The 144,179-nt window shown below is 38.1% G+C and overlaps 13 protein-coding genes, 3 long non-coding RNA genes and 4 pseudogenes across 19 annotated transcripts in view; 6 read left to right on the top strand and 14 right to left on the bottom strand.

The window, feature by feature from the left end:
• LOC121752727 (transcription factor bHLH36-like) overlaps window positions 1-485 on the bottom strand; it is a 1,178-nt gene extending 693 nt beyond the window's left edge. Inside the window, exon 1 of the mRNA XM_042147825.1 lies at window positions 165-485. Coding sequence (XP_042003759.1) covers window positions 165-485 — 321 coding nt within the window. The remainder of the gene's footprint in view (window positions 1-164) is intronic.
• Window positions 486-10,442: 9,957 nt separating this feature from the next.
• On the top strand, window positions 10,443-11,892 carry LOC121751135 (transcription factor bHLH36-like). Its single transcript, XM_042145853.1, has 3 exons — window positions 10,443-10,841; window positions 10,969-11,280; window positions 11,559-11,892. The coding sequence occupies exons 1-3, from the start codon at window positions 10,539-10,541 to the stop codon at window positions 11,640-11,642; spliced, it is 699 nt and encodes a 232-aa protein (XP_042001787.1). The 5' UTR covers window positions 10,443-10,538; the 3' UTR covers window positions 11,643-11,892.
• Window positions 11,893-15,160: 3,268 nt separating this feature from the next.
• LOC121752728 (ethylene-responsive transcription factor ERN1-like) lies at window positions 15,161-16,006 on the bottom strand. The gene has a single exon (XM_042147827.1). The coding sequence runs from the start codon at window positions 16,004-16,006 to the stop codon at window positions 15,161-15,163; it is 846 nt and encodes a 281-aa protein (XP_042003761.1).
• Window positions 16,007-21,472: 5,466 nt separating this feature from the next.
• Window positions 21,473-23,170, top strand: LOC121751424 (PTI1-like tyrosine-protein kinase At3g15890). Of its 2 annotated transcripts, none has more exons than XM_042146161.1 (4): window positions 21,473-21,660; window positions 21,746-21,893; window positions 21,984-22,246; window positions 22,546-23,170. In XM_042146161.1, the coding sequence occupies exons 1-4, from the start codon at window positions 21,599-21,601 to the stop codon at window positions 23,129-23,131; spliced, it is 1,059 nt and encodes a 352-aa protein (XP_042002095.1). In that variant the 5' UTR covers window positions 21,473-21,598; the 3' UTR covers window positions 23,132-23,170. The 2 variants fall into 2 exon arrangements, with proteins under 2 accessions (XP_042002095.1, XP_042002096.1); XM_042146162.1 differs by having other exon boundaries at window positions 21,749-21,893.
• Window positions 23,171-24,979: 1,809 nt separating this feature from the next.
• On the top strand, window positions 24,980-26,003 carry LOC121752729 (annotated as a pseudogene).
• A 2,545-nt stretch (window positions 26,004-28,548) lies between these two features.
• Window positions 28,549-34,309, top strand: LOC121750486. Its single transcript, XM_042145022.1, has 10 exons — window positions 28,549-28,854; window positions 29,807-32,340; window positions 32,434-32,618; window positions 32,695-32,763; window positions 32,844-32,996; window positions 33,115-33,278; window positions 33,357-33,504; window positions 33,608-33,730; window positions 33,813-33,900; window positions 33,968-34,309. Exons 2-10 carry the CDS (start codon window positions 29,844-29,846, stop codon window positions 34,162-34,164), a joined length of 3,624 nt encoding a protein of 1,207 aa, XP_042000956.1. The 5' UTR covers window positions 28,549-28,854; window positions 29,807-29,843; the 3' UTR covers window positions 34,165-34,309.
• A 3,212-nt stretch (window positions 34,310-37,521) lies between these two features.
• LOC121751470 (MADS-box protein SOC1-like) lies at window positions 37,522-42,658 on the bottom strand. The gene is made up of 7 exons (XM_042146219.1): window positions 41,918-42,658; window positions 40,373-40,451; window positions 38,766-38,827; window positions 38,582-38,681; window positions 38,443-38,484; window positions 38,316-38,357; window positions 37,522-37,931 (listed from the first exon to the last, which is right to left on the bottom strand). Exons 1-7 carry the CDS (start codon window positions 42,097-42,099, stop codon window positions 37,794-37,796), a joined length of 645 nt encoding a protein of 214 aa, XP_042002153.1. The 5' UTR covers window positions 42,100-42,658; the 3' UTR covers window positions 37,522-37,793.
• An 8,817-nt stretch (window positions 42,659-51,475) lies between these two features.
• On the bottom strand, window positions 51,476-53,710 carry LOC121750717. The gene is made up of 3 exons (XR_006039929.1): window positions 53,455-53,710; window positions 52,198-52,261; window positions 51,476-51,698 (listed from the first exon to the last, which is right to left on the bottom strand). It is a non-coding gene; the product is annotated as an uncharacterized LOC121750717 (long non-coding RNA).
• Window positions 52,675-53,958, top strand: LOC121750718. The gene is made up of 2 exons (XR_006039930.1): window positions 52,675-53,365; window positions 53,704-53,958. It is a non-coding gene; the product is annotated as an uncharacterized LOC121750718 (long non-coding RNA).
• A 1,465-nt stretch (window positions 53,959-55,423) lies between these two features.
• LOC121750494 (zinc finger MYM-type protein 1-like) lies at window positions 55,424-57,480 on the bottom strand. The gene is made up of 2 exons (XM_042145030.1): window positions 57,397-57,480; window positions 55,424-57,029 (listed from the first exon to the last, which is right to left on the bottom strand). The coding sequence occupies exon 2, from the start codon at window positions 56,837-56,839 to the stop codon at window positions 56,303-56,305; it is 537 nt and encodes a 178-aa protein (XP_042000964.1). The 5' UTR covers window positions 56,840-57,029; window positions 57,397-57,480; the 3' UTR covers window positions 55,424-56,302.
• A 488-nt stretch (window positions 57,481-57,968) lies between these two features.
• LOC121750492 lies at window positions 57,969-59,337 on the bottom strand. The gene has a single exon (XM_042145029.1). It carries the CDS (start codon window positions 59,064-59,066, stop codon window positions 58,182-58,184), a length of 885 nt encoding a protein of 294 aa, XP_042000963.1. The 5' UTR covers window positions 59,067-59,337; the 3' UTR covers window positions 57,969-58,181.
• Window positions 59,338-86,676: 27,339 nt separating this feature from the next.
• On the bottom strand, window positions 86,677-89,790 carry LOC121753260 (urease accessory protein F-like). 2 transcript variants are annotated; one of them, XM_042148485.1, is made up of 2 exons: window positions 89,599-89,790; window positions 86,677-87,573 (listed from the first exon to the last, which is right to left on the bottom strand). In XM_042148485.1, the coding sequence occupies exon 2, from the start codon at window positions 87,558-87,560 to the stop codon at window positions 86,829-86,831; it is 732 nt and encodes a 243-aa protein (XP_042004419.1). In that variant the 5' UTR covers window positions 87,561-87,573; window positions 89,599-89,790; the 3' UTR covers window positions 86,677-86,828. The 2 variants fall into 2 exon arrangements, with proteins under 2 accessions (XP_042004419.1, XP_042004418.1); XM_042148484.1 differs by having other exon boundaries at window positions 86,677-87,583; window positions 89,599-89,788.
• A 725-nt stretch (window positions 89,791-90,515) lies between these two features.
• On the bottom strand, window positions 90,516-92,549 carry LOC121753144 (molybdenum cofactor sulfurase-like). The gene has a single exon (XM_042148337.1). The coding sequence runs from the start codon at window positions 92,356-92,358 to the stop codon at window positions 90,625-90,627; it is 1,734 nt and encodes a 577-aa protein (XP_042004271.1). The 5' UTR covers window positions 92,359-92,549; the 3' UTR covers window positions 90,516-90,624.
• Window positions 92,550-95,310: 2,761 nt separating this feature from the next.
• Window positions 95,311-97,629, bottom strand: LOC121752730 (annotated as a pseudogene).
• A 2,250-nt stretch (window positions 97,630-99,879) lies between these two features.
• LOC121752731 lies at window positions 99,880-102,317 on the bottom strand (annotated as a pseudogene).
• Window positions 102,318-104,045: 1,728 nt separating this feature from the next.
• Window positions 104,046-104,453, bottom strand: LOC121752732 (cytochrome b561 and DOMON domain-containing protein At4g12980-like). The gene has a single exon (XM_042147828.1). The coding sequence runs from the start codon at window positions 104,451-104,453 to the stop codon at window positions 104,046-104,048; it is 408 nt and encodes a 135-aa protein (XP_042003762.1).
• Window positions 104,454-105,577: 1,124 nt separating this feature from the next.
• LOC121752376 (sorbitol dehydrogenase) lies at window positions 105,578-108,120 on the top strand. 2 transcript variants are annotated; one of them, XM_042147408.1, is made up of 7 exons: window positions 105,578-105,649; window positions 105,797-105,944; window positions 106,020-106,087; window positions 106,381-106,617; window positions 106,827-107,117; window positions 107,511-107,698; window positions 107,776-108,120. In XM_042147408.1, the coding sequence occupies exons 2-7, from the start codon at window positions 105,854-105,856 to the stop codon at window positions 107,966-107,968; spliced, it is 1,068 nt and encodes a 355-aa protein (XP_042003342.1). In that variant the 5' UTR covers window positions 105,578-105,649; window positions 105,797-105,853; the 3' UTR covers window positions 107,969-108,120. The 2 variants fall into 2 exon arrangements, with proteins under 2 accessions (XP_042003342.1, XP_042003343.1); XM_042147409.1 differs by lacking the exon at window positions 105,578-105,649 and adding an exon at window positions 106,207-106,317 and having other exon boundaries at window positions 105,871-105,944.
• Window positions 108,121-108,333: 213 nt separating this feature from the next.
• Window positions 108,334-113,220, bottom strand: LOC121752377 (annotated as a pseudogene).
• A 17,430-nt stretch (window positions 113,221-130,650) lies between these two features.
• Window positions 130,651-131,494, bottom strand: LOC121751385 (ethylene-responsive transcription factor ERF025-like). Its single transcript, XM_042146122.1, has one exon. The coding sequence runs from the start codon at window positions 131,303-131,305 to the stop codon at window positions 130,739-130,741; it is 567 nt and encodes a 188-aa protein (XP_042002056.1). The 5' UTR covers window positions 131,306-131,494; the 3' UTR covers window positions 130,651-130,738.
• Window positions 131,495-143,467: 11,973 nt separating this feature from the next.
• Window positions 143,468-144,179, bottom strand: part of LOC121751604 — a 1,640-nt gene continuing 928 nt past the window's right edge. The window contains exons 2-3 of the long non-coding RNA XR_006040129.1: window positions 143,998-144,062; window positions 143,468-143,526 (exon numbers count right to left, since the gene is read on the bottom strand). This is a non-coding gene — a long non-coding RNA (uncharacterized LOC121751604). The remainder of the gene's footprint in view (window positions 143,527-143,997; window positions 144,063-144,179) is intronic.

A 144,179-nucleotide genomic window follows, 5' to 3' on the forward strand; every position in this document is an offset into this window, starting at 1 on the left:
TAGATCAGTGGCTCAAGTCACCAGATGAGAAATCGGAATTAATTATAATCGATCCTTCTTAAAATAAATAAAAAAACGTATTTTCCCTAAGGGTTTGAGCTTTGATCTAGAGATTTTGCTTGGAATGGCATGATTCGATCTAAAAAACAAAAAAATGAATTGACCTTAAGCAGATGATGAGGAAGATGGGAGCGGAGAGAAGCATAAAGTTGTGACATTTCTTGCCTCCTCTTCCTCTCCACCTCGCGATGCATAACCTTCTTGCTATTGCATCCATGGTTGCTCCTCTCTTTTCGCCTTTTTTCGCACAACTCCAGATCTGTTCTCTTACTCACTTCTCCATCATTGCTTCCCACAGAGAAATTGATTAAATTAGGTTCCAAGAAATGATAATCCATATTCATATCATCCTGGATTTGGCATGATTGAGAAGTTGTTGGGATTCCAAAACCTAACTCATCGTGGCTTGGTTGGAAGGGAAACATCTTCAGTTATTTGAGGATCTTCAAAATCATATAATCAATGGGATTTTTGTCGGAGAAGAGGATTTGGTTGGTTCAGTGCGTTGAGATCTCTATAACTCATGAAAATCTGAACTTCAAAGAAAAGACAAGGACATGGATGATATGACCCTACGTTGAATATTTTAATCTAATCTTGTGTTAATGTGTAGAGTGACTGATTAAAGAGAAATAGATTAAAGAAAGCAAGCCACCTAAAATAGAGTTCACAAGTTCAAATAAACGCATAATTATCATTGTCGTGAGGCGCCGGAAATTTGGGAAAGCTTTAAGATTGGGGTTTTGTAGGAGTATATTTTTTTCTCACTAAAATGCATTCACATCTAAATGAAAGGACTTTTATTAAATGTATTGATTCTATTCTTCATTTCACTATCTAAAGGATAATTTGTTTTAGTTGGTACGTCTCCTGATTTAATCTTAATTAGCAATTTCTCAAGTTTCTTCAATATGACTGTTAATGAGTACAGAATACAAAGATAAAAAGGGGTGATACGGTCGATAATGTCGATGATATATCGGACTACAAACTTTCCAAAAATATTTTTAAAAAAGAAATCTATACTAATATAAAAGGGGAGTTTTGGGACGTTTTGCATAGTCATTTTAAGCCAGGGATGTAAATGCAATTTAAAATATTAAACTACCTTCCTCTTTGAATCCATTTAATTTCGATAACTGTCATGTTTAAATATTAAATTACTTATAATTAGCATCTAAATTACCTTCATGAAACGTAAAAAATAAATTGTGTGCCATTAATTAAATAAATACTAATGGGATTACTAAAAGTTACGAAGAATAGCAAAAGGTTTCAAATCTACTATAAATTCCAATGTGATTGTGCTCGCTACCATAATCGGTGAGCTTGCGTAGATGAGCAATATACATTGTTTGATTACTCTCTACCGAATTTTGACTGATTTGAGGTCCGCCGCATCAGGAACCTCTGCAGAGCATTCTTAGTTTTCCATCTCACCAGGACCCACATGGCTGAGGACTGACGAGGAAGGCGTCGGCGCCACCACGGGAGCCTTTGCCGCCTCCGCAGCATGCACAGCGAGGATATGGCAGTCGAGAATGGAGATAATGGGCAGCGCTGGGAATATATTAAGTAGGAAGAGAGTGGAAGGAAGATGAGGGAGGAAGAGAGATTTGGGGAAGAAGTAGCCGCTAATCTATCATTTCTTCAAACCCTAGAATAAAATTGTATTTCATCTATATTATTGAGTTGTATTCATTATTATATAGGATTGAACAAATAGTGATTTTATATTATATTTTATTGTTTAATAATTTATATTTTGTATGTAAAATTGTTTATTGCCTTTAGTTAAGATTAATGAGATTTGTTAAAATCGTATGATTACGTTGTATCTCTATTTAATCTTTCATTTCCAAAATTGAGACAATTTTGTGTGTATATATATATATAGAGTTGTATTATTCCATGGTTCTATGAATTTAATGGATTTAACTCACATTGTTTGCTATGTCAATTGTTTTATTCGAAATTTCATTTTTTTGGGGGGTTACATTGTTACGAATGCATTTTATTTTCTGAAATTGTATTCGAATGTCAATATTTTGTTTTATTTTATAAATATAAAAAGTGTTTATCATTTATCTCAGGAAACAATATAGATTAAGAACGGAAGGCTAGAGGAAGGGGAAGAAAAAGAAACCGATACAGAAGAACGACAGAAGCACTTCCAAAGGATTTGATGGTGAATATTCTGCTAGCAAAATAAAGAGGAGGCAACGGTATAACATAGAGAGAAGAGAGAGAACTGCATAAACAGAAGAGGCAGGGTTGCAAGCTTAGCAATGATTATTTTATTTCATTGAGTATCATAATTTAAGGATTTAATTAGGGTAAGATAATTTAAAATAACTAATGAATTTAGGATATAAACATTTGTATGCAAAATTGTAGTACTAATATGGAAAACGGTAGGGATATTTTCCATGTGAAATATAATTGTTCGGTATAATATCTATATATCATATTACTTTTATATTTTGAATTATATTTACATGTATTATAGATCTAAATTATTTGCAATCTATCACTATAATTATGCATCTATCCCTAAAATTATGGAATTAAATTAGTGTTAGGTTTTGAATTTTCCAACAAAATTCTATTCATTTAAAGTTTAGTTATATATTACAAAATTGTACTCCCTTCGTCCCAAGTTACTTGAGTCGTATTCCTTTTGGGGTTGTCCCAAGTTACTTGAGTCATTTCTATTTTTGGCTAAAAACAAAACATCTAATCTCACCTACTTTACTCTTTTTTTTACTTTACTCTCTCTTCTTTCTCTTACTTTATTCTCTCATCTACTTTATTTAACTCACTAAACACAACTTTCTTAAATCCCGTGCCGAAAAGAAACGCCTCAAGTAACGTGGGGCGGAGGGAGTATTTGTGAATTCTGTTAAGATTTGAAAATTAATTCTACAATAATTACTTGAACTAATTTGTTTTTGAATATAATATTGACGTTAATTGACTATGTATTATTTTAATTTCTTTATTTTGCTATTCTTATTATTTTACTTTTGGGGTTGTTTACAATACCTTTTTTGATAACTTACGAATTAGTATTATTTTATTTACTAATGTTATGTTTTATTAATATTTATTTTAAAGTTAAGGGTTTAGGATTTAGGTTTCAAGGTTTGGGTTTTTTACTGTATAGGGTCACTATATTGCAATGAAATGAAGCTCGACTAGGAAGTGCAATCTTAAATTATAGTTTAAGATAAACAATATCTTAGAACTCATTCGGAGAAGTGGTAATTATACATTCTTTAGGTTTTTTTATTTTGTGTGATGTAAATTTGCTTTATTTTTTAGTCTCACGATCAGAGTCATTTTTTCATTTTATAAAAATAATATACAGTATTATTTTCCACGTATTTATTAACTTCCTTCGTTTGTTTTTACTAAGTGGGCCATATTAAAACTTAAACTAAAAACAAACGTTTTTCTGAAAAAAAATGGAGTAATATATAGAGAGTTTAAATGATTCATTTTTCAATTTTAAATGCAAAAGGTTAATTATGCATTTATGTATCCTTCATAAATTTTGGGCAAAATTTCTAATATTTATAATTTTTGGGCAATAGTAAATGACATCAATTTTAGTGAAAAAAAACTACCGCATCAATTTTTCTTTATAGACATATAAATGTAATCATGAGACCGTTAAAATCAAGTTAATTAGTAGTATATAATTACCAATAATTATGATGCTATTTATTATAGAAATTGAATATTTTGACTCTCGATTTAATTTTTTGTCCGTTTTTCAATGATTACATTACAATTTACATTGGTGATGGAGTTAATGCTCATCACTCATAGTTAATTAGTATATATAATTATCAATTATTATTAGCACTAAAGCAATATGATGCCACTAATTATAGAAATTGAATATTTTAATTATCAAATTATTATTGACTTTTTATGTACGTTTTTTTTAAGTTACAGGATATTGGGGGAATGATTTATGTGTAAAGCCTTCCACTAATATTTAAAGTGAAAATTATAGGTTTTGAATTTGGGAAGTTCAAAAGGTTTTTTTCTTATAAAATGAAAAGTTTTGGAAGAGGCTTCCATTTTTTCACTATAAATATATGACATTTCGTAGTCTACAATTCACATGTGCCTACCTTTTTTCCACTATATTCTTCGCTACACTTTCTGCAGAAATCTAATTCGATTTTAGGTAATGTTCTAATTTTACATCAATATTGTTTTAACATGAAATTAATTTTCTACATGGTTTTTTTGTTTCATTTGTGTATTAATAATGTTTGATTTGAACTCTCAATTCATTCTCTAAATTATTTTGTGATTGGGGAATTTTTTCCAGTGATCTATTTATATGATTTTTTGCTATTCTAAATTCACAATATCACCTCTAATTTTTCTTGCCTATGTATTATTTATTTTTATTGTTATATTAATGTATCTGTTGTTGTTGATTGTTTTAATCCTTTTTTGAATTTTGATGTCTTTAGCAATATATATTTATATACTATTATTTTTAATATAGCCAATGTTCCTTCCTTCCATTTTTCTTATTAATTGCACAATTATTATGATTTGAATGATCTTTAAATTTTACACACTTTTCTATTTCAGGAACAAAAATAATAACTTCACCCCCCGGTCCATTAAAAAAGCAAGAAAGAGCGAAAATATATCCAAAGAAAGCAAGATGAATGATTCACTAAGTTACCCTTTTTTTATGATAGATTCATTTTTAAGATAATATCAGTATTCTATAAGATAGATTTTTTTCATTTATGTACTAATAGTGAGCTTTCACCCTCAATTCATTCTCTCGATTATTTTGTGATCAGGAATTGTTTTGTTTCAATAATCTATTACTAATATTTATTTTCTCTACACATATATTTATTTTTGTTTTGCGTGTAGATATTACTTTATTTTAATAAATATTTATTAATATTAACTAAATTAAAATGTGTGCATCACACATGTATTTAATAGCACATTAAATTGTTTTGTGATTTTTAACCTTTTGATAAAAGAGTTACATTTGACTTTATAAGTAATTAATTCAAAATATGAATTTACTATAATGAAATTAAATTGATCCGTGCATCGCACGGGGGTGACACTTTATTGCTAATTTTAAATACTCATTCCGCTCTGAAAATTTGTTGCTTATTTCCATTTTCATTCGTCTCTAAAAATTTGTCATATTTCACTTTTACCATTTTTAATAATGGAACCTATATTCCACTAACTCATTCACACTCACATTTTACTATAAAACTATGATATAAAAATAGGACTAACATGTCACTCACTTTTTCAACCCACTTTAGTATTTCTTAAAACCTGTGTCGGGTCAAATTGTAACAAATTAATTATGAGGGACGGAGGGAGTAATTGTTAAAGTACGAATATTTATTATAGTTTATTATATTTAATATTTAGTATAATTTTATTCTGAATATACTTATTAAGTACTATATATTACTAACTCAGTCTACCAATAATCGTTCTATTTTTTAAATTTCGTTCATTAATCAATAAATGCCTCATTTGTTTTTTACTGCTTTTATTTTACTCACATTTCACTATAAAACCAATACTATCTCAGTTCATAAAAAATAGACTAACTACCGTTCTGGGTTGTCCACCAAAATTAGATCAATTCTAAATATTTATTGGCAAATAACCCCAGTTTTAAATAAATACTAACCCAGTACATCATTCTAAATATAAACTCCACAATCTACTAACACTACTCCCGCCACCTTTTCCCTCCCTCTATCTTACTTTACCAATTACGCAATAAAAGCTTATGTCAATTACAACTTTGTCTAATTTTTTGTGGACAAAGGTATCACAACTATAAAATAACAATTTTCATCTACTTTCTACTACATCTTTAAAAACACGTATATCCAGTTAAATTTGACCTTGTAATTGTGGACAAATGGAGTAGTAATTATATTACTGAATTTTGATAGTGCTTATGTATAATAGTGAATAGTGATGGATGCATCATTCTTGAAATTGTACAAAAGTTTTTGCTAATCTCCTCGATGGAAATTTAGAAAGGGGATTGATATAATGCAATCTCACCATCTGATAAAGAAATCAGATTGCGATCACAATACTTAAAAAGAAATCAAATCAGATAGCGATCATGATATTGAATTCAGATACATTTATCTTGGACTGTTTTTATTCCTACCCCAGCTGTCTGCTTTTGGTGGTAATTGTGAAATTAATCATATTGCAACCCTAGCTTAAGCTAGAATACGTGATGGAGAATGATAGAAATCCATGAATTCCATTCTAACCATGAGACTTATATAGTGGATTAAGCTCTTTGTATACACCGATGTGAGATATTATTATATTCATTTTTATGATTTTCACCGATGTAGGATATTATTATATTCATTTTTATGATTTTAAATATGACCCACAGTCGGCGACCCGCTCTGATACCATAATAGAAATCCATGGATTCCATCCTAAAACCAATTGGTGATAAGAGGAGAGGCACATGAGGCTTATATAGTGGATTAAGTTATTTGTGTACACCGATGTGGAATATTATTATATTCATTTTTATGTTCAACTGCCAACAATATCATCTAAGATTTCATCCTCATTGATCATCTAGGGTTGTAAAGGAAAAAGAATATACGTGCATATAATTAAATATATGTATGAGGATGTTAATATCTAATTTTCAATTTGACATCTTTAAGCTTGCAATGGATATATGCAGATATAGTGTTGGTGGGGATGCTGACTGAGTTCCGCATTGCCCTTGTAATAATAATAATGTAAAGAAGATAGTCACTTTATGCTTTTTCTACTTTAAAAAGAATAGTTCCAATAAATATTTTTTTGATTAAATCTCGCTTTCTTTTAATAGTCTACTGATTTTTCGATACTTTTTTACTTAATTGTTAAACAAATTCAATGAGCTTTTAGTGAAACAGAGAATAAAAAAGTAGCAAACAATGGTGTAGGTAGCTCCACGTGAGGGATCGGTCCTTGTTAAGGGGAACTATTTTGCTTGACATTCTCGATTTGTTTTGTAAAGTTTTACTACAGTAATATTCTTGTACTACAAAAGTACTCTTCATAATATAAATATACTCATTTACTTCAAATCGATATTTGTTTTAAATAGTACTCCCTCCGATCCATATTAATAGAGTCATACTATTTCTTTTTTGAACGTTCCAACATAATAAAGTCATTTTTATATTTGGCAAGAGGCACTAAACTCTCTCTTTCTTTGTCATATTTTATCATCTCTGTTACTTTATTCTCTTTTCATCTCTCTTAATTTATTATCTCTTACTTTATTCTCTTCACTTCACATATTAAATATCTACTTAATCTCCATGCCGAAAATAAATGTGTCTATTAACATGGAACGAAGGAAGTAAGAGTATTGCATGTTTTTATGCTAAGATATGAATTTTTGGGAAATTGTCATAAAATTCACTAAGTTTAGTTAAATTATAGTCCACCTCCGATCTTTAAAAAGAATATGAACTTTGGGTTCGACACGGATTATAATGTAAAATTGGGAAAGTAAGAGAGAGGTAGAGAGAAAAAGTAATTAAAGTATTGTCAGTGGAGAATGAGTCTCACCTCATTAGAGTGAAAAACTTTCCAAAATTAGAAATTGCATATTCTTATGAGACGGACTAATAAGAAAAGAGTGAATATTCTTGTGAGACAGAAGGAGTAATTTTTAAAATTTCAGGATTGACTAGAATCGATCAAACTTAATGATTTTTTATATTAAACATTTCTGGAAAAAAAATTAATAGTAATATTTTATTACATTTTTACAAAAGGTGAAATGAAGAGGCTTTTTCTCATGTACAACTATATCCCAAAATTTTAGGCACTTCAGACAATGATATTTCACCTTGATGGTGGTGTGCAAAAACAAGACTGAAGAGACGACTTCTGCAATAAATCATAACTGGGCTAGGTTTGGAATTGGGTCATTGTGATTCGGCCCATGGCAGTTGGGCCATTCATGCCACTTCTAGGCCGGGTATATGGGCGCATTTTAAAGCTGAGCTTCATGGGCAGCTGGTCTGTCGCCGAGGGTGAGTCCTACTCACGTTTGGCTCCTCTTCTGGAGGCTCGCCCCACGGTGAAGTCTCCTGAACAGTCTAGGGCTCACTTTCTTCGGGCAACTCCTCTTTTTCCATTATATCTTTCTTTTCTACTAACGTTTCGCCATTTTCGGGTTCAGTGGCAGATCCAATATTTTTGATTCGGGGGTACAATGAATAATTATAGCGAGTTGTATTTTTTTTAATTTCGACCAATCTATTTTTTTTGTTACGTTGTCATAATCATAATCTATATCATTTTTATAATCAAGAAATTTTATTAAGGATAAATCTGAGTTACTTTTTAGTATCATTACTCGGACAGATTTCACGTTTATAATGGATCTTCTTAAATCTAGTAATGCTACTAAAAAGTAGTAACTCATTTTTATCTTTAAAGTATTAGAAATAGAAATGATATACTAACTTTTTAAATAAATTAGGAACTAAAATTTTTTTAATACATTAAATGTGAAATACTTTATAAAGAACACTGAGAAATGATAAAAAAAAAAGTTTAAATGTATTAGAAGAAAATTAGAAAACGTAATACAAGAAAAATCTAAATGTATTGGAAGTAGAAAAGCTAAAAAAGTTAGATACTATTGTCATTATAATGCTTTATAGAAAAATAAATGCTAAAAATAGTTATACAATATCAATGTAATATTAGAATAAATAAATGCTGAAAATAGTTACTACAGAGCATAATCCATTAGAGAATAAATAAATGCTCAAATCCATGGTCAAAACATAAATGGTAAATATGCACCTCTAAAAAATCTAACCTGGTTCTCAACATTTACTAGTTGAAATTTTTACCACTACACCACTAATTAGTTTATATTTTGGAGCTACAATTGTACCCATTTATACTGAATTGGATCTGCCACTATCCGGGCTCCCTGTTCTCCGTTATCCTTATACCCCTATAATTAGGGGTTTCAGTATGCTTTAAATTACTAGAATAATCAAAATTTTACTTGCAAAAATGACTAGCCATGCAACTATTATCATACTACATCCGTCCATAAAAATAGACTAATTTTACTATTTTGAGTTTTCCACCAAATTCAAACACTTAATAATGTGGACGGAGGGAGTATTGGGAAAATTCAATGTCCGAGTATAGCATCTCAGCAGCTATATGTATAAATAGGGGTTTGATCAATTGCTAATTTTCTTAAGTTGCTAACTTGTTAACTCATCAACGCAGTGTATGAAAAATGTCAACACGATGACATTAAAATGTCAAAACATAATTTTGTTGAACTTCAATATAATGTGTTGATATTATATGTTGACATTTTTAATACGTTGCATTAATGAGTTAGTAGAGTTAGCAACTTAAATAGTTAGCATTATAACGCACCCATAAATAAATATATATACTCCTATTAAATACTAGTAAAAGTTAAATTACCTATAAACGTCATGATTTTTAGTGAAATTTTAGTTTGTTTCATAACTTCAAAATCGATTGTAAAACCATAAATTTTAACATCTTCTTAATTTTCTATGAAGTTTAAATGAAATGAAATTGTATTTAAGGTAATATCCCAAAAAATCTACAAGTTTGAGACACTCAGACAAATAATTCAATCATGCCATTAATGTGAACCACCAAATCAAAAACATTTTCAGTAATAGAAAAAATGTGTATAATTAGGGTGTTTATGATCGAATTTTAAAATTGTACTTCTAGGCCCAGATCATAATTTGATCAAAATTTATAATTTTCGCTACTATTATTAGAATATAAATTCCAAAAACTTGAATTTGTGGTAGAGAATAAATTCCCAAACACAAACGATTACTCCCTCCCTCCATAAAGATGGTCTCAATTTGACCAAACACGCGTTTTAAGAAATGTAATGAAAAGGGAGTTGAAAAAGTTAGTGTAATGTAGGTCTTACTTTTATATATTAGTTTTATAATAAAATGTGAGTAGGAATGAGTTAGTAGAATATGAGGTCCACTACAAAAAAATGATAAAAAATGAAATGAGACAAATTTTATGGGATGGACGGAAATGGAAAAATGAGACAATCTTTGTGGGACGGGGGGAGTATTATTTATTAGTGATTCAGCTGTCCCACAACAGCCGATGGATAAGAAAACCTGTCGGGAATCGCAAAATCCTATCTCCATACACACGCTGTCAAAGTCGCAAAATCAACAGTGACACCAATATACTTGATTATTTAATTATATTAATAGATTTCCAATGATCCCAAGTCAGTCGAATAATACCTACTAAAGATATCAATCATGCAATGTACAAATCATGACACATATATTTCTCTCTACATTTCTCTTGTAATTCTATAGTTGAAAGAATTAAATACTCCCAAAAACAACATGGAAAGAGATTGTAGCAATCCATTCATCCCTTCACAAGAACATGAAATTCCCATTAGTACTCCAGATCCAGATTTCTCGATATGGGGAGTCAATTTTGATCAAATTTTATTTCACAACGATCCAACCAATCTTGGAGGGAAAAAAATGGGTGAGGGTGATTTACAAGTGATTGAAGATTCAAGAATCAATGAGGAGGTGGAGAAAAAAAAAGTGCACAAAGAAATTGAGAGGCAAAGAAGACAAGAAATGGCCGCCCTTTATGATTCTCTCCGTTCAGTCCTCCCTTCCAAGTCCATCAAGGTAAAACACAAGTTATATTTATTTTATTTTCATGTTTATTAAATAAGTACTGTATACAACAATGTGATTAATCTTGATAAAATTGGGGGAAAAAAAAAGATGATCTCCATGATTTTTTTTAAATAAGGGCTTGCGATCGGCATCAGATCAAATTGCTGGGGCTACAAAGTATATAAGATATATGCAGAATAAAGTTAGGCAACTAAAAGTGAAGAGGGATAAGATGATGAAATCGGCAGAAAATAGCAAGGGTTTGCCTATCAGTGTAAGGGTTAAGCGATGCACGGGTAGCGCTGGGGTGCTGATCTTCGCGACAGCGGAAGGGCGAAGCCTTCGCCTATCGAGAGTCCTGCAGGTGTTGGTCGAGGAAGGGCTGGACGTCGTGGACTGTAACTGCACCAAATTTGATGGGAGGTTACATTGCACCATCCAATGTGAGGTATTGATGTGTGTGAGTGTTTTAAATTTCACTAGACTCAAAAATTAAGACGCAGTTACTTGCATTGGAAAACTTTAAAAAATACTAGTAACAACAATTTGTGAAGTAAAAGAGAGCGTTCTTAAATAAATGACAAAAAGCTTAATTTTCTGCTTTTTAAGATGTGTTCTCTAGTATTAGTTGGAAATCTTACAATCTAACACCCTTAATTGCATTAAAAAATGTCCTTTTAATGGTTTTGTAGTGAAATTGACTTACATATATTGTATCATTTGTAGGACGGAGGTCTGAATATCGATGTACAAACTCTGCAAGTAAAGCTTACAAGTAACATCGAAAACTTTGGTGATGAATCTGGATAGAACAAACACAATGCTTTTGTGCATCATTTTTCTGAGTCATTCCACTAAGTTTGTTTAAAATGTAGCATTACTTTGGCATTGTTTTTGTTTGTTTGTTTTTTCCGGGGTGGTGTTTAAGCAGTTTTCGGTCCGTTGCTGAGCTGATGATATTGGTTTGACCATTAACAAATCTTATCAGTATTTCCTACATTAGGATTGCTTCCTTTTGTATATATGAGATTAATGGATCCTCCTATTACCTCAAACTTGATCTCAAAACTTAGGGTTCAGCCTCCAGAATTTAATTTGCAATTATTATTATTATTATTATTATTATTATTATTATTATTATTATTATTATTATATTATTATTATTATTATTATTATTATTATTATTATTATTATTATTATTATTATTATTATTATTATTATTATTATTATTATTATTAGTATTATTAGATTATTATTATTATTATTATTATTATTATTATTATTATTATTATTATTATTATTATTATTATTATTATTATTATTATTATTATTATTATTATTATTATTATTATTATTATTATTATATTATTATTATTATTATTATTATTATTATTATTATTATTATTATTATTATTATTATTATTATATCTCGGCTTAGGCGTTGGATTCAATCTAGCCTGTATGCAACGTTATTGGTGATAATTACTATTATTAAAGAGTATTATGGTTAGGGATGTCAATTTAGCCCGTAACCCGTGGGCTGGCCCGAATAGCCCGCCAAATCTATAGGGTTATGGTTGAAAATTTTCAGCCCGATAAAATTACATCCCGATTAGCCCGCACCCGATTAATCCTCAACCCGTTAGGGCCAGACCCGAAAACCCGATGGGCTGGCCCGGAAACCCGATAAAATTTCTATTGTTCTATTTGTTTGACTCTAATTCGACACTTTATTGATTATTTTATAATATAGATTACTGAAAAAATAACTTTCCATTTTATATATTAAATATATAAATTATATATATTAAGTTTTATTAATATAACAATAGATAAATGGATTAGAAACTTCAAATTCACTAAAAAATATATTTAAATTTCTAAACATGCTTTAAAATTTCTTAATGTTTATGTTTTATTTTGCATAAATCTCAAATATTAGTATTTGATCATGTTTATGTTTGAGTTTAAACATATATCTCAAATTTATCATAATTAAATATTTTACATTTTATAAATATAACTAATTTTAATCATTATTTATTAGATTGATCGCTTGTTAATTTTATCGGTAGCAACCCGATTAACCCGATGGGCTAGCCCGAAACCCGAGCTTTTAGGGTTGAACTTTTATAACCCGGAAAAATCACAGCCCGACTAGCCCGCACCCGATTGACCCGCAACCCGAATAGGGTTGGCCCGAAACCCGGTGGGCTGACCCGATTGACATCCCTAATTATGGTACTCTTTCCGTCCAACATTAGTATTTCTATTTAAGTTCAATATGAGTAGTTTTAAGAAACAAAAATGAAAGTGGATGGAAAAAAATATACTCCATCCGTCCCATAGTAGATGTCATACTTGGGAGATGGCACGAGATTTTAAGAGATGTTATTTTGTGCGTTAAGTGGTGAGAAAAAATATAATTTTATAATTGATGTGAGAGAAAACTTTTTCCAAAAGAAGAAATGTGATATCTTTAGTGGGATAAACTAAAAAGGAAAGTATGACATTTACTATGGGACGAAGGGAGTATAATGGAATGCGTGACACATTTTTATATATTAGTTTAATAATGTAATGTGAATTAAATAAGTGGCTCAACTTATTTTAATACAAGTAATACCCACAAGTGTATGAGGCTAGTATAGCAATTAGTAGCAAAAGGATCGTATCTCACATAGATAAATTTGTACCAACTTAAGTACCACAAACCAATGTTGACTACTGTCTAGACAACCAAAAAGGAAATAGTGATACTTCTATGGGATGTATGGAGTACTATATAAAGAGACATATAGAATTGTGTAATGCCCTACTTTTTCTATCTTTTCAATTGTATTCGAAAGGACATCATTTGTTTAAGATGAATTTTGTGTTTGTTTCTCTTTTCGAATGAAGGAAAAAAAAACATTCTCCCACAATAAAAGTCATATTTTGTCATTTTTGTCCGTATCACAATAATAGTCATATTTCACTTTACCATAAATGGTAAGTAGGCCTCACATTCTATTAGCTTATTCCACTCACATTTTATTATGAAACTAATATACTCCCTCCGTTCCACAGTAATAGAGTCATTTTGCTATTTTAGTACGTTCCATAGTAATAGAGTCATTTCCCTTTTTAGTAAAAGTCAACACATTTCTCCACACCTACTTTACTCTCTATTACTTTATTCTTTCTTCATCTTTCTACCTTTTTCATTTTCCACTTTATCCTCCCTTTACTTAACTCACCTAACACAATTTTTCTTAATCTCCGTGCCAAAAAAACGCCTCCATTACTATGGAACGGATGGAGTATATAAGTAGCACCCACATTCCACAAACTTATTCAACCCATTTTTCTTTACATTTCTTAAAACTCGTGCCCAAACTAAATAGGACTCCTACTATGGGACGAAGGGATCCTACTTTTTTTCACGATCAAGAGGATTTTAATTTATGTGGGTATTTGAAATAACACCAAAATACAACGAGCAAATAATAGTTTGTGGTTACGAACCAAATAGTTTACTAATAATTTGAAGGAAAAGCCCAAACAAATAAAATGAAAGTCCAATTATTTAACTATTTAAAATAAGTGGGCCTAAATAAGCAAATATAATGTGAATAGAATACAATTGGGCCTAAGGGATTAATTAAACTACAACCTTTTTAGGGGCAATTAAATTAGAAGCTGAAAATCAATCAAATAATTAAAGCCCAAGTGGATGATTTGTTTTGAGCCCAAATACTTATTTTCTCCCATTCAAATGGAAAGGCATATCCGCATATGTACACCAATCGTCATAGTCATAGCAACTGAACGCCTGTCTCCCTCAATATCAAACTTCACAATTCACAATTCTAAGTGAGGAGCAGCTCCATTTCCAAAACAAAGAGGTAATCTGCATTCTCACAAGCATCAAATTCTTATTCTAATTTAATTCATGAAAAACTTTTCGTGGTAGAGAAGAGAAGAAGAATCTTCCAATCCATCCAAACTCTCATTTCACAAGAGGATCATTGCATTCAATCCCATCCACTTTGATATGTATGGATCTTTTCAAAAAATATCATTTCAATAAGTGATGCATCTTAACAAAAAATCACTGCATTCACTACCATACATTATCTCCCTCCTTTCCCCAGTAGCTTGTTGGAACATAACATATTAATACTCAAGCAATTCACCATCCTCATCATCACAATATATCATTAATTTCTGTTTTTTTTTCTTTTCTGCTTTTCAGTGGTACAATAAAATTAATTACAAATACAATTCTGCTATGCATAACATTAACACCCTAATTCAATCTAGTTATCACTTATCACCATGCTTTATTAACTTAGTACAGAAGGTACAACATAACTAAGCTCAGATTCCCACCCAATATTACCTGAAACCAAATTATTACTATCTTGATACACATATCTGCCTTCTAAAGGTGGAAGTGGATCCCAATTACTAACTTGCACATCCTTCCTTCCTTTAGTGTTAAATGCTAACACTTCACTAAGAGGATTACAATTGTACCCCAAATCCATGAATGGATTCTCATCAACTTGGCACATCATATGTGGTTCCCAACCTAATTGAGGTTCTCCGAGCCACCCCAGGCTCGAATCCGGGCCCACCGAGCTAGTCTCCTCGTTCATAACAACATTGTTTTTATTGACAACCATATCACTGACATGTAATTTATCGAGAATACAATGATTGGCCGCAGTTTTCATTGTTTGACTAGGTGGGGCCCGTTGATCTCCTTTCAAGGCAAAGGACGGGTGGCCCTGGATTAGCACGCGGGAGCTTTTCTTATTGAATAATTTCGCAATCAGGGCACTGGCGAGACTGTCAGTCTCGCCAGTGCTACACATGGCATCAAAGGAGAATGGCTCTACATTCTCTGGGAATGCGGAGCCAGGGCCTGACTTGGGCAGCTCGAAGTTGGTGTGGGCATTTGCTCCTCTCAATTGTCGAGCTGCTTTGTCATAAGCTCTGGCTGCATCCTCGGCAGTGTCAAATGTCCCGAGCCATAGCCTAACCTTTTGCAAGGAGTCTTTGATCTCAGCGACCCACCGCCCCGAGGGACGTTGGCGGACTCCAACAAACTTGTGGTGGCCCCGCGATGACGTTTTCCGTCGGATTTGGATGCCCTGGTCGCCTCTTGCGGATGTATTTTGCTTCATCTATTAGCATAGTTTGCTAGTGTACTAAAATTTTAAGGAATAATTTTACTTATAGTAGTGACCATGAAGGGAGGAATTATTGGCTACGTTTGTGGACTTATGCTAAATGACAATACTATATATATATCAACCAAGAAGGAAATGAATTATATTGGCTATACATTTGTGACATATGCTAAATGACAATACTAGGAGCAATGATATATTTTGATAAGTATACTTAATAGGGATGTGGATGTCACAGCAGGTTGCAGGCCTTGATTTTGTCATTGAATAATCCAAAAAATGACAGAGCTGATTGTTACAAGAAAACATTTTCATAAGAGTTATATTCAAGATTTGAATATTTATCGATGTTTTATTGAAATGGTCAGAAACGAAGGTTATTGGTTTAATGTTGGTCCACATGATGGAAGCTAAGAGATCCCCATCCGTGCTCTTGCCAAAGAGCATGGATGTAGGCCCGAACCCACTTTTATTACTTTTTTACTCCATGCTTTTAGGCAAGAGCACAACACTCACATCCATGCTCTTCCGCAAGGACATGCTCAAGGGTCCCACCATTCTATTATTAAATTTAAATAAAAACATTTCCACAATATTAGAATGCATTATACTATTACAAATTACTAAAAAAATTAAAAATTACATAATTCAAATCCTAAAAATTAAAAATTACATAATTAAAATCCTAAAAATTTAAAATTGCATAATTAAATTCATAAAATTAAAAAACCCACTACTCGTGGCCGAAATTCGCCCAAATGTGTTTGATTAGGTCTTCTTATAGCTCAGAGTGGTTCGGGTATCGCGCATTGTGTGTCTTGTTTCGATCCTCTCGCCCACCGTCGTATGCACACCTCGGCATGGGGGAGACCTCGCGGTTGAGCTTCCAGCTTCATCCTCGTCGTAAAAGTTGGCCGCCCTCGGTCCTTCTTCAGCTATAATCATGTTGTGCAAGATAATACACGTGTACATGATGTCGGCAATATTGTTAACGTACCACAGCCGAGACGGGGCCTTCACAATGTTGAATCGGCCTTGAAGAACCCCAAAAGCTCTTTCGACGTCTTTTCGAGCAGACTCTTGACGCTGCGCAAAAAGAACCCATCTCGGGTCTTGCGGATTGCTGAACGTCTTCACGAAAGTCGACCACCTTGGGTAGATACCATCGGCGAGATAGTAACCCATGTGGTATGCATTTCCGTTGACGGTGAAGTCGATCGCCGGTGCTACACCATTCAAAACATCATTGAAGAGTGGTGAAGAATAGAGCACGTTCAAGTCATTGGATCCTGCAACACCGATGCCAAATCCATAGGTGGTAGTCGGCGACCGCTTCAAGGATAAGCGTTGGGCCGCCGCCTTTGTGGCCGCTTAAGTATTGCCCCCTCCAATCAGTCGGGCAATTCTTCCACTTCCAATGCATGCAGTCAATGCTGTCAAGCATACCGGGAAAACCATGGACTGTTTCGTGAATATTAAGCAACCGTTGACAATCATCGATGGTGGGTGCCCGAAGGAATTCCTCACCGAAAGCAGAACGAACGCCATCGCGAAAATTTTGAAGGCATAGGATTCCAGTTGACTCACCTACATGCAAATACTCGTCGAAGAGGTCAGCCGTTTGCCTAATAGTAAGTTGTTAGATGGCACAAGTACACTTCTGCAACGCCGAGAGACTTTGCCGACCGGTTGCATCTCTACTTGATTGAAAGTATTCAACACGGGCGGACAATGTGTTAACAATAAGCATAAACAACCGTTTTGACATGCGAAAACGGTGCCGGAAGTAATCCTCCGAAAACCGCAGCTGGTTGGAAAAATAGTTGGCAACGAGCCTTTCGTTGGCCCCTTCCCGGTCACGAGGGATGTAGCGGCGAATTGATCTAATTGGTCGAGGAGGAGGGGCGGGGGTAGTGGCGGCGACATAGGCTTCATATGCGGCACGATATTGTTCATAGTATTCTTGTTCTTCGCGCTCTGCTTCCGCCATGATATCGGTGAAATCCATTTTTAGAGAGGGTTTGAGTGGGAGAGGAAGATGTAGATGAGTTGTATGAAAAATATGAATGAGAGATGAATGGGAGATGATTTGATGTGAAAAATGGATGATGAATGTGTGTATTTATAGATGATTTTGGGAATAAAAAATTATAAAAAAATCAAAAAAATTTCAAAAAAACGGTAATAAAACGACCATATTTTTGGGAATCTGAAAATATATTTTTTAAAATTTTTGGTATTATTTTCAATTTTTTTTTAAAAAGAAAAAACGAAATTGTCAACGGCATTGCCGTTGGCCAATCAGGAAACGCCACGTCAGCTGCTCACTGGCACGGAAGTGCTCGATGCATCGAGCAGAGCCGTGTCAGCGGCAAGAGCGCAGCGGCGAGCAGGGCGGTGCCGCGCCAGCGGCAAGGATGTCGTTCGTCGGCGCCAGCACCGCTGCGGATGCTCTAAGGAACCATCCACTAATCATGGGCCAACAATAAATTTTTTATTAAAACATAAAATTCATTTTTAGTATATGGCATTTTATGCAAGTAATAGTGGGACTTTGTTGTGTGTTTTAGGATAAAAAATGTATGAGTACACAATCAACATAAACAACGTATGATTTTCTTAATAACATTTCTACATATATAGAGAACAGTGTCATGAGAATGAGCAATGATCAAATTCATGTGGATGTGAAAGCTTAGATAGTACTAGCTAGCACAAAAACTAGAAAGGAAAATTTTATAATGAGGGATATTTATAACTAAAAACTAAAGGTGGAGAACAAAGAACTAGCTAGCACAAAAACTAGAAAGGAAAATTTTAAGAAGTGAGATTACTCCTAATTTGTTTTGAAATTTCCTTAACACATGCAACCAGCCCACATCATGACCATTTTATGCAATTAAAGATCGTATTTATTTTATGCTATGTCTTCCCTTAATGGTTTAAGGTAACATATTGTCCATGTAGTTACACGCTAGTCTTACTTCTAATACACATAAATACTAATTAATGATCCACTTTGGGTTATTCTTGAAAAAGCATATTTCTAATCTTTTCAATATATATTAATGCTCCTAAATCTGAGTTAATAGGGACATAAGGTAAGGGTTTAGGGCAAATATTGAATTGTCAAACAATGATCAAATAACACCTATATTATATAAAATAAAGCACTATACAAAGAAATTTATTTGCAAACAATGAATCAAAACTTCATCAATTGGATAACACCGATCTTTGCAATGACTAATACAAACTTGGAGTAATAAAATACCAATCACGGAAATATTTCTGCAGATGATGTTGATGGCCAATCTCAATCAATCTTACTCTGGTTGTAGAATTATATGATTTTCTACCAATATTTTTTTTCTAGAAACTAGCATGGCTTTTTAATTGAGAGCTTTGGAGTCATTATATAGTTGTTGTGGATGAAGTTTAGTTGGCTTATCATTCGCAAATAGCATGATTTGGCGCCCAAAAATTCGAAATCCTATTCTGCGAAAGAGCGCAATTTGTGCACCAAGACCATGGTTTGTGCCACTGTCACATCAATGATTAATCACCCAAATTTATTCTCGGGTACAATATATCATTTTTGTTTATTAATTCTACAATGTTTAAAAAATAAATATTTTATTTTACTCCGTTGAGTGACAAGTTTGTACCACAACTATGAAAGTGCATGAAACTGCTAGGCCCATTTGAATGGGCTAACAACCCAATAAAACGTAACCTAACAAATTAAAAACGGGCCGAAATGATTATTCAACGTGTGATATAGCCGAAGCCTGCTTGCCACTTAAGAAGGAATAAACGGTTAAAGCAATTCACCACCATCCAGTTTAATCTAGTTTACCTAATCTTGAAGATGGATGACTGGAGTTGCAGAATTACTTTCCCACACTTGACATACCACAAACGACAATTTTTTATATTCTCTCCGTCCGCCAATAAATATTTCATTTTTATCGGTTTGTGTTTTAATAATTGTTTGACTTTATAAAAGAATGTGATAAAAAAAAGTTAATCGAATGTAGTGTCCATTTGTCATAAAAATGAACTAAAACATTTATTGATGGCCGGAAAAAAGAAAAATAAGAGGTATAAATGTGGACGGAGAGAATAAGTGCTAATTACTCGCTATATTACAAAAATGGCGGTGTTCGATTTCCAAGATAAAATAATACCAAGATATAATCTAGGATTGAGTTGTGAGATTATTTTAGTCATAAGGGTTAGCTATGACCAATTATCCATGATTATCCTCTAGGATTGAGTTGTGAGATTCAATCTCATAAACCAAACACACTACAAATTTAATCTCAGGATACAATCTTGCAAACCGAACATCATACTACGGAAGAAAGCGTCTATGAATATAAGATTAAAGACTCCGAGACACTTTTTTGTGTTAAACATATGCTGTGCAAAAAGATAACGACATCTAATGAGAATTATTTCTGATATAAATATGAACATTGCTTGGAATAATCAATGTTTGGATCGCCCAAGCCCCAATGGATCCAGCTTTGTCTTATAATTATAGAAGTAAAGTGTAGTGGGGAATTAATGTGTGTCTCAATTAACTTGTCCAAATCCATTATTTAAAGTATACTAGTAGTATATAATATAATTTTTAATCAGACTCTACCTTTTTTTTAATCAGACTCTACCTAAGCTCCAGCATTATTTGATTGTGATCTGGGTTTCTCGACAAATCCTGTTTCGGCTATGCTTAATTATCAACTATACAATCCAATTGTCACGTTGTCTTCATCTAAATGGACTGTTGGAAGTGGATGATATCATACATATGGGTTGCTTTCCACTTTCCGCAGCATATCCACAAATCATTTTATTAATTAAAGAGGTTTTATACTAAAGAAAACATAATATTCAAGCACGAAAATGATTACACAAATGAAGATGTATGGTGTGGACTACACAAACACACAAATTAAATTTCAAGTTGTAATTGATAAATAATTGTAATTGGAGGTTAATATACCTTAATTAGAGCTAATAATTAGAACTAGAATTAATCATTCCTAACTAAGAATTATGAAAGGAAATACTAAATTCCAATTCAAATGTAACTAAAACCTAATTAATTAGAATCACAATCCGGACGGCTGCATACACTTGCGCCTGTGGACAATAGTGGCGGATAATTAATTAGAATCACTATAAATACATTCAATTTTCACTCAGACTAATATTTAGGTGTAACGACTAGGGATGAGCGAAAGAGCCTCTCTTTTTTTACGCTTTACAAAAATTGAATTTTATGAAATAAAAAAGATATAAGATTTAAATAGAAGAAAGTGCAATCATGTTGAAAAGGTCCAAATGCAAAATGCATAAAAAATTTAATAAATTCCATTACGTGTAAACGATATTATAATATGGTTCTTGACTTCCAAGGCTGCATTTTGTCATCGTGGAACTATTCTCATTTCTCACTACCTTTGGCGTTGATTTAACCGATAATCTGCCGTCTTTATGCCTTCTTCTACCTTAGATTCCCAAACACCTCAACTCATCCATTTTGTTGTGGTCTTAGTTCACCCAAATTGAGAAAACATGATGAAATATATCTGCAAATGCCTCTTTTGCGTCTCGATTGAGAACCAACCTAAGAGCAGGTGACTTCTCCCTTGAATTATATGTCTATGATTTTTAATTTCCAAGATATTTTGTGTTAATATTTTTTTTTCCATAAAATTTAAGTAGCTCAAGCAGGCAGAGAGACTATCCATGGGATATCTACACACTCAAAGAGCTGGTCCACGCCACGAACAACTTTCACAACGATAACAAAATCGGTGAAGGAGGATTCGGAAGCGTTTATTGGGGCCGAACAAGTAAAGGAGTCGAGGCAATTTTTCATTTCGTCTCTTAAAAATCGAAACCTTAGATAAAAGAGAAATCCTTAGGAAATGAAATATTATTGGTTCTTCTCTTGCAGTTGGCGGTAAAAAGGCTGAAGGCGATGACCGCGAAAGCAGAGATGGAGTTTGCAGTTGAGGTAGAGATACTTGGTAGGGTTAGACATAAGAATTTGCTAGGGTTAAGAGGATTCTATGCTGGCGGAGATGAAAGGCTAATAGTATATGATTATATGCCTAACCATAGCTTGCTCACTCATTTGCACGGACAACTCGCTCCCGATGGCCTATTGGATTGGCCTCGAAGGATGAACATCGCAATTGGATCAGCCGAGGGGATCGCGTAAGTAATTCAAATCTTATCATATTACAAATATCCAGTTTTCAAGTAATCATTAATGTAAGTGATGAAATACTGATAGCCCCAAAATTAAGGGGGAATATGGTCAAGGAAATATTTGATCTTATTCGTTATTATATGTGAATTCTGATAGTTTTTAAGTAATCATCAATGTAAGTGATGAAACACTGATAGCGTCTTTCAAAATTAAGGGGTAATATGGTCAAGGAAAGACGACTATCAGTATTTCATCACTTTTCTTAAATTTTTTATTGATTGGATCGTTGTTGCGTGATTTGAAGATACTTGCATCACGAGGCGAAGCCTCACATCATACACAGAGACATAAAGGCGAGCAACGTGCTCCTAGACTCGGAATTCGACGCCAAAGTAGCGGATTTTGGATTCGCGAAGCTGATACCGGAAGGGGTGAGTCACCTAACCACGAGGGTGAAAGGAACCCTAGGGTATCTAGCACCCGAATACGCCATGTGGGGGAAGGTCTCGGAGAGCTGCGACGTGTACAGCTTCGGGATCCTGCTCCTCGAGATCATCAGCGCCAGGAAGCCCCTGGAGAAGCTCCCCGGGGGTGTGAAGCGCGACATCGTGCAGTGGGCCACGCCGTTTCTCGACAAGGGAGCGTTCGAGCAAATAGCCGACCCTAGGCTGAAGGGCAGGTTCGACCGGGACGAGCTAAAGAGAGTCATCGCCATCGCCCTCCGTTGCACGGATGCGGAGGCGGAGAATAGGCCGAGCATGGTGGAGGTGGTGGCATGGCTCAAGGGCGGAGTCGGGAGTAGGAGGAGGGAGGTACGGATTCACAAATATAGTACAGAGGATGAGTATGACGACGATGTTCGGGTGAATGATGTGGAGACGACGTCGTAGCATGATTTGATCATAGTGGTTTGTGAATTGTTGTTATAATGTTTGTGGAGTTCACGTGGAAATGTAATTATATCATTTGTTCAGGTTTTAAATGTATCCTCCGAATTTATCTAGGATTAAGTTTTGGATTTCGGATACATACCACATCATAGATCAATTGTGATACATTTTTTGTCATTGGACAGACAGAGTTAGGTAATGTCTGAAGTCAAAGGTCTTGAGTTCGAGTTCTAGGTAATGTCTGAAGTCAAAGGTCTTGGGTTCGAGTTCTTTATGGTGCGGAATTTAAATCTAAATTCACATAGTTTAAGGGCGGAGTAATTATTATTTCTTCATATTTTATATTTTTATAATTTTATTTTTAATTCGTTTTATGTCCATAGAATTTTTAAATCACTTATAAATAGTGATTTTCATTATTTTTTATAATTTTATATTATTAATGATTTTTAGAATTTATGAAATTAGGATTAGGATTTCTTATTTCCTTTTTTCCATTCGGCCATTCTTGTAGCATGTTTGAACCAAATTTGTTCATTCTAAATTTTGAAGTTCAAATTTCAAACCTATTAATAATACTACATTGTACCTTGTGAAGTTAGATATCCCCTTTCCCCTCACGCGGTGTATGAAAATAATGTGCTAACTTAGCAACCTCAGGAAAGATTAACTATGATCTCAAAACTAATTAAACAATTTTGCTAAGCACATAGAAACTAATAAAATTATCTCTTATTTTGAGGATGTGTATATGCTGGCGGTTTAGGTGAATTCATGGACCCAGCGTCAATATTTTGTCACTATCATTGACTAGTTCAAGGAATAAAAGGTGGATACTAAGGACGGCCATAAAATTTTCAAAAAATATGGCCATTTGCTATAAGCGTTGAACTACCGACGAAATACAAATTTATCTCATTCTTCATAGAGTTGGACTAAATATAGATATTTAAATGGTAGGAAGTGTTCATATAACTATTTTCAAATAAGAACTTACTCTCTCTGTTCTGTTGTAATTAAGGCATTTTTTTCCGGCACATGATTTAATAAATATTGTATTGAGTGAGTTAAGTAAATGAAGAATAAAGTAGGAAAGAAAATGGTAGAGAGGTGGAGAGAGAATAAAACAAAAGAGAGTAAAGAAATGTGTTGATTTTTACTTTAAAAAATGACTCTATGACCTACTATGGAACGTACGAAAATGGCAAAATGACTCCACCACTATGAAACGCAGGGAATATCAAACGGAGGGAGGCTACACACGAAACTCTCTTTTTCTTGTATTCTCTTCATCTCTATTTATAAAGCATTCTTTGGGATAGGTAATGGTTGCATGAATGAATAGGATTGGGCTATATCCCATAGAACATTTACAGATTAAATCAAATCTATAACTTAATATATATTCAATAAAATATTATTTTGTACCACTATAGGAAATAATATTAATCTCCAATCCAATTTCCAAATATTGATCTTTTAATACAGAGTATATTACTAAAATATTGGAAAACTCAAAATTAATGCATTGATTAAAAGATTATATCATTAAAAATAATTGTGAATTAATTTGACAAATTAAAAATTAGTGCATTAATTAGAAGAGTTCATATCTGTGCAATAATGAGTGAATTATTTGACAAGCACAAAATTAGTGCATTAGGTTTGATTTGAGTTGACTTTCCTTTTACAATAAATTGATACATATGTATTTATTTAATTTTCATTTTACCTAAAGAATAAAGATAAGGGTACATTAGTCCATATTTAAATTAACCTTATGGCAAAGAGACATAGGGGTATTATGGCATAAACAGATTAGGCCTCCAAATCAGTACTTTATGAATCGTGACATGTGCCATTTCTTGAGATGCGGTTCAGCACGACGTTCGTAATTTACGACTATTTTAGTATATAGTGAGGAATATTAATTGCAGCATAGCCTACTTTCTTCAAGCTGTTGAAAATTATTTGCTCCAAAATGAATCCCAGCACCGATCCATACACTTACTTAGGATTCGCCAAAAACCCCGACGCCTCAATCACACGCATACCTGGCCACATTCCGTCCACCGCCGCCTCCACCGACCCCTAAAACCCCGTTCTCACCAAGGACGTCCCCATCAACCCCCAAACCAACACATGGGCCCGTCTCTATTATCCCTCCGCCGCCGCCACGAAACTCCCCCTCATAGTCTACTACCACGGCGGCGGCTTCGTCCTCTGCAGCGCCGCCTCCTCCATGTTCCACAGCTTCCTCTCCGGCATCGCCCTCGCGATCCCGGCGGTGGTAGTCTCGGTAGACTACCGCCTGGCGCCCGAGCACCGCCTCCCCGCCGCCTACGACGACTGCGCGGAGGCGCTGCGCTGGGTCAACGCCAGCGAAGACGCGTGGTTGACCGGGCGCACGGACACGTATGTCATGGGAACGAGCTCTGGAGGGAACATAGCGTACCACGTCGGGTTAAAGGAGGCGGGGCGGATGAAGATCCGAGGGCTGATATTGCACCACCCCTTCTTCGGCGGGGTGGAGAGGAGGGTGTCGGAGATGCAGCTGGTCGACGACGCGGTGCTTCCGGCGAGCGTGACGGATCTGATGTGGAGCCTGGCGCTGCCGGTCGGGTGTGATCGTGATCATGAGTTTTGCAATCCGGTGAGAGTGGAGATTGTTGAGAAGGTGAAGGTTTTGGTGACGGGCTGCGGCGGCGATCCGTTGATTGATCGGCAAAAGGAGGTGGCGAGGATGTTGGCGGAGAATGGTGCGGATGTGATCCAAGAGTTTAGTGAAGGAGGGTGTCATGGGGTTGAGCTTTTTGATGACCCCAAAGCTTTGGTCTTTTATGAGCTTCTCAAGAAATTTCTTTCTACTTAGCTTGTTGGTTCATCCATATATCATTAATTAGTCAATAATATCTGATTTGTCTCGACTTTTTAGATCTTCGATTATGACTCCAAATGATTTTGAAGCAACACAAACATATAGGAGTATTTGCAAACCTATTATTAACTCTTGAAAATGCTCATTTGTTAATGTTTAACATACGGTGATAATTTGTTTTAGATGAATATGCTCATTTTTACTATAAACAAGAGTCCGCTCATTCTTTTTATAACACTATATGTGCCTGTTCGGATTAGCATATAAAATAATAGTGGATACTATATAGGATATGATAGGATGGGCTTTATCTAGGATTATATTGTTGGAATCGTGGTCCGATCAACGCAATTGGACCGGGTCGTACAAGTGACAGATTATTTAATTTTGAAATAATTAAATAATTTATAATCGATCTACGCTCCGAGTAGATGAGTGTGCCATATTCACTTTCTCTAAACCGATTCCCGGTGAGTGAGAAATAATATATTAAAATATGTCGCGATATCTGGAGATAAATTAATTAATTTCGGATACTTAGACAAAAAAATGTGGCAAATGAGCATACGGAGAAAGCTTCGTAGAATGCGTGCACATTGATCGGGTCGTCCGGATACATTTCTGGATTGAACAACTACGTGAGAGGTGTCTAGGTACATCCGTCCAGGTTCATGCTCCATGATTGACGTTTGTAACGTCTGTAACGTTTGTAACCACCGACCATTACAAATTAGCCTCAGTGGCAGAGTTGACTCCTATCCTCCACATGACCTATAAATAGTCATGCACACTCTTCCATTCGAATTCTTCTTTGTAATTTCGTTCAAGTTTACTTTTCTTTATTCCTTCTTTTGAGTTGTATTATGCCCGGCTAGTGTTTTATCTCTTGTAATCCAGAAAATCAACATATATTAATGTTAGATTTTAATTTAAGACAATTGAATAAGATATTTAATCAATATAATTATACGTATAAAATAATGTCAGATTTTAGATTACTGTTTGGTTAATTATACGTATACTTTTCATTTAGATTTCATTAGTTTAATATATTAAAATTTAATTTGAACAATTATGCTTTATTGTTTTAATAAAATTTTAAATTTAGTTTTAATGAATGAATTAATTCATATTGACTAAATAAATTAAAATAAAATAAAATAAAATAAAATCTAGTTTTTAATCGTAAAGCAGATTTTAGTTAACAAGTTTAAAGTTTGTGAGAAAAAATAAATTTCTTAAAAGTTTCATTATATTATGGGCAAATATCACTTTTATTAATATAGGAGCTCATTATAAAGCTCAAATATCACTTTTATTAATTTAGGAGCTCATTATAAATTAACCGACTTTTTTGGAGGTTGGAATAATATTATTTACAGTTAGTTCGATCTGACTATGAATTTGTTTTATCAAAATAGTAGTAATATATTTTTAGTTCTCAACCTATTTAAAAATAAATTAATGATTTATTAAAAATAAAAATTTTATGCAATTGTGTTGTTATTTTTTTACATTTGAATAAAGTATTACTCTTATTTCTATGTTGGCGCGCGTGGTAATTTAATGTGATATGTTTGGGTCAAACTAACCCGCAATTTATGGATATACTACGAATAACAGCTCACACTTCACCCTACATCAACTCTATGCACTCCTCCACAATGGCGTATCTAGGATTTGTAATTTGGGGGTACGAAAAATAATTATAACGACTTAAAATTTCAAAATGTGACTAATCATTTTTATTTTTTTTTTATTTTTTAATGTTTTTCAATTATTCTATTTTTTCAAATAAAATCTTTTCTTTTTTATCAAAAAACTTCATTTTAAATAAATATAAATTACTATTTTATAGTATCATGTAAATTATATATTTGAAATACAAGTATCCATGTTTTGTTAATTAGCAATATATAATATAGATATGAATACAATTAGGGGGTTAGTTTTATAAATTTGGATTTTTTTTAAACTACAAAAATATATACTTTATATTAAAAAATATATAATTTGGAGTATTAATCGTATAACTATCTATTAAAAATATAATTAATGAAAAGTAAATATGAAATAATACAAAATTAAATTAGAAAAGAGCAAGTTAGTGGTTAAACTAATAAATGTAATAGTTAAAAACAAAATAATTAATAAATCTTAAATATGAAGTGAGAACAAAGTAAAATTGAATTAGAGGTGATATAGATTAAAACAATGGAAAATTGAACAAAGTTTATTTTGGGGAAAAGAAAGTGAAGTAAAAATTAAAGAGTGGAACATGTAAGCAAGAAATTTTGAACTCAGGTCTCTGGCTTGGTGAAATATCCCTCATACCACTGGGTCACCGACGTATTCCGTGATAATAGGACTAAATAGAGTATTAATATACAAAATTTTGGGGTACGGTTTGTTCCAATGTGTATACGCTGCTGCTCCTCCACGTGCTTCACCTCACACGAACACCTCCTAATTTTAAGAACATATAAAAAAATTGTAATTAATAATTCTTAAAAAAAAACTCGAAAAATTTATACCATGTTCCACTTTCCAATCGCCCAATTCCAGATAGAAATCGACCCTCTCTTGCCCATTTCTTCAATTTTGGGTTCTTTGTGTTTTCCCTTCAAGAAACACATCTTGGTCCCCAAAATTTTTTAGAGGAGATTATTTGTATTCAATTTACAAACGATTAATGTATTATGTATACATTGAGAAGAAAATAGTGAGGTCGGAAGATAATGACAGATATAAATGGAAGGGCTTAAGAGATTCCCAGCGCTTCAAAGTCTGCCCTTTCAATCTTTTCTTCTCACACTTTTCATTGTAGATTCCAATTAAAGATCAGGTATTTGATCGTTTCTAAACTCATATTAATAGTTTCCATACTGCCCATTTTTTAGTATTTATTGTTGTTTTGGTGTTATTGTATCAATGGGTCACATCTTGAATATATCGAGACAAAAGACGTGTTAGGTCAAAAATTTCTGACTCACAAAATAAAAATAGACTGATTAACCCAAACCAAGAACAATTCGAGTTTAATTAGGCTAGACTCTTTTAGGCTTTTAAATTAAGAAAATTGTGTGTAGTGAATTAAATGAGTTAATAAATGGAATGTCTGTGCTGTGGATGAGTGTGTCCTCATTTTTACCTCGCTTATTTTCCTTTTTGGGACAAACTAACAATTAGTGGATCCTAAGTTGTCCGAATACATTATGTACCTTGATGATGTTCTTCTAATTCTTACCTTAAAAAACTTTCTTTATTTTTCTAGGAAGCTCTATCAAATATGTTCCTAGTAAGCTTTGCTTGATGTCATTTTATGCCATGCATCCATGACTCTCTTCCCTCTTTTACTATAACACTAATCTCAAGAACATATAGGATAATAGAAACATCATAAATAAACTGAAAAACTCCAAAAGCTTATATATTTCTTTTATATTATATCCAATCAAGATAGTTCCCTTACTTCCATTTTAGACCTTTTGTGTTTCACCTTAAGAAATGTTATACTTACATATTTCTCCCTCAATCTTACACGAGATAAATTGTCATGCAATTTATAAACATTTACTCCTTTCAATCTTCTTACCTCACATTTTTTTTACGAGAGTTACCGTTACTCAACTCAACTTATATTAGTATCCGAGTCATGTTGCACGATATATTTTACGTTATTTTGTGTTAATTCCTATTTTTTTTTTATGGTTATGATCATTATTTTGTCGAGTTGAATGTGGTGAATATAAGCAACACATTTTGAATTTAAGTACTGATGTATGCTTTTGTTCTAGGGATTGAAGTGCAACAATAACTATTCTTTAGTTGTGCATGATGGCCTACGATCAGAACTCAATGCCCAATGATTTGCGTCCGCTAAATATTATGAGAACTTTGCCTGAGGACCCTAGGATTTCTCCTGCTACTTCTTCTGGAAGGCCAGTTGAAGGATATTATGCTAGCCCACCTACTGATGGTAGCCCTGGAGCAGTGCCTCTAGTTTATTATCCTGCCACAATTCCAGAAGTTGGGTTTATACCTAAAGCATTTAACAATGCCGTTACTGGAGTTGCCGGATGGATACAACAAATTGTGCCGCCTCCTCAAGTCCAACAAGGTGTTGTGAGTGGTACTGTGGTCAATTCGTCGTGTGTATATTCAACCAGTCCTAATTGTGGGACACTAAACGGGTGTAGTCCTTTAGATCATGCTAGTGATGAGGGCGGTGATCATGATTCTTTGACGGGCCGGAAGGTCAAATTCTTATGTAGTTTTGGTGGGAAAATACTGCCACGCTTGACTGACGGGGCATTGAGATATGTAGGAGGGCAGACAAGGATAATTAGTGTTGCAAGGGATATTCTATTTGGTGATTTTGTTCGGAAAATGGAAGATACATATGCACATAATATGGAGATTAAATATCAGCTGCCAGATGAGGATCTTGATGCACTTGTCACCGTTTCTTGTTCTGATGATCTTGAGAACATGATGGACGAATATGAAAAGTTGGTCGAGGCGTGTTCTGATGGGTCTGCTAAGTTGAGAATATTTCTATTTTTGCCTGCAGATCTTGATCCGGTTGGGCATTTGCAAGATGGTGGACAGAGGTATATAGAAGCTGTGAATGGGATAGGGGATGTGTTTAATGGTAGAGATTGTATTGATAGAAAGGACAGTATTGAGAGTACTATTTCTGTTGAGAACTCTGAGTTGAGTGGGGGTGATAACCTAAGCCATGGTATAGGGGAGGCTGCTGCCGGAAACCTTGTTCCTTTCACTACAGAACCAGCATTGGTTTATGGAGATCCTAATCCGGTGCCTTACGCCGACTCTTATGCTGCTACTTCATTAAGCATTCCAATGGCTAAAACAAGTGTGGGCTGTGTTATGAATGAGCAAGATGTAGAGAGACCTTCTGTGCCTCTTGCATCAACACCTGTTATGAGTTATCCGGCTTCTTCATCGTATTATGCAGATTCTCATCAAGAAACATCCAATTATGCTCAATGTCCTCATCCCCAGATGGGTTTCCCCAGCCAAATTTTAGGGACTGTTATGGCTTCCCCTCAACACTTCACTTCTGCCGTCCGCATGAAAATGAACCACCCCTCATACATCGGTATAAGGCCCAATATAGTTCCTGCTGTTGGTCAACCTCAACAAGTTCAAATGGAGAATTATCCTTTTGATAACATCATGTCACATAGGCTTGTTCAAGGATACAATGTCAGTCAAGGGGGAGTCTATAATTGGCAACAAATTTCACATCCCAAGCAGATAGGTTTCTTAGAAGGGAGCTCGACTCCTCAACCAGAATGGATCACAAGAATAGAAGACTGCCAGATGTGTCAAAAAGGATTGCCTCATGCTCATTCAGATACAGTAGTTCAGGAGCAAAAAGGAAGTCCTTCCAGCACTATCTCTGATATCAGCTCTATGTCTTGCAATCTCCCACTAGATGCTAGAACAATTCCACACAAGCTAGAAAATCAAGAACCTTCTAAGGTGACAATTCCCCATGGTGTTGTAAGCGGAGTGCAAGTTCCATATGGTGTTTTCATGGCTAATACCCATCCGTGTTCCCACCAGAATGTACTTGTCCAGCCTAAACATGAAAGGTCCTTAAACAGTGATTTTGTTCCTATCGGTATGCATTTGCAAGGTCGCCAATCCCCAACGGAGTACTCTCAAAAAATATGTATAGATGAGTGTACTTCATCGTCATACGACTATAAAACTATAGCGGATCTCAGAAATGAAGACTCACAAGATAACAAGCCACACCAGATTCCTATAGGAGAAGTTGTTGGCAAGCACACTTACTCATCCACAGAATCCTATGAAGTGATGTCGACTCCTCCTTATTCACTAGTTGGGGCCAGTCCTTTATCCTCGGATGAAACGGTTGGAACTCGTGCAACAGAAAAAGAACATTCTGTTAATGAACGGAACGATAACGTTTTATGTTCACAGCCAAGAATAGGTAGTGACAAAGGTGGTGCTCATGAGCCATTTGTATCAGCATCCCATGGAGTTGGAGATATCCTAGAGACATCAGCGCCACAATTTATCAACCAGGATCCATGGAATATGCGTCCTGATACCCATTATCCTCCTCCCAAACCAAGCAAGATTCAAACAAAGAGGGATCATAATGCAGGACATCGAGATCTTTTTGTGGACAATAATCTGTTCAACAGTGGACAAACACCAACAACAAATTCTAGGGAGTTAGTGTCAGAAACTACACTTGATGATGGAGTTAACCACCTTTCCAACAATCTTAACTGGGATCTGAGTCCAGATCGTAGTTCGTCCAACAAAGGTCTACAATCTAATTTTTTTTAATCTTTATGGCTAATACAAAACTTGTTCCTCTTTTTGCATTAAACTATAGTCGTTTTTCATGCACATAAAGGTTCAAGTGAGGAACAAATAAAGAGCGAAATTGAAGTTGTTGTTGACGGTGTGGCAACCCCGGTGTTTCATTTGTCTTTGCAATCAAATCCAGGTTCATTAATGAGTCCGAGGAGTGATTCTACATCTATATCCCATGAGAATTGTGATGGCCAACCTGCTAATGTAGATACAAAGCATCCAGATGTATGTGATGTCTTAAATTTTCAAAGACTATATTTATTTAATACCCCTACTTGATGTGGCTGAGTATGTTATTTAGGAAATCAAGACCAAATTATCAGAGAATACAAATATTGGGTCCCCTGCATCAGGCGTTGGCCGATTACAGGTTTTTTTTTTTTTATCTTCAACTCGGTTTGTTTGATTTTTAACAAGGTTAGCATTCTCAAATCTTGTTGCTCTTGCCAGATTATTATGAACAGTGACCTGGAAGAACTACGAGAACTAGGTTCTGGCACGTTTGGTACTGTTTATCATGGAAAGTGGAGAGGCACCGATGTTGCAATTAAACGTATCAATGATAGATGTTTCTCCGGAAAGCCTTTAGATCAAGAACGCATGGTTCGTCTCGTTATTATCCTGGTGAACCGTGATCTGTTTTATGGTTGTCTTTGGGAATATTTTGTTGTGTGTGAGATTACTTCATCTTACTACTATGATTTATGGTAAATTTAATCAGAGGGATGATTTTTGGAATGAGGCAATCAAGCTAGCTGACTTACACCATCCTAATGTTGTTGCCTTTTATGGAGTTGTGCTTGATGGCCCTGAAGGCTCAGTTGCAACTGTCACTGAATACATGGTCAATGGTTCTTTGAGAAATGCTTTGCAAAAGAATGATAGGTGTGCTATTTATTTTTCCTATACATGTAAGTAATATTTAAAATTCAACCATGAATATTCTTTACACCGAACTGGCAGGATTCTTGATAAGCGCAAGCGTCTTTTGATTGGCATGGATGTTGCATTTGGAATGGAATACTTGCATGCAAAAAATATAGTACATTTTGACTTGAAAAGTGATAATTTATTGGTTAATCTCCGTGACCCTCATCGACCAATATGTAAGGTTAGTGATTGAAACAAGCTTTAGTAGATTTTTCTTTTGTATGATGAGAGCTTGTGAAAGAGCAAGAAATCTCCACATCACAAAAATGTGATATTGCTTGTAGGTTGGTGATTTGGGACTGTCGAAGGTGAAATGCCAAACGCTAATATCAGGAGGTGTAAGAGGAACACTTCCATGGATGGCTCCAGAGCTTTTGAACGGAAGTAGTAGCCTAGTTTCCGAGAAGGTTTGTTTTTTTATCCGTTTATCAGTTACTCCTGCTATAGAACATTTCTTAGCTATCTGAGTATCTTTTTTAAATGTTACAGGTGGATGTGTTTTCATTTGGAATTGTATTGTGGGAACTTCTAACTGCAGAAGAACCTTATGCAGATCTGCACTATGGGGCTATCATTGGTATGCTTTCATCTCAATAACACTCATGCTTAAATATTTTTTACTTATGTCGTCTTTTCGTTGGTAGGCGGTATTGTTAGCAACACGCTGCGGCCTATTGTCCCGGAAACATGCGATCCTGATTGGAGAGCTCTCATGGAGAAATGTTGGTCGTCTGAACCATCGGAAAGGCCAAATTTTACTAAGATTGCAGAAGACTTGAGGGCTATGGCCCTTAAACTTCCATCTAAAGGCCAACTCCAACGTTCTCACCCCAAAACTTGATTTGTCTCTCTTTCATTTGCTATAATCCACCTCAACAAACAGGCTACGAATATAATCTCATGCTTACACTTACAGTGGTATTTTTTGGATGAGAGTTAGAGTAATAATCCATTTGCACAGAAACGAAGAAAAAAGTATTTGCCTCATCTTATATTCGCACGAGGTATCTTTGCTAATTAAATACACTAATTCTTATTTTTACAATAAAAATATTTTTGTTTGAACATTTATGTTATAGTAGTAAGTATTATGCTACATACTAAATGCAAGCATAATTTAACACCATTCTCACATAGTCTATGTTAGATAATTTTTTGTTTACTAAATTCATTTTAATTTTTTAAAATTATTATTAAATTAAACTTATAATTATTCATTTTCTTTGTAACTTAGCTGAAGTATGTACCATAACTAAAAACCGGTCATGTAATTCATAGTATCCAATTGTATGTAGGAGAATTCTATCAAAATTAACCAGGGAAAAGAGAGTGGAAAATTTGTTGAAGAAAACATTTTCTTTATTTGTAATGAAAGTAAATAATTGCATGAGGTTATAGAAGAGGTGGGGCCGGGCAACGAAAGGAAAGAACTGTTAGATTTAATGAGGAAAGAACGTTTCATTTTCATTCTTCACTGTTTTTTAAATGTATTTTTTTTCTTCTAAATATTCACACTTGTAAAACTACACTTTGTGTTCATACTTGTTAGGGAGTAATTTTTATAATCTGCTTCTATTTTCCTTTTACTTAAGTCTTATACTCCTAAATAAGAAATCAAATAAGCTTGAACTAATTATATAAGCGGCCTAGTGAGACAACATATATAGTGTTTTGAATAAATGTCATTTTGACTTAACACAAATTTTAGAAAATGTAAAGAATATTTTTCAAACTTAGAGTAGAATATTATTCCACACAATGAAAGCTTAGCTTTTTGGATAGGGCCGGGATGCCCTAGTCCTTGCACAACAGGCCCATTTTATTATAAGGGGATCCACTATAGGGGCGACGCGCCGGCCGCCCCCATGCCGCCGTCGCCCCGCCTAACTATAGTGCGGGTAGCGTCCGCCCCGAGGCGGACGCAATTTTTGGGGAGGAAGGCCCTCCGGCGAGAAGAGTGCGAGGACGCGCCAAGGCGATGCGCCGCGTCGATAGGCGCGTCGGCCTATAGCGCGGCGGATTGGGCCAGACGAATTTTTTTTTTCATTTTTTTTATAAATTCAATTTAATTTACCTATAAATACACCTCATTCCCTTCATTATTTTCTCATCATTCCAACTCTTCACTCATACTTTCTCTCACTAAAATTTGTGGATTCAATTGGTATTAAAAATGCACGATTTGTGGAATGACGCGTTGAATTCTCTTATTCAAGAGGTGCAGAACCAAGCCGACGAGGAGAATGCGGTGCACGCTGCGGAATTAGCGGAGGAGGCGATCCCTCGTGCGATTACTCATTGTCGGACCATCCAACGAGACCATAGCGGAGTGCACCAGCGTCTAATGGCGGACTACTTTGTGGATAACCCCCGTTTTCCACCCGAGATTTTCCGTCGGCGATTCAGAATGTCGCAACGGCTCTTCAACCATATAGCGACGAATTTGGCGGAGCAGTATCGGTGCTTCACCCTCCGGAGTGATTGCACTGGCCGGATCGGGCTGTCTACTTTTCAGAAATGCACCGCTGCAATTAGGCAGCTTGCCTATGCCGGACCGACTGATATGTTCGACGAATACCTACAGATGGGTGAGACAACTAGCCTAACGGTGCTCAGACAGTTTTGTAAGGGTATCCGAGAAATATTTGGTCCGGAGTTCCTACGAAAGCCCACATCTGATGAGTGCCAGAGACTGCTAGATATGCACGGTTCGGTTTACGGTTTCCCAGGATGTTAGGAAGCATCGATTGCATGCATTGGGAGTGGGAAAACTGCCCGGTGGCGTGGAAAGGCCAGTTCACTACTGGTTTCAAAAGCAAAGGTCCATCGATGATTCTGTAAGCCGTTGCTGACTACCGTTTGCGGATCTCGCATGCGTATTTCGGTGTTGCAGGTTCGAACAACGCCATCAATGTTCTTCAGTCATCGCCTCTTTTCAATGATGAGTGCCGGGGGGAGGGTCCAGAAATCAGCTTCGTAGCCAACGGAACGCAGTACCGTAGGTACTATTTGGCAGATGAGATATATCCTCGGTGGCCGGTATTCGTCAAGACAATTCGCCAATCGGTTGGACCGCAGAAACAATATTTTGCGCGAAAACAAGAGGCTGCTAGGAAGGATGTTGAGCGAGCTTTTGGTGTGCTCCAAGCGCGATGGGCCATTATACGGTGTCTGGCACGAGTTTGGCACGGAGATGATGTCGTGAATATTATGTTAACATGTATCATATTGCACAATATGATAATAGAAGATGAAGGATTTGCTGCAGAGCGCTAGGCACCGGAAGATGGCGCAAGTACAAGTCACGGTGTTGCCTCTGTGCCGATACAGATGAGTGTACCACGTTGTAATGAATATTTGCTCCAACGTTTCACTGATATGCGCAGGAGCACAACACATACCACACTCCAGGCCGATTTGATTGAAGAAGTTTGGGCACGTAGGGGAGGTGGCGCAACGTGAAGAACAATGTGATTTTCTATTGATTAAATTTTCGTTGTATAATTTTTCCATTACTTTAATACGACGAAAATTTAGTGTTTAATTTTAATTTATTTAACTATAGCCGTTTTTTTTCTAATTACATATAGTCCGATAATTTTAATTATAATTGAATTAAAATAAATGAAAAATGAAATAAAATGAAAAGTGGCTAAAAAAAGTGTCCAGTATAGCTGCGGACACTTTTTTTTGTGGGCGCGGACAAATAAACTGAGGATGTGGACAAAAAAATTAACGGGGCTATTGGAAGTGTCCGCCTTATAGTGGATGCCCTAACTACAGTAAACACATTATTGAAATTTTCCAAACTCTCATTTTTCACATATCAGGCTTAACAAATACTTGCTCTGTCCAAAAAAAAAACTAATTTTACCATTTCTGGACCATCCTTTATAATTAGACTAAGTCTAAATATGGAAAGTTTTAACCAATTACACACCACTAATAATGTGCACCCCATAATCTACTAATACTATTTACATTATCTTTTTCTTATCTCTATCTTATTTTACTAATTGCATATTAATGTCCGAGTTATTTACAAGTTTGTCAATTTTTTTAGAACGAAGAAAATATTTCATAATTTTTGGTGAACATATCAATATAGATAAATATGATTAATTTTCATAGAGATAGTAAGTACATAATGTATTGCAGTCGCATAACATAACATCCATAAGGAAAACTGAAGAAACAGTTACAACAATGTAATTACCTCAGTAAATAATTTAAGCTGTTGAAGTTTCAAACGTAACTCTACAATGCAAAATAAAATTTACCCATTTTCTTGGTCATTTTTTTCTTTAATTTAGAAAGGTAAGAACTCCTGTAATATAAAAGGCCAGCCCGAGTTTAGTGAGTTAACCCTATATGAAGGAGCTAATATATGAGTAATTATTAATTAGATTTATTTGTTAAGGAGAGGTAATTATTTTGATTTAATAAATAAGTGGGTAATGATTAATTGTATCAAGAGACAATATTCCTGCAGGGAGTTGGTAGGCCAATAAACAATTCAGTCGTCACCGCCTCCGACCTCTCTATGCTTTTACTGTAACTCCCAATTTCTCTACGCATTTCTGATGCCTGATTTTGCTTCAATCCAATCTGCACACAATCATTTAGTCTTATTTTTATCCTATATCTTGGACAATTGAATGACTCAAATATTATGATAATCTATATATGGAGTACTAATTTTGACTTGAAGACAAATTTCTAAGTATATACTCCCTCCTGTCATTAAACATCTCAATTCAATCTGACACTAGTTTTAAAAAAATGTAATAGAAAATGAATTGAAAAGGCTAGTGGAATGAGAGCGTGAGAGAATGAGTTAGTGGAATGAAAGTGTGACAATAATTGCAGATGGACGGAAAATGAAACTACTTTGGCAGATGGAGAGAATATATATAGTATACTATATCAAGGTAATGCAACTTCAAAAAACAAAAATGAAAAAATGTTGATGAATAAACACATTTTAATTACCTTTTGCCTGAGCTTTTGGTTCTCATCTAATAAAAACTTTTCCTGAAATCAATACAGGAATGATGAAGCATAAATTAATCATCAATGTAAAGCAAGAGTAGGGAAAAACAGGCACGAGTTATCACACCTTTGATATCAACTTTTCTGTTTCCTCATTGTACAATTGAACCTGCATGGAATATATTTATATATACTATAGTTAAAAAACATGAACATATCACAAAAATATTGAACGTAACACACACATATAGTAGAGATGTCTCTACCTTTCTGGCCCTTATGCTATTAATGCTTCTTTCGAGCCGGTTCTCGATTTGTTCAAGTTCATCCATGGAGCACGACCCGAGATTATGCCCTAAAAGATTCCTGGTGTCATAACCACACAGTTACGTACTTAGACACAATGGATTAGCCGAAATTCTTTTTATCTTTCTAAAGAAGAGAAGCTACCGTTGGGAATTCTCGAGTAGCTCTATCTTCTGCGACATGAATGCTGCTTCGTGCTTTAAGCGCTGCGGTAAGATCAAGCGAGAAAACAATGTTATTTAAATAAATGAAAACTCAGATTGAGTCAATATATAAAGATATTCATTTGGCCAATGTAAACATATAAAAGAGAGCAAATACATCATAAAAATAGCTATTTTGGACTTGAAGTGAAATTTTGCCCCCAACTTCTGGCTGAACTCATATAAGCTACTTATAAAAACTACTGAAAAATATTTGGCCAAATAAACTCCAAAAGAAACTTACTATAAGATGGTAAAACTTAAAATAAGCTTAGCCACACACTCACCCCTTAGTCTTATTTCACAACTAAGAAGTTTTGTTCTATACTATAGGCAAAATGGACCAATTAGTAATTGACATTTGACAACTATCACTATGATTCATGGAATATACTGTAACAATTATTGTTGTGTATTGTTAAAGTAAAAGGTACGTTTATATTTCCACAAGATCCTAAAATGTACTGGTCAGTGCATTTGATCTACCAAAATCACAACAATTTTTTGGCTTGTAGTTGTATCACAGTACTTTATAACAATATTACTTTCACTAAGATCCTTAAAAGGTATAAAAATTATTATTAGTTCGTTTATTAAGTTACACCTTAAACAAGTATCTTGGAAAATCATAATTCAAATGTATATGACCAGTCACTGCTATACATAGGATTTATTTAATTAATGTTCAATTATTCACCTGCATGATTAAGTTGAGGATGGATAAATTATTGACGTTTAAAGTCGAGTTATATTACATTAGTTGTTATCGTGTACTAGACTACTAGCTTTACATTCTTAGAAATTTTTCGATAAATACTACTGCCCTTCTTATAATTCAAATTATATTCCTACTTTAATTTTATTCCTTTACTTCGTATATTTTTTCATAGATATCACCATTTCATTCTTTATGGGAACAATTATACCTTCCAGTACTTAAAGATGATCATTTCATTTTTTTTATTTCTACTTATTTTAGATTTTAATAAAATTATACTCCATCAGCTCCCCACTAAGGGTCCACTTTTGCCGTTTCCGTTTGTCTCCCAATTAAGTGTTCAATTTCACTTTTACTATAAATGGTAAGTAAGTCTCATATTCCACTAACTCATTCCATTCACATTTCATTATAATACAAATACTATACAAAGGTAACAAATATTTCACTTAGTTCTTTTACATTCTTAAAATCAATGCTGAAAAAAAACTGGGCACTTAATGAGATCGGAGGGAGCACTACATTTATAACTATATTACTATATTTCAATTCAATAACCTCTTAATTATAGTATACTGAGTAATTTTTAAATTTCAGAGTCAAAGTAAAATTTTGAATTTTCTAATAATTAAAACAAAACTTATTTTAAACACTACACACAACACTACATAAAAAACTGCACACTCTTTAAAAAAACATACTCCAAAATTATAGTATTCTGATCTAAATTAGTAGCTAAATAAGAATGCAGCATAAATACAAGTAGTGTTATCTAAAGCCAGACCTTAAGTAATTAATTTGAATATTGTTTTGGGGAAGTGAGGCCAAACCTGCATGTTCTGTTCCAATTCCAAGCCTGAAATACGATCTTTTGTAACTTCCAAATATTTCTCTATTGATTTCTGCATACTGAACAATATATAAAACAAAATTATACACACACACACACAATTCCTAGCTCTCAAATTGTAATTTGTTTACAATATTCATTCCGCCAACAACACACACGTCCATTACACACACAAACCATAGATTCTCGGCTAATACATAAATACTCCATCACTCTTCAAATAAATGTAAGATGCTGAAAGTTAATCGAAAGCCTATTGCATTTATTATGTTATTACTAATTATCTAATAATGAATACATACGTATAACATCTATTAAAAGGCATCAATCATTGACCATCAACAAACAAATATTGATTGTGGGTGCCTTCAAAGATCTAGAAATAATTTTACTGTTGTTCACTTCTTAATTTAAGATGAAGACTTCTCGAAATCCATAATAATTTCCTCAAAAAATCCAGTATATGGGCAAAAAGAGACATATATTGTTGTATTTCATTTAGAACCATAACAAACAATTAATGCAAAGCATGCTTGAATATGTTTAGAAATTATGTCTTTTCTTCTCAAAATTACAACATTATAGTAAGTTTTTCCAGTAGACTTACATTTTTATACCCAACTTGTCAATACATACCTCTTGAAGAAGACTAGGGAACTTTAATTTAAAGGAGCTTGTGGAGAAGTAGTAAGTAATGCACATATATATGAATGCAAAATATGGTCAGCTATACAAATAAATTTTATTCTACAAATCTTATCTATGCATCATCCGTGGGCACAGCTCTCATTTTTTCATGTTAGCATTATCATTTTGTTTTACATATTTTTTACTCTAATGCCTCAAAAATTGTTACTGACGCCATTTATTTTACAAATTACCTTCAAAATAATCAACACTAAATAATAATAAAGTGAAAAGTATTCTAAAAAATGGTTTTTTACATAACATTTCGTCAATTATACACACATACCTATAAGTGATTTGGTTCAAAAGAAATCCACGTTTTCCTATCCTACTGTAATTCTAATTTTTGTGGATCAGAATATATATAAATGTACAAAATGAGATACACAAACAGCATTGAGGGAAACAAAGGTATTAGGGTTCTCACCCATACTGTCTCCACACATACTGTCAATTTTTTTTAAAGGTCTCTTTTGGTATTGTTATTCCCTATTTCTTTGAAGTAATTTTTTTTCTAATTTCATGATTCTTATCATTTTTATTACTATGGTTCATATTCTACCAAAAATTATATTCTCAATAACTATTTATCATTAAAGACCTAACGTAAATTCAGAATTCTTGAACAAATCAAGTGATTGGATGCATAGCACAGCCGAACAGGCCGCCGTATGACATAACAAAACCCTGGGATAAAAAATTTATTGCAACAAGAATTAAGCAATCCGTACACTTTTTTCCTTCTTCTAACATCATCAAAGACAATAGCATAGTGCATCACGATAAAGTAAAAAGAAATTGAAAAAATGAAAAACAAAAAAAAGTGAATAGAACATACTTGGAGCTGGAGAATTCATAGAGCCTTCCTTTAGAAGAGAAGATGATCAAAGCAACATCAGCGTCGCAGAGAACAGAGAGCTCATACGCCTTCTTCAACAGCCCATTTCGACGCTTTGAGAAGGTCACCTGCCTGCTTGATGCATTCTCAATTCGTTTCATTTGCACCTTCCCCCTCACCATTATTTCTATTAATTAATTATACACCAAACACTCTTGAAATTCAAATACACACAAAATTCTAGTACCAATCTTTATACTGGAATTCGAGAGAGTGATTAGTGTAAACACACACATCCCACTCTACAAACCCTAGAAATTAAAAGTGCTTAAAGCAAGCAAGAGAAGAAGCTATGGCCTCCCTATCTATAAACTCTCTCTTTCTCTCTCTAAATAGGAAAGGATCTTGATAATTATCGACATGTCCAAGAAAAAATCATATGTGATAATATTATTCCACCAAGAACATAATAAGCAGATACGAATTAGCTGTAAATGGTATACAGAAAAGGGAATGAGAATTTACACTAAATTAGCATCACAAAAACAGCAAGGATCTTATATTTTCTACTACTACCAAAAAGTCTTGTGCCAATTGACAAAGAAATCTCTTTATTTTGAGGCCACAGAACCCATTTATTTCCGTATTCATCCATAAATCTGTTATTCTCCTACTCTCCTTTTCTCTTCATCTCAAGTCTCACCCACAAAAAAGGGAAAATGCCCACACAAATATAAAATGGATTCGTTTTGTTTCTAGCAAATGGTGAAGAATGGTGAACAATGAAAAAGTTTAACTCTTTTACTTTTACAGCTAATTAATTAAATCCTCCTCCCTCTCATACTACTCGCACTTTTCACTTTGAAAGCGTAAATTTGAACACGAGTAATTAGTGTAATTATATTAAAATTTAAGTGCAATAAGACAACACTAGATAAAGGAAATACGAACTAACTCTAATATCTTAATTAATTAAATACTTTATTTAAAATAGAAATAGTGCAAATAGTTCAGGTCAGTCCGAAAATAAAATATGCAAGTTGCATGGGACGGAGGGATTGCAAGAGTACTAAAAAATATTAACGCAAATAAGCAAAAGTTTTACATTATAATATTAATAAAGAAATGGGACTCATGTCATCACAGTACTATGATATAGACATATAGTAGTAGTCATTGAATAGGCTGCATACAGGTTCACAGCCATCTATGGAAATTGCAGCTTGTAAATGCGTTCCCACTTTCTTTTGGCTCTACTTGATCGTACGATCTTAGTTAGAGTAGCCTTATTTATTTATTTATGTTGAATTACCAATAATGATTTAAACGTAAATGGTTTCGACTTTCCTATGAGGAACGAAATTGAATAATTGAAACTTCTTTTAATTACTATCCTATGAGGAACGAAATGGAATTAATTAAACTTCATTAAACGACTTATGTACTTATAAAACTTTCTGTTTAAACAATTAGTTGAGAAAAATTATTCATGTGTCAAGGAGTCGCATATAAATGCTCTTCATAAATGTATGTTAGTAGAACTGAAATGTGCAAAATAGCCAAAAATTTGATTATTGACCACAAAAAGTTAGAGATGAATTTAATGATATATGTGACATTTAGTCATTTTAGTTTGAAGACAATTATGTCCTTGAGTGAGAATCTTTGATGTAGTTCAAGCTGATGATGCTTCAAATCCCAATATGGCAATATGTAACGTTATATTTCATCCATCCCATTTAAGATCACACGTTTTGTTTTTTAGTTTATCTCAACTAAGATGACATATTTCTTTTTTGAAAACTTTATCTTTCCAATTAATACACTCAACCTATTTTTATCACTCCTATTAAAATATTTCCTCTCTCTTTCTCTCTCTATTTTAATACTTACACCCATATTTTCTCTCTCCAATTAAACACATTAATCAATAACTCTTAAAATCTCGTGCCAACCAAGAAATGTGTTATCTTAGCCGAGACGGAGGGAGTAATAATAACTAAATATAAATATTTACCACAAAAAATTGTCACAGTTGAGTAGTATTTCATATCTTAAAATATGGTGATTATTTAATCATCACTCAATCTACATTACAACATTCTCAAAATACTTTTATAAAGTTTAATACGGAATATTAATCTTGTTGTCCTCAAATTTTGCATTTTTCTAAGATTATAGAAAAGAATCATAATTTTTCTGTTTTGTTTTTCATTTTAATCATATATTATCATTTAATAAAAATATAAATAATGTAATCCTTCTTTACCCTAGCACTCTTATTTATCATTATCAAAGACAGTCTACTAAAAAAAAGAATCGGATTATGTGGCTTGACAGCTGATAAGGCTTGTTTCATGCATTGGTTTTTGAGTGATTTTACGTGCTTATGGGGGAGATAATGCCCAAATCATGAGTTTAAGTGTGCAGGGTGGCTGCTCGATCAGTTAGATTGTGTCGACTAGCCGAGCAGCCGCAGGTTGACCAAAAGGAAGTGAAAATGTAGAAAAACCGCCTAACTGATCAAGAGAAGTTATCAAAAGGAGCAGGAACTGCAATGAAGGGCAAATGAGAGAGAATTCAAAGATATAAGGGTACAAATGTCAAATTATAGAGGATATACCCTAGGGATTGGAGGTTGGGGTCGTCCTATATAAATGGCTCAACATTAAAAGAAAAGGCAACCCTTTTTTTGGGAGAGTCTCTCCACATACACACTCACATCCTTAGACTATCCTCATCCGTCACCCTCATCCAACCCAAACCCAATCAATTTTTTAATAAAATATTCATTTATCTTTCATCTACATATATAACCCTCAACTTATTAAAACTTTTACTTCCATCAATGACCACAACTCAACCCCAATACATATGTTCTTTTTCATATACTTTTAATCAATATAAATTTTATAAATTTATTCAAATATATTAAAAAATTCAGATAAATTATTTTATAATTCAAATTTATAATAAATTATTTTATATACCAAATTTATCAAAACAAGAATGAAAGGAAATTTTGTTTGATAAATTTGGTTTGCTTGTGATGAGTTCTACATGTTCAGTGGGATATATATATAAAAATGAAGCACAATAAAGTAGCAATATACATCGAAAAATGAAGCACAATATAGTAGCAAATAATAATAAAATAATAAATACTAAATTAAACATAAATAAAATAAAATGAAGTAGTACACGTCATTTTTTGGAAGAGTGGTTCACATGATTGTTTGGGAGAATAATTCACATGATTTTTTTTGGAAGAATAAGAATAATAGTAATAAAATATGTTATTGTGCAACCAATAAAAATGTGACATGTGGACTTGACCCTCACTTTATGTATAAGTCGGCTAACCAACACCAAAGAAGAGAGGGTTTTTTTTTTTTTTTTTTTTTTTTTAAATTAACTTCATATATTTATATCATATATATGAAGGAGAAAATTACAAATCAACTCCTATAACAAGAAGGAAAGACAAATTACGCCACCCAGGGTTCGAACTCGAGACCTCCAGGATGGAGGCGGTATCCAGCACCCTTTACCGCTAGGCCAAGGGGCTTGGATACCAAAGAAGAGAGGGGTTGAGGTAATTAATTTTAGAATTATTTGTATTTGTTGCTATTTTGTCTTTTTATGGATGACCTTGTTATGGGTAACAATGGAAGTAGTCTTAGGCCGCCCAAATAGATTAAGTTTTAACAAAAACTATTAATTTTAGATCAAAACAGTATGTATTCTACTATTTAGGACCATAACATACATAAAGTATAGGTTTTAAGAATAATTTAGCAGAAGAGATTGAATTTGAATTTTATAATTAAGTTATGTCCGCATATTGCCAACTGACAAATGTAATTGGGCTTCTAGGCCACTTCAACATTGACTGGAGATCTAATCATGTATGTACCCTTACAGATACGGACACGCGGCGTGATCCAACAAGTAGACGTTTTCGTATTTAACTATGGTGACACTTTATTTAACATAAAAATAAGCAGCCTCTTATAAATGCATTTTCAATGAAATCCAGTCATTTCTACAGCTACGAATCAGGGCACCCGCAATGGGGCGCCTGATGGCGTCCATCATCTTCGGGCGCGGATGATGCCCGAAACGGCTGAAAATGTTACTCTTGAGGAACTTGGCTACCTCTTTCGCCTCACACGTGCTCGTGGCCTTGGCTTCTATCCACTTAGAGATGTAGTCAACTGCGACTAAAATATACAGGTTTCCATAGGACAAGGGAAAATGACCCATGAAGTCCATCCCCCATATGTCGAACAACTCACAAACAATAACCGGTACTTGTGGCATTTCATCTCGTGCAGAGATCCCACCGGTCAGTTGGCAACGTTCACAGCTTCTACAGAATTCATAAGCATCTTTGTTGAGAGTTGGCCAGTAGAATCCACTTTCCCGAATCTTTCATGCCGTTTTCTTGGGACCGAAGTGTCCTCCACATGCCAAGGAGTGGCAATGTGTCAGTACGTCCCTCTGCTCCCAATCAGGAACACATCTTCTTATCACTTGATCTGCTCCTACTTTCCACAGGTATGGGTCGTCCCAAAAGTAGTATTTCGACTAACTTCTGATCTTCATTCTTTGAGCCTTGGTGACGTTTGACACTTCTGGAAGTTCTCCTGTCACTAGGTAGTTGGCTAGGTCCGCAAACCATGGCTCCTGCCCTATTTTTTCTTATCACTTGATCTGCTCCTACTTTCCACAGGTATGGGTCGTTCCAAAAGTAGTATTTCGACTCATTCTGATCTTCATTCTTTGAGCCTTGGTGACGTTTGGCACTTCTGGAAGTTCTCATGTCACTAGGTAGTTGGCTAGGTCCACAAACCATGGCTCCTGCCCTATTTTTTCTTTCCCTTTTGTTGTTGTATCTTGGCCAGTGAGCTTCATTACCTCTTCCCAATCAATTTTTCTGACGGTAAAAATCACTTCACATAAGTGTTCCTCCGGGAACCGGTCGTGCACCTCCTCGCTGCTTCCATCTTGCACTATTCTGCTTAAATGATCCGCTACTTTATTCTCGACTCCTTTTTTGTCTTCCACCTCCCAATCGAATTCTTGTAGTAGAAGTACCCATCAGATCAAGCGGGGCTTTGATTCTTTCTTGGAAATCAGGTACTTAATGGCCGCATGGTCAGTATAGACGATGACCTTGGATCCTAACAAGTACTGCCGGAACTTCTAAAATGAATACACCACGGCCAGCATCTCCTTCTCAGTGGTGTCATAATTCCTTTGAGTCTGATTCAATGTTTTAGATGCATAGAAGATCACATACCTTTTTCCTTTGATTTTCTGACCCAGAACAGCTCCCATTGCATAGTCGCTGGCATCACACAATCACTTCGAAAGGATGATCCCAGTCAGGAGCCCGGATGATTGGTGCGGATATCAGCTTTTCTTTGAGAAGGTTGAAAGCGGCTTTGCACTGTTCATCAAAAACGAACTCTACCTCGTTTTGAAGGATTCTGGTAAGGGGTTAGGAGATTTTGGCGAAGACCTTAATAAATCGTCGATAAAACCCTGCATGCCCCAGAAAACCCCTTATTTCTTTCTGGTCAGTAGGGAATGGCAGCTAGGATATGACGTCCACCTTGGCTTGATCCACCTGGATCCCTCTCTCCGACACCACGTGTCCTAGGACGATCTCTTCTGTGACCATGAAATGGCACTTCTCGAAATTCAAGACTAGGCTCTTTGCTTGACACCTTTCCAGAACTACATCCAAGTGATGAAGGCACGAGTCGAAAGAGTCTCTGTAGACTGCAAAGTCATCCATGAATATCTCTATACAATCCTCGATCAGATCGAAAAATATGCTCATCATGCATCGTTGAAATGTACCCGGGGCGTTGCACAGAGCGAATGGCATGCGTCTCTACGCGTAGGTTCCGAATGGGCAGGTGAAGGTGGTTTTGTCCTGGTCTTCAGGATCCACGTAGATTTGGAAATATCCGTTGTACCCATCTAAAAATACTTCTTCCCAGCCAGTCGCTCCAACATCTGATCGATGAACGGCAGGGGGATGTGGTCCTTCATGGTTGTGGCGTTCAGTTTGCGGTAGTCTATGCACATCCGCCAACCAGTGACTAGCCTTGTTGGTATCAGCTCATTCCTCTCATTTTGAACCACTTGGACCCCTGACTTCTTGGGGACCATATGAATGTGGCTGACCCACTCGCTGTCGGGCACCGAATAGATAATTCCCAACGACAACAATTTCAAAATTTCCTTCAATATCTCCTCCCGCATGTTAGGGTTCACCTTCCGCTGCGAGTCTCGATGTGCTTTCGATCCTTCTTCCAGCCTGATGTGGTGCATACAGACATCGGGGCTTATTCCCACCAAATCTGTAAGGCTCCATCCAATTGCTCTTTTGTTCTTGCTCAACACAGTCAGTAGTCTTGCCTCTTGCTCTTCCGTAAGGCTGCTGCTGATAATCACAGGATATGAGTCTTCTTCCCCGAGGAAGGCATACTTCAGGTTTGCTGGCAGTTTCTTTAAATCAACTTATGGGGGAAGTGTGTCTGCGGGTAGAAGGTGCCTTGCGGAATCCCCCTCCTTTTCTAATTCATCACCTGAGAATTCTTCTGTACTGGCTGGTAGTCGAGCCCCTGCGGCTCCAATAAATTTTGATTTCTGGCAAAAGTTCTTAATTGCTCCTTCTATCTCTTCATCAGTCAACCCTTGGTTGCTGATCAGATCGCACCATGCAGCTGCTTCTACATCAGCCTGTCCATACACATCCAACGCTTGGAGTTTTTCTTGCAATAATTCGGTCTCAAGAAAATCTTGGACTAGGGGGTCAATTACATCAACATAGCATAGATTTTCAGAATCGATAGGCTTCTTCATGGCCTCATTGATATCAAAGGTGAATTTCTCTCCATGAAAATCAATGCAAATTATCCCCTTAGTCATGTCCACGATTGTCTTAGTTGTTCTAAAAAATGGTCTCCCTAATAATATACCGCTAGACTCCCTAGCTTCAGACTCACTCATCTTGATCACATAAAAGTCAGCAGGATAAGTAAAATTATGCACTCTCACCAATACATTTTCCAACACGCCCTCAGGATTTATGCATGATCTATCAGTCAGTTGGATTAACACCATAGTGTTTGACAACTTTACTCCCTTCAACCGATTATAGATTGATAATGGCATAACATTTATAGATGCTCCCAGATCACACATCGCATGCTCGACTTTTACATCTCCTATAGTTATAGGTAAAGTGAACATACCTGGGTCGGCTCTTTTGGGCGGTAGCTTCTCCTGCACAATTGCTGACGTTATCCCTTGCACCATGATCTTTCCATCCTCCAGGGCCTTCCCGGCTATGAACTCCTTGATGAATTTCCCAAGCGGGGGTAGCTTCACGGATTGGAGGAATGGTATGGTGACATCCAGCTTCCCAAAAATTGACATGTAATCCACTGGGTTCTCCTTCTTCCTCCTAGTCACGAAACGGTAAGGGAATGGTTTTTTCCCTTGGGCACATCCTGGGTTGGAGTCTTTGTCGTGGGTTCCGTTTCTTTAGGAGGGTCTCCCCTTGGTCGTATGCCCTTGGCTTCATCTTTTTCCAATGGTGCTTCGTCCAAGAAAAACAGATCCTGCATCTGAGGCAGAGGTCTGTTGAGCTCTCTCTCCGAGACGATGTTTCTCAGTACCTTCGTTTTACTGGGCTCTCCACTGGGCTTCTTCGGTTGGGGTCCATCATAGGCAATATCGAACCGCAATGTAACCTTGCTCACGTTTGCCTTTTTACGTACATGGACTGTAGACGGAAGTTTCCCTGAATTCCCCTTCAACTCACCCATTGAACTTGCCAGCTAGGCTAATTGCCTATTCATCATATCCATGTTCGCCTTATGCTCCTTCTGGGCATTCTGCATCCCCTGCACTACTTCATTATTGGACTGCAACTCACCATTGATACTCTGCTGCGAAGCGAGCAGTTCTCCCATCATGTCCTCCATAGATCTCCTTGACTTGTTAGGATATTGGGACTGATTTGGCCCTTGGTACTTGTAATTCTGGAAGTTTTGCTAGTTCTGGTTCGGTGGGTATTGGTTATACTGGGCATGATGGTTGTACTGGTCTTGGTGATATTGATTCTGGTTCTGGCTCTGGAACTAGTTCTGATTCGGCTGGTGTTGGGGACCTTGATTATGCTGATTCTGGTAATTTTGGAAGTTCCTCTGGTGGGGTGGTACATAAACAGGGTTTGAGTTTTGGTTCTGTGGCTTTTGGTTGTGGGGTTGTTGGTTCCTTCCTGACCAATTTGGATTGGTGGTCGGGGTTTGCTGGGCCACGGTTGGGATTTTGGTTCAGGTGGGGGTTGTATTGGTTCTGACCTTGACCTTAGTTTTGATTTTGGCTCTCATCTCCCCATCGAAAATTTGGATGGTCCCTCCATGGTGTATCTCGTTGTCTCCCGGGGATCCAATTCCCACTAGAGTTGTAGTATCCTGCAGCATTGACTTGCTCCATATTGACTAAGTCATTCGGCTGATCATAGATTTGCCCTTGATTTCCCGGCTCTGCACCCTTGTAGCCCCCAGTTGGAGAAGACGGTGGCGTGTTCTTCTCGATCGCGCTGAGGAGCGTCTTTTTCAGCTCTTCCATCTTCAAGTCCATCTTCTGTTCTATCTTCTGCTCCTGGTCAGTGGACGAAGCACTCGCAATCCTTTCTCTGCTGTATCTATCCCTCGAGTTATCGTACTCCTTCTTCGCACTCAAAAGCTTTCCTAGGACCTTTTTCGCTTCACTGACTCTTAGCTACGTGAAGCTTCCTCCTGACGATGAGTTTGTCTGATCCTTTGTTGCCTTATTCATCCCCTCATAAAAGGCGTGATGTATCTCTATATCTGCCATATGATGGTTTGGACACGCATCCAAAAGGCTCATATATTTCGCCCAATAATCACTCAGGGGTTCATCGTACTCTTGCTTCACACTGGTTACTCTCTTCAGCGCACTTGTCTTCGATGACGGGAAAAATTCGCCTAAGAAGGCTGACTTGAAATCGGCCCAACTCTCAATGGAGTTGGGTGGCAGGCGCATGAACCATGTGTTGGCCTCCCCCTTTAGGACGAACGGCAAGGCCTTCAATCTGTAGTCATCCTCGGTCACCCCCGTTGGCCTTCGCTGTGCCTTTCAAATCTTACAGAATTCATGAAGAAATTCGTAGGGCCCTTCATAGCTCTTCCCACAGTATGTGGGTAGAATTGCGATAACATGGGGCTTCACATCACAGGCTGTCTCTCCTGGGGTGACAACTATGGCTTGCGGCGGTTCTCCGTCGGCATGCGCGTTCATCGATCCGATCTCCGGGTCATCGTCTACTTGGGCAGCCATCCTCATTGGGTTACCTTCCAATTGTAGCACCAGTTCTGGTATTCCTCCTTCTATGGTGTCTTGCTGTCACGACCGCACTTCCTAAGGATAGAAAGTACGGTGGGTCGCGACTAATGTGGGAATTAAGAAGCGGGGAAGAAAGGGGAAACAATAAAGGGGTACAACATGTAGATCAAAAGACGCAACTTTATTACCAAAATATAGTCTGAAATTCGTAGGAAAATAGTCCAACAGAATAAAGAAATCATAAGAGTTCTAAAAACTTGACATAGCAGAAGCAATCGAGAGTTAGCTACTACTATGTATGAAGACACAATAGCAACCGAAACATTTATTGAATACTGCCTTTGTCCAAATGCTCAACATCCTCCGTCCTCCATCCACGCTCAACCTGCACATAGGGAAAACATATGCAGGGGCTGAGTACTTGATGCACTCAGTGAACTCATGCCCAAAATACACTTTATCAATAAAGTTATGTCAAGCCATCGTTGAGTGAAACTCGGGTTTTACTTTAAAAAAAATGTCGAGAAACACTAAAATCATTTCCATAAAAAGGTGTCTGCGCAGACAAATATCATCATCATCCTCCATCATGTACCATATCTGAACCATCATGTGAAACGAGAATGTGGCCACAAACTCGAACACTGGACCGGCCGACCCAAAGGACGGCTCACGACCCCCATCAGTGCACCAGCCTAAGTAGGGCTTAGACCCTAGTTAGACCCGAATTCGTTAACCATCAAAGTCTAGTAGAACATTATTCTAGTCGACAATCAGATAGGCAATTCAAAACATAAAATACGGCATGACATAACATTTAAACCACCCTTATCTTACCATATACATATCATTGCAAGTAAAAGAGTTTAAGTATTAAAGCCCACCTCAAAAGCTTAGTAGTTTCCTTAACAAACTTCTTGATCCAACTTTAACGAGCGTGCGAACCACCTTTTGAGAAAATTAAAGTACACATCACTCTCAAGAAAGAAAACATTTAGAATGCATTCACTCTAATTAAAGTCTTTTATCTATTTTCTCGGTTTTCGTGCATTTTCGATTATTCGGCGGCCGCCCAAGGAGTCGCGTGCGACGCCTGTCGACCGCTTACGCCCATAATTCCTCCGTTATCTCCTTGTATTTTCCACCACGATGTCGAATTCATTTCGAAAATTATATAGGCGCATAATTAAATTACAACACATTTTCCCGTAGTAAATTATTATTTATTTCATACTTAGTATAAAATTATTCATCCTTAAAAAATATTTCAGAATTAATTAAATACTTCGTCACTATTAAATTATCGGCCCAAAGATTTATTTATTCAACCCAAGGTAATTGTTATCTTAGTCCACCTTATTTCTCCAATTAAATCAAGGAGTCCAACTAATAAAAGAAAGCCCCCCAAAAAAAGAGAGCCCAAATTACACACAAACCATTAAATTTTATTTAGTGAGGCCCAATCTCTTTTAAAACAAAAGCCCAAATCTTTTAAAAGCAAAAACCCACTATACTCCCATTATCTCCATCACGCCATCTCTCTTTCTCTCTCCCTATTTCTCTATTTCTCTCTCTCGACCGAATCGAGAATTTCAGCAAATTCTCCCAATTTCCGTCGCCTTCTCCGAAACACCCCTCGACGCTGGCCGCCGTCGGTCGTCTTCAGCGTGCAGCCGAGCCGCCTTCGCCGCCACTACCGTGGCTGACTTCCCCGGCGGAAATCGCCGCTGTTCGTTACTCACCGACGGCGTCAGAGACAGCGCCGCAACTCCACACCAGAAACTGCCGCCGCTGCTGCTCTTTGCCGCCTGCTCGCTGCCCAGAGTCGCCGTCGCCACGGCAGTTCGCCGTTGCTCCGTCTGCATAGAGCCGTCGGCTGCTGTTCGCCGCGGCTCCATCGGCTGCTGTTCGCCGCGGCTCCATCGGCGGTCGTTCAGCCCCGCAACATCACCGCAGCCCCCCCGATTCGTCCCGGAACTATCCCTAACAGCTCCGAAACAACCCAGATTCACCCCAAAAGCGCCGAACAGCCCCCGACAGCCCCGAAGATAGGTTCGTGTATTTAAGTTTTATTCTATAGTTGTTGATTACATACTATGCCATTCATGAAGAAAAAGAGATTGGATGGGAAGGAATTATACCTCAACCGATTGGAAATTGTGATGCAAAGCTATAGAGCCGAGAAGAAATTGATCTCTTTGGCTTGGCAGATTCGATTTCTTAATTTGGTTGTGATTGAAACAAAAAGGCAGTGGCACCTACTTTCTGACTCTCTCTCGCCTTTCTCTCTATATTTGTTTTTGCTAGAGAAGAAGATTTTGAAAAGTGTATGTTGTGAGGAGAGAAGGGAAGGGATTGATATATTTACCTTGTGTGACCCTTGGTAGTAGGATGGAAGATGGAAGATTGGGAGGTGAAGGTGGAAGATGGAAGATTGGGAGTCTCCATGGGGTTAGGGAATGAGAAGAGTTTTTGGGCTTGCAAGCAAAATTTTCCATGAAGGAATTGGGCTCAACATATTATTTGTGGAGTTAGGCTCAAGTTAGTAAAAAGAAAGAAAATTTGGATGGCCCAACACTCTTAAAATTAAATAAGGACATTGGGACTTTAATTTATATTTACTTGGGTCGGCCCAAGTTCTTATATTTATTTTTATTCGTTTCCTATATTTTTCGTTTCCTTTCGTTTGGACAAATTATTATTTGTCTCGTAGTAACTTGGTGTTATTCCAAGTACTATAAAATCCATCTCAATCATCTCATTCAATCATGCCAAGTATAGCAACATCAACGCCATTACTTCAACGAGACTTTCAAACACGTCTCCTAGTAACCTCCATCATTTAAATAAAAGAGACGTCTCATTTCATACCAAGCACGTAAATACTATACTCCATTATAAAGAAAATAACGAGAAGCATAGCATGACGACAAAAATTCATTTTAACTAATTCACGACATATTTTAATTAGTACTTAAAAAGTACGGGTGTTACACTTGCTCTTCGTCACTACTCGTGCCTAGGTCGGATAGGGCTATCGACAGGCCAGAACGAGTGGTCACGAGTATAGTTCCTCGTTGGAGTATCTTCGGTCTCCAATGGTCACGAGCCGAACTGCTTCTCATAAACTGAAATAAAAAGAAAAGAGAAAAATTATGCACAATATACACGCCAAAATATCACGCACAATAGCAGTTAGTAATGCCATCCATCCTCGGCAACGACGCCATTTTGATGAGCTTGCAGGTTCTCGGTGTCGTGTTAAGCAAGGGTGTATCTTCCTGATCAGGATAGAAGTCCCGACTAACCTAAACCTGGTATCAAAGAAATTCCTCAACCCACTTCTACTGGTTAGTATAGTGGACGTAAGGGTCGAATCCCACAGAGATGGATGCGCTTTGGGTAATTGTGGTGATAATCTAGAGGGGTTTGGTTAGCTACCACGTTTGGGTTGAAATTCTACCTAGACAAGAATTAAAGGTGGTACTCTACTGACTAGGTGGTGTGAAAGTGAATGACATGTAGTTGTGTACGTGAGAGTGGGAGACACGGTATTTCAGGAACATGTGGAAAGTACTCGGTTACTATAAAAGGCTAAACGGAATATCAGAGAAAAAGTGGTGGTTGGGTGGCTACACTGTCAGATCTGTAGGGTACCAGCAGAAAAGCAAAGGACAAAAGCAAAAGCAACTAAAAAACAAAAGTGGTCTCAAACTTGGATGTGGATGTTGTCTTCTTCAAAAAGCATGAACAAAATCAACAAACTCAGATTCCATCGATGAAATCAAGATTTACAACTCCACAATTCAGATCCACAAATTAACTCACTAAAATTCGAAGATTTAACGAGCGAAATCAAGAACTACACATACTGGACGACATGCAAGGTGGCAGAATCACGTAAACTCAGATTTCGCACTTAATCACTTTAGAAATTAAATCTAAACAGTTACTTAACTAACAATCTCAGACCAAGCAGCTCCAAATGAAATCATGCTTTCAACACTTAGAAATTACCGCGACAACTAGATCTAAGCTACCTAGGCAGAATAAAACAGATTCAAACCGAAAGAAATGCATAAAAACAACTTCATTGCATAAAACGTTTGGATCACAACAAAACACTTCAAAATGATAGCAAATACTGAATATGCAACAGATCTAACGAAAGAAAAACAAGTAAGATTAACTAGGAAAGTGAATAAAGATTGTTTTGCCACTCTGGGCGATGAAACTGCTATGACTACGAAATGAACTGGTTGGAACGATGGAAGACGCTTCTCCGGTGGACTGATGGAACTTCATGTGACCATGGCTGTGGCGAGGAACAAGAAGAATTTGGATTATGTTGAAGGAATTGATCTACTGAGAAAGAGAACCCTAACTAAGCGTGAAAGTCGATCCTCATCCTCTCTCCAAGTGGCTTCCTTTTATAGGGAGGCATGCCCTTGCTTTTTAGGGTAGACTCTTGCCCTCGTTTTGTGGTTGATCTTTCTCAGCAATCATTCTTCTCCATCTCGAGCCTTTTTGGCATGCATCATGGTCAGTATTGCACCCTTCTGACGCTCTTTTCACCTGAGTTATCTGAACCCTCTCGTACTGACTGAGACTTTTTTCCTACACACTTTAGCAACTGTTTTGCAGATATAATCCAATTACGCAGGTTATACTGACCAGTAACCAAGGCCTAGAATGCGACTTATCAATCACCAACATGAGCAAGACCAATGAATCTTTCCACTACCTGTCCCCATTTCTCTTTGAACATAGCGTAGGCAAAGTGAAAATTGTTCCTTTTGGGACACATCACATGATTCGTCAGCTAATATAGAAAAATAGTCAACACCAAGTTCTTCCACAATTCGCTTAGTTGTTTCTTTAGCACAACAATTGATAATATCATTTTGAATAGTTGGAGATATCAATTGACAATTTCCAGGAGCATTTTTCCAAAGTCACTTTTGAAACAACTTCATTATGTGTCCTTAATCATTTCAAAAGTTCAAGAAAATTTCCTCTGTTAAGGGATTCACTATTTTCTCTATGTCCACGAAAGCCCAGACCTTGCCGCAGTAGATAACGCAAACATGAAATTGAAGCCTTCAAGCGAATGTCATATTCTTTTATGGTCACCTCAGTGGCATTATCAACAGAAACAAGAATAGACTTTTTTTTGCCATCTCTTAAGTTCACATATTTCTCATAAGCAAGATTGTGAGCACTTTTTACTCCACCAATATGCTTCGTAAATCTGTCCGGCTTATTCCACGACTTAAATCTTTTGTTCACAAATGCATTTCCCCCCGCAGTAAGTCCAACTTCATTCTTAAACCAGTAGCAAACAAAACAAAATGCAGCATCTTTTGTTATGCTATATTCAAGCCAATCCCATGTATCGAACCAATAAGGCATAAATCGACGTCCTCCAATTTTTTTTCTAGGAAAGTTGTGAGATCTTGGTTGACAGGGCTTTTTAAGAATATATGCTCTCCTAACTGCATCTCGCTCATTTGGAGGATATTTCATTATACTATCTCTTTTTGCAGGATCATGATTAAGTTTTTCAACATCGTAAATCAATTCTTTTTCCTCTAACGGGACACTTCGAGTCGGAGATACACTAGCATTTGAAGGAGTCACGGTAACATTTGAAGGAGTCGGAGACACACTAACATTTGAAGGAGTCACGGTAACATTGGGAGGAGCCAGAGACGCACTAGCATTTGAAGGAGACGTATTATCATTTGGAGCCGAAAAACTTGAACTATCATGAGATTTCATTCTTTTGAACATATTTCGAAGATCAGATTGTTTCTTCATTCTTTTTAATTCTACTTTCTGCAAAAATATTAAAAATATACAAACTTATATCTAGCTAGAAAGGATATTTTGCGGCTTATAGATAACTCAAACTATATAAAAGTATAAAAGTCATGCTTTCACAATTCCCAACTACAAGTCTACGGCTACAACTATAACTAGAATGATAAATTAAACAAGCATTAAATTAAAGTTTTAACAACATAGCAGATTAGCAGCACTGCAATAAAGCTTTTAATACTCATAGAAATCAAGAAACAAACCTGGAGGCTCTGAGGAGCGATGGCTGGATTGAATGATCTGCAATTGACGGAGCTCCGAGCACGACTATGCTCCTGCAGGCTGCTGATCACTGGATGGGAAGGGAAGGTGGAGGATTGCAGACTAGAGACTTGGTCTGGCAATTGACGGAAGGGGTTTTTTTTTATAGATTTTAATTAGGGTTTAATTTTTTAATTTAAATTTTATCTCAAACCTTATATTCTGATTTATTTCCTTAGATTTAGATGAATCTTCCTTCAATATTCATAGCTATCTTTTGAAAATTTTTTATAAAATACATTACTAATAAATTATATATATAATACTAGTATTAAAAAAAATTGGGGGTACCACCGTCCCCCTTGTCCTGAATTCCCTCTGCCACTGGTTTTATCTTTTCCATTCCAAAATAAGTCATTTTTAATAAATAGTTCTTACACATTCCACCAACTCATGCAACTCACATTTTATTATAAAAAAATTAATATAGAATTGAGACCCATATTCTATTAATTTATTCAACCTACTTTTCTCTACATTTTTCTTTTCTCTACATTTTTTAAAACATATACCATAACTAAATAAGACTCTTATTCATAAATACAGAATAAAAGAATGCACGAGGTAAATGTGAGAACGAAGTTAGTTATTGCAATAACACTAAATCATCTAACAAAATTAATGAAAATTGATAAATATCCATAACCGCGGTGGAGCCGATTATTTGAAAATTACCGGAGTCCGGAAAAATAAGATAAAGGCCGCCCGGGCCAGGCCGGAGCAGATCTCACCACCACTGATGCACAACAGAGCCCATATCCCTGAGCTCCTTGAACAAACGATAACACTGAGGATACGAGAAATTAAACCTATTAATCCTCTCGCCGGAGCAGCACTTGACGTAGCGGTCGAAGTGGCACTCCATGAACAGCTCGTCGATCAGGCACATAGCGCCCCGCTTCACCAAATCCCTGACCAGCTCGATCTCCGTCCCCTCCACGTCCATCTTCACCACCACGAAGTCCTCCTCCGCCACGTTCCTCGTCAGCCATTCCACGAAGTCAAACGCCGCCACCCGCACCACCGCGGACATCCCGTCCGCCGCCGCCTGCTCCCCCTCGATCCTCCCGAACGGCCGCATCCGCCACACCTTGCTGCCCACCACGATCGGCCTGCTCCCGAACACCACCGTCTCGTTCCTCACCCACGCCGCGTACGGCAGCAGCGTGACTCCCCGACGCGCCCGGTACTGCGCGTGGAACGACGCGTCCGCCTCAACCGCGTAGATCTCGAACGTCCGGTTCTGCTTCGGGTACTGCTTCGCGAACCAGCTGCCGATGCTGGAGTCGTAGTCGCGGGCGCCGAGGTCGACGTAGATGAAGCGGCGGCTGCGGGAGAGGTCGGTCAGGGAGGGGAGGTATCTGATGTGGCTCTCCTCCTTGCCCAGGCCCTCCCATACGTCCAGCGGCTCCTCGGCGATCAGGGGCTCCAGCTGGCTGATGATGCTCGAGGGGGCGTTGCAGTGGGGGCGGAGAGAGGTGAGGGTGGTGGTGGTGGTGGTGTAGGGTTTGTGCTTGAACATGGAGGCGATGGTGAGGAGGAGGAAGAGGAGGGGCATGCCGTAGACGATGAGTTTTAGGGAAGGTGCCGGATTTGGCTTTCTTGGATTCATCACTGAGAGAATTGTGTGTGTGTTCAATAGAGAGAGAGGGGGTGAGGAAATGGAAATATAGTGAAGAATGCAAGTATTAGTATTTTTTTTTGCCCGTGATCCATCTATATATATATATGAAAGGCTGTTTTCTGAATGCCCGCTCTTCTCTTGTATTTGTGTCGTTGTGGACTGCTCAAGTTGGATCGCCGAACTGATCAAGCCAGCCTACATACGCCTGCTACCTGCAAACTGCAGATGAGTGGATACAGTAAAAGCTCGGGCTGAACAACTCGACACTGATTCGACTTGAGTGAGATGAATAAGATAGCAAGAGAGCGTTCTTTCAAAACCTTAACCCACTAATACTATTAACTAGTATAGGGAAGTAAGGATCAATCCCACATAGAAAAGGCGTTTGAGATTTGCATGCTGGACACGAAATGGGAGTGGCTGCTGCCACGCTTCTAAGTGTGGGTTAAGTTAACTACTGGACTATAGTGATTAAACTATTAAACTGATCAACTCATAAAAGCTTAACTAGTCTACTTGATCAACTCGACTGAACTTTCCATAAATGGATGAACAGAATAAACGGGGCTGTCAGTCCCTTGCAAAGTATACGATAAAGTAAAAACTTTCTAACAACTTCATCTTCTTTAACAAATCAATCATGGAAAACAGAGCAAAGAACAGATCTGAAAGGTTAAGAAAGACTAAACATCATAACAATCCATGAAATTAAATCTACTCCTAGAATCTAAGCTGCGGCTACGTAACACAAAACTAACCCATGATCATGCAGAAACGAAACATAAACACCCAGATCTAAACATCCTAAGACAACTCAGACATAAACCATCAGATCTAACCAAATCAAAACATAACCAAACATTTTAAACTAAGATAAACACCACAAGACAGAAATCAAAAGCAGATCTGAAATACCATGCATGAAAACAGAACACATCGGCTGGAAATGAAATCATAACTTCAAATCTACTAAATCAAAAGCATCAAAGGTCAATGTCATCAAAAGTAAGCTGAAAACAAACTACGAAAGTAGGAAATTATTTCATCGCCCCTTCTCGGAGCGGAATACAGAACTGAAAGCTGACAAAAACGCAGAAAACCAACTCCAACTACCAGCTAACTAAACATAAACTAGGACCAAGTGTGTGTGCGACGGAATCAAGAACAAGAAGTGAAAGAGCTCCGATTTCATCCCCAGAAGAGAGTTGAAATCCTAAAGATATTCTAACTAAGAGTGCTTGTGAGACCCCCCTTCACTACTCGCTCCGGACTCTCCTTTCATTTGCTCGGACTCCCCATTTTTTCTCTTGTGTTGGGCTTTCCTTATATAGAGAGGCGTAGGGCTCTGATCCCTAGGGTACCATCCTCTCTGAAATGTCGTTACTGCCCTTCACATTTTGTAGTGGGGTCTCTCGCTCTATCTCCATGTGGAACTCCTGCTGGCTCCGTTTGATTTTTGACTTGATCCACTCAATGTCGCAGTTTTTGCTTCTTTTCTTGCTTCGCGCTTCCGCCCAACTGATTTGTTCTTTCTTCTGAAAATGACGGATTTCACACACACCTGGCTCAAAAATAGACGCTAGTTCATTGATTTGAGCGCAGTTTTGCCACGGAACACATGCATGAAACGAGCCTCATTAATATATTTGAGAATGCAAAAGGTATACTCCTCCGTTCTCATTACATGTCTAATTCTAGCTCGGAATGAATTTTCAGAAATGTAAAAAAAAATGAGTATAATAAGTTAAGGAGTAGTAGATTTTAGATTGTGTATCTTACTTTATGAAGTGTATAATAGTACTAGTACATGAGTATATAATAAATGATTTAGTTGAATGTAAGACCAACTTACTAAAAATGTTTCAAGATTATATAGTTATCCGTTACTATAGTATTTATCGTTTTATTTTTTATTTCGAGATCGAGATATGTGCGTGGAAATTGAAAATACACATCTTGTCTACATGGAAATTGTGTATGATGTGTAATTTTAAATAAAACCAACGATATTTCGATTGCTGGAAAATATTTGAACACTGTTGTGTTCCCACCCAAAAATGAAATGATTAAAACTAAATGATAAATATGTAAACAGTGAAATATTTTTGGATAAATGTCTAAAACAATAGGACAGAATAAACCGTTTACCCTTCAATCAAAATATCGACAATGATCTCAGTATATCTAAATAAATTATTCTTTGGTGAATGGAGGAACTCAAATTAAAATTTCAACAGGAAATTAAATACCGACCTCCCAATTTTCAAAACCATAGTACCTTTGACTTAGTTATGATATATGTCCACGTACGCTGTCTACCTTGGTGGCTTGACCTTCTCATTTCATTCATAACTCAATTCTTTGTTTCATTGTATAGTCTCTAATCGTTTGTTGGTGTAGAACTTGAATTAGAATTTAGAAACAACTCATTTCCTATACCCTAACATTGATCGAAAATATTGCATCATGTTGAACCTCAATTTTATCTATCGATTTGTTAATCCCAAATCATTTTATATGCTTCGCGTTCTACTAAAGATGTTGTTTAATTATAGTAACCACATAATATGGGTGCCTAATGGTCTATATATGATATTTCAAATATACTTTAATTAGTAGTAGTAATATTTTTTTTCATTTATATACTATAATGATCAATAAGCACAAAAATAAGATCATAGATCAAACCCTACCACTTCCCTTCCCACAAGTTAAAAAACCACAAAAATGAGACAAGCTTTTTTACACAAATGAATATTGGTGTAGTTAATAACATTAATTAAGTGTTGATTAAAAGAATCAATTATTTCGAGATACGAAATCAAGCCTATAGTCTAAACACTATTTTGTTTTCAATCCCACGTGCATGAGAATATTGGTGTAGTTAATACAATTAATTAAGTATTGATTAAAAGAATCAATAATTTGGAGATACAAAATTAAGCCTATTGTCTAAACACTATTTTGTTTTGTATGCCACGTGCATGAGTAATGGCATAACATGATTATATTGTCTACTTCGTTTAAAAGAATTATCATATGACCATGTATTTTTATTCTTTTTTTTCATGTTCCCCGACAAGAGTTTGGTTCAGTTGTTCTTGTCGATCTTCATAATAAAGGAGTACAAATTTATCAACATGATTAACAGTCAATGTTCTGATTAACATGAAACAATAAAATGTAAAAAAAAGCTAATTAACAGTCACATATTTGTGATTACCCATATCCATGTAATATCAGTTAGGTAATCACATAAAATGATAACACTTAATATTCGTTAATCTGATAACGTGATTGGGTAACATTGTCGCAATATAGATTATTCAAATAAAGAGATGTGTAGAAAAACTATGATTCTTATCCTATGCACGGTAGTGTGATCATGTAATTTATGTAAGCTTGGATAACTCTCTCTTATAAGGTTTTTTAAGAGAATAAGTGATTCATTTTTAATATTATATTGTATTAAACCGGGTCCAATTCGGCGATGAGTTTCTTTATTGTAAGTGTGAAAATCTGATGATTATTTCTGCCCGCACATTAAGCAGGCGTATTAAAATCCTTGTTCTACAATCTACATTGATAATTTTGACTCCTCTATGAATGATTGGATAACCATCCCCTGATAAGCTTTTTTTTGGGGCGACTACTTTATATATATCCCATACCACAAAATAAGGAATACTATGAAACAAAGAAATCATATTTATAGACTTTATTCCTATACATGTTTTTGTATAGTCAACAACTCATATATTTATTCCTATTGGAGGTGTTCGGTTTGTAAGATTGTATCTAAGATTAAATTTGTAGTGTGTTTGGTTCATGAGATTCAATCTCACAACTCAATCCTAGATGGACAGTCATAGGATAATTAGTCATAGTTAACCTCTTATGACTAAAATAATCTCATAATTCAATCCTAAATTATATTTTAGTATTATTTTATCTTAGAAACTGAACACTACCGTTGTGTATAAGCATGCAATTGCAACTTATAGTAATTGACAGTATAATAACGTAACATATAAAAATTAAGGGGATAAGTTAATAAACTGTTTATAAAATTATACAATAGAAAACCATCTAATTTACTTTGGTACATGTGGAATATATTTTTAGTTGGGAGACCAGTAAACTAGGTATACTTTTCCTGCTTGACTTTAATACTCCAAAGATATTTGGACACCTTCCTCAACGACTTTTATAGTTGTCCCCACATGAAATGTCATTCTCGAAATTATGACAATTAGTGTAATAATGTTTAATTGGGTCAGGGTTTAGCTCTATGCTTCGACATAAATAAATTAAAGAGAGCAACATTTATGAGTGGTAGCTCATGGCCTACACTTAAAAACACAACCAATTTTCAAATCCTCTAGCCCCAAAATTCTGCCACGTCCTATTTTAGTTGTTGGGTTTAGGTCGCGTGGTCAAGTTAGTGAGAGAGATTGTCCTGGTTAACATTTAGAAATATTTATATAGATGCAACCATTTATATATTTTTTATTTTGTGCTTAAAATATTATAAATAATTTTTAGTTTAATTTTGAATTAATAGATTGACGTGATATTAAATAATACTCCCTCATTCATGATCTACTTTTGTCATTTTCGTCTTTCTCTCATCAATTATCCACTTTCATTTTTATCATAAATGATAAGTAGGTCTCATATTCTACTAATTTATTTCACTCACAATTTATTATAAAACTAATATTATATAAAAGTGAGAATCATATTCCATTAATTTTTTTAATTCATTTTTTTTACATTTTTTTTAAAAATCTGTGTAAGAACCAAAATAGATAATTATTGAGGGACGGGATGAGTAATCCGAAGTCACCCAATCCACTATTAATATCTCATTTAGTGGATTGAAATGAATGTTAAGAAATGTCAAGGCGTGAAGTGGTGCACGTTGAATAAAAGTCATGTATATATACTTGGTAATAGGCCTGTCAAATCGGGTACCCGTAGATTCCTGATTCGAAATTTTCGGGTACGCGATCCTGAAATTCCCAAAAAACAATACCCGATACCCGATCTGAATTTGATTTCGGATACCGGACTCGGGTATCCTGTCCCGATTGTGATTTTTTTAAGAAAATTAATTACAAATTTTTAGAATTTATTTAATACTTTATTTATCCCGAATGGCAAATTTAATACAAGGTTGAATCCACACCCTCTTCCATCTACATACAGATTATTTTTACTATTAGTTGGATATTAGAATATACATAAGAAATTAAACTATACAAAATCAAGACACCTTTTTCTTTAGTGTTCAGAATCAAGACACCATTTTTCTTCTGTTTTAGAATCAAGATCCCATTTTCTTGTATTTTTAGAATCAATACACCATTTTTAGTTTGTGTTTAAGAATCAAGGCTTTGAATTATACACTTATTGTAATTCTCAAGGCATTAAATTTTCCCTTCAAACATAATCTTAGAAACCCCTCAAATAAAGTGGAGGTGGCAGCAACTTTAAGAGCATCCACAATGGCGGCGAGCGGACCGGCTAGCCGATCTCCGGCGCTCGCCAGTTCGCTCGCCGAACCCTTGTAACCGGCGAGCGCCATTTCGGCGAAAAAATCGGCGAGCGCACGCCGATTCGCTAGCGCTGGGCGATGCGCTCGCCGGTCCGCTCACCGCCATTGCAGGCTTCGGACCGGCAAGTGATCGGCGAGCAAATTTTTTTTTTTAATTTTCGAAACACTATATATACGCGCTTTGCACGTCATTTTCATTCGCACCACTTGTTTTAACGAGTACTCTATCTATCTTAATTTCTGTACAAGATCAACAATCAACAACGTGAAATGGAGAACAACAACGAAGGTACTCCAATGACGAGCGGGCCTCAAACTCCCCCGGTACCCGTGGGAGGTGGATGGGGTCCGATGCCCGGGTACTACAACATGTACCCATGGCAGCAGATGATGCCATGGATGGCAGCCGGGGGAGTATGCTAAGGGGGTTACCGGCGATGCCGGGGTGGGCACCCGGTATGCAGATGATGCCGGGGTGGGCACCCGGTATGCAGATGATGCCGGGGTGGGCACCCGAGATGCAGATGATGCCAAGAGGAGTACCGGCGACGCAGGGGACGCTGGGGTGAAGGGGTTGGCAGCGGAAGCGTGCATAAATCACCGATCACATAAATTTGATCTATTTAGCAGATTATTTAGACAAATTCTATTCGCGTAATTATCACATGTATCATGCTCATAACTTGAATTAAAATCATGCTTTAGAATATAAAATCCCTAAAACATGTATACTACGGAGTTAGCCAAATTACCTCGTTGATTCGATCAAGAATCGAAGATAGCTTGCGTCTTCTCCACGTGAAGATCTTCAGTACTCGACCTCGGATCTTCTGACTGGTGTCCCGGACTGTACGCTGATATTTGGGTGGGCAAATCTCACCAACGTACTAGGACTTGAATAACGAAGACAGAAACTGCTCACGGAAGAAGCACAAATTTCGAACTCTCTCTCTCTAGAGGGGGACGAAAATTTTGATAGAATAAAAAGTGTTTTCTGTCTCCTTTATTCTCCTATTTATATAAGTCACATATTGGGCCCAGTCAGGGATCTAAGGAAGAATTTGGATTAGGCCTCACCCAATTAGCTTTTTACTAATTAAATTGAACCCACAATTTAATATAAGCTTATATTGGAATATTACAAGCAGCCACTACAGTGTTGGAATATAGGAAATATATTGGAGGAGTATTTTAGTTTGGAGGAAATATTTGAGGGGACAATGGGTGGAATATGTGGGAAATGTTTTAGGAGAAATTGGTGATGTGGGAAAACAAGGGAACACTCTTTATTTCTCAAATTCTCTCAACCTCTCAACTTTTTCAACTTATACAAAATGTTACAACTCACCCCTATTTATAGGCATCCCAACTCATTCTAGAATTCTCTACTTAATTCTTTTTATATTCTAAATATCTAGAATTTTCTCCTAAAATATCTAGATTATTTTAATGCCTACTAATTCTAGAGAATTCTACATAATATCTATTCTAGAGAATTCTTGATAATATGTAGATATTTATCATATCTAGATAGTTCTACTACAAAATCAAGTTTAATTATTTTATTCCAACACCCCCCCTTAAACTTGATTTGTCATTCCGAGCAATGTCCTGATCTTGATAAAGTCTTCATGATTGAGCGGCTTTGTGAAAATATCGGCAACTTGATCCTGCGATTTCACATACTCGACTTGAATCTCTTGATTTGCAATGCATTCTCTGATGTAGTGGTAGCGGGTGTCGATGTGCTTGCTTCGGTTGTGGAATACTGGATTCTTGGAGAGCGCAATGGCCGACTTGTTATCCACACAAATAGTTGTTGGCTCCTTTTGTGGCCACCCGAGCTCCGATAGTAAACTCCTGAGCCAAATTGCATGACAAACACTGAAGGTGGCAGCCACATATTCGGCTTCGCAGGTTGATAATGTGACAATGGGCTGCTTTTTAGACATCCAAGTGAAGGCAGTGTCTCCCATATAGAACACATATCCACTTGTACTCTTTCGGTCATCAGTGTCTCCAGCCCAATCACTATCACTGTAGCCAACAAGTCTATAATCATTAGTAGCTGAATATAATAGGCCATAGTCGATCGTACCTTTGATATATCGGAGTATTCTCTTCGCTGCCTTGAAGTGGGTAGTGGTTGGATTCTCCATGTAGCGACTTACGAGCCCAGTAGCGTACAATATATCTGGCCTTGTGCAAGTTAAGTACCGTAGGCTTCCAACCAAGCTCTTGTATAGTGTCGGATCCACCTTTTCTCCTTTGTCGTTCTTAGATAGCTTGACCCCGCACTCCACCGGCGTGTTGATTGGCTTGCAATCCTCCATTTTGAATTTCTTCAAAATCTCCTTTGCATAGTGTTCTTGTGTGATGAATACTCCATCTTCAAGTTGCTTCACTTCCACACCGAGGTAGTATGCCATCAGCCCAATGTCCGTCATCTCGAATTCGTCAGTCATGGCCTTCTTGAATTCCTCGAACATGCTTGGATTGTTTCCTGTGAAAATGAGATCATCCACATACAAGCACACTATTAAGACATTGTTTCCTTTACTTTTCACATAGAGTGCATGTTCATGTGGGCATTTGGTGAAGCCGTTATCTTCAAGATACTTGTTGATCCTGCTATTCCATGCCCTTGGTGCTTGCTTTAGCCCGTACAAGGCTTTCTTCAACTTTAGAACTTTATCTTCTTGGCCATTCACCACGTAGCCATCAGGTTGCTTGATGTAGACATCTTTATCAAGGAATCCATTCAAGAAAGCCGACTTTACATCCATTTGATAGATCTTCCATCTATTTTGAGCTGCAAGAGAGAGTATTAGTCTAATAGTTTCTAGGCGAGCAACGGGAGCAAATACCTCATCATAGTCGATTCCGGCTCTTTGGCTATATCCTTTTGCGACGAGTCTTGCTTTATATCTTTCAACTTCACCATTGAAATTCTTCTTAATTTTATATACCCACTTAACTCCAATGGCCTTGTGTCCCTTTGGTAGTGTCACCAACTCCCACGTATCATTCTTCTCTATAGCCTTAATCTCTTCATCCATTGCGACTCGCCAATTTTTACTTTCTGCAGCTTCTTTATAGTTGACTGGTTCACAATTAGCAAATAAGCAGAATAAGGTAAGATCTTCTAACCTTTCAGTGTCGTCATACACTTCAGCTAAATTTCGTGCGCGTTGTGTGGCTCTTTCGTTCAAGAAAGATGGCGGCGAGCCTCCAACAGATGTAACAGGAGATGCAGGTGGAGTTGTTTGTTCTTGTTGCTCCTTTCTTATTTGCTCGTCTATTCTTGGATCTCCAAATGGAGGTATGGAAGTGGTGTCATTGTCCGAGCTAAAATCCCATACTCCTTCTTCATCGAACTCCACGTCTCGGCTAATCATTGTTTTCTGCGAAGTTGGATCATATAGCTTATAGCCTTTAGTGTTAGAGTCGTACCCGATGAAGATGAATGGCTTGCTTTTGTCATCGAGTTTACTCCTCGTTTGATCCGGTACTTGTGCATAGGCTTTGCTCCCGAACACTCTTAAGTGTGCGATCCCTGGTTTTCTTCCGTTCCAAGCTTCTTGAGGAGTCATTCCCCACACACTTCTAGTTGGAGACCGATTAGACAGGTATACAGCGCACGCCACCGCTTCTGCCCATAGCTCCTTGGGCAAATTCTTCGTCTTTAGCATACTCCGAGTCATCTCAACGATAGTCCTGTTCTTTCGTTCGGCCACTCCATTCTGCTGGGGGGATTTTGGAACCGTTAATTGCCGCCGAATTCCTCTTTCTTTACAAAATTCTTGAAACTCCCCGGATGTGAATTCTCCACCTCGATCGGTCCTCAATGCTTTGATCTCTAGTCCGCTTTCCTTTTCGACGGCAGCCTTGAACCTCTTGAAAGCATCAAATGCTTCTGATTTCTGCTTCAAGAAATATACCCACGTCTTTCTTGAAAAATCATCGATAAATATGAGGAAATAATTATTTTTACCGAGGGAACTTGGCTTGATTGGTCCACACACGTCTGCATGGATTAACTCCAATGGTTTCTGAGCTCTCGAACTTGACTCCTTTGGGAATGGCTTTCTGAAGTGCTTCCCAACTAAGCATCCTTCACAGAGTTGATCGGGGTGCTTGATGGGCGGTAATCCTCGTACCATTTCTTTATTTGATAGCAATTTTAAGCTACCAAAATTCAGGTGCCCAAATCGAAGATGCCACAACCAAGACTTATCTTTGTAACATGCTTGAAGACACTTCACCACATCATTTTGCACATTTAATAAAAACATTCTATTCTTGGACATTGGCACTTGGGCGATCAAATTATTTTTGCCATCTCTTATTGAAAGGCTATAATCCTCCATATGAATATTATAACCTTTCTCTAAGAGTTGTCCAAGACTCAAAATATTATTTTTCATATTGGGCACGTAATATACGTTAGAAATAAAATCATGAGCTCCATTCTTCAAACGAATTAGTATCTTGCCTTTCCCTTTAACTGGAATTTTAGATTCATCACCAAAGGAGACGTTACCACTTACTGATTCATCAAGCTCCACGAACATGCTTCTGTTCCCGCACATATGATTGCTCGCTCCTGTGTCGAGGTACCACGTATCATCTTTTCTCCCAGCTTCTCCATTATAAGCTAGAATGACACAACCATTTTCTTCATTCGTATTCTCCACGTAATTAGCCTTCTCTTCAACTTTTGATTTTGCATCTCTGCACTCGGAAGCATAGTGCCCATATCTATGACAATTGTAACACTTTATTGAAGATTTATCGTACCTTGACTGTGGGGAACTCCTTCCTCGTCCCTTATTTGGGAACTCCTTTCTTTCTTCATTGTTCGAAAAATATCCTCGTCCACGTCCACGAGCATATCCTCGGCCACGACCGCGCTCTTGTCTTTTGTCCGCGACCTCTTCCTTGTCGACCACCACCACTGCCCGAACTTTCTTCCTTCTCCTTTGGGCTCACTTGCAACTTTAAAAGTTGCTCCACAATTTCCTGTTTCTTCTTTTGTTTCTCCTCATATGCTTGTAGCGATCCCAATAAGTGATCGATACTCATTTCCTCTAAATCTTTTGTTTCTTCAATTGTAACTACTATATGCTCAAAATTAGGAGTTAGAGAACGCAATATTTTTTCCATAATTCTAACATCCTCCAATTTTTCACCATTTCTTTTAATTTGATTTGACACCGCCAAGACTCTTGAAAAGTAATCCGAAATTGATTCGGACTCTTTCATATGCAAAGATTCAAATTCTCCTCTTAAAGTTTGGAGACGTACCTTCTTTACTCGATCCGCTCCAATACACGAGATTTGGAACTTCTTCCACGCTTCTTTGGCGGTGCTTGCACTCGAGATCTTCTCGAAATCGTCGTCCCCTAGAGCTTGGTAGATGAGATAGAGAGCCTTCTTGTCTCTCTTTCTCGCATCTCGCAATCTATCCCTTTGTTGTTGGGATAGAGCGGTCTCATCTTGTGGCTCCTCATAGCCACTCTCCACGATCTCCCAAACGTCATGGGCTCCCAATAACGCTTTCATCTTAATACTCCAATTATCGAAATTGCTCTTATTGAGCATGGGGACTTGGAACGACGGCAAGTTAGCCATGCTATAAGTAGGAACTTATGGCTCTGGTACCACTTTGTTGGAATATAAGAAATATATTGGAGGAGTATTTTAGTTTGGAGGAAATATTTGAGGGGACAATGGGTGGAATATGTGGGAAAGGTTTTAGGAGAAATTGGTGATGTGGGAAAACAAGGGAACACTCTTTATTTCTCAAATTCTCTCAACCTCTCAACTTTTTCAACTTATACAAAATGTTACAACTCACCCCTATTTATAGGCATCCCAACTCATTCTAGAATTCTCTACTTAATTCTTTTTATATTCTAAATATCTAGAATTTTCTCCTAAAATATCTAGATTATTTTAATGCCTACTAATTCTAGAGAATTCTACATAATATCTATTCTAGAGAATTCTTGATAATATGTAGATATTTATCATATCTAGATAGTTCTACTACAAAATCAAGTTTAATTATTTTATTCCAACATACAGAAGTAATATTGCACTGCCTTCCAAATCCGAAATTACAAGTATTCCGGGTTTCCTTTAATTGCATTTAATTTTATTTCCCGCGCTTAAGATAGAAACATCCATTAATTAATTATTGTCTGCTATGGACTTAATTAATTAACATATTTTAATTTCCAATAATGGACTTAGCAAGAAACTCTTATTTATTATTCATAGAGTAATTAAACTCCAACTAGCTAGGTTTCGAATACTAAAACCTTGTTTCGAGCTCCTCTTGTGGATGTTATCAAACGAGAGTCTCCTCGCGCACGATTCAACGTAATATCAATCCTAGCACCGCTAGATGATCACCACTACCCAATATACCTGGATCGTTGGGTGACGAAAAACCCGCACCTTTGGTAAGTCAAAGTAGTAGATACTCAATATCGAATGCTCAATACTAACGTACATTGATTAAGAAATTAATTATCAAGACCTCGTCTTTCAGTAGATAGCATAAAGACTCGTCTTGCTATTAGATCCATTCAGTGCTATACTACACCAACGTCATCTTATTTCAATAAGGCTTAGAAATAATCGGACTGACATTGCAACCTTTCGCGATAGGTAGTCTAGGGCTATCTAGGTTGTGAAATTCTTATTTTTCTTTGTTTAGAACTGACCGTGTTACCTTAAATTGGATGACGCCCACAATCGGTCTACTAACTTTGTTACGTTTGCTTGTACATTTAAATATGCAATAAACAACCATTAAATATAAAACATAATAATATTATGACAAAAAATAATCTGTTGCATTTATTGGAAAACAACAATTACAGTTTACAGTATCCAATCACTCGAAAGGTGATTTCTAGTATACAAAACCCTAACACGGGGGGGGGGGGGGGGGGGGGGGGGGGGGACGTCTATCGCCCCAGTTTTGATTTTTCGACTGCTTCTTCGCACACATCGACCCCAGCGGAGGCGCAGTTCACGCAATATGAGACTTTCTCCTTAGAGGAGTTGGGGTTTGATCTTCTCGGTGCGGAGGAAACTCGAACGGTTTCACCGCCAAAGCCTTTGTAAAAGGATCTGCCAGGTTGTTCTCTGACGCAATCTTGACCACTTGTATGTCTCCTCTCTGCACTATATCCCTGATGATATGATACTTCCGCTCTATGTGTTTGCTCGCTTTGTGAGCTCTTGGTTCTTTCGAGTTTGCCACAGCACCAGAATTGTCACAATAAATGGTGATGCTCTTAGGCAGATTCGAAACCACACCTAAATCCATAAGGAAGTTCTTGAACCATACAGCCTCTTTTGCAGCCTCCGAAGCGGCCACATACTCGGCTTCCATGGTCGAGTCCGCGATACATTTCTGCTTCACACTCTTCCAAATTACGGCTCCACCTCCTAAGGTGAACACATATCCTGAAGTAGATTTTCTCGAGTCCTGATCAGCTTGAAAGTCTGAGTCAGTATATCCCAAAGGACAGAGCTCGGCTGCATTGTAAACTAGAGCATAGTCCTTAGTCCGTTTAAGGTACTTGAGTATGTTCTTTACGGCAGTCCAATGTCCTTGGCCTGGATTCGACTGATATCTTGTCACCATGCCAACAGCAAAGCAAATATTAGCTCTAGTACAAAGCATAGCATACATGAGACTTCCAACTGCTGAAGCATATGGAATCATTCTCATTGCTTGTATCTCAGACAGCGTTTTAGGGCACATCTCTTGAGATAAATGGATGCCATGTCTAAAAGGTAAGAAACCTTTCTTAGCGTCCTGCATGCTAAAACGACTAAGTACTGTGTTGATGTAAGGTTCTTGAGATAAGCACAACATCTTCTTTTCTCGATTCTGAAGAACCTTGATCCCGAGGATGTGTCCCGCGTCTCCCATATCCTTCATCTCGAACTGGTTCGACAACCATGTTCGTACTGATGACAACATCTTTTTATTGTTTCCAATTAGAATAATGTCATCTACATATAATACTAAGAACACTACATTCCTCTTATCAACTTTCTTATACACGCAGCTTTCACTTGGGCACTTTTCAAATCCAAACTTGCGAACAGTTTGATCGAAACATTGGTTGCCACTTGATCAAGGCGTTCTCTCTCGCTCCACCGAAATATATTTATAACTCCCAAACATGCATTACTTTAACAGTTAAGCGACAAGTATGGGGTCGATCCCATAGAGAATTCGGTGTGTTGAGTGTGTGAATAGTGAATAGGGGTCGGCTGCTGCCACGCTTTAAGTTGGGAGTTTTTAAGCTACTGGATTACGCTAGGCAGAATATACACTATTTACTTGATCAAGTAACTCATCATGCTGAAAAACAACTTACTGATCAAGTAAGCGATAATCTCACATAGAAGACTTAATTACCTAAACACGCTTCGGAACTGCGAAAACACATTAACATTCAACATAATGAAACACTGGATCAGAGACTTTACTAAACTGGAACTGTGGACAAATTTCTCGAAAACAAAATAACTCCAAATTTTATATTCAAAGCTCAGATCAGTACTGTGAACATGCGGAATACAAAAAGATCGATTCTTTAACTACGGAACAACACAAAATTAACCTAAGCTAACAACTTCAGAAAATAAGAAAGCGAGTAAAGCCGAGAAGTTCTCGGTCGGAAACTTGAGACGCCGCCGAACAGATATTGAGTATTCTGTCGCGCTCCCTTCGGTCGCTCTCTCTCTAACAGACGATTTCTCTAGCTAAGCTATCTTCAGAACTGGAAACTAAACTAGAAACGGAAAAGAGAAGATAAAAAAAGGAAGATGATAAGGAAGATTCTATGGAGAAGCTGCTCATTATGGTAGCACATCCTCTATTTATAAGCTCGTCGCAACAATCTCCAACTGGAGTAATGTCTTTGGCAGCGAATATTCGTCCTTGCTGGGATTGAGCATCTCATCGATTAATACGTGCTCTTCTTCTAGAATGCAGCGGTTCTTCAATAACGGAATGGGGATTTGGCTTCGTCCTTGCGTCTTATGCATCAACACGTGTCCCCTTCTAGAATGTCGTCCTTGATAACCGATTGATGATCGCCATCCAGCGCATCAGCCTCACGTGTCTTTCTTCTAGAATACAGTGGTCCCCGCCTGACACGACCACATCTCCCTAGTCAAAGAAAGTGTAGCTATATCGCGACTAAAACTTACTGAAATTGTCTCAACTCATCACAAGATGCTTAAATCAAAGGAAACATTGTCTGAAATGTGTTGAGGGTACAAATCATACTGAATCAGAGTAGTTATGGAACAATTGTCTTTGCTAAAAGAAAGTTCTAAATTTGCGCAACGGAAGAGTACCAAGACAGATGTAATATGTATGAAGACATACTACACCAGCTATCCTTCTACTTATTTAGTCTTCTGTCCCAACGCCTCCTCGGCTTCGACAACGATCAACCTGCACATTAAGGAAAACAAAATGCAGGGCTGAGTACTTGATGCACTCAGTGGGCTCATGCCGAAAACATTTTCTCTTTTAGTTGTCAGCCAAGCTGAGTGAACGCGGGGTTTTTCTGAAAATAAGTCCCGGTCACTAAAATCTGTTATTTCTTTCTAAAAATAGACTACAGTCTTTTAAACTTCTGATGATATACCATATCTTAATGCGTGAATCGGGAATGTGGCCACATTCCACGATCACTGGGCCGGCCAACCTGGCACTAGCTCACGACCCCTGGACCGGCCAACCTGGCGCTAGCTCACGGTCCTTATGTGTACACTAGTCCGAGTAGGATTTACTAACCTACTGGGACCCGAATTCGATTTAACTGGTTGGCATAGCCAACAGATAGGCAATCATAAAACAAAACATGGCATGACAACTCATTCAAATAATCATGTTTTCACATAAAACACGCTTTAAAAGAAAGAATAGAAAACCCCACCTCGTTTGTTTAACTCTTTCAAACGGGCGCTTCCTGACTTGAGATTACTCGTCGTGCGACGGCTCTCCTTTATAAAAAATAATAATACTTAAATTAGGCTTTAAAAAATTGCTTATCTTGCATGAATGCATGCCTAAGCGTGTGCTCTTTTATTTTATCTCTTTTTCTCTAAATCTTAGAGATCTAAATTCTTTAATTAAATCAGCGATTTAAATTATGCGGAACTGGCCGAACTGTTCGGGTATCAAAAATTCCCGGATTATTTTCTTTAAGTATTTTGAAAATACTTCCTTTGACTACTATAGTCCGCTTTAATTGTTTTTTCGAAAATCATCTCACACGGCTTAATATTTTTTTTCTTCCGTGGCTTAGGAAAATAATCCCATTATACTCTTGAAATTAATTTAATAAAAAGGCTCTCACTAAAATATTAATCCAAGGAGTAAGTTCTTAGGCCCGGATAGGGATTAATTCTTCTGGCCCAGACTATTAATTTTGCGGCCCAACTCTCTTCTTCTTACTCTTTTTTTTATTTTCCTGATGAGGCCCAGTTTAAAATACTAGGGCCCAAATACTACTCCTTCTTAATTAATTCAGGCCCAACACCATAATTTGGTGAGGCCCAAATATACTCCCATCCACCTACTGCTTCTCTCTCCCCTCTTTCTCTTTTCTTTTCTTCCAACTCACACAAAATTCCCAAAACGAAGAAGGGACGAGACCCTAATTTTTTTTGATCTTTGACTCGACGTCAATCGCCGACCGCTCCGACACCAGGCCGGCGGCATCGCCGTCGCCATTGTCGGTTGTACCCAGTGGCCCTTCGTTCGGTAAATCCTCAAATTGGGAAGAACCCTAGCCTTCGTCTCTTCCGTCGACGGCGAATCTCTCTTCTTTCTTCACGGCGAAACCGCCGCTCCCGACGGATTTGCCGAAGACCAGCCAGAAATTACCCCCTCCTCGGTCTAGTTCTCCTGCGAAGCTATTACCTTGGGAAGAACACAAAAGGCGTCGCCTTTCTCCCGTGAGTAGCCGTTCTAGGTGCTGTGCACACTTTGTCCGGCCCTCCTTCTACGTCGCTCAAGGAAGCTCCGAGCCACCACAGTAGTCACGCCGTCAGCCTCGCGCCAGTGCTCGCTTGCTGCCAGCAGTGCTGCCTTCGCAGCTGCTATTGGGTCGTCGTCACCCTAGGGGCTTCCGCGTCTGCCTTCGCGTCTTGCCGTCGCCGGTGGCCTCCGGCAGTTTCCTGCCCCTAAGCTAAGTCCTTCTTACTTAGCTAATTTATGACTTCTTTAGACGACATCAGTTACGATTACATGGTTTAGCATTAGGCAGGTTAGGGTGATTCGATTCTTGTTCTTGAGCATCGATATTCCTAAGTTCTCAAGTCCTAGCTATATGCTTGTTCTATATGATGCAATTATGGTGTTGAGGGAGTTACCTCTTGTGAAAGTGATGTGATGGAGTTGCCGGTCTCTGGACACTTTCAAACCGAGCTCTGTGCTCTATCCCTGATTCTCCTTCTTGTTATCTACTGAATGAGAAATGTTGAAGTGTAGGGAAGTGGAACCGAGGGGGGATAGCGTGTATATATGCTTAGTTTGTAACTGAAAGCTCTATAAAGTTGTAACTGAAAGCTCTGGTGCCCTGGCTTTGTTGCCTCCTCTGCGAGTGCAGATCTGTACAAGCATCTGATCCATTTTCTGTTACACCTTGCAGTGGCCTTTTGTGCAGCCTTTATTTGGGTTTCTTGTCGCCTAATTCCAGGTGCACAATGCATGAGGCTGTGGCCGAGCTCTGTATTCGCAGGCTGCTGTATACCTTGTTGTTATGCATTGCATGCTCTTGTCCTGGCCCCCTTGCAGCTTTCTTTAACTGTCTGTGGTGAATTGCAGGTGCACCAGGTTGCAGGGTGCTGCAGTTGTACATGAGGGTGCAGAGATTGGTTGGGGCTTAAGGATGTTGCAGGCTGATGCTGCTGTGCTGCGGCTATCCTCTTTCCCGGCTCATGGCAGCTTTCGGTTATGGACTGAAGGGTGCAGGGTTTGTTGCTCTTTTTGTGGCAGATGTTGCAGGCTGATCCGGCCCGTCGGGCCGTCGAGATCAGGCCGCGGCCGAGCCTAAAGAAGAGGCCTTAAACTTGGCATTCCAAATTATAATAGGATAGGGTTTTCCTTTGGTTCTCGTTCTTCTTCTTTCTTTCATCATCAAGCATCTTGTAAACTTATACTTAGCTTGGAAATTCTATATACTATGTTTTTTTTTACTCAAGAGCACAAATCAATTCATATTTCTTTCTTTAAATTTCTATTATTTATTTCAAAATTCTCGAGAATCTAGGCCTTAGCTATTACACCGCCTAACTTCTTGATCACCCCCTTGATCATTCCACCCGATTTTTTGGCCTTTTTCGCCTTTCGTACCAACTTGATCAGCTTGGCCTTGTTGCCCTTGGTCAAGCGGCATTCCTGCACAATTAACACTCGCTTTGCGCGATAAACTGATCAAGTAGCATACATTTTACCCCTAAACCGATGCATGAAATAGGCCTTATCAGAGTCCTCCGTCGGGCAGCTCCTTCCTCTAAAACTAAGTCACCTCCCCCCTTTCCTTTTAACTATTCCGATTTGTTTTGTTGTTCTTCTTGAAGGCAGTAGCTATATTGAAGAATTGTTTTATATCATGATGCTCTAGAGTTTCGGTCTTGGGGAAACAATTAGCTCACTGGAATTAGCTCTTGGTAGGGAGTTACTTGACATGCTTATACTCGATATTTGGGCAGTAGCTATGGTAACTGATTATCTGTTGAATGCTACTGTCGGTGTTGAGGCTCTTTATATGTACATGCTATTGTTGTGGGAATCTATTGAACTCTAAGTTCTTGGCTAAGTGTTGTGGTTAATCTAATGATGCAAGGAGTAATGGGGGTTGAGGGGTTTACCTTAGCTTGGACAGTTTCTTCGGTCTATGCGGCTGTCGGACTGCTCCCTTGTCCTTGCGCCGCTGCCCTCTCCTCGTTCCTCTTCCTCCCCCTCGCTTGTACTCCTACTATGATATGTGAAATTTGGGTGCTCTAAAATGGGGAGGAAGAAGGTGGTGAGGGAGGCTGCTTATATAGCCTCAAATCTTGGCGTTTTGTGCCTGAACTTTAGGGGATTGTGCTTCTATTTTGAGGCTACACACTTGCCTCCTTTTGAGTTTGGTGATTGTGCTCTTTATACCAATTTGGTGAATGTTTGGGTTGATCTCTCATGGCTGTTTCCTCAGCCTTGGACGATGGGGAAAAGAGGATTTGGTTTGTCCATTTGGCGCTTACCTAGTGAGCTTGTCTTACTGTGACCATTTGTTTGTTTTCCTTCTTTGGTGAAACTTGGTAAGGTGGCAAAAGGACTGATCTCAGGCCATGCACTGCAGCCCCTGGGCTGCCCTATTTCGTATACTAATCTCCTTTCTTATTTGGGCTTGTGCCTCCTTTCCCTTTACTTGTGAGTCATATTTTGATACCCGTATTTGGTGTTAATTTTGTAGGTACCATGGCTGCATATTTGAAGTATTGTGGAGGTGGAAATCGAGAGAGAAGAGAGGGTGGAATCTTGCTCACATCATCCTCCATGCCTACTTCCTAAAGTAGCAACTTTCATCACCGTGGTTCTTGTTTCTTGTGGGGGAATTGCTTGTAAACGTGCATAGTTGTAAGTATAGCTCAGGGTGAGTTGTCCCCTTTCACTCACATATTCCAACTTGTATAGTATGTATCGTATCTTAATACGCACATGTATATCCCACATTTCTTAATAAAATACACGAGGATTTCACGATTACACCCGATTTATCTCGAAAGAAAGGATTGAAATTCCGCGGTGTCACATTCCACCCTTCTTAAAAGAAATTTCATCTCGAAATTTGCACGACTTTACTCGAACAGCTTGCGGTAACGCTCCTTCATCTTATCTTTCAACTCCCACGTGGCCTCTTCCTGCCCGTGGTGTTCCCATAGTACTTTCACCGAAGTGATAGATTTATTATCATCTCTTCCTGATGAATCACGTGCCTCGGATCAAACACATATTTCCTAAGCTGGGACACATGAAATACGTTGTGAACGTTTCCAAAGCTTGGCGGTAGCGCCAATCGATAAGCTACTGGTCTAACTGCTTCCAGAATCTCGTACGGTCCTATGTATCGGGGTCGGAGTTTTCCCTTGACTCAAAATCTGGTTCTCCCTTTTGAGGGCAATACTTTCAAGAAAACCTTATCTCTCACATTAAATTGCAAATCAGTCCGTCGAACATCTACATAGGAATTCTGGCTGTCTTGAGCCTCTTTGATCCTTTTTCGGATTTTTCTGACAATTTCTATTATCTCCTCGACTGCATCCGAGCCCAAAATTTTCCTCTCACCGACCTCGTCCCAATAGAGGGGTGACCTACACTTTCTCCCGTACAACGCTTCGTACGGAGCCATATCAATTGTTGCCTGGTAGCTGTTGTTATAAGCAAACTCTATCAGTGGCATTACTTGTTCCCAATTGCTCCCTCTATCGAGGACTACTGCCCTTACCATATCCTCAAGTGTTTGAATTGTTCTCTCCAACTGTCCATCGGTCTGTGGGTGAAATGTCGTGCTAAAATTCAGCTGCGTCCCTAGCTCTCTCTGTAGGCTCTTCCAAAATCTGGACGTGAATTTAGCATCTCTATCCGACGTGATCGTCGCTGGTATGCCATGTAGGCGAATGATTTCCCTTACGTACAACTGGGCTAGCTTCTCTAACCCGTACGTAATAGGTATTGGTACAAAATGAGCGCTCTTAGTGAGACGATCGACTTTCACCCAAATTGCAGGATTTCATCTTTGAGATTTTGGTAGTCCCGTGACAAAATCCATGGCTATGTGTTCCCATTTCCACTCGGAAATCTCTAACGGCTGCAACTTCCCATAAGGTCGTTGGTGCAGTGCCTTCACTTGCTGACAGGCAAGACACCTCTTAACGTAAGATGTTATATCTCTCGTCATGCCGTCCCACCAGAACTTCTTGTTTAAATCTTGATACATCTTTGTACTCCCTGGGTAGGTGGTGTATGGGGTATCGTGTGCTTCGCTCATTATCTCATTTCTGAGCTCCTCCTGGTTGGGCACACACAATCTCCCTTCAAACATGAGTGCATTGTCTTCCACCTCTTGATAATTCTCTCGTTTGCCCGTTCTCAATTTTAGGCGCAACTTCTCTACAGCCTCGTCCCGTCTCTGGGCCTCGACGATCCTGCCTCTCAAATCGGGGACAACTACTAGAGTAGAAATTATGCCTTCTACCGTCCCGGGTGCTCGCACCATCTTTAAACTCATTCTGTCGAATTCTTTAAGCAGTTCCTCCTCCTGGGTGAACATGACTGCTAATTGGTGCTGACTCTCACGGCTCAACGCGTCTGCCACAACGTTAGCCTTGCTCGGGTGGTAGTTTATGCTGCAGTCGTAATCTTTTACTAATTCGAGCCATCTCCTTTGTCGGATGTTCAAGTCCTTCTGCTCGAAGAAATATTTGAGACTTTTGTGGTCCGTGAAAATTTCACACTTAACTCCATATAGGTGGTGTCTCCAAATTTTCAACGCGTGCTAGTTCTAGATCATGTGTTGGATAGTTGAGCTCATGTGGTCTGAGTTGTCGTGACGCATAAGTGATCACCTTCCCATTTTGCATCAACACACATCCAAGCCCGTTCTTGGAGGCATCCGTATAGACAACGTAGTTCGTCCCTGGCTCTGGGACTGCTAGTACGGGTGCACTGGTCAATTTCTCCTTTAACAACTGAAAACTTGCTTCGCACTCGGGAGACCATGAGACCTTGGTTCCCTTCCTGAGTTGTTGAGTCATTGGCCTTGCAATATTCGAGAATCCCTCAATGAATCCCTCAAACTTTGAATTTCGTTGGGCGTAGTTGGCACTTTCCAATTTCGTACTGCCTCTACTTTTTCAGGATCCACTCGGATTCCTTCAGCTGTCACAATATGTCTAAGAAAATTCACTTCCTTGAGCCAAAATTCGCACTTGCTGAATTTGGCGTACAGCTTCTCTGCCCGTAGCGTCTCTAGGGCAATCCTCAAATGCTCCTCGCGTTCCTTTCTATTCTTGGAGTATATCAGCACATCGTCGATAAAGACTAGGACAAACTTGTCGAGGTAGGGATGAAAAACGCGGTTCATCAGGTCCATGAACACTGCTGGTGCATTCGTTAGTCCAAACGACACCACTCTAAACTCATAGTGACCATATCTGGTTCGGAAGGCCGTCTTGGGCACATCCTCTGGTTTAATTTTCAATTGGTGCTATTCTGACTTCAGGTCCATCTTGCAAAATACACTGGCTCCTTTGAGCTGGTCAAACAGATCGTCGATCCTTGGTAAGGGGTACTTGTTCTTGAGGGTAAGCTTGTTAAGCTCTCGGTAATCCACACACATTCCCATGGTCCCGTCTTTCTTCTTGACGAACAGTACAGGTGCCCCCACGGCGAGACGTTGGGTCTGATGAATCCCAGGTCCAGGAGTTCTTGCAACTGTACCTTCAGTTCGTCTAGTTCCTTTGGGGCCATTCGATATGGTACATTTGATACCGGGGCTGATCCTGGTTCTAGGTCTATGGTGAACTCCACTTGCCTGTCTGGCGGCAGACCAGGTAATGTGTCGGGAAACACATCTGGAAATTCACGAGCGATGGCGACCTCTTCCAATTTTCTTTCTTCTTTCACTTCTTTGTTCAGGCAGACAAGGTATGTCGGACACCCTTTCTTCATCAGTTTGTTGGCTTGCAGCATCGAGATTACAGATTTCCGCGTTCCCATGGAAATTCCGTGAAAGCGTGTAGCTTCACCTTTGGGGTTCCTAAAAGAATTTGTCTCTTTTTGCACAAGATCGTGGCATGGTTTTTAGCCAGCCAGTCCATTCCTAATATAATATCCACATCCCCGAAAAAAACGGTATATCGATTGTATTGTACCGAAAATATCAAATTTTCGGTATACCGAAATTTTCGGTACGATACAATTAATCATTTCTGTAGTTATGTATTGGTGCAGTTGGTGGGAAAGTTTGTCTCAGCATAAGGAGGTCTGGAGTTCGATCCTTCTTAGTCCCATTTACAGTTTTGGCACATGATCATAACACTCAGGTTGTTTGCTACAATCTTAAATTCGCCCAGAGTGATTCCTAAGTTCGAGCAAGTACGAGAGATCTCTATACGTCCTCCTACTGGGGAAGATACTTCCATTCTATGTTCAGGTTCTTTCGTAGCGAGTTTCAAGGTAGAAAATTTGTCTCTCTTTGCACAAGATCTTCCAAATTCTCACTACCCGATACCCGATAATCCAAATTCTCACTACCTGATCCCGATCCGAAACCTGAAAATCGGGTTTCGGGTATCTAATTACCCGATATTTTTTTCGGGTTTGGATATCGGGTATCCAATATCCGATATCTATTTTGACATACCTACTTGGTAAGACCTTCATCTCTCATTGAATTGATCATTTGAAAATTTTCGATACCATTAATTTTTTACAATGAAAACTTCCAAATACTCTATTTTTTAAATCATGAGACGCTAGACGGCATAATCATTTGCCTAATAATTCCTTATATATTTAAATAGAAAAGTACAACTACTAAATATATCTAATGTGCATGGAAAAAGAACATTAGATATAAATTAACATGGAAATGAATTAAAAGTTTTATTAAACTGAATAGATGGTCCTTTATTTCGTAAGAAGAACCATCTTTAAATATATCTTAACCATAATATATTATCAATTTCACATAACGAGAAATTAAACTACCATTCAGAGTATAATTACTCAAACATAACGATAAATTAAACTACCATTCAGAGTCTCATATATATTACTTCCTCCGTCTCATTTTAGGAGTTCCAATTAATCATAATTGGGTGTCCTATTTTAGGAGTTTCGGTTAAAATATTCTACAAATGGTAATAGACATCATATTCCACTAATATATTTCCACTCACATTTTATTATAAAACTTAAATATAAAAGTACGACCCATATTCTACTATTTTTTCACAACTTTCCTTTACATTTGTTAAAACTCGTGCCGAACTCAAATGCGACTCCTAAAATGGATCGGAACGGACGGAGTAGATCGCAATAACAATAAATCTGAAATGCTAATAATTAACACATAGACATAGTACTAAAAATACTACTCCCTTCGTCCCAAGATAAGTGTGACGCTTCTTTTAGGTACGAGATTTAAACAATTGATATTTAAAGAGTTAAAGAGAAGAGAGTAAAGTATGAGAGAGGGAAGAGTGAAATTAAAATAAATTAGATGGAGAATAAACTAAGAGAGATGATTTTTTGCCAAAAAAAATAAATTAAGTACGTATTTTCTTTCTTCTTGAGCGGTGAGCCGGTGCCATTGCGGTGGCATTTTTTTTTATTTCTATATTCTGTAATTTAAATACTTATAATCAATTTCAGTTCCAAACAAATTTATACCAGTAGTTATTTTAGTTTTTCTTTTTTTTTGTTAAAGTAAATGGGTAATTAATTGACAACAAAATCGATCCAATATATACATCTTGAAAATTTCTCATCCACAATAAGAATAGCCTAGTCATAGTTCAGCCATAGTCTAGCCACAAACTCCTCCTGCACATCATCAGTACTAAAAATCCTCCTGCCACATCAGCAAAACAAGCAAATAGCCCAGCAATAGCCTAGCCACATCACTCAAAATTATATTAAAACAAATAATTAACAATCACACAAAATACAGAATTAAATTTACGATACAGATACGGGAAAATTCAATTAAATTATTAAAATTTAAAAAGTACATTAATTTAAAAAAGAAGGTACATTAAAAAAAATTACAAAAAAAAGGTACACTAAAAAAATTACATAATTAAAAAAAAACTAACGCCGTGCAGTCCTCCGCGCCCACAACTCTTCAATTAAATCCTTTTGTAGTCGAATATGAACATTCACTTGGCGCAGGTCGGCATGTGCTTGGAGGCGGCCAGCTTCATCGTGAGGTACCCCGCTTCGTAGGTTCGGGGGCGGCCACGCCGTGGCTTGGACCTGCTTCATTATCGTCGTTCGCCCAACTAGTCAGTTGTACACCTTCATATTCGACAATCAAGTTGTGCATGATAATACAGGCATACATTATATCGGCAATGCAGTCGACATGCCACAAACGCGTTGGACCCCTAATTGCCGCCCATCGAGACTGGAGCACACCAAATGCGCGCTCCACGTCCTTACGTGCCGACTCCTGCCGTTCCGTAAAGTAGACCTTCCTCTCATCGGATGCGCATCTGATCGTCTTCACAAAGACGGGTCACCTAGGGTATATCCCATCCGCCAAGTAGTAGCCCATATCATGCCGGTTGCCGTTGGCGACAAAACTGATGGCCGGACCAACGCCCTGGCACTGCTCGTTGAAAAGGGGCGATGAGTTGAGGAAGTTGAGGTCGTTGTTCGACCCGGCTACCCCAAAATACGCATGCCAAACACTACTAGAAAAATTGCTTCTCACTACACTTTTTTTATCACACTTTATAAAAAGTGCCAGCATAGATGTACTATCTACACACTAGCTTTTCACTACACTTTATAATATATTGTTACTGCACTTCAACATAAAAAGTGCCATCATAGATGTACTATCTACACACTACCTCTTACTACAGGTACCCGGTGCTGCACTTGCATAAGTGCCATTATAGATGAAGTGTCAGCACAGTAATTTTCTAGTGACAATTTTAAGTGTCATTACAAGCCAATTTTCTAGTAGTGAAATCCACAGCTGATAATCAGCTACGGCCTAGAGGATCATCGTGGGATTATTTCCCTTGTGGCCGGTCGTGTATTCCAGGCAGCAGGACAGTTCTTCCACTCCCAATGCATACAATCTATGCTGCCTAACATATCCGGGAACCCATGCTTCTCCCCGTGCATCTGCATCAACTCCTGGCAGTCTTCGGGGGTAGGGCTTCGAAGGTACTGATCACGGAATATTTCAATCACGCCCTGGCAGAAATACTTCATACATTCAAGGGCAGTCGTCTCATCGATGTGGAGGTACTCATCCCACATGTCTGCCACGCCTCCGTAGGCCAACTGCCTGATTGCCGCAGTACACTTTTGAATAGGTGTGTGGTCGGGTCTGCCAGCCGCATCGTGCCTGAAACGGAAATACAGATATCGACGCTCCAAAGCCTCAACAATACGCATAAACAGGGCCCTGCTCATCCTAAAACGTCGCCTGAACAGGTTGGCGTTAAACCGCAGCTCCGATGCGAAGTAGTCTTCATATAGCCGCTGATGTGCAACTACGTGATCCCGCTCAATCACTGCTCGGCGGTGGACAACGGGTCGAGGTCGAGGTACTGCCGGCTGCAAGGCCCTCTGTAACAGCCGGTCTATCTCATGGGACGTATAGGCCTCCAACGCTTCGTTCATTCGCCGTTCGTACTCCTCAGCATCCCCACCACTACCACCACTACTACCACCCGCGCTACTCATTTCGCGTTGTTGCTCTTGTACAGAAATTAAGATAGAGAGAATACTCGTTAAAACAAGCGGTGCAAATGAAAATGACGTGCAAATCGCGTGTATATAGTGTTTCGAAAATTAAATAAAAAAAAATCCTCTCGCCAATCGCTTGCCGATCCGGAGCCTGCAATGGCGGCCAGCGGATTGGCGAGCGCATCGGCCAGGGCTCGGAAATCGGCGTGCGCTCGTTGATTTTTTCACCGAAATTCGGCTAGCCGGTTACAATGGTTCGGCGAGCGGACCGGCTAGCGCCGGGGATCGGCTAGCCGGTCCGCTCGCCGCTATTGTGGATGCTCTAAGAAGCGGCGCTAGCCGGTCCGCTAGCCGCTATTGTGGATGCTCTAACTACCGCTTTCACGTGGCTGCCTTTAGTAATTCGGTATTAAATAGGAGTAGATTTTAATATATTATCCTTCATCCACCTTCTTTTTGTGATAGTGAAATAAAAAATATCCACGACTTCTGGTCTATGATTATTCCGTAGAAACAGTCACTAAGGCCATCTTCAATAATTTTAAATTTAAACTTATTTTTAAGTGTATACTATATCTTAAAAAATAATTTTACTTCAATCATTTAATCAAATTTAAATTAATTTTTTTTTATTCCCCTATTTTTATACCTCTCAATCACACCTATAAACTTATTTGAATTACACTAATCCCACAACAGTTTATTAATAATTTATAGTATACATTAAATAATTAAATATAGTTTTCTTATTAAATATTATAAAATACAAATACTATTAACGTGAGAGTAGAGTATATAAAATATCAAATCCAATATATAAAAGTAATGAATCATTTTTTTGTTTTTCTTAAAATTAAAAATTCAAAACATAAGAATACATATATCATATCAGGTTTGTAATGTATTCAAAATTAATTCCTAGTGTTGAATTGCCGAATCAATAAATAGTTCATTATTAAATGGTTTTACTTCATTTTAGAAAAAAAACGAGTAAAACGGTCTTAAAATGAACTCTGTATAAAATGAACTAAAACATACTAAAAATGTTCTAAAATGAACTAAAACAAACTAAAAAAATGGTTCGACCATTCAGTGCTAAAAATTAGTTAGAGACTAATTGTAGTCCTATCATATTATATCCTATATAAAAAATTGAAAGAGATACAGGAGCGTCAAAAAGAGTCAATTAAGCTATTCATTCACTAAACTATCTCTAAAATCATTCACTAAACTATCTCTAAAATCATTCACTAAACTTTTTATTGGATCTTACATTATTTTTATCTCATTTATTATTAAGAAACAAAACTCACAAAGCCATCATTATTTCTCTTAACTACATATGGATCCCGCTTATTTTTTCTACTTCTTTTATGTCAGAGTAAAATATTGATTCTAATTTACTTTAAATAAGAAATTTATTAAAATCCTAAAATTAATTGCTTATTAATATATTTATGTTAAATTAAAGAACATAGTAATAATATTTACTTATTATCTATGCATTAAATATACAATACTACTACTATTATTTATTGAATAAAAGATTATATTACAACTTAGAGCAAACAATTTCCATTAGCATCTGCATAACCATTCCACAAACAGGCTGCAAAAGTTGTCATGTAACCCACCAACACACTTTCATTTTCACCGTTCAAGAGCAAAACAGTCTGGAAAACAAGTAGCTGTGACAGCCCTGCACAGTATCAAGCAACGGGCACGTCTGGCACGCCTCATCCACGCCCCGATTCATCCACTTGGTCGACAAGCTCTCAGCAACCGGAGCAACCTGATGTTGCAACACAGCAGCGCCCAATGGTCCGACCAAATTTAGTCTCGTCGCAGCAGATATGATGTCTCTCATGGTCACAAACATGTACGCTTTCTGTGTAGTCTCGGCATCAAATCCAAGAAGTCCGCATACAAGCCCAAACACGGGGGCGTGGTGGAAGTACAACTCCCCACTGCTCAGAGCTTCGCCTCTCATTGTTTTCAGGCAGGGGATCTCAGAGAAAACAGAAGCAGCTACCCTCATTAACGCTGATCCTTGAGCTGTGGACGCCTTCCGGCTTACCTCATTTGTCAGCATCACATTCAACAATCTGTCGAGCCTACGCCATGTCTGTGCATCTGGTGAGGTTGTTGTGGCACAGATGAAAGGTAGAAGCAGGCTTCCTGCATTCTCCAACACATGGATCACGTAGGTTTTTAGATCATCGGTGGTAGTGACCAGGCGAGCTTGCATAGCTGCCTCGAGACCAAAAGAATGAGCAAAGCCCCCAGTAGGAAGTATCGAATCTAATAGTTGCCATTGACTCCACATCTGGGGAAAACTTGTTGATAAACATCTAGCATTTATCTCATTTGCATTACCCAAGCCTTCCATGTTAAGCCACAATCTGCATCAATCTAGCATACAGAATACATTTTAAGAGCCCTCAAGATAGATCAAAACTGCACACAATCTAATAAATAAATCGACATTCATACAACGCCACTCGCTGTCTAACTCACAACCATAAATAATAAAGAAACCATCATACAACATAATATGCATTTGACAAATTCTATTCTGATGTTTCTTTTATATAGCATCTCCCTACATATTTCTGTCTCTGGCACTAAATGTGTCAAAACTGCGAATCATCAACTACTACTACTATGTTCTTTCACACACAGCTAATACTGTTTTGTTGCAGTCTCATAAACTCAAGGAGCAAAACTCAAAAAAATTCGACACTATTCACACATAGTATTAACAAAATTTATCATAACTCAAATCTTTTTCCTAATTGAAATCACAATCTAAATCCAATACCAATCACTCTTTTGCCATTTCCCCTGCATCAATGCTAGGAAAATCACATTATTTTCTGCAAGTTATGTACCTATTCGTTCTCTTTCTCTTCATTTTCAGTTCAATGAGAAGATGGAGGGAGTTGCAACACCATATGATGCTCCCATTTTGACTTAAAAACACTAAGTAAGCCCTCTTGGACGAATGCCTACTCAAATCAACACTACAATCAACAAACAAACATAGGGTAGTAGGGCAGGTAATTCGGAATATCACACTTCTCGGTTAACCGATAACCGACAAATTCGGTTATGGGTTCGGTTTGGTTCCAAAATCAAGGCGTCTACTTGGTTATCGGTTCGGTTCCAATCGGTTAGAATTACTCCAGTAACGTTAATCAGTGTGTTGGGAGCTTGCAGCCATTCTGGACTCGTTGATGAGGGAAAATCGTTGTTTGATTCGATGAGGAGAGAGCATGGGATTCGCCCTAGCGTGGAGCATTACGCTTGCATTGTGGATCTTCTTGGCAGAGCTAATAGACTAAAGGAAGAGGCTCGGATCATAGCCGATATGCGAGATGAGCCAGGGGCGATGGTGTGGGGCTCTCTCCTCGGATTGTGCATGATTCATTGCAACATGGAGCTTGCAGAGAGGGCGAGCAGGATGTTGTTTGAGCTCGAGCCCACGAATGCAGGGAACTACGTGCTTCTTGCTGAGATATACGCGGAGGCAAAGATGTGGGACGAGGTGAAGAGAGTGAAGAAGGTGTTGGAAGAGAAGGGGCTGCAGAAGGTACCGGTACGCTGCTGGATTGAAGAGAAGAAAAGGGTGTACTCGAATAGGTCTGTGGACGAGGTGAATCCTCAAATAGAGCTGGTCCATGCTTTGTTGGTGAAGCTCTCGGAGGAGATGATGGAGCAGGGGTACGTGCCAGAGACGAAATCGGTGCTGTACGAGCTTGATACGGAGGAGAAGCAGCGGGTGCTGTTGGGGCACAGTGAGAAATAGGCTATGAACGGCATAATTTTTTTTTAAATTCGGTTCCGGTTCGGTTAACCGGAACCGAACCGACCCTATTCGGTTAGGAACCGAACCGAACCGAGGCCAATTCGGTTTCGGTTCCGGTGCTTCAATCTCGGTTACTTTTATGCTCGGTTAACCATGTTGCCGAACCGACTGAATAACCTGCCCTATAGGGTAGTATCTATCACATTAATGGTGAAACTCAAACAATAATCTAAAGGTTCCCCTGTTGCTAGACATTGAAATGCACATAAATTCCAACACTCAGATAATTTTATTGAAGAAGAATATCAGTATTGGCCCATTACCACGATCATGCTTGAAAATATTCAGTTTGCAACAATAACCTCAAATATTTTATCCAAATGGCTGACATTTGCCAAAATTCTACTGTAATTGCGAAAATTGGTAGAATAATTGAACAAGAACAAGAACAAGAACATCTTGCTTGCAACGATAAGCTGCCACACCACAACTAGAATCTTCACTCGGTGTATTCGTGAATAGGGATTTTGACATAATATATCAAAACAAATAATTGAAGGATACATGTTTCAATTGATTGAAGGTGTTATTTGGTAGTAATTGAGAAAGGGACACATACCAAGCTCCCAGATTCAATTCTTGTCAGCCGAGCACAAGGATCTCCGCAAAGAAGCTTTCTACGGGTTATTGATTCTGCCGATGACAAGCGTCGAGCAAAAGCAAATGAAAAAGTAGAGAAAAGAAGTTGAAAATCTTCGTTGATTTGGTTTCAGTTCTAAATGGTTGCTGTTTCATTTTTATTTAACTTGAGCTCTCTAATTCTATTATTCTTAAAATAATAGTAATGCTTTTAAAATCCTAAATACACTACACGGTCTACACCACATAATAAAGCTAGGTATATCATAAACATATTCAATCAGATTTTTGTAGGAATATACAAAATAGATCTAAGTAGTTTATTGAACTCAAAATTTAAACAAATTAATATTCTATTTCAATTCACGAAATATACTTTTATTTTGATCTATCTACAATTTTAGTAACAACATTACTACTACCTTTTCTCCATTACTCTTATTTTATTAATTTTATACGTATTAAAATTTATACTGATTAGTAGTACCAAATTTGTCATTAGGAGATGATATTAAATTAATTCACATAAATAAACATAGTGGAACATCGAATCCACTTTTTTCTTTAGCATAAAATGAGGCACGTTTTCCAAAATTTCATATATCCACAACGTTTTGGCCCATTCTGTTTGGGTATTGCAGTATTCATCCAGAAATATGTTACTCCAAAAAAAGAAATACAGTGTACTTAATTCAATTATTGTGCTCAAAGTAAATTTGCAGATAAAATTCGGATTCTCAGCAATTAATTTTTGAAATTACACATTTTTCCCTTTTTACCCGGAAATGCTTATAATCTTATTAACTGTTTGACGATATGCGTATAAGATATTACAGACATTTACCGCCTAAAACAAATACTCCTAGTACTAATTCATTAGATTTGTGCATAATTTGATTGACAGTGCAAAAAATGTTAGGTTGATGCAGAAGCCATTGGTCACGATTTACAATTGAAAAATCACAAGAAGAAACTTGAATGAATGCAGTGAAAATAAATGTGCAATTTATACTTCAATGGTTTTTTGATTGAGCGCGGTGTATCTCCACCTCTCCTTCTCCACGAAGTCGGCGTCGAGAAACTGAGCTATGAAAGCCCACAGCCTATACACATCTTCAAAATTGGCCAAGTAAGTAAGCGCTGCAGTTACCACATTGATTTTATGATCATCACTTCCGCCTCTGTTCTTCGCTCTGCAGCTCCTCTCCAACAGCTTCTGCTTCTCCTCGTCTCCCTTTTCCGCGTACCAAATGTGGTGCAGCATTCCATTGCCGAGCGATATGTGATTCCTGTCCGCCAGCTTCTGCACCAGCGCAGGCTCCACCATCTCCCCTTTCCAGTCGCATATGTTGAACGCCAACGCCGGGGCTCGGTCGAACTTCCCCCTCGGCCCGTAGATTGTCACCAGAGGGAAGCTGTCGAGCCGGTTCGGATGCTGCAGCTTCGTCACCGCAGTCACCACCCAGTTGATCAGGTACCTGCTTCTGCTGCTGATCACTGTCAGTCCTAATGAGTCCACATGATCCAAGCATCTGCATTCCATGTTTCCCTTCTCAGCAATGCTTTCCTTTGCAGCTTCTTCGTTTATACCGAGTTTAGCCATTTGTTCGAGTTCTGTGTCTGTAGTGCCCGAAGAAGAGTCGTTCTTCGCTGCTGTGATCGAGACAATCCCCGCACCTGCTGAAGCTTCCAGCATCGGCACGACAGATTTCTTGACGAATAGGCATCCGAAGCCTGTGGGGTCTTCTCCAAATACTTTGTAGAAGGAGCAAATGAGGAAGTCGGGGCAGAAGAGGGAGAGGCCGAAGCTGTCCAAGTCTTTCGGCCCCAATGCACAGGCGTCGAGTAGGACGTGCCAGCCGTGCTCCTGCGCCAGGGTCATCCATTGGTATGAGTAGCTGGCTCCTGTCATTCTTGATTGAAGTGGAAACACAAACAGCCCTCTCTGCTTCTTCTTTTTCTTCTTTCTCACCACCATCTTCCTCAGCTTCGCAGAGTGAATCCTCAGTCTTGGCCACTTGAACTCGGCTGCCATGACGCGGGCCCCTCTCTTCCCCGATGTGCTGATCATGGAGCTCAGCGCCTCACTCTCGTGGTCGTAGAACGTGAGCAGTTTGCGGCTGGATTGGTAAGGGTAGGATTCTGCTACAAGTTTGAATGCTGCTGATCTGTTCACTGTGAATACCATAGCATAATCATTTTGTGAGATGTTTAGAAACTCCATGATCCTTTTCTTGATGGCGGATTCCAGTTCCGACCCTTCTCCGCCGTGGAGAAGCTGCGACTTGAGGCTCACTGACTTGAAGCTTATACCGAACAATGGAAAATCGGACGAGGATGGAGAAGAGATGGCGGATCTGTACCGGGACATCACCTGTGACTGTGAAAAAAGACCAACACCAATGTAATCTAGGCTTACATGGTTGGAGAGTTCGAGGTGGCCGTACTCACGAGCCCGGATTTGATCAACCGGAGCAGTATCAGAGTACTTGGGGTAAGCTTTGATGAACTGACCAAATGATTCTTGCAGAGAAGGGATGGACTCATGGTTGGTGAAGTTTGTAGCAGGGAAAAGAGAAGATGCAGTTGTTGCTGCAAAGTTGCGTCGACAAACAGCCAACGTGCTGCTTGTCTTCGTGATAGGTTGCTCCGCTTCAGGCAGCGGTCCTCTCGCAACCGGATTCGGACAACAACCCTGAAAGCATACTTGAGTTGCCTCTTTCAAACGAGGTGAATACATACTTCTTTCTTTGTGTTTTCTGATTATTGTGGTGAAATTGATGCCACTTGCCTTCAAAATGGATTTTGTTGGTCTTATATACCTATGATGCTTACATGTTAAGACAAGTGTGAAAAAACCACTTTTCTAAACAAAGATTTCAAATCTCAATTTCTACGTGGAATGAATGGGACAGCCAAATGATTGTATTCAAATGGCTCTATGACCTTTTCCTCTATATTTATTGAAGTTACATTTTCTTTTGCTCTTCTTTTTATATCTTTATTGAATAATTTCTTGCGCATGTTTGCCAAAGTTGACCTGGCATCATCACATAACATAGAAAAAAGATTAAAACAAATGAAAAAACTAGACTATTGATTATGCTTTCAAACATTTGGAACCAAATCTTAATTTATAAGATTTGATAGTTGAGCCTGGAAATGTGCTAAACTCTTATTCTATTTTATTATTAGGATTATGGAAAGTAGTAGTTCTCTTTTTTCCAAAAGTACTTTTGCTCCAAAGTGAAAGTAACCAAGGGATTTTATTAATGGCCGGCATCGGAGCATGAAGCTGGGCAAAGGTCTCATTTTGCTGTCACACACACAATTTCTTTTTTAAAGTTAGTGCTTCACCTAATTTTGCTCAACAAATTTACTCTTCAACTAACGTTTGTGACCATTTCATTATTTCCCTCGAAACTGGAAGAGATATTTATCACATAATTTAGCACCTAATTTATTTGTATACATACATGTATTTGCAGCAATGTTTTAAAAACCGGACCGGCAAGCGAACCGGCGACGTTACTGGTTCACGGTTCAACCGGTCCAACCGGTCGAACCACCGGTCTAACCGTTTTACTGTTGCAAATATATATAAAAATATATTAAATTTAGTAAATGATTTACAATTAATAATATATCACAAAACATTAAACCTTATAGATAATTAGTGATGTATAAATATAAATAATATTAAAATTTAGTAAATATATTCAGATATATATATATATATATATATATATATATTTAATATTAGTTAGTCTAGATAAAAATTTTAATATTTCATGTATTAAAATAGATAATGTTTATATTAATTTAAGAAAATTTATTTCGTAAAATAATATATAATTAAATATGAATTAAGTACTTATTAATTAGTTTAGATAAGATTATTCATTAATGTCAATAGCTAGGGTATATAAATTAAGTATGTAATATAAAAAAATTATTTATAGTAAATAATGAATCTTATATGATACTAATAATAATATAGGTGTTAAGTAGAGCATCATTAAAATATAAATGATGATAATTATATATATTATAATTAACAATTATATTAAAGAATAATAAAATTAAAATGAATTATTAGTTTTTGTAGATAAAATTAATGGTTAATGTATAAAAATATTTAATGTTCAAATTATTCAATGAGTCCATGTGGTGGAGTGGTAGAGGTCTTCTTAACTACAAGAGAGGTCATGAGTTCAACTTCTACCAACAACAAATTTTAAAAAATTTTAAAAAAAAAATAGAAAACCGGTTTCCGGTTCACGGTCCAACCGGTCCGACCGGCCGGTTCCACCGGTTCACTGCGGTTCAATGCAGTGGTGGTTTAAATGGGTGAATCGGACCGGACTACCTACCGGTTCGCGGTCCAACCGGTTGAACCGGACGGTCCGGTCCGGTTTTTAAAACATTGATTTGCAGTGATGTTTGTACAAGTGATTTATTTTATTTTATTTTGTATCTTGCAGCATTGCATCCCATTTGAGTTTGTATTCTACTCTAATTGTCTCATATCTTTTTTTGGGGCAGAGATGTCTTCAATTATTTTATTTTTTGGGAAGAAGTCAGGACGTCAATTTCTAAAGTATAAAATCATGACCATTTCTTTTCTATAATTTTGGACAATTTAATTCCGAATTGTCTAGTCCGCAAATTATGTTGTGGAGACCTATCCAAAAATCTTTGAGCGTGTAATTGTGTCCTTGAAAATTTGTTTAAATGACTAATTACTCTAAATTAAAAAATATACTCCTCCGTTCCAGTGTAGTTGATGCATTTATTTTGGAACTGGACATTTAGAAATTAGAGAGACCTTAGTAGAAGAGATAATAAAATAGACATATGAAGAAAGTAATATTAGAGAGAATAAACTAAAAGTTTAAATATGTAGATTTTCGTTATAAAAGGAGTTAACTCAATTATAATGGGAAGAACAAAAATTAATAGACTTAAATATAGTGGGAAAGAGTACATAATTTGGACTATTTAGTGACGTTTGACATAATATTAATCTTCTGTGCAGACAGTTTCAACTTAGCCATCTCTTACTTTTTCATGATCATTACATCTTAAACATGCCAACCCACAAAAACAAAAGGTATGGCAGTTGTAGGTTGTCCTTTTCCATAAATGTAACAAGCTTCATCCAAGAATTCTTGTTAGTTTGATAGTTGTTTCCAAGAATGGTATTTTAAACCATTAGATTTAGGCAGCATGGCATTTTTTTTTTGAGAAAAATATAAAGTAAACTACTCAACAAGTTGATTTTTTAAGTCCCTTCAACTAAACTTAAGGTGTCTTTGAGCTAACAAGTTGGTTTTTACTCCCTATGTTCCATAGTAATAGAATCATTTTGCCATTTTGGTACGTTCCATAGTAATAGAGTCATTTCCCTTTTTAGTAAAAGTCAACACATTTTTCCACACCTACTTTACTCTCTCTTACTTTTTCCTCTCTTCATCTCTCTACCTTTTTCATTTTCCACTTTATTCTCCCTTTACTTAACTCACCTGACACAATTTTTCTTAATCTCTGTGGCGAAAAGAAACGCCTCCATTACTATGGAACGGATGGAGTACTTGTTTTTGCAATGCTGTTGATAGTGACATAATAATGTCTTGATGCTGAATGCTGGTATTCAATAAGAGAGATGTAAAGCACAATTAGCATACAAGAATGTTTCCACTTGCAGTTGTTTGGATTATATTTAAATGACATGCATGTAGGTAAAATATGCTCCTTATTTTGTTTAATCTTGAAATGAGGCTATCATATAATATATGTAATTTATTTTTAGACTTACTACAACTTTGTAGCGAAGCAGTTGTCTTTTAATTCCCCAGGCCTCTCAATGTGTGGCTCTAGTTTGATCACTTTGTAACACCATTTGTCAAATGCACACACTCAAGAATCATTCTGCTGATGGACTGCTTCTCGTATTAGAACATTAGGAGTGTTTTTTTTTTTTCAATTTGAAAGACGAGGCGAGATAAGATGTTGATGATGCAATGTCATAACAGGACACAAGTTTACGATAGATTAACAAATCGACAAAGAAAGCCATGACTTTACCTTTTGCTGTATAAGAAGCTATTGTATTTTATCAAACATGTTAAGAAAAACCAGTCACAGTCACAGGGCAACGCTCCATTGGCATGTTTTTTCACTATCAAGTACCAACAGTGCATGCCAAGTAAGCGTAGCCCTATGAATGGTTTGCTTAATGAACCGGTGTGTCTTCGAAACTCTGCTCCCTGGTGATATTCCCCCCTCGCATTTATATTGTTCCCATTTTAAAGATTTGAATTTCATTCTCTACCTTGGGAAGGTCAGTCAAGGTATACTTATCAATTGCTTCTGTATAATCTCATGAAATGTCACTTAAATGAAATATACATTAGCTGCCTGCATTCCACTTTATTTCCATGTCTTGTGATGTGAAATCTCAGGTACCCTCTTCCCCTCTCTGCCTCTGCTTAAGGATTTTATGTCCCATATACCTTCATCACATGATAGAAACAAAGATGTTCAAGTTATGATTATTATAAGTTGTAGAAAGCAAGATAATATGATTAGATAATTACCTCCCAAGCATCATAATGGGATCCCTGCTCTGAAGCTTCATATACCCTTTCCCCCGATCATTGCTAGCTCGTTGCCCTGTTTCAGTCTCGTAGTTTATTTTATATCTAGATACTGCTAGGAAAAAGAGATGGACTAACTTGATTTGTAGCACTTGTAAGAGAAGTAATGGAGTCAATGTTGCCGTTAAATGTAGAAGCCAATATCAGTTATGCCAACTACTTGAGGAAGGGAGGCTTCCACGGGATGCCATTCAATGGGTTGTCGCACATCCCTTGGCCCACCATTGCCTGGTCCAACACCACTTCTATTCCTTGGGCTTTGAGTTCATGGGCCGGCCCGATACCACTCAGCATTAGAAGCTGTGGGCTGCCCATTGCTCCAGCTGACAATATTATCTCATTTCTATTTCCCTTGTTCAAGTATACCATATGTTTCTTGCTTCTTTGCCCTTCATTCACATATCCACATGTAATTATTTTGTCTTGTATTTTATTTATTGGTTGATTTGCAATGCAATACCTAACCTTTAGGGGCATTTACTATTCATAATTATATACATATGGTTAGGTACTTCCTGCTTTATCATTTTCGGCCAAAGTGTAGACCTCACCAATTTCTTTGATCTATCCATTAGTTATTATGCGTAATTAAAAAATTAGTAGTAATAAAGACATTGATGTGACGTGGGGAGGTGGTGAAGAGGATTTGGTGCACCGTAGCATGGAAGTAAACAGTAATATTGTTCGGATGACCATACTCCAATAAATCAGCAGTCGTATGCCTAATTCCATTCTGATCGAATATTCATCCTCCGGTTTTGGTCGCCGGCCTCCAGCAGCCCCTCTCTGACCGCTCTCCACCCACTCGTACGACGACTCCACCAGCCCCCGCGCGTGTAGAACCCGGCGTTGATGGCGGTGCCCCCCGCCCAGCATGCGCGCGCGGTGGAGATGAAGAGCTGCGCGGCGGAGTCGGGTCCGTCAGCGTGCGGGCGAATCCCGAGGCGTGGACGATGTAAGGGAGGCCGCCCCTCTCCAGGAGTACTACCTTGGCGGAGGCGGAGAGCGTTGCTGCCAGCGGCTCTGCCGCCGATGATTATGTAGTCGTAGTGCCCGATCGACGGAGCTGATGTTGCTTTCTTCGCAAAGGAAGTATATGGAGCTACAACCAAGACAAACCGCTACTTCATTCATTCATTTAACCGCGAATAAAATAAAAGAGATAAATAGATAATTTTGTCAAATACAAAAATGACTCAATTATGTTGCAACTTCTTAAAATAGAAAAATAATTCAATTAACGTGAATGAATGGTATACAAAGGAGAGATCGAGACAGAGACAACCTTTTTCAGCAGAGGAAAAGACGATTAAGAAGAAAATCCCTAAGACAGCTGAGGCAATAGTGGCCATATTATCAAAATATTATGAGATACTACAAATCAAGGGAAGAGTAGTCAATTGATCTCTATATTACATACACCTATATAAGAGAAGTAAAATTTTGGTTGGTGCATATCGCCTAAGACCAAACAATCTAGGTAATATAGGATATAGTGTGGTCGGGTATATATGAACTTCGACTATATTTTTATAGAAACCAAGATTAACCAATCAAGTCATCTTTTTTTATTTAATTAATTGCTCTCTCTTTCATAACATTCCTTCAATTCAACAATACTTTTTTGTGATTTAATAACCATCCGATTACACACCATTATAGTATGTTTTTATAGTATTATTTTTTATAATGAAAATAACTGAAATAATATTATTGCAACATTTACCAAAAAAACACAAAAAATGACAAAATGCCAAATGTAAACTAAAAAACTACAAACATATGTTATTATTACTACAACAATCAAATTAAGAAATTTAAAATAAATAATTAAGAGTATATTTTTAATATAATATATAAAAAAAATACATGTTCATATTCAAAAAATACATTTATAAATAAATGAGACTGTAACTAATGACACTAATATTAAATAGAGGAGAGAGTGTAGTCTGGGTGACCAAATTTGTTGAGGAGAAAGCTAGATCGTAGTACTATTTGCTTTTGTTTTTTGAATATAAAATTTATCCATGTTATGTCAAGATAAACTCAAGCATCAAATGGAGTATTTTTTATATTACGAATAAGATGGAGAGAGGGACTATATTGTATTTTATTAGTATTATTACGATATGAATTTATGAATAGGATGTAGGGAGGGAGACGAAGCCATGAATATACTTTTATACATGGTGTTAGAGGCGCCACATAAAATCTTCCTTTGTTATATTTAAAAGTTAATTAGCACAAACAATAGGTCTTTTGTGTGAATCATTTTCATCATTAAAAGAGGCATAAATGTTGTTTATAAAAAAAATAGTTTGAAAATCAATCATACCTATCAACGCAAACCAAATATGGCTATTTGTTTAATAACATCAATGGTATAAATTGCTTCTAATTTTTGTTGGAAAGGATTTTCTGCTTAAACTACCGAGTATGATTTTAAATATAATATCAATGATATAATATTTTAGAATATTAATTAAATAAATCTTAAAATTTGTGGAATTTTATTAATTGTTCATATTTTTATGGTAAGAATGAAGGCATGAATTATACTTAATAATTTAAATTTATTTAGAATTTTTATTTGGGTGGGATTCTTATATGTTTATGGTTATGATGATATAATTTCCATAATAATCAATTGATAACTATAAAATCATGATATTAAATTATTGTCCTTAAAATAAATTTACGTATTGGGATATAATAGACTTGCCCTCTGTTACAAAACAAGAATATGTTTTTATAATGGACATAGATATTTGAAATAATTTCTTATATAAATACATCCATGTGTAATAATAATATGACAAATGACATTTTAAAATTGACACCATTTTATCCAATATTGAAATGTAAGTAGAACATATTTATGAACCGCAAGTATTTATTCGAAGTGAAAAATGTTAAATGTGATTGGCCCCTTCATTAAATTTCTCCGGCACACATTTTATTTAAAATGTTAAAATATGAGTAGAGAAAAATGTTAAATGAGACATTTTTCTTTTTTAGAGATGGGACCACGAAATATTTTATGTACGTGAACGAATTAAAGCCATTTTATAGTAGTATATAGCATAATCAGTAATTTATTGTTGGCAGCATGGGTCAACCATTTGTAATTCATTGAATTTTGCGGTGAAAATTCTCAAACTAGATAATGATAAATATATCCAGACCTTAATCTAGGTTCTTTGGTTTTACCTTCTTTTTATTTCTATACTTAGCACTACTAATTAAACTGCTTCAAAAAAATAAAAACTATACTTACTCTAGAATTCAAACCTAAATTTTACATTCATCCATCAAACATGCATCCACTGTAAATTTTCGCTATCCGATACATAAATTAGATATATTCTATGAGTTGTTCAGTTTGCAAGATTGTATCACGAATTAAATAGGTAATGTGTTTGGTTCATGAGATTGAATCTCACAACTCAATCCTAGATAGATAATCACATCATAATTAGTCATAGCCAACCCCATCCAACTAAATTAATCTCACAACTTAATCCTATAATATATATCGTTACTGTTTAATCTAGCAAACCGAACACCACCTATAGTTATGAACAACCGGCATAGTAAGATTAAGATTCCATCTCATCGCAAGCCTCGGTTGCAGCCATCTCCGAATCCATTTTGTTCATCAACCTCTCACTTACATGTTTAGCGGCCGATATCATATCAAGTACAACAGTCGGATGGAGGCCAGCGCCACCTCTTTTTGTCAGACCGGCCTAGCCTGTTGATCAAGACTGACACAGCTGAACTCATCTGGGACTCCTCTTCCGTAGTTGCATCTACAATATAATGCCCCCGACCTGCAAACGATACTACACCTTAATGGTAGCTCTCAAAGCATCCAGCACATTACCATCTGACCTAACAACAAGACCATCGATGTAGAGATCCCAACAGCCCTTCCCTCGAACAATGCACAGAGATGATAGATCAATTCCAGCACCTGGAGCAAATTCAGAGACCAGAAATTGTAACAAATGAAAATGTAGCGAACATGGCCTAATAATCATCACGTGCTTGTAAGTTGTACCTGCACAACTTTTACCACCCAACAAACACCTTTCAAGTGCTGAAGAGAGCTCTGTGGATAATTCCTCACCCCCTCTGACCAGTTATTGAGGATGATAAGGCCTATTTCATGCATTAGTTTAGGGGTAAAATGTATGTGTTATTTGATCAGTTTATCGCGCAAAGCAAGTGTTAATTGTGCAGGAATGTCGCTTGACCAAGGCAACAAGGCCAAGCTGATCAAGTTGGTACAAAAGGCGAAAAAGGCCAAAAATCGGGTGAAATGATCAAGGGACCATCAAGCAGTTAGGCGGGGACCACTGCGTTCTAGAAGAAGGACACGTGAGGCTAATGAGCTGGATGATGATCATCATTCTGTTATCAAGAACGACGTTCTAGAAGGGGACACCTGAAACGCAAGACGCAAGGACGGAGCTGTGTCATCATTCTGTTATTGAGGAGCGACGTCATTCTAGAAGGAAGGCACGTATCAATCGATGAGATGCTCGATCACAGCGTGAGCAAATATCCTCTTCCGAGATCGTTATCCGGCTGGAGGTCATTGCGGCGAGCTTATAAATAGAGGATGTGCCACCATAATTAAAAAATCTTCTTTTTAGCATCTCCTTTTCAGTTTCTTCTTTTATTTTCCTTTTTTCCGTTCTAGTTCAGTTTTGAGTTTAGTTTCCAGTTCCGAAGGCAGCTTAGTTAAAGAAATAGTTAGAGAGAGAGCGACCGAAGGGAGCGCGACAGAATACTCAATATCTGTTCGGCGCCGTCCCAAGTTTTCAACCGAGAGCTCCTCGGCCTTACTCGCTTTCTTACTTTCTGAAATTGTTAGCTTAGTTTAAATTCAGTGTTGTTCCGTAGTTCAAGTTTTGATCTTTTTATATTCCGCATGTTCACCGCACTGTTCTGAGCTATAAAAATTGGAGTTGTTTTGTTTTCGTCATCCTGTTTACTGTTCCAGTTCAGTTTCACTTTTTAGTCCTTGATTTAGTGTTTAATCATGATGAATGGCAGAGTGTTTGTGTTTCTCGTAGCATGCCTAGATAGTTAAGCTCTTATTTCCGTTTGTAGCTTACTTGATCCATTAATTGTGTCAGCATTATAAATAGCCTGATCAAGTAGTTACTTTACGTTCTGCCTAGCATAAATACAGTAGCGTAAAAACTCCCAACTTAAAGCGTGGTAGCAGCCGAACCCTGTTCACTACTCACATACTCGATACACCGGTTTCTCTGTAGGATCGACCCCGTTCTTGCTGTTTTACTGTTAAAGTAGTGCGAGTTTGGGAGTTATAAATTATATTGGTGGTGAGCGAGAGCGAGAACGCCTTGATTAAGTGGCAACGACATTTGCTAACTGATCCACCGATAATCTGATATTACTTGATTCGCTCGTATCTCAATTCGCTCAACCTTAACCCACCAGAGGATTAACAGAAACTGATCAATCACCCAAATGACGAGGCGCATATTGCCATCTTCCCATAATATTCTTGGTAATGCAAGCAGTTGAGATTCTATTAACAAACCAGCACACAAACACATTCACACATTATAAAGAAAGGAAATTTCATAAACCTCAAAAGATGGTTCGGCAGTCGGGATGAGATGGATTTGGCTTTCCAAGCTCAGCCTGTAAATAAAATGATAGAGTGGATGAAATTCAAGTCTGAGAGAGAATCCAAAGATAAAATGGCATAAAACAAGAATTCCAAGTCACCAAGAAAAACAAAACAGAGCAAATTTGACAGGAAACATACCTTTACACAAGCAATAACATCTGTTGCCCCCAGCTTCACTCTTGCTGAGCCACTTGCCTGTTTCTCGTGAAAGAATAGATCAATAAGTCAAACAAACTGTAACTGAGGAATGATGCCAGTTTCAAGAAAAATGGGTCGGTAGGTAAGTTTGTTTCCTACCATCAGCGCGTAAATCCTGATCAATTCCACCTTTTATAAATGTTTCTCCCCTAACGAGAGCCCCACCATAACTGCAAGAATATACAGTACATGAAAAGCTGAAAGGTCATAAGTCAAACCATTAAGAAAAACTCATGCAAAGAAGCAGCATCTTGTTATTCTCATATGTTTTTGCAGGATAATCCCCAAATTTTCAGTTCAGCTTTGGTGGAGGCAAATCGTCCCACCTTTATCATTGGAGAGATGAAGAATCCAAAAACGCAATATCCGAGAATAAGTCGGTCTATTAAACATAACGAAAACAAAGCATGCACTACAGAGAGTCTAAACAAACATGAACCAACTACTGAAACTTGAGGAAGCACTGGAATATACAGGCATAAAATCTACGAGGTTGGACATATTATTTGTTCTATGCACAAGAACAGACTGCTAAAACTGGGATCCACAGAGAATTTACTTATGCAGAGCTTGATGTAAAGAAAGAAGTTATTCAAAGATGGATTTTGGCTTTGGTTTTAAGGAAAGCTCAGCAAGTTGCAAGCTTTGAGGGATAGAAGGAATTAAGTCTGTAGTCTATCTATGTAATCAGCCAAGCAAAGCACCAAAATCAAGTACTACTTATCTATGACCAAACAATGGGAGAAAATCGGATCCATGGGGGAGTCTACAACTAGAATAATGAAAATGTACCCACTTTGTTATGTTTTCCATCTATGAGAAAAACGCCACCCTCGTCGGCGTTTTATTAAGTAAAAACGCCAGCACGGTCGGCGTTTTACAATTTCGACTGATTTTTATACAAATACAGCTTAAAGTGTAACACGCCAACTAAGTGGGCGTGTTTAAATAAAATGCGCCAATGCGCCATCCGAGTTGGCGTTTTTAGCAAATTAGAAACGCCGACAAGATTGGCCTATTTAAAGAAGAAACGCCGATGACGGTGGCGTGTTTTAACGTGGTGTCAGATTCAGGTTCGAACATTTTCCGCCGGAGTATGTATAATCAAATACGACATCGATTAGTACAACACAGCAACGAGGAAATAGAATAGATTTTCTCTCTCTACGTGTAGATATAATGATTTGTACTTATAGAGAGTGGGTAAATGCGCCATCCTCCCTTTTCTCTGTCTAAAATTATTTATGAAATTCGTATGTTTCTCTCTCTTCTTTTTTACACTCCATATTTTCCATGGTTAATGGGTTGCAAAAATACACTAATTCTCTATTAAAATAAAGAAATATTGTAATCTTTTAATTATGTGTGTGATCTTGCATTAATTAGGAGTAAGAAATTACCCTATCATATTTATAACTTTTCCGATTTTGTTTTAGCTAAAGTAAAAGGTTGAATTTATAAAACTGATCTAAAATTGAGATTAAAATATTATGTAATTTGTACTAGTTCTTGGTTGATAATGCGTGCCATTTAACAAAATTGTATAGTGATTTATCACTCGTAATATATGAAATAGTTGATTAACTTAAAGACTAAAGTCCCAAAATGGTTCTTAACATATTGCGTTTTTTTTTATTTTGGTCCAAAACATTATCTTTTGAATTATTCGGTCCCTCACATTTGAAATCGGATCACATTTGGTCCATTTTGGACGGTTCCGTCAAATTTTTGACGGTTTTAATTACCGGGTCACAAATCCGTCACTAACTGGGAGAAACTAATCCGTCACTAATTCTACCTACATTTTACCTAATCCGTCGATTTAATGGCCAGAAACTAACGAAGTTCAAAATCAAACATAAACCAAAATAACTGGGAGAAACACAATGCAATTTCTCATGATCCGCACAATTCAGAAACGAAATTACCAGAAAAAGAACTCACATTCCTCTTCTTCAATTTGGAATCGCCGTCAGTGGAAGCGCTGTTGTGCCCTTTCAGCAAATCAAGGCTTCCCTCCACGTTCAAATTCGCGGGCTGAAACTCGTGCTTCGCCGGAACGCCGCCGGAGACGGATCCCTCAACCTGCCAGACGTGGTTGAGCACCTTCATCCCCTTCTCCGGCAGCACCACGGTGGCGAAGAGCATGATGGCGCCTCCCGAGGAGGCCTCCGCGGAGGAGTCCTTAACGTCGAACCACACCTTCGACTCCTTGAGTGGCGCGTAGGAGGTGATGTTGTAGGTCTTGACGGCCATCGCGCCGTCGGGCTGCTTGAAGGCGATGAGCGCCTGGGAGCCGGCCATGCCGGTGGCGGTGGGGTTGAGGGCCCAGGAGACCCAGCCGTCGGGCTTGGGAGGGGTGGCGGTGAAGGAGAGGGCGGAGCGCCGGCAGGGCCTTCCCAACGTGCGTGGCGAAGGTGAAGATGAAGAAGAGGACGAACGGGGCTCTTAGTAGAATTAGATGTTGAGGTATTTTGGTTTATGCTTGATTTTGAACTTCGTTAGTTTCTGGCCATTAAATCGACGAATTAGGTAAAATGTAGGTAGAATTAGTGACAGATTAGTTTCTCCCAGTTAGTGACGGATTTCTGACCCGGTAAATAAAACCGTCAAAAATTTGACGGAACCGTCCAAAATGGACCAAATGTGATCCGATTTCAAATGTGAAGGACCGAATAATTCAAAAGATAATATTTTGGACCAAAATAAAAAAAATGCAATATATTAAAGACCATTTTGGGACTTTAGTCTAACTTAAATTATATGCATATGTCAGTTGGAAGAGATTGTCAAATTTTATCAGATTATCCTACCAAAAGATAACGGTGAGTCGGTGGAAATTACATCCTATGTCACAGACTCTCTATAAGTACAAATCATTATATCTACATGTAGAGAGAGAAAATCTGAATCCTCGTTGCTGTGTTGTAATAATCGATGTCGTATTTGATTATACACACTCCGGGGAAAATGTTTGAATCTGAATCTGACACCACGTTGAAACACGCCACCGTCATCCGCGTTTCTTCTTGTTTCTACGCACGCCAACACGGATGGCACATTTTATTTAAACATGCCCACTTAGTTGGCGTGTTACACTTTAAACTGTATTTATATAAAAATTAGTTGAAATTGTAAAACGCCGACCGTGTTAGCGTTTTTACTTAATAAAACGCCAACGAAGGTGGCGTTTTTCCCATAGATGGAAAACATAACAAAATGAGTATATTTTCGTTATTATAGTTGTAGACTCCCCCACGAATCCGATTTTCTCCAAACAATGGTGCAATTCCATTAATCATTTGAAATCAACCGAATAAGTGTAGCAGAAATAATAGTGCAGACTTCCTAAGATAAGTAGCGAGAATATATTAATGTGGCAAGGCTTTCAGAATGATACTCATGCTTAGTCATTTTACAGTTTTATGTGGAAGAGTGCCGCTGTAAAAGTAATACCTCAGCCGGAATTTCGGTCGGAAGCAGGGACAGCGAGCAGCAAGGTGGATACGAGGGTTTTCAAAAAAAAAAAAAGAATCTTTTAAATTCGAAACCAGAAAAATGCTTAAAGATAAAATAAAATAATGTGACTAAAAATTGATAAGCGTTATGCATCCACTAACTCCACTTGTCTTGTGCTGCAACTTCAGAGATTCATCTAAAATCCCAAATTTTTCAAAGGAGAAGGATCTCGACTATTGAGAGAAATGGGATCTCAGGGAGAAGAAGAGAATATGGCAGCTTGGCTACTTGGCGTTAACAATCTCAAGATTCTTCCTTTTAAGCTCCCTTCTCTCGGTATCTTCTTACTCTCTCTCCCTCTCCACTCTCTGTTTTTGTTCTAAATAATATTAAAAGTTTTATTACTTTTAGGCCCTCATGATGCTAGAATCAGAATGAAAGCTGTTGGTATCTGTGGAAGTGATGTTCACTATCTCAAGGTCAATCTTTTTTCCTTACTAAATCCACAATCATTAATCGTCGTCTGCTTTTCTATGTTTCTAGTAGGGCCTGTTATCTTCAAACCTCATGTGATCATTTAATTTTTAATCGTTGCTAGGTTTGAGCCTCGTTTTCTAGCAAAATCGAGTTTTTCAAGTGTTGAAACCTAAATTGAGAGTAAATGAAAGAACAAGGATAGTAGTCACCAAAAGAAAATTTAAGTTTGAAGGTAAGTGATGTTCTATTAAAAGATCCGTGATGATTCTTAAATTGTGGCTGTATCATGCTTCAGGAGATGAAGTTAGCAGATTTTGTGGTCACGGAGCCAATGGTGATCGGGCATGAGTGTGCCGGTGTGGTTGAGGAAGTAGGAGCTGAAGTGAAGCATCTAGTGCCTGGTGACCGCGTCGCGATTGAACCGGGAATAAGTTGCTGGCGGTGTAATCTATGCAAGGAAGGAAGATATAATCTGTGCCCTGAGATGAAATTCTTTGCTACTCCTCCAGTTCACGGTTCCCTTGCGAATCAGGTTTACTAGAGCTGGCTTCTCTATATAGATTTCTTCAATTCGGTCTATTGTGTGTCGTATCCTGCTTTGCTTGAATTGGATCAAATTTCATCAAGAATCTACTGTATCCTATTGTGTGTGTTGTGAGGTTTAACTTTATCATGTGAAATTTTCTGTCATAACTCGGCAATGGTTATATTGCAACTGACTTGCTTGACCGATCCTGGCAGATTGTGCATCCTGCGGATTTATGTTTCAAACTCCCTGAAAATGTGAGCTTGGAAGAGGGTGCGATGTGTGAGCCCTTGAGTGTTGGTGTTCATGCTTGTCGCCGTGCCAATGTTGGTCCAGAGACAAATGTGTTGGTGATGGGAGCTGGACCCATAGGACTTGTAACATTGCTAGCAGCTCGTGCTTTTGGATCCCCAAGAATCGTCATTGTGGATGTAGATGATCATCGCCTATCAGTTGCTAAGCAGCTTGGAGCAGATGAGACCGTCAAAGTTTCAACTAATGTCAATGTAAGTCTCTTTTGCATCAATGTCAAATTAACCATTTTGCATATTGAGATTCCTCATAAGCTATATGAGAAGTAAAATATTAGTCCTATATGAATCTTTAAGCCCAATGTGTTGATCAGCCTTCGCCAACTAACTGAGTAGCTATTGGCCCTTCTTGGTCAAGTACATATTTTGTGTTTTCCTTCCTTAAAGTTGGCATTTGCAAGAGTTATTCAGGTGGCCTTGTAGTATACAGCATTCTGTTACACTTACGAGGTTCTCGTGGAAGGAAACTATGACGGTTTCATGCCATGATTCGTTGCAAACTTATAAAATTAGTTATGCTACCGGTTACACTTAGAAGTTGGACAATGTAACTTTTATGCATGTTGAATTGAAGTTTTGCTTGGACAGGATGTAGGTGCAGAAGTTGAACTTATAAAGGCTGCAATGGGGGCTAGTGTGGACATAGCTCTTGACTGTGCTGGTTTTAGTAAGACAATGTCGACGGCTCTAGGTGCCACTTGTTCGGGCGGAAAGGTTTGCCTAGTAGGGATGGGGCACACAGAAATGACCGTCCCCCTTGCGCCAGCTGCAGTCAGGTACTTGATTGAATTGTTGCCCAAACAGATTACATAATGCATCTCTCGCGACTTAATCATTCATAATACTCAATCAGGGAGGTCGACGTGGTTGGCATATTCCGCTACAAGAACACATGGCCTTTGTGCATTGAGTTTCTTCAGAGTGGGAAGATAGATGTGAAGCCGTTGATCACCCATAGGTTCGGATTCTCTCAGAAGGAAGTCGAAGATGCTTTTGAGACGAGCGCCCGTGGTGGAGCTGCTATCAAGGTCATGTTCAATCTCTAGTGCTTATTCTGTTGAAGGGTGGAAACACAACTATGAAACCAACAAATTACTGTGGAAATGTTTTAAGGTTTTCCATTTGTATATCTAAAAAGAGTTGGATGTCAGATCTGTATGTGCAACTCTAATAATGAAAGCCTTTTTTTGATATGGAATATCTACCACCACACTCATGTCCAAATTGTGTTACATTAACATGAAGAAACCCCCAAACTGAATTTCTACTAATGAAGTTTTACTCAACAAATAACCAATCATTATGGCGTTACACTGGCATACTCAAGCAACCAACAAAACCAACCTATTAGAGTAATAGAAAGAATGCCATAAAACTCAAAACTGGTTTTATGTTTTCACAACAAGAGAAATGATGCACTAAGTTTCCCCTCATAATGTTGCTTCCGCTGTCCACTTTCATCCAGATCTTCTTTGTTATGAATTAGAATTAATCATCGCGATTTTACTAGATTCAATTGGTATAAAACCAACTAGGGATTAATATATATATAACCTGAGTGGTTGATTCGGACGACCACTTCCATACTCTTACTTGACCCGATCCATCACCGGTGAAAAATAAACCACAGGGGCCAATTTGTATGCTGCGGACCTCCTCCTTGGAGAAAATCATCCCTCTCTGAGAATCTAGAAAAATAAGGTGCAACCACATTCATAATCGCTCATTCAAAGAGGGTGTAACAGCACAATTGTAAGAGAGGTGACACAATAAAACTCACGAAGGCAAATCATAGACTCTAACGCAATTGTCATTACAGGAGCAGAACAACACTGGTTTACTTTCTGAATCATGCATCCCGCACAGAGTGATTAAACCCTGCAAGAAAACTTCTACATGTGAAGAAGCAAATTTTCTCTCCTAATTGTCGTGCAAGCAACTCAACTCATTTTCATTTTTATCCATGAAGAAAAAATCACTCTGTAGGATTTGAACCTACGGCATTGGATTATGAAACCCACGGTCCTATAATTGCAGTTGCGGACATCACTATAATCATTTCCTACTGCAAAATAAGAAAGGAACTGAATAAGTGATGAACCATGAACATTTCATACCTGTTCCTCCGTATGGGTGTATGTTACTTCCAAATTACCAGACTCAGTTGTAGCCCAGACCTACAAAATCACGAAATGAAAAAGTGCAGCTTAGTAGTAATAGTTTAAGCATCACAAATTGAGGAAGAAATTATAGGAATCACAAACCTTTATAGTGTTGTCCAGTGAAGCTGATAAAAGGAACTGATCCCAACACAAAACAGATGTCACAACATGGTTATTTCCTGTTAAAGTCTGGATACACTGCAGAGTTTCCAGACTCCATACCTGAATGTAAAACATAAAAGAGAAGAAATAATAAGCAATAGACAGATATAATATAGAGTGTGGACACACATTAGCAGGAAGTTGCATATAATAAGGAGCATCCTTAGTTTAATTGACCAACTTACTCTTATAGTGTGGTCCATGGAACCGGAGTACATTCTGTTACCACCGACAACTAGTGTCACGACAGCAAGAGTATGACCCTTGAGTGATGCAGCTGGCTCAAAGCAGTTGGTAGCTGCATTGAATTTCCATGCCAATATTGTCCCGTCCTGTATTAGGTAACAATGAAAGAAAAAAAGGTAACGTCAATATCTGTCTCAATGAAGTTAAAGCATTCATGCATAATGCCATTTTAGTCCCTCCTCTCAGCAACTCAATCAGAAAACAGAAGAATAAATCCAAGAATGATAAACTAGTAGTCATATTACAGAAGACATACATAAATTCCCTGTAGATACACACAAAATTATGATTTTCATGTCAATTAATTGGTTCAGAAACAAGTTTCATCCAGAATTATACCTTGTTACCAGAAAAGAGTAGATCATTTCCAACAACAATGGAACACTTGTCCAACCGGTCCGCTTAAACTGAGCTCCATTGAGGTTTGGACATTCCACGCCTATTACAAAACAAGAAAATGAGGGAGAAACAAATAACACATGGACAAAAAAGTAAGATGCACAATCTGGACCCACCCCAGACATAACCCAAGTTTTTTCTGCAATGCAAAAGGAAGACCTTGGAGGACAAAATAGAAAAATTCAAACATGATCCAGTTCCAGTATGTGTTTAATGTATGTGGATTGTGAATCCCCCAACTTGGAAACAATTAATGATGTGGTTTTCCTTCATTTGCAGAAAAGATATTGCTAGATCCTTTGGCCATGTAATCACTCTTAAGCGGGTACTTAACAACAACAACAACAACAACAATAATAATAATAATAATAATAATAATGGTACCCAATTTGTGTCGCATGTCTTAAGCAAAAACAATTGGAAAAATAAAATATTAAAATCAGGAACTGGATGAGATGGATGAGCATGAAGAAAATGCTGGCCACTGGGCGTGGATCATGTGGCTTGCTGAGGATTGTCCGGAACCAGCAGTCTGGGGAGTGGCAGAGGTAGAACTGCAACACTTAAAGGTGAGGTGGAAGCTGTTTATATTGAGGACTGCACTGAATCAAGTGAAAAGAAAAGGTGACAGTGCCATGTAGGAATAGATAATCCCACCATTCCCACCAATGCTAGCAGCGAGGGAAGGTGGCGATCCTCAGTGGCAGAGATAAGCTCATACTACTAGCACAGCAATAAGGTATAGCAGTAACGCTGCTGAGCCTGAGACTATGCAAATAAGGCAATGCTGGTTCTAAGGAGAGGATAGAATGCAGCGATTTAACCCTGAGAAAAGTAATGGAGAGGTAAATGACAAAGTGAAACTGAGAAAAGGCATAGTTTCATCAAGCGAACAAGGTACCAGAAGAAATGTGGCAGAAAGGGGCCGTTGCACACAGACTGTATGAGAGAATGTGAAATAGATTGATAATGTCCCTCAAGTGTTTGTAAAAATGAAAAACTTAACTTGGAAAGAAAATAGAATATAATCCTCTCAAGAGGCCTCAGTTCGCCAATGCCAACAAGTTTGATCTCTCAAGGATACTTAGTTCCCACCTCTCAGCAATACATATAGGAGTTTACAGGATAAGAAATTAAGAATCCTACCTAACTTGGAAAAATCAATTCCAAAAAAATCCCAACTTATTCAAATCATATTAAAATTCAAGCCCCATCTTACTAAATTGAAAATAATAAAAGAGAAAGAACAACTGGATAGGTTGTCAACACAATGCATCAAAAGGATATATAACAAACTTATATCAAAGTATATACCAAATTACCAATGGCTGGAGATCACATACTTTAAGCACAATTTCAAATTTATCTATTTTCCAAGGATTTCACAAATTTTAAAATATGTAGAGTTTTATGCATCTCAACTTAATGAAAAAGAGATTGATCAATGAACACATATATAGTTAACAGAAAAGGAAGGGAAACGGTTTGATTCTGTCTTACCTTGACAAGATTTGTCAAACCCACAAACACCCATGGACCTTCACTTAGCATACAGCCTACTGAACATCCCAAATTCACGACACCTGACAGCTGTTATAAAAGGCAGCCAAACAGCTTACATCAGATCATTACCACTAAATGGGAAATAAAACAAAATTATAGCCCAAACACAACTTGACTGAAAGCTTTTTGAGATGCCCCTCCTGGAATGCTTATTGAGCCTTGTCATACTCACATGTACTACCCTATATCTTTTTTTTAGTCCAGTTTTATCATCATTTAATTAATGGTTTTCCAGGTAGTACTAATAGCATTGTTATTTTGTACACAGCATACCATGATATTATAAATTTATTAGCTAATACGGAGTAATACATATTAGAACTTATATTTCACAGAAACAATCGAAAAATAATCTAATAATTTCATGTTCTTATCACACTAATAAACAAAACAGGGATCCAAAAAAGAAGTTGCAATAAAATAATTTACATTGATCAGAAGTAAGATAATGATATCTAAAGCTGAGGAAAATTCAAATTTTAGCAGTAATGACCTAAACTGTATATTACTGCAGATTCAGTTAAATGTGTTTTAATAATACTGATTCTGTATAAGCTTCGCAAACACAAGTTCAAATTTCTAGATATATCGTAACGTATATGAGATAAATATTTAAAAGCTCAATTTAATCCTGAACAATATTTGTATCACTGCCAAAGTTTAGTACTCCATAAATTTCATGCATTTATATACTTTACACTAATTGCATAAGCACATTGGCTGATAATAAAATGCATGAAAGATGTAACTTCAAATTATTTGTTATGAATTGCTCCCAATATTTGTAGAATGCACGCAAGAATGTTGTAGGGAATCTTAAACACAACATGCAGAAACTACACATGGGAACTACCTGATCAGATTGGCAGTCCCATACTCTGACAGTCTCATCTTCACTCCCCGAGTAAAGCTTATCTGACCCCGAAGGTAACGTAATCCCTGTGACAGCCTGACAGACAGAAATTTCGATTATGAGCAATAAAAATGGCACCTGAAAGCTCTAGCTCGCACTAGCAACACCAAGATCAAGAGATATGTGCCTAAAAAGTCCATCTTAATAAAATGTAAAATCAAGGTAAACCGATACAACATTCAGAGATGCAAATACGTTCAGGTGAAACAATAACACCACAACAGATCATTAACCAAAATTCAAGAACTGCATTACTCTTGATTAGCATAAATTAAGGAACCTGTTTGTGCCCCTCGAGCGTCGTCAACGGAGTAAAGGAATCGGTGGACCACTGATGCAAAAATTTACAGGTATCCCCGTATCTACAGCTCCCTTGCACCCAATAGTTGCAGATCTTTTTCTCTACTTTCCTAACGAAATTCCTACCGCCAATTGCGGGCTGCGGCCTCCCCCATGAACTATTGCTATTAAAATTGTAGTTCCCGGTCCTCCGAAATCCGCCGCCGCTGTCACGGTAATTATCCTCCGCCCCGAAGCCCTGGTGGCCTCTCTTGCCATTCGCCGCCGTGGGGTGCAAAAAAGGGCACGGATTTCTTGTGCAGTTTCCCTTTGCCCAGTGAAAACACACCTTCTGCTGCCTAGTGTTGTTATTCCTGTGATCGGTTGAAGAGGACGGCCCGAGGCGGTTAAAAATCCTTCTTCCCCCATCCACATCCATCAAAAGGCGGAATTGAATTTGTGTGCGATCATGTAAATTAGAATTTAGGGGCGATTAAATACGATTAAATACCGGTGGTGATCCCGAACAAGAGAGTAATAGGGAAGTGGAAGTTAGGATTGGGGTTTTGAAAGGAAATTTATGAACCCTAAGTTTGGAATTGCGCGGGAACGGAGGCAGTGGGTATGGATAGGCTGGCATGCACAACGGTTCCGAACCGCCGGTTCCGGTTCACGAACCGGCGGTTCACGGTTCAAGATATGCTTGAACCGGAACCGGCCCGCCAAGGGTCCCGGCGGTTCCGGTTCCGGTTCAAAAAACCGGCGGTTTACGCGGCGGTTCAAAACCGCCGGTTTTCAGCCTGAACCGGCGGTTCGTCGATTTTTAATTTTTTTTTTTTGCATTTTTCAAATATTCAATTTTAATTACATTACATTTCACTTTTCAAAGTTGTTACGGCTCCAATAATAAGCGGTTATTATAGCTAGCGTCGGAAGCAATTCTCTTTCGTTCAGTCTTCAATCGAAAATTCAAAGTTATACACATTGAAGGTTGAAGCTAAACTAACTAAGTATATACGAACACGCAAATATATAAATTCTCACATTATTTGAGTGTTCCTTGCTTTGTGTAATTGTGTCGATTGATTTTACGGTAAACATTTCTTCGTATATTCACTTTATTTATGTCGATTCATTTTACTTTAGACATTTCTAATTTAACTACTGTAGCTTCAGCACCTTTCAATAGTTTGATTGAATTTTTTTGCATTATTTTTATTTGTTTATGTATGAAATGTGCGTAAATAAAATTTAAAAAAATACGATTAAAGTTGCAATTTTATTGAAATTACACGTTTACAACAATTACAAATAAAAAAACCTTGAGCTCTTGAAGTTTTAAACAAAAATTTAAATACAAACGAGACTACTAGTAAACAACGAAGCTAATTACAATTTACAAATGACAAAAAAGACGTAGAAATTCTTATAAAAAAACTTGTAAGTATATATACTCATAATCGGCGAAGAAGATCTTTCTACATAACTAAATTAAGGACACATTTAGCAATTCAACTTTAAATGTTGAGTTTAGTATAACAATCAACAATTATAGTAGAATTGTCAAAAGTTTCCCGTATTTAGCCGTATAGAGAAATCTACTTCATCGACTTGAGTATATACAAATACAATTATATAAATGTATTTGCATATGTTTAAAGTAGGAACAAATGGGGAAAAAAAAAGGAAAAAAGGACTTGAGCTCAACTTAAATTTAAAATTTAAGTTGAGGTGCCTACGTATCCTCAATGCTCATTTGCAATAGGGAATCAAAGCTCACGTAGTTCTCTTACCTTATTTACCTATTTGGCTCGGCCGGCGGCGGTTGACGGTTGCCCTACGATTCATCCCCGGTGAATTCATCCTGTGATTCCTCCTGGCGATCATCCCAATCATTTTCTTGTTCTCGGACGTCAGCTTTGGCCCAATCATCAAGTAACATCACGGCTTCCATATTTTTCGCCGAGAGCTTACTTCTTGATTCATCCAACACACGCGAGCCAACACTAAAAGCGGACTCGACGGCGACAGTGGAAGCCGGAACAGAAAAAATCTCCTTGGCCATTGACTCAAGGATGGGAAAATCTTTTTCGTGGGTTCCCCACCAATCGAGGACGTCGATTTGGGCGGGAGTAGGAGGACCTTCATCACCAAAGGAAAAGAGTGAATCGAAATATAAATCTAATTCACTTACCATACCTGAGAACCTTCCGCCGGTGCTGTAGCTGTATAGGTCGGCTAGTTGGGATTGCGCGTCGGGGTCATCATAATCGGCTTGAAATGCAAAGCCATAGTTATGTTGTGGAGGAGGGGGGGTCTTCTGACTTGGTGGGTGTTGTTATACTTGGTTTCATATTCGGTGTAGAGAGCGCGCAAGTTAAACTCGAAGGTTTGTTTGGTAATGGACCGGTCCGGGAGGGTTATTTGAAAGGTTTCTGAGAGGTCTACTCCATATTCGACACTGGTATCAGATTGGATTGCTTGAAGGGGGCCAAGATCAATTGAACTCAAATTGTTATAATAAAAATCCAAAATCCTTGAGGTACCGGCTAATTTCCATTTTGGATCCAATACCTTCGCAATCAAAAACACAGTTGGAATCTCACTAAAATACTTGAGCCATTTTTCAATCATGTAATATAAGACATACATTAGCTCAGGTGAAGAGGAAGTATTTTTCATTGCAGTTTTAAAACCAAGGGATATGTACATGCAATGTTCTAAAACACGAACAACAGTGCAATAATAAACACCCGACAATTCAACACTAGCATTTTTAAAATATTTAAACAATTTAAATAAAGCTACACTATGTTCCCAACAACTATGCGAAAGATATAAATCATGAACGGGATAGGTTCTAAAAAAATCACATAAAGAATCTTTATGTGTCAAAGTAGAATTCAGACAATCATATGTCGAATTTCATCTATGAGACACATCCATAGTAAAATTCGTATACCTGACATTCTTTTGATGGCAATATTTCTTCCATGCTTTGCCAATAGCTGGCTTTTGATGGATTAATCTAACTGCAGTTCTAATAGGAAAAACATGCTTTTGCCATAATTCAAGCGCATCTTGTACACATAAATTTAAAATATGACAAATGCATCTTTGATGAAAATACTTACCTCTAATTACCGGTGCACAAGCCGCAATCAAATCGCCAATATTTGCGGTGTTGGCAGTTGCATTATCAAAACCGATAGAAAATATCTTGTTGCATAATTAAAACTCATTTAAAACTTGTATAATCAAAGAAGCAATTTCGGGTACAGTGTGTGGACTTTCAAATTCTCTAAAACCTATTAAACGCTTGTTTAAAGTCCAACTATTGTCCACAAAGTGAACCGTAATGCCCATGTATGAATGGCGGTTAAAACAATCTGTCCACACATCTGAGCAAATGTTCACTCTGTGGCCCAAATTAACTAAATAATGTGATAATTCTACCTTTTTCTCCAAACATTGCCGAACGATAGTGTTAGGTTTAGTATACTGAAAAGCATGTTTCGAGCGAGTTCGCATGAATAGAATCTTGCTTGTGTACGGAAAAACTTTACAATTCACTTTTGACCCGATTCAGTATTATTCGAGCATTTCGCATGAATAGAATCAATATATTATTACATTGTGTTTGCTTGTGCGTTTATAAGATGTTTTATAAACATTTAAATGCATAAGAAGTAAACAAAGCCTAAGTATTTTGCTTAGTAGACTGGTTGTGGGCGTCGTCCACTTTAAGGTAACTACAGTCGGTTCTATGCAATGCTTTGCAAAAGAAAAAGAAGAATTTCACAACCTAGATAGGCTTTGGCTACCTATCGTGAAAGGTTGCAATGTCAGTCCGATTATTTCTAAGCCTTATTGAAATAAGATGACATTGGTGTGATATAGCACTGAATGGATCTAACAGCAAGACGTGTCTTTATGCTATCTACTGAAAGACTAGGGCTTGATAAATATCTATTTCTTAATATACATACGTTAGCATTGAGCATACGGTATTGAGTATCTACTACTTTGACTTACCAATGGTGCGGGTTTTTCGTCACCCAACGATCCAGGTATATTGGGTAGTGGTAATCATTATCTAGCGGTGCTAGGATTGCTATTATGTTGAATCGTGCGCGAGGAGAGTCTTGTTTGATAATGTCCTCGAGAGGAGCTTGAACAAGGTTTTATTATTCGGAAACTGACCAGTTGGAGTTTTATTACTCTATGAATAATAAATAAGTGTTTCTTGCTAAGTCCACTCTTGGAATTAATAAGATGTTAATTAATAAAGTCCATAGCAGACTTTAATTAATTAATGGACATTTTTATCTTAAGCGCGGGAAATAAATAATAAACAAAATGGAAACCCGAATTACTTGCAATTTCGGATTTGGATGGGGAGTTCAATATTACGTCTGTAGTGGCTGCTCGTAATATTCCAATATAAGCTTGTATTAAATTATGCGTTCAATTTAATTAGTAAAAAGCTAATTGGGGGAGCCCATATCCAAAACCTTCCATAGATCCCTGACTGGGCCCAATATGTAACTATTATAAATAGGAGAATAAAAGAGACAGAAAATACACAATTTTCTAGACATGAAAATTTCGTCAATTCACAATTAATGAAGGGGACGATTTTTTCAAAGAAAATTCTCCTCTCCTCCGTGAGAAAGTTCTGTCTTCTTTATTCGAGTCCTAGTGTTTCGATAAGATCAGCCCACCCTGATGTCGGAATACAGTTCGGGACACCAGTCAGAAGATCTGTGGTCTAGTATTGAAAATCATCGTGGAGAAGGCGCGAGCAATCGACGATTCTCTGGAGAATCAAATCGGTAACTCTAAACCGTAGAATTCATGTTTAGGATTTATATTCTATGAGCATGAATTATTTGCGTTCTAGCATGCAATTATGTGTTAACATGTGAATTGATTAATCCCATAATCTGTCAAATAGATCCTAAGTTTGATTTATTTGTTTTGTACAAGTCTTCCGCTGTGCAAGGGGCTCCAAACCCCAACAGATAGATCGTTGCACGGTCATTCTACCTATTCTCTTGATTGCTACGTTCAAACCACTTTGCATAGTAACCTCAAATTTTTTATCATCATAAACGTTAAAAGGAAAATGCTTCATTGCCGCCCATCTAGTCATAACATCAGAAAAAAAATTGATCATATTTAAACAGAGGCGTACCTGACGAACCCGAGCCGCCAGGTTGGAAGTTTAGTTGGGTTTGGGTAGAGGTAGTGCCGCATTCTACCGGATGCTTCGTCACCAAATGGTGACGGAGGGTGCCATATCCTCCACCACTCGCAAATTTGTACACTTTATCGCAATAGTTGCAGTAAGCATGGAACGCTAATGTCTCTTTTTGAGAGGTCGGATCATGAGGACTTGGAATCACCACCGGGACCTTCTTATAGTGTTTGACAAAAATGTCAGATTTCAAAGCTTTTGCCGTGTTAGTGGGTGGAGGGGGAGGCATCTCCTCATTTCCGTCGGTGCTAGAAGGAATACGAGAATGAGATCTATCCTCATTGGTGTCCGAGTCCGACGATATAGCAACGTCGAACTCGTCAGCTTGTTTGAAACCACCTCTCCTACCCCCCACCTTGTTGCATTTCAGCGAGTAGCAAGACGGTCCTATGATCTTCTTCTATCTACAAATATTATATAAGTTGAAGTTATAAGTATGAATGCAAAAAAAAATTATGAACTCAATTTTATGAAATTATGAAATATGAATTGGAAAAATATTTTTTCATTACTTACTTGCATGCGTTCAGCCTGCACTCAGGAAACCTCTTCCATAATTTCTCGACGACTAGGTCGCCTTGATTTTGAGGGACGACTAGTACTTTGACCTTGGGCAATTCCCTTGCCCCGACCACCACGGCCCGATCCACCACGAGAAGAAGACATATTGATGAATGAAAGTAGTATGGATGAAATATGTATGGAGTATGAAATAAGTGGTAAATTACGAGCACAATAACAAATATAGTAGTGAGACTAGTGAGTAGTGAGTAGTAGAATGTAGAAACTAGTAAACAACTTGAGCAATTAGAGAGAATGAGGAGAGAATAGAGAAATGGAGATTGAGAGAAGGAAATCCTTGTTAACACAAGAATGGGGTGAGTAGAAATGAGGGGGAAGTGGGGTATTTATAGAAGTAAAATTGGAAGAAACAAAAAAAAAATTCAAATTTCGAATTCTGCATGAACCGGCGGTTTACTACCTAAACCGGCGATTCGGTCCACGGTTTTGCACCGAAAACCGCTAGTTTCTGACCGGTTTTGCAGGCCTACGCACTGACTGCACCCTATGACCTACGCCTAAAAAGTTGCCGGAACTGGCGGAAACCGGCTACAACCCCCGGTTTTCGTCAGAAACCGCCGGTTTTTCTGAACCGTAGCCTGAAACCCTACAACCCTATGCCGGAAATTGCCGTTTGAACCGTTGAACCGCCGGTTCACGGTTCACAAATCCTTCGACCTTGAACCGGCCTGTTGGAACTGGCAACCCGCCGGACGGTTCAAACCGCCGGTTCCGATCCCGGTTCCGGTTCATGAACCGGTGGGCCCGAATCGGCGGTTAACCGCCGGCCCGGTTCGGTTTGTGCACGCCTACTAGGTATGGAGCCTACAAGAATGGGGTATTTTGGCGAGGGAAGGAGGAGGAAGACAAACGCCTATCCAAATTTTACGACTACAGTATGAATTTTTACTAGTGAATGAACGATCTGAACACATATAAGGTGCATTTTTACAGTAGTAATAAAACGTGACTGTTAATAACTACAAATAGTGCGTGTATATAAAGCGGAGTCTCAAGTGGACAAGGCCGGAATTGGAACTGAGGCCTCGAATTGCAATTCCATTGTTCGGTAAAAACAAATATGTAAATTTGGAATTAGAATTTTAGGAACATTTTCAATTCCATACCATAAAAAAAGAATTACAATTCTCATACAAAATCGGGTCAAATTTTTAAAAAGACGCGGACCCTTGAACCGGGTCAAAATGAAACGGGTCATATAAAAAACAAAATCAGCGCATTTCCATTTCCTCTCTCTCTCTCCGGTGCCCTAGCCGCTTTTCTCCAATGTTTTAAAAACCGGACCGGTGAGTGAACCGGCAAAGCCACTGGTTCATGGTTCAACCGGTCCAACCGGTTTAATCACTGGTCGAACCGTTATACTGTTATAAATGTGTATATATATAATTATATAATATGCCAAATATTTTTAATTAAGTGAATGATAGAATATATAATATATTAATAGTATATCCCAAAAACATTACACCTTCACCTATAAAAGTTTAGTGAATGATTGAATTTTATTAATTTTTTTATCAATAAATATGATTAAATATATAAATTATACTAGTAGTAAGTTATTGTAAATAAAAAATTTAATATTTATGTATAAAAATAAATAATTTCATAGTATTATTTTCAAAAAGTAATGTGACAAAATAATATTATACACAAAGATATATGAATAAACATAAATTTAAAACATACATTTAGTAAATACTCCTAGTATATAATCAAATAGTAGTAAACTTTAAGTATAATTAATCACATATTCATAATATACATATATACGTATTATACAAATAATAATAAAACTAGCAGTAGTAAGCGATACATAAATAAAGTGGATGATAATTAAATATCATAATTAGTATTACTAATTACTTTGCTATTAAATACGAATTATTAGTTTATATAGATAAAATGTTTCGTGTTTAACATATAAAAATAACTTATGTTCATATTATTACCAAGAAGTCCTTGTGGTGTAGTGTTAGAATTGTTAGTAAGTTCACCGGGAGGTCTTGAGTTTGATTCCTATCAAGGCCAAAATTTTTAAAAAAAATTGGAAAGCATTTGAACCGGTTCCCAGTCCGATCGGCCGGTTTCGGCGGTTCATGGCGGTTAAACATGTCACTAGTTTTATAGGGCTAACCGGACCGGACCACTAACCGGTTCGCGGACGAACCGGTCGAACTGGCCGGTCCAATCCGGTTTTTAAAACATTGCTTTTCTCCCTGCAATTGCGTCGGCAGCCTCATCTCTCTGATCGTTTGATGGATAATCAAGTAACAATCCGATTTGTTGTGTTTCTTGTTTGATGGCCGATATAAAGCTACAGTGAAGTTCTAAACTTTTTGGTAGATTTTTTTTTGAAATTTTGTTGTTACGAATTATTTTAGCTCGCTCATCTTCCAATTTTTGCTTCAATTCAGATTAATTTGGTTGAATTTAAGGATCGGAGTTTAATGGTAGATTTTTTTATCTGTAGGGTTTAATATTAGAAATTGTTTTCTGTAGTTTAATGGTAGAAATTTTAAATGTGATTTGCCCTGTTTATCATATCAATACTACTAGAGGCGTATGATTTCACAACTAGATTGGCATAATATGTGATTTACCCTGTTTTAAATGGCAATATGTGAAGTTTGGATATGACAACTTGATTTTCATCCCATCAATTAGTGCTGATGCTTTTGGACTTAGTGTTGATCATTAGGGTGGATAATTTAGGGCACTTTTGATTTAGGTTTCATTTTGCTTGTTATTAGGATGTTGTGATTTAGGTCTCACTTCTATCTCTCCCTCTAGCTATGGATGTTGGAAAAGATGCTAGTGTTGAGCCTTCTAATGCAAATGATGATTCTTTAAACCACAGCAAGATTCTGATTTCATCGAGAGGGCAACAAGATTCTGGTGGGCCTTGTTGGATAAGATGCTTGTGTTGAGCCTTCCAATGCAAATGATGAACCTTCTAATTCTGGTTTCATCGGGAAAGTAGCAAGATTTCTGTTAGGAATTGTTCCTGAATCGTATATACGTGTTTGCGTATTTGATTGAAGAGAATCGAGAGAATTTCTTGTGGAAGAACTTTTATTGAAAACTAAATCGAAGAGAGAAAACTGAAAATTAGCTCAACTAACTAAAGAAAACAAACTAATCAGCTATTTAAAACAAAAGCTAACTAACGGTCGATTTTCATCGAACGGCTGCGACTTAATCCATCTATTTACTCGAGATCCAACGGTAGCTGAAGAGTTTCAGCTTGTGCTGCTTTCTTGAACATCAATGCAGCTGGATTTGCTCCGATTCATCAATCATCTTCACAAACTCCACCTTGATGACTCGATAGCCAATCAGCTGCTCCTCTTTAAGTTTATCAAACTCATGCACAGCTCCAACTTCGACCTTGGCAACGGCTTAGTCAACATATCCGCTGGATTCTCGGTCGTGTCAACCTTGAACACCTTTATCTCCCCATCTTCAATCCTTTCCCGAATGAAGTGTAGACGCACATCAATGTGCTTGCTTCTCTCATGATAAACTTGATGTTTTGCTAAGCATAGGGCACTGTTATTATCGCATCCTATACTCACTGATTCTTGCGGTATGCCAAAATCTTTCAAGATTCCTTTAAGCCACACACTTTCCTTCACTGCCGAAGTCATTGCCATGAACTCAGCCTCGGTAGTAGATAATGCAACTACCGATTGCAGGTTGCTTTTCCAACTGATGACTGATCCAAACAGAGTGAACAAATAACCTGATTGTGATCTCCTTGTATCCAAGTTCCCTGCAAAATCAGAGTCACTCCAACCCACCAAAGCATCTCCCTTATACCCATTGTCTCCATCGAACATAATTCCATAATCAGCAGCTCCCTTCAAATATCTCATGAGCCACTTCAATGCAGACCAATGTTCCTTTCCATAGTTGGTCATGTATCTGCTAGTTATTGATACGGCTTGTGCTATGTCCGGGCGTGTGCATATCATGGCATACATCACACTGCCAATGATATTCGCATAAGGGATTCTCTGCATCTCCATTACTTCAGCTTCTGTCTTTGGACCTTTCTCAGCTGTCAGTTTGTAATGCTGACCCATTGGTACACCAACATCCTTGATGCTATCCATCTTGAACTTCCTCAATAACCTGGATACATAATCATCTTGAGTGAGCCAAATCTGCTTGCACTCTCTTTTTCTCAGAATAGACATTCCAAGGATTCTTCTGGCAGGTCCTAGGTCTTTCATCTCAAAGGCATTGTTGAGATCCTTTTTCACCCTATGAATCTCACCCACATCAGCCCCAGCAAGTAACATGTCATCTACATACAAGAGGAGATAGGCTACCACAGCTCCACCTACACTCTTGATGTATACACAGCCATCATAGGATGATCTCAGAAATCCAGATTTCACCATATGCTCATTGAATTTCATGTGCCACTGACGGCTAGCTTGCTTCAAACCATAAATGCTCTTCTTTAATAAGCAAACCTTGCCTTCATCCCCAGATTTGACAAACCCCTTTGGCTGAGCCATATAGATGGTTTCCTTGAGTTCACCATGTAGAAAAGCTGTTTTGACATCTAATTGTTCCAATTCCCAATCTTTCCTTGCCACTATTGCCAACAAAATTCTGATAGAAGTGTGTTTAACAACAGGGGAGAACACTTCATCATAATCAATTCCATATTCTTGTGTGAAACCCCTTGCAACCAGCCTGGATTTATACCTCAGCTTCTCACCATCAACACCCTCTATCTTCCTTTCGAATATCCATTTGCAACTCACAATCCTTCTGCCATCTGGTTTTTCAACCAGCACCCAGGTCCCATTCTTCAATAAAGAGTCAATCTCATCAACCATGGCTTTCATCCATAGCTCCCAATCCTTACTTCCAACTGCCTCCTCATAGCTACATGGCTCAGAATAATCCACTTCTTCAGCTGCTATCAGACAGAAAAACAAATACTCAGCATCAGAGTACTTCTTTGATGGCTTCACATTTCTCTTCACCCTATCTCGGGCCAATCTCCAACTACCCCCAACAGTGGAAATTGATTGTTGCAACTGCTGTGATTGCTGTGATGGTTGTGGAGTGCTTTGTGCATCAATTCTATCATCAGCTGATGGTTGTGAAGTGCTTTCTGCATCAATTCTATCATCGGTTGCATTCTCAGTTTCCTGAGTTTTCTGACCCTCCACCTCCACCTCAATTCCAACTACTTCAGAAACATCATCAGAATTACCAGCTCGTTTCCTCTTAAATGGTATGTCATGCTCCCAGAATACCACATCTCTTGAGATCACAATCCTACCATTTCCAGGCTCAGTGCACCAGAGTCTATATCCCTTGACTCCCGGTTGATAGCCCAGCATTATGCATCTAATAGCTCTAGGTTCAAGCTTTCCCTGTCTGAGATGTGCAAAAGCCCTGCAACCAAATGTTCTCAGATTTCCATAGTTGCACTGCCTGCCAAACCACCTATTGTCTGGGATATCTCCATCCAAACTTGATGTAGGACATTTATTTATTAACACAGCAGCTGTAGAAGCTGCCTCAGCCCAGAAACGTTTCTCCAGTCCAGCAGCTAATAGCATACATCTTGTTCTCTCCAAAATGGTGCGGTTTGCCCTCTCTGCAACACCATTCTGCTGTGGATTCAGAGGGACGGTTCGGTGCCTCTTAATCCCTTTTGACTTGCAGAATATATCAAAGTCCTTTGAGAGGTATTCTAGACCGTTGTCAGTCCTCAAACACCCCAAACTTGTCTTCTTTTCAGCCTCCACCTCAGCACACCACTCTTTGAACTTTGTGAAAACCTCAGATTTTTCTTTTAGTACATAGATCCAGATCTTCCTTGAGTAGTCATCAATGATACTCATGTAATATCTTCCACCTCCAATGGATTGAACTTGAGCAGGCCCCCACAAGTCACTGTGGGCATAATCAAGAGGCTGACTTGATGTGTGGATGGCCGCCTTTGGGAAGCTCAGTTTCTTAGCCTTCCCCAGTGTACATTCTTCACATCTCAGTGACTCACTCTCCACCTCATTACAATGTATAAGCCCTCTCTTAACCAGTTCTTTCACAGTACCAAAGGCTGGGTGTCCCAGCCTAGAATGCCAAGTTTCCAGACCTTCTGTAATGAGTACACAAGATTCCTTAGCACAATCATTCTGTATACTCACTGTCATGTAATACAGGCTACCTATCCTCCTAGCCTTCATCAGAGTCTTCCCTGATTTGCTGACTATCATCACACCAGATTCAGATACAAATCTGCAGCCTTTCTTCTCTAGAGAACCAAGAGAAATAAGATTCCTTTTTATCTCAGGGATATATCTTACTTCACTTAACAGTATGATGCATCCATTTTCAGCCTTCAATCTTATAGTACCAATCCCTCTGACAGAGCAAACTTGATTGTTTCCCAGAATTACTGATCCTGTAGTCTCATTCAGATCATCAAACCAAGCTAAATTGTGACTCATATGGAAACTACAACCCGAGTCCATTATCCATGAGCCACTGTCACCTTTCTCTGTCACATTTAATGCTACTGGGAGCTCACATTCATCAACTTCCTCAGTAGCATTCACAGCCTTTGCACCACCTTCTTGTTGCCTTCTTTTCCAGGCAAAACAGTCACTTTTTAGATGGCCGGGTTTCTTGCACCAATGGCAAGACCTTGTCTCCTTTTGTTCACTTGGACCAGGTTTGGAGGTATCAGCATATTTCTTGTATGGCTTCTTACCCTTGAAATTCTTTACATTCAAGCTTTCATGGATCGAACCCCCTGACTTCTTCTCAACCGACTGCAACTCCTTCGATCTCAAGGCAGTTTGCACTTCCAAGAAAGTCACAGTTCTTTCCCTCCCATACAATATTGCACCACGCAGCTGGTCATAATTTGATGGGAGTGCGTTCAGCAACAAAATCGCCTTATCCTCATCACCAATCAATACATCTATATTCTCTAGGTCATCAATTGTCTTATTAAAATCCTCCAGCTGTTCCAACACTCCTTTTCCCTCCAAGAACTTATAGGAATACAATCTCTGCTTCATGATCAATCTATTCGCAAGTGATTTAGTAAGATAGAGATCTTCTAGTTTAGCCATTATACCTGCTGCAGTTTTCTCTCTCGCAATTTCTCGGAGCACCTTATCACCAAGGCACAAGACGATCGTACTGTACGCTTTCGCCTCCGTCTCCGCTCGTTGCTGAATCACTTTTTCATCAAGATCCTTGTCCCCTGCCTCCTTTTCTTTCGTCGTCAGAGCCGAGACAAGACCTTGTTGGGTAAGCATAGCCCGCATCTTCATCTTCCACAAAGCGAAATCATTCTTGCCGGTAAATTTCTCCGCTTCAAACCTTGATGCCATCTTCGTCGTAGATCCGCTTCCTTCTTCGCAAGACCAGAACCAATTCACAGATTTCAGCTTCCCACAGACGGCGCCATTTGTTAGGAATTGTTCCTGAATCGTATATACGTGTTTGCGTATTTGATTGAAGAGAATCGAGAGAATTTCTTGTGGAAGAACTTTTATTGAAAACTAAATCGAAGAGAGAAAACTGAAAATTAGCTCAACTAACTAAAGAAAACAAACTAATCAGCTATTTAAAACAAAAGCTAACTAACGGTCGATTTTCATCGAACGGCTGCGACTTAATCCATCTATTTACTCGAGATCCAACGGTAGCTGAAGAGTTTCAGCTTGTGCTGCTTTCTTGAACATCAATGCAGCTGGATTTGCTCCGATTCATCAATCATCTTCACAATTTCCGTGCTTAAGTGGGGGGGAATTGTGGTGAAATTGTTTGATTATGTTTGAATTCCAATTCCAATTCAATTCCAATTCTGTGTATTGAACGGACCCTAAAAGGTTTCTACGCTTTTAAAACTTTAATATAATATTGTAAATTCTAATTTTTACTTTTTTAATTCCTTTTCTTTTCTATTGTTTCTTTACAATTAAGTTATGCAAATATTTATTATTTTTTAACTTTTAATATTTACTTTATTCTCAATATTAAGAATGAAAATATGAAAAACATGTCATGGATTGGACGTGTGCGGTGTACTATATAAATAATTGATTTTTATTTATTTTAAGTTTAAGATGTTAGGGCTCTCATATTGAAATTTGGAGTTGTCTCAAGTAATATTTATCCTCTTTTATAACTATTTAGGAAGACATTTTGAGTTATTCAAGAATTACTACTATTTTGTTTAATGAGCAGGAGGTCAAAAACTTTTAATTTGGTCTTTTAGACCATCTTCAACCATACTCCAAAAATTAGTTTTGATGTAGAAATTTTCTCCAACCATACACCAAACTCAAATCTATTTTTGGTGTTTTTTGTGAAACAACATCAAATTTGTGTTACTGCCAAAATTTTGTGAGACAAACACTAAAAAATGGTGTAAATTTTGAATTTGGAGTAAAACTATTTTTAGTGTGACGTATACTCGAAAATGAGTTTAAGTTGGGTGTAAATGGTTTGAGATGGTCTTATTTGTCTAATTATTTTATTTGATTTAATAAAATGAAATGATAAATGGTTTTTGTATGATTGATTGTTAGAGAGAGGGTGAGTAGTTCCGGTTCCGGAAACTTTCCATCTCAATCCTCAATCTCTCTACAAAAGAATCTCCACACCAAACACAACACGTTTCTCCCTCCAACCAAACCATAAACTCCTCTCATCCAACAACCTAAACCAACCAACTTCAACTTCCACAATCAATCAAACACAAACAAACTCCGGGGTGGCGTACGCGGCTTCCGGATCTCCGACACCCATTTCCCGCTCCGGCACCTGATTCCGCGGTAGGTGGGATGACGCCCCGACCTTGGCGGCGGGACGGGATGGAGCTTTCTTCTGCAGCCATGCAGTCGTTATAGACAATTTGAACTCTACTTGATTAACTCTATTTAGTAAGATTAAACTCGCATTCTAGAACACATTTGATCAAGTCTGTATTTATAAGAACTTTCTCCTTTGTTTTTTTTACTAAAATCTTGGTGTCGGTGTTGTTTGGTGCCATGTGTAGTTCGTTACTTATTCTAGGGGTCGTTGAGATTTTTTAGCTTAATTGAGAATTGAGATGCATTTTCAGCCACTCATTCACAACATTTTTTAAATGTCAACGGCAAGTAGATTATGTCAACTCGAGGGTATTATCGTCAATAGCCTGCACACCAAATGTTAATAGCCTGCACATCAAATGTCAACAACTTATGGCTGACATTATATGTGTATAGTTGACATGAATTGTATATGTAATTGACATTATATGTGTGTAATTGACATGGATTGTACACATAGTTGACATTATATGTGTGTAGTTGACATGAATTGTATATGTAGTTGACAAAAAATTATAAAAAATTATTAAAAATTTATTAAAAATTTAAAAAAAAATTAAAAAAATATGTATTGAATAAAATGTACCATAAAATTACTATTCTACCCTTTCATAATTAATTAATCTAAAAATATTTTCCATGGGGCAAATTTTGAACCACTCTTTTAATAAAAATGAGTGACTGATAATGCATCTCAATTCCCAATTACACTAAAAAAATCTCAATCGATCACGACCCCTTATTCTAACTCTATTTTCCTGGCATTGGAATAATTCGCTGCCGTATTTACGATTTATTCACATCCATTGTTTTTATCTCAAAATAGAGTAATATTACATGCACAGTTGCACACGGATTCAAACAGTTGGATTTGAGATCTAATAGCTGCATAAATATTTGCGTGACATTTTGGAGAAAATGTGGAGTATATTACCTCCGTTCTACATTAAGTGTCACATTTTGTCATTTCAATTTATTCCACAGTACGACATTTCACTTTTATCATAAATGATAAGTAGACTCCACATTCTACCAACCAATTTTATTCACATTTTATTATAAAACTAATATATATATAAGTGAGACTCATAATCCATTAACTTATTCAATCCACTTTTCTTTACATTTCTTAAAATACGTGCTCACCCTAAATGTGATACTTAATGTGAGACGGATGTAGTATGTAAAAGCACAAATTTCATAATTGCTTAAACCCACCAACCAAAAAATATTACTCCCTCTGTTTCCTTATAGGTGAGTCATTTTTCCATTTCAAGAAATTTCTTCGTAGTTGAGTCATTTCCATATATAGTAACTTCCTTTCTCTTTCTTACTTTACTCTCGTTTACTTTATTCTCTCTACTTTATTAACTTTTTACTTTATTCTTTCGATTTTTTTCCCTCTTTTATTATCTATTTATTCAACACACTCAACAACTCTTCTTAAACTTTGTGCTGAAAAATTTCGCCTCAACTGCGAGGGAATGAGGGAGTACTACTTCATACCAAAGAGAGAGAGCCAATTTTGCTAGAATCAGCAATAAAGGCAGTGAAATTTCTATATCAAAAAGATAAACAGGCCAGGTTTATTTGTCTAAAAGGTATTGATTTTACAGCAGATATTCCCCCAAAAGTGGCACTAGATATGCTTTTCATATTTTGTCGTTTAGCAGTCTGACCTCAAAGATCCCGACATCATATGTTATTCATATTAATTTAGTTTGTGGAGTATATTTCATTGACACAGTAATAGTTTACATTTATATTAACCCCTTTCCTAAAAAATATAGTGGTAATATGTTATTCATAGTTATATACGTATAAACGAAAGGACAATTTTTTGTATATACCATTTACCAAAATAAAAACATTGACTCTTTTTTTAGATGAATGACATCAAACTTGCAAAAATATGGTACATCATTTTGGTACGTATAAAAGTTTTTGTCACGTGAAATGTAACTTGTAGTACATTGTTTTCAATATGAATTCTTACAAAATCATAAAAACTAAATGCCTTTTCCCTATTGAAAAAACGAGATCCTCCGATTCCCTCAAAATGATTTATATGTAGTATCATTTCCACATATATAGTACCCCTTACAATTTTCATTAAGAAACATATAACCATATTTAAGGTGTACTAGTTTAAGATTGTCCGTTAGTGCATATCAAGAGTCAAGACCTATTAGTAACTACTCCCTAATCCCAATATAGTAAAGGCATTTCGTTTTGAGTACTCCTTTTAAAAAATTGATACTCATTCTATCACACAATAAAATTCATATTTCACTTTTCACTATAAATGATAAGTAGACCTCATATTCCACCAACTTATTTCACTCATATTTTATTATAAAACTAATATATTCATAATCTACTAACTTATTTAACTTACTTTTCTTTACATTTCTTAAAACTTGTGTCATAACCAAACAGAACTCCTTTCGCGGGACAGATTAGGGCTGGGAAAAATACCGAAATGTCGAAATACCGGCCTTATCGTACCGAAAAAATACCGAAAATACCGATTTTTTGGTATACCGTGATTTTCGGTACGGTATGATACCTTACTGAAATATTTCGGTAAGGTAAAGGTATGAATTTTTATATACCGCGGTATACCGCGGCATACCGAAATTCGGTATATACCGTAATTTAAGGTATATACCTTAAAATATGAATATAATAACTTATAAAGTATTTTATATATTTTTAAATTATACTTAAAGATTATTGTGAAATATAATATAATATGAATAAAATATACTAGTATTTAATACCCCGTATATTATTTAAATTACTATAAAATATAAATAGTATTCTAAAAACTCAAATATTCAATTTTCATTGATATTGAAAGTAAGGTATACCGCAAAAGTATGGTATACCGAACTTTGGTACGGCATACCGATAATGAGGTACGATATCGGTATGAAAATTCTCCATACTGAAAATAAGGTATACCGTAAATTTTGGTAAGATAAAGGTATGATTTTTTCGCATACCGAATTTACGGTAAGGTATACGGTATGGTGGTTTCGGTAAGGTATACCGTACCTACCCACCCCTAGGACAGATGGAGTAATAGATAGTTAAAGAGAAGAGAAAGTAATATAAGAAAGACAATAATATAGAGAAGAGTCACAAAACGAGTGTTCAAAATAAAATGCCTCTACTATATACTAAAAATCAAAAAATTGATAATTACAACTATATGATAGCGAGATCAACATATCAATATTGAATATCATCACAAGCGTTATAATGTCAAGATATGAAAATTAGATGATTAATTATACATGCAATTAATCAAAGCTAATAATTTTTGCCACGATAACTAAACACAAGAGCATATACATAACTCAAACCTGCTGCTTATTTTAGTGTACACGTATATTATTATTACTCCGATTCAGAAAGAAGGATAACTCCAAAGCCTCTCTTCCACCGAGTAATTCTCCGGCGAGCCCCCCGCCGTCATTTTTCGGCCGCGGGGGGCTAATCAGCATGCCCTCGGCCATGTCCACCAGCAGCTTCGGCATGTTGAACAGCGCTTCCTCATCAATAAATTCAGCGCACGACGAAGACTCCTCCTCCTGCTCAGGCAGCTGTATGCCCGGCGGACCCACAGCCGCCGCAGCATTGGACACCGCTGCGCGAATGTCGGCCGCGGAGAGGGAAGCCGGCGGAGAGCACGACGCGGCGAAGGCCGGGAAGTTTATGGCAGCTTCGGGGCCTTTGAGCGCCAGCGCTGCCACGTCATAGGCCACCGCGGCCATCTCGGCGGTGGCGTACGTCCCCAGCCATATCCGCGTGGCTTTCCCCGGCTCCCGAATCTCCGACACCCATTTCCTGCTCCGGCACCGGACGCCGCGGTAGGCGGAATGCCGCCCGGGTGCCTTTGTCTTTTTGTTGTTGGCGTTTTGATCATCACCCATGCATTCCATTTTTAGAGGGAACGAAAATTGATTAATTAATGGTGTGACAAATTTATTTAGGCTTCCTAATTTGGATGTGTATCAACGAAAAGAACCCAGCTGCACGATGCTTAACTGAGGGCTACGTCTATATATATCAATTTTGGAGGATTGAAGATTTTGTTATCTTTTTGTTATAATTGGTGGTATACATAGGTGATGTGAATGATGATGGAATGGATGGTGTGGATTTGAGGCAAGTGATGAATATATAATGAATGCGATACTATTGTTAATTAAAATATTGTATAATATTTACGGGCCACACATCATAATTATTCACACCCAAATCAAGCCTAGTAAAAGAAGCTTCACTATTTTTGGTTTGTCAGGACGTGGAGTGACTATTGACCTTCCTACTTTGTTTGTTATATTCTATCTGTCTCCGTACGATCTTTTCTTTTTTAATTCGTCCCACACGAATATGCAATTTTTAAATTTGAAAACCCATCTATCTCTAATGAAGTGAGACTCATTCTCCAATAACAATACTTTAATATAATTACTTTTTCTTTATATTTCTCTCTTGCTTTACCAATTGTGCATTAAAACTCATGTTCACAAAAATACATATTCTTGTGGTACGAAGGAAGTATGAAACTTTTTAAATTAGAACAGATCAAATATCTCTCTCTTTCTCTCTCTCTCTATGTCTGTGAAAACAAGTGCGCCTGCATGAGATTTTTTTTTCTTTTTTTTTCTTCTCGACATTAAGACATCATAAGCATGGAGTCTCCGAACTATTGCACTTGCTCCATGATCGGTCGAGAATTGATCATTTTGTAGTTCAAATATTTGTCGGTTACTAACTTATTTGTACATGTGGCATTATTGTTGTACTTGTTTTCTTAATTTTCCTCATTTGTTTCGATGTGTTTATAACAGATTACACATTATAAAATAAACTATCTGATACGGGACCCCCACCAACGGCAGAGCGGCAGGCCGAGCTGGAGCATGCCGAGCTGGAGCATGCCGAGCTGGAGCATGCCGAGCTGGAGCATGCAGAGCTGGAGGCAACGACAGCCGAGCATCACGACGCAGCGCTCCCGAAGCCGAGCAGCACGACGCAGCCGAGCAGCCCGCCGCAGTGCAGGAGTAACCGAAGTGAAGAACTAGTTGTGTCGAAAAGATCCTTGAGGCCGAGAGACAAGCTCAAGGCGCCGAACAAGTTCACGAACTAGCCGATTCACTTTGTTCTTTTTTGATTATTTCCTTCCTTTTATGTTTTACTATTTTTGGAAACTTTAGTTTACTTACTGTTGAGTCGGGCCTGATTTATAAGCCCAGTTCGGGTTTTCTTTGCGGTTCTTTCCCGGATGAATTAGGTTACGTCGAACCGCCCTAGGGTTTTTAGTATAAAATAGGGTATTTCATCAACACATTATTTTTATGAATGAAATATTTTCCCTACACAAATCTTGTGCCGCAAGTAATTTATTTCGTTCTCTTGGCTGCTGCGTGGAAGACGTCCACAAATCCAGCCAAATTCACGAGCAAGTCCGCGAGGTTGTCGTGGGAATTGCTCGCCACCCATCGAGAAGGAAGATCTCGGAGCCGTTACGGAGAACGTCCGTAACATCTGGTGCTTTCATCCCGAAAACTCAAAATCTACTTGGTTACGCAATCAATGTCGGCGGAATTTCCGCATGCAGAGTCCTCGTCGGGGCTGCAATTGGGCCCGACGCGGCAGAGGATTCCTGGCGACGTCGACGGGAGACAGCCGCACGTCGACCCGGTCACGTTAGGGTTTGCACAGTTGAACGCACGATTTGATAAGATGGATCGACGGATCGATAGCGTGGAGCGACGCCCGCCGCCGCGGGCAGAGGGCCATGAGGCCGATTGGGACGACGCCGACCACGCGTGGGAGGAGTACCGCGGGAATGGTCGGCGCGATCATCTGGGTCGGGGCCGTGGTCGCCCTTATCGGGGTGGCCGTGGGGATCGTTTTGGGGAGGGCTTACTCCCGGGCCGGGGAAGCCGCCCTGGTCAGCACCGTGGCGACGCGGGGAATAGAACGGGTCGCCGTCGGGATAATTGGGACCTACCGCAACGCCACGAGGATTGGGATGATGAGACGTTCGAGGAGCGCGGGGTAACCTGCTGGGATCCGCCCCAAAGTCGAGAACGTTTTAACCGACAGGGGTCGGATTATTCTTCCGGCATAAAGATGGATGCGCCCCACTTTAATGGGGCAGACGCGCCAAATTGGATCTCTCGCGTGCAGTACTATTTTGATCACAAGCGAGTTCCGGAGGCGGAGCGCTTGCATTATGTAGTAATGCTTTTCGACCCGCCCGCTTCAGAGTGGATATTTAATTACCGGGAGACGAATGGCGTTGTTACTTGGCCAGAATTTTTGGCCGACGTCAGGCATCGATTTGACCCCCAAAGCTTCAGGAACTACACGGGGTTGATCGCGAAGCTAGTTCAGACGACTACCGTTGCTGACTATCACGCGACGTTCGAACGATATCTTAATCGGGTTACTGATTTATCGGAATCAGCCTTGATTCCAATTTTTATTCAAGGACTAAAACAACCTCTGCAAGAAAAAGTAGAATTGCAGTACCCGGAGTCGTTGGCAGAGGCAATGGCTTTAGCCTTGCGTTTGGCCGCAACACACGAGGAACGCCAGCAACAGCCGCAATCATACCAGCGCCGTCCGTGGCCTGGCAAGGAGCAGCGGGCCGTTCCGGCCCCTGTTGCGACCCAAGCAGCCGGGTCCCACCAACAGGACTCGCTAGTTCGAGAAGGGGACAAGACACGGGTATACCCGGTTCGGGTGTCGAATGCTGAAAAATCGGAGCGCGCACGCCGAGGTCTCTGTTATCATTGCCCCGAAAGGTGGGTTGCAGGCCACGTTTGTAAGGTCAAGTTGCTTTGTTATATGGATGACGAGGGGGACGACCAGCAAGAGGCAGATGCGGGTGACCAAGTACCCGGGGAGGAATTAATTACAGCAGACCTATCGCACCTTCACGCCTTGGATGGCCGGGGCAGCTCCAAACCGTTTATGGTCCAGGGGACGTTGGGGGATACTACAGTACGAGTTTTGATTAACACAGGAGCGACTCTCGACTTCCTCCATCCGCGGATTGCGGAGAGACTCCAATTGGAGTTGACACCGATTCGCCCATTCCGGGTCCTAGTCGGCAACGGCGCTTCACTACTCTGTACCCACATTGCCCGCTCTACAAAATTGACTCTGCAGGGTACCTTATTTTTGGTGGATCTTCATATCCTCGCCCACCATGGGCCGGACGTTATTTTGGGAATGAAGTGGTTAGAATCATTGGGGAAAGTTTCTGCGGATTTTGTCAAGAAGACGTTAGAGTTTACCCAAGAAGGAAAGGCGGTGTTCCTACGTGGCATGGTGCCAAGTCCTAAGCAGATTTCCTTACACTCCTTATCTATGTTGACGGCACAGGGGGCCGGCCACGAGTTATATGAGATTGTACCTCTCCACAGTGACGTGGGCCCTGCCGACCCCAGCACGCAGGAGGAGTTCCCCGCGGACCTCCCAGGGGATATCGTGGAGGTGTTGAATGAGCACCGTTCCGTTTTTGAGCAGCCACGCGGCATGCCCCCGCCGCGCGTTTTTGACCATCGGATTCATCTTCTGCCCAACACGAAGCCGGTCAATGTGAGACCATATAGGTACCCATATTTTCAAAAGGCAGAAATCGAGAAACAGGTACGCGATATGATGGAGCAAGGCATCATCCGGCACAGCCACAGCCCTTTTTCGTCTCCCGTGCTTCTCATCCGAAAGAAAGACGGAAGTTTCCGTTTCTGTATCGATTACCGGGCCCTCAATAAAGCTACTGTTCCGGATCACTTTCCAATTCCGACCGCAGATGAATTATTTGACGAATTGGGCAAGGCCAAGTATTTTACAAAGCTGGATCTTCGTTCAGGATACCATCAAATCCGTATGAGTGAGGCCGACATATTCAAAACCGCCTTCCGTACTCATGATGGCCACTTTGAGTTCCTCGTGATGCCATTCGGCCTCACGAACGCGCCTTCCACCTTTCAAGCGGCCATGAATGCTATTTTCCAGCCGTTGCTCCGACAATGTGTCATCGTTTTCTTCGATGACATTCTAATCTACAGCCCAACACTCGAGTCGCACGGGCAACACTTATCAGCGGTTCTAAAGCTGCTTAGCGAGAATCGATTCTTTGTCAAGCTTTCGAAGTGTTCCTTTTGCAGTATGACAGTCGAATACTTGGGCCACATACTTTCCGGGGGCCAGCTCAAAGCGGACCCCGCGAAATTGGAGGCAATGACAGCCTGGCCGAGGCCGAATACAGTGAAGCAGTTGAGGGGTTTCTTGGGGCTGACAGGTTACTATCGTCGGTTCGTCAAGCACTATGCCACGATCGCGGCTCCCCTCACCGATTTGTTAAAAAAGGAGGCATTCGTATGGTCCACTGAGGCCGAGGCCGCTTTTACAGAGCTTAAGTCAGCAATGACTTCGGCCCCGGTGTTACAGCTCCCAGATTTTAGCGTGCAGTTCTGTGTGGAAACGGACGCCTGCGATGTGGGAATCGGGGCTGTGCTAATGCAGCGTAATCACCCGATTGCGTTCTTCAGTAAGAAATTGGGTCCTCGTCGGAGGGTAGCATCGACGTATCATAAGGAATTATACGCTATTGTGGAGGCCGTGCAAAAGTGGCGTCAATATTTATTGGGGCGCGAGTTCATTATTCGCACGGATCAGAGGAGCCTAAAGGACTTGTTGCAACAGGTGGTCCAGACTCCGGACCAACAGCTTTATGTCCGGAAGCTTATGGGATACAAATTTGTGATCGAATATAAACGTGGAATCACAAATAAGGCAGCAGACGCCTTATCCCGTCAACACGACGCGTCAGGGGTGCAGACCGACGACCCCATGCCAGGGACCGACGACCAGCTGCTCGTATCCGTGGACCGACCAGTGCCGGAGGTAATGCGGGTGCTCCGGGAGGAGACCGCTTCACTACCGGATTTGATTGAATTAGCGTCTAAAATTCAGTCTGGTGACGCCCCAGCACATTTGACGTGGGCAGATGGCCTCATATATTATCATCGCAGGGTGCTCGTGAGCGCGGAGTCCAGTACCAAGAAAGCATTACTACAGGAACACCACTGTTCGCCGTCCGCGGGTCACCCTGGCCACGAACGTACGTTCCGCCTTTTGGCGGCAGGTTTTTATTGGCCAAACATGCGCAAAGACGTGGTGACATTTGTGAATAAATGTGTGGTGTGTCAGTCCACAAAGTACTCGACGCGGAAACCGGCGGGGTTATTGCAACCGCTCCCGGTCCCCTGGCAGGTGTGGGAGGATGTCTCGATGGACTTCATCACCGGGCTCCCACAATCACGCGGTTACACGGTCATCATGGTGGTGGTGGACAGGCTTTCAAAGTATGCTCACTTTGCCCCCCTCCCCACCAAGTTCGACGCCCTTCGAGTGGCGCAGCTTTTTGTTAATACGGTGGTTCGGCACCATGGTTTTCCTAAGACATTGGTCTCGGATAGAGATTCGGTGTTCCTAAACGCAACATGGGAGGAAATGATGCGATTGAGTGGAACCAAACTTCACTTCTCTACGGCTTACCATCCGCAGTCGGATGGACAGACGGAGGTCCGTAATCGGGGATTGGAGCAATATTTGCGCGCGTTTGCATCGGATAAGCCCTCGAGATGGACGAATTTTCTCCCGTGGGCGGAGCTAGCTCTCAATTGTTTTCACCATTCCGCGTTGGGCACGTCACCTTATCGTGCCTTGTACGGGAGAGAGCCTCCTTCACTTGTGGCGGCCCCGCCATCGGCGAAGACGCCGCCCAACGTGGCAGATATTATCAGGCAGCGAGGGGAATTATTGGTAACCCTTCGGCGTAACCTTTTGCGAGCACAACAGCGGATGGCGGATGTGGCGAACCGACACCGTCGCCACGTCGAGTTTGAAGTCGGGGATGTCGTCTGGCTAAAGCTGCAACCTTATCGGCAGCATTCAATAGCGAAGCCGCTATCGGCTAAGCTGGCCCCGAGGTTCTATGGCCCCTTCGAAGTGTTGGAGCGGATTGGGCCCGTGGCCTACAAATTGCGCCTCCCAGAGGGAAGTAGAGTCCACAATGTGTTTCACGTTAGCTTATTACGAGAGTTTGTGGCGGGAGACGGTGATGTCGACGGGGTGAAACTCCCGCCGGAGTTTGTTGGCGATAGGCCGGTGGTCCGGCCGGTGGCCGTGTTGGAAGAGCGCGTAAGCTGGCGTGCGGGCCGACCGGAAAAGCAGTGCCTGGTACAGTGGGAGGATGATGCATCCACGCCAACGTGGGAACCGATCGAGGCGATTGCGAGGCAATTCCGGGAGGTTCGCCTTGAGGACAAGGCGATTCGTAACGGAGGGGGGGTTGATACGGGACCCCCACCAACGGCAGAGCGGCAGGCCGAGCTGGAGCATGCCGAGCTGGAGCATGCCGAGCTGGAGCATGCAGAGCTGGAGGCAACGACAGCCGAGCATCACGACGCAGCGCTCCCGAAGCCGAGCAGCACGACGCAGCCGAGCAGCCCGCCGCAGTGCAGGAGTAACCGAAGTGAAGAACTAGTTGTGTCGAAAAGATCCTTGAGGCCGAGAGACAAGCTCAAGGCGCCGAACAAGTTCACGAACTAGCCGATTCACTTTGTTCTTTTTGATTATTTCCTTCCTTTTATGTTTTACTATTTTTGGAAACTTTAGTTTACTTACTGTTGAGTCGGGCCTGATTTATAAGCCCAGTTCGGGTTTTCTTTGCGGTTCTTTCCCGGATGAATTAGGTTACGTCGAACCGCCCTAGGGTTTTTAGTATAAAATAGGGTATTTCATCAACACATTATTTTTATGAATGAAATATTTTCCCTACACAAATCTTGTGCCGCAAGTAATTTATTTCGTTCTCTTGGCTGCTGCGTGGAAGACGTCCACAAATCCAGCCAAATTCACGAGCAAGTCCGCGAGGTTGTCGTGGGAATTGCTCGCCACCCATCGAGAAGGAAGATCTCGGAGCCGTTACGGAGAACGTCCGTAACACTATCATCTAAAGCACTTAAAATAGAGATTTTACATATATAATCGCCATTATGTCAACTATCATATGCAACTCGGACGACAAAGTTTGTCTCTTGTGTACTTGGCGTAAACGGCTCGTCTTTCTTCAGTAAGTGTACAGTGTCCAATATTGTTAGACAGAACACATCTTCTGTTGCCACTTTTTGAAGTTAGATCCACCAAACTTCGGTGGCTTCTCCACTGAGGTTATTGCTCTTCGTGCCATCGGTGCCATTGGAACTAGACTTGTTCCCAAATATTAGCCACTTGTGTTGACCTCAAAGGCCCTAGTAATCGACCCAAAATAAGATTTCATGGAACCACTAAAGTGAAACCAACATTGCCGTTATAGGTGGATCTACTAGTCAATCAAATATGGTTTTTGAACAACCATGGCATTGTTGTATAAATGGTTGATGCACTATTGTTGGATATTCTCAGTTGAACAAATGACATGTCGATTTGCAGGGTCGTCGTGGAAATAGTGGAGGGATCATTGGGCATGTTAGTCCTACTATTATTTAATTTTTACAATTAAAACTTTTATCACTCATACTACCTTGTCAAAATGCGTAGACCGGGCTAAATTCCAAAACTCTTTAATTTAATTTTTTATCATTAAGCTCTTTAATTTGATAGTTTTTAATATGTGCATACTATATAGGGATGAAAATATCTCTAACTCGACTTCAATTCAAAGTACTGTTTCAGAAATAATGTTTAGTTCAAGATCAACCCACAAAGCCCATATCTTACCTTTTACTTGAAATGGAATTCTAAAGGTGGTGGTAAGTCGAAAGTGGCCGACATTATTAGAATTTAAAATTAAGCCTTAGATTAATTTCATTGTCGACGTTAAAATTCAACCCATTTAGTTAGTTTTATGAAAATAAATAATACTAAGTACTTTTTTTTAATAGAAACTTTTGAAACAGTGCGATATTTTAATATACAATTAATAAAATAAAATAAAACATTAGAAAGAGTAATGAATTCCACTTCATTATAAAGAATGAAATTTTCTACAATAGAAAGTTTATAATTTTAATCTTCCATATATTCGTAAACAACTTAGAAAATACATTTAATTATCTACGAAAACACAATTCATATTTATTTGTTTTTACCCATCGCTTTCACCAATAATAAGCAAGATTATTTTGTGGGTTTTTTTATTTCAATTTTAACTAAGAAAGTGTACTATATTTTGGGATATTTTAAAAAAAATGTGTGTCTAATTATTTGGTTGGACAAATATATGAAAACATTATGAATAAATAAAATATTAAATGAACATTAATTATGATACTATATATAAAGCCTAACGCAAATCCTATTTAGGTATCAGTTCATGATACCACGTACGGAAGAACATCCTTAAAGAAAGAAAAAAGTCAGGTGAAAATTGGGGTAATTCCATTTTTCCGTTTCCTTTTCAGGTGTAGAGTAAAATATTGATAGATCCAATTAATTAATGAAACGCACCTTAAGTATATGTATTTTTCAAATCATTCCTTGTTTTCATATTTCAAAGCATTCATTGATTTTGTTTTCATATTTCAAAGCATTCATCGTTAGGTGCACACAAAAGGTGTCACCACCACCTGCAATATTTATTATTTAAAGCAAACAAAATAAGCTAAAGTTTGATAATGATTGAGTCCTTATTTATATTTTACAGTTACTGCTGATCCAATATCAATTGTCTTTAAAGGAAATTATGAAAAATAATTAATCGGATGAATAAATAAAGCTAAATTATAAGGTCATCCATAACCTTTCTCTTTAATTTCATCTCATCTTTTAGGAAATTATATATATTAATATTATTAAATAAAGATAAATTATAAGCACATCCACAATCTTTCCACTCTCTTTAATTTTATCTCATCCTTTAGGAAATTATATATATCAATATTATTAAATAAAGATAAATTATAAGCACATCCACAATCTTTCCATTAAATTTCATCGTATGATAACACTACAATCCACCATCATTTCAACTATTTATTATGGATCTCACTACAATTATTTTTTTCTTTTCTTTTCTCCCAATCAATTTAGTTTAAACTAAACATTAAACATTATATTAAAATCTTCGTGGAATTGGTGGTGGGCCCGAAATCTCGAGTCGATGCCCGACATTGTAAGAACTCGCAAAATGATGACGGCACACCCTAACGTGTGGGACTATTTGCGGTCGAGGTTTCAACGGCTTCTTTGTCAAGCCAATTTGCCACGTTTGGTCATTCCTCTTCAATTATCATGTTGTTCATGATAATACATGCATAGATGATGTCGACGAGGACGTCCATATACCAACAATGGCCTGGGACTTTGACAACCACAAAGCATGCTTGTACAACCCTGAACGCTCTTTCCACATCTTTCCAAACTGACTATTGCATCTGAGTAAAAAGAACATGTTTGGGGTCTAGCGGCATGTTGAGCGTCTTGATCAAGGTCGGCCATCTCGGATAGATGCCATCGGCGAGTTAATAACCCATATTGTACGTAGTGTCGATTTTTTGGACGTGAAGGATTGTTCGATCTAGGGACCTTGAAAAATCCATGCCAAACCCAAGGCGATCGCCGACAACCACCTCTTACACAATCATTTGGTGACCGCCTTTATTTCATTTCCAATGGTTGTAGTCAATGCTGCCAAGCATCCTTGAGAAGCCATGACGTGCTTCGTGAAAATAAAGCAGCTGCTCACAATCGTTGGTGGTAGATTTCCGAAGATATTCCACACCAAAGTTTTGTGAACGCCTCTGCAAAATTTTCTCAAGCATTTGTTGCCAGTCGGTTTGGCAACATGCAAGCACTCGTCACTTAGTAACATCATTCTCTCTTTTTTTTATTTTTTTTTACTTTATTTTTTCAGCTTAATTCACAAAATTATATTAAGTATTACATAAAATCTTACTCCTATGTCGAATTATATGTGATTATGTTCCATTCAGAATGGAATAGCGGGAGTAAAACCAATTCTATGCGAATGTACTTAAAAATTCACCTTTCTTGAAAATGATTGAAAATAAAAAACTTGACTGATTGATTGATTGATTGATTGGTGAGTTTAATCGTAATCAGTTTTACACGAATCAAAATCCGTTTGACAAGCCCAAAGTCTTCAATTAGTGGTGATAAACACTCGAGATGAATAGTGATTGAGGATAACTACGTTGATTAGACACAAAATAAGGTTGTTACTTTCACATTTGATCGACATATGTAGCTATTTGAATTAGGATTATAGGATTAACTTTACGCTTAATAAATCAGTGCATTTCCCTACACTTGAGTTTTAGTGTTTATAATCTTGAACATCCTCGATATCATATGATTTTATTGTCTTTTTTTACTTTAAGCAGAAAACAACCCATTCTAGACTTTGTTATGTCTCAATTGTGGTCCTCGAAGTAATACGATATTAGTATTTAATTGAAATTTACCTAAAGACATACTTTAGTGAAAAGTACAAATAATTTTCACCTATAGCTAATGATGATTAATAAATGAACTATTTGAGCACCTCCATTAAATATTTGACAAAACTTTACTGGAAACCAGCGAGGAGTTCAATTGTTGGATCTCCGAATATGATAGTACTATATTTAAATTACTCATAAAATTTTAATTTAAATATCTTCCTAGAAATTATAGAACAAATGCAATTAATTACAGAATTAAACAAGCACTACCTTGATGCTAGAATGCTAGCTAGTCTTTGATTAATTTACCTTTTGAGCAGAACCTTGGAGTTGATTGTTATCGTGTACTCCCTCCCTTCGTCCCATAAAAATATGAGCACTTTCCATTTTCGTTCGTCCAACAAAAATATGTGTATTCCATGGTTGGAAAGTTATATCAATTTAATAAAGTAAGTCTCACTACCCACTAATACTACTTTAACTATCATTCTTCTTCTCTCTCTTACTTTACCATACAATTCTCTCTTTTACTTTAGCAATTTTATCTTAATTAACGTGTCATCTCATCCGTCCATATGGGACGAAACCAAACTCTCATCACTGATTTTTTATTAGAATTAAGTTTTAGTATAATCAAATATTGGTGAAAAAGAATATTCGAACAATATGGGAAATGAATTTTAATTTTAAATTTTAGTTATTTTATGAGTGCGTTTGTAATATTTTCTATCTTTATTGTATTTAAATTTCTAAATTATGTAATTTTGTATTTAATAAATAATACTCCATCCGTCCACGATAAATAGAGTCCGTTTGACTCGGCTCGGGTTTTAAGAAACATAGTGGAAAGTGGTTTGGAAAAGTTTGTGGAATGTGGTCCTACTTTTATATACTTCGTTTATAATAAAATGTGAATGTGACAAGTTAGTGAAATGTGGGGTTAATTACCAAAATTGGTACTCCCTACGCCCATAATAGATGTTACACTTTCATTTTCAGTTTATCTACATAAAAGAGGTCACATTTAGTCATATTAATCATTAAATTTTATTATATTATTTAATTTAATTTTTGTTAATGACAAAATGTCATGGAATTAGTGTGTAATTTAGATAAATATATATATATAGATATGATTGGAACGTATAAAAAATAAGTGAGTGAGGAATACTCTTTTAGATTTGAGTTTAACGTTAATCGTTGAAGTAAAATCAATATCTAGTGTGACTTTTACGCTAAAAATGAGTTTGGATTTAGTAAAATGGTGAAATGTTGTAAGCCTCCAACGTGAGATAGAACATGGAAATCCAGCGGTCTTCTTGTCACGACCGCCCTTTAGGGTTAATAAATACGGGCGATCGTGATTAAAAGAACTTAATACAGACGAAAAGAATTGGGGTTTCAACACAAGTTGGACCAACAATTAATATCCCAATAAGTAACCAAGAGTTTGATATTATCTAACAAGAAATTCAAAATATCCATTAGCCTAACAATTAAAGTTGTCGACCCAAATAAAACATAATTAAACGAAACGTCACAGCGGAAACGACCAAGAGAAAGAGTGACGTCATGTGTGAAGACACAACGACACTCAAGGTTCAAAGACAACAATAAAATCTTAAATTCACTTGCTCAACACCACCACATCCTCGTCGCCGCTCAACCTGCACATAGGGAAAACACATGCAGGGCTGAGTATTATAAAAAAAATACTCAGTGGCTCATGCCGAAAACATTTTCAATAAATAGTAATTTATCATGCCATTCACAAGTAACCACCGGGGTTTAGCTTTAGAAATGCCCGAGGCACTCAAAATCATTTCCATTTAAAACGTCGACTGATCAGTCATTTTCCCATAGACGTTAGCCATATCTGGTCATACATGACTTGGAATGTGGCCACAAACCAAGCCACTAGACCGGCCAGCCCGTACGCTAGCACACAGTCTACCATAGGTGTACACTAATCCAAGTAGGGTTTGCGGCCCTACGAGGACCCGAATTCGATTTAAATAATATTGGCCAGAGCTACATCAGATAGGCACGTTAAAGCAAAACACGGCAGGATAAACACATTTTCATTCTCATAAATAAAACATTTAGGACTTTTGTCCTTATTTAAAAAGGAAGTCCACCTCGATTGCTTAATCCGAAACTATTTTCTTCCCTTTGCGTTCACGATTCCCTTGCGAGATATCACCTTTAGAATTAAAATAACACATAAATCAACATACTTTCAAATTAAATAAGTAAAAATGCATGCATCCTAAGCGAAGTTATTTATCTCGGTTTTCGATTATTCGGCGGCCGCTTACAC

This window comes from Salvia splendens, chromosome 10 (genome assembly GCF_004379255.2).
Source record: "Salvia splendens isolate huo1 chromosome 10, SspV2, whole genome shotgun sequence".
NCBI lineage: Eukaryota > Viridiplantae > Streptophyta > Magnoliopsida > Lamiales > Lamiaceae > Salvia > Salvia splendens.

Bases quoted from the DNA above. Each gene is read 5' to 3' on its own strand.
- LOC121752728 (XM_042147827.1), bottom strand. From the start codon at position 16,006: ATGAAGCAAAATACATCCGCAAGAGGCGACCAGGGCATCCAAATCCGA.
- LOC121750494 (XM_042145030.1), bottom strand. From the start codon at position 56,839: ATGAAATATCCTCCAAATGAGCGAGATGCAGTTAGGAGAGCATATATT.
- LOC121751385 (XM_042146122.1), bottom strand. From the start codon at position 131,305: ATGGAATGCATGGGTGATGATCAAAACGCCAACAACAAAAAGACAAAG.
- LOC121752376 (XM_042147408.1), top strand. From the start codon at position 105,854: ATGGGATCTCAGGGAGAAGAAGAGAATATGGCAGCTTGGCTACTTGGC. The intron at 105,945-106,019 runs GTATCTTCTTAC...TATTACTTTTAG, and splicing joins TTTTAAGCTCCCTTCTCTCG to GCCCTCATGATGCTAGAATC. The intron at 106,618-106,826 runs GTTTACTAGAGC...CGATCCTGGCAG, and splicing joins ACGGTTCCCTTGCGAATCAG to ATTGTGCATCCTGCGGATTT.
- LOC121753260 (XM_042148485.1), bottom strand. From the start codon at position 87,560: ATGGAAGGCTTGGGTAATGCAAATGAGATAAATGCTAGATGTTTATCA.
- LOC121750486 (XM_042145022.1), top strand. From the start codon at position 29,844: ATGATGGCCTACGATCAGAACTCAATGCCCAATGATTTGCGTCCGCTA. The intron at 32,619-32,694 runs GTATGTGATGTC...TATGTTATTTAG, and splicing joins TAGATACAAAGCATCCAGAT to GAAATCAAGACCAAATTATC. The intron at 33,731-33,812 runs GTTTGTTTTTTT...TAAATGTTACAG, and splicing joins GTAGCCTAGTTTCCGAGAAG to GTGGATGTGTTTTCATTTGG.
- LOC121752732 (XM_042147828.1), bottom strand. From the start codon at position 104,453: ATGGCCGGCTCCCAGGCGCTCATCGCCTTCAAGCAGCCCGACGGCGCG.
- LOC121750492 (XM_042145029.1), bottom strand. From the start codon at position 59,066: ATGAATCCAAGAAAGCCAAATCCGGCACCTTCCCTAAAACTCATCGTC.
- LOC121751135 (XM_042145853.1), top strand. From the start codon at position 10,539: ATGGAAAGAGATTGTAGCAATCCATTCATCCCTTCACAAGAACATGAA. The intron at 10,842-10,968 runs GTAAAACACAAG...TTTTTAAATAAG, and splicing joins TCCCTTCCAAGTCCATCAAG to GGCTTGCGATCGGCATCAGA. The intron at 11,281-11,558 runs GTATTGATGTGT...TATCATTTGTAG, and splicing joins ATTGCACCATCCAATGTGAG to GACGGAGGTCTGAATATCGA.
- LOC121751470 (XM_042146219.1), bottom strand. From the start codon at position 42,099: ATGGTGAGGGGGAAGGTGCAAATGAAACGAATTGAGAATGCATCAAGC. The intron at 38,828-40,372 runs GTTTGGCCTCAC...ATCTTACCGCAG, and splicing joins AATTGGAACAGAACATGCAG to CGCTTAAAGCACGAAGCAGC. The intron at 38,682-38,765 runs GTAGCTTCTCTT...TTATGACACCAG, and splicing joins CTACTCGAGAATTCCCAACG to GAATCTTTTAGGGCATAATC.
- LOC121751424 (XM_042146161.1), top strand. From the start codon at position 21,599: ATGATGAAATATATCTGCAAATGCCTCTTTTGCGTCTCGATTGAGAAC. The intron at 21,894-21,983 runs GCAATTTTTCAT...CTTCTCTTGCAG, and splicing joins GAACAAGTAAAGGAGTCGAG to TTGGCGGTAAAAAGGCTGAA. The intron at 22,247-22,545 runs GTAAGTAATTCA...CGTGATTTGAAG, and splicing joins GGATCAGCCGAGGGGATCGC to ATACTTGCATCACGAGGCGA.
- LOC121753144 (XM_042148337.1), bottom strand. From the start codon at position 92,358: ATGTATTCACCTCGTTTGAAAGAGGCAACTCAAGTATGCTTTCAGGGT.